A 144,179-nucleotide genomic window follows, 5' to 3' on the forward strand; every position below is an offset into this window, starting at 1 on the left:
AAATTTTAGGAAATTTGTGGTTTTGAAGGGAAAAAATGAAAACAAATATTTTCTACGACAAAATAAAACTGGAAAAAACTCTAAGATTTTTTTTTAATGCATCAAAATAAAACTGAAACTCTTTTTTTGCCTATATCTTTCAGCATTTATAAATAAAGTTTTGCACTTAAAAGTATTTAGTTTCATTTGTTATTTACGCTAATTGTATACATTTTCTATTTCTGGTATTTACGCATTAACTAGAATTGTGTTTGTATAAAACTAACTATGTATAAAAAAAATTTGTAATTAAAACAAAAAGAAGCTATAGCGGCTTGTTTGCACAAAAATATGAAAATAAAACCAACACAACACTAAATTTATTAAAAAAAAACTACTACGTACAATTAGTTTTTCAATAACACCTAATTCGGTACCGGCAAAGTGCATAGTTCAATTGCGTGCGCTTGAGGTTTGCGACCTCGCTTCATTTTTTGCGTCCATACTTTGACTAATGTCGGCCATTTATTTTCCTTTTCACACAGATTTAGGTCTAACGCCAACTCGTCCATATCACTTGTAGTAATGGCCGCCATACTGATACGTTGGCGGATGCTGCGTGCCATTGGGATAATACAAATTATGATGTGATGAGGAGCGCATTGGCGGATGTGGGCGGTAGGCATTGGTGGCGGCGGCTGTGGCAGAGGTGGAATTGGCATGCGCCGGCACGTAAGCCGCGCCATCATCGCGTGCAGTGGTGGCAAAGCGGCGTGCACAGCGCTCCTCAATATTTGATGGCGGCCAACGTTGGTAATGGCGTGTAGAGTCTTCGGACGAGCGTCGACGATGGTAACGTTTCACCGAGGTGTTCGCTGTGGGTTGTGCAGCGCTCAGCTGCTGATGATAGCTACTGTCATCGCCACTGCCGGCGCTTTGTGTGCCCGTCGCCGCCGCTACAGAGGGTCGATATTTGCGACGTGAACGTTCATCCAGCGAGGAGGTGGGCGTGTAGGGCCCGGCGGCAACACGCGCCACTGGCGCATCGACCATATCATCACCGAATGCGGGATGGCGTCGCTGCATGTGTACGATGTCAGCAGCGAAATTGTCGTAGGCGCGCATACCTACGGCGCTACGTTTACGTTGTTCTTGCTCTTCGTCGAGGCGTGCGCGCCACTCTTGCGCGGTCACTTGTTGGCCGTACAGGTCGGTGTGTGGCTGGAATTGTGATTGTGAGTAGAGGTTGTGGTAGGACGAGCGACGCCAACCTTCCTCGTAGCGACGGCGCGTGTGCTCGTCTTCGAGTGCCTGACGGCGTTGTGAGCGACTTGAACTGCTTTCAGATGAGTCCTCACCTGAAGTACCTATACCCAAATCTTTCTCATCACCGTAGGCTTTGTAAGGTGCACCGAGAAAACCTTTTCCCGTGCCGTAGGGGCCAGGCAGCCCTAATGGGGTGTGCTGTTGCAGGTAGTAGGAGCTCAACTTGTCCATGCTGGACAACTTCATAGGACTTTCAATATCCGTAATTTCATCGTTGTCATCATCCAAGTCTTTGCCGGACCATGTCTGCCATGAGCCCGGTCCGAAGAGCGACAAGAGCACGGGCAACAGGAAGAGGCCATGCATGGCGCCGAAAAATATCACCAGAAATACCATTTTGAAGAAAACTAGGAAGATGTAGCTCTGTGCCAGCAGCAATGCGATAATGCCGAGTATTGTTGAGCTAGAGCCCTGCACAATCGGCAATCCGAGTGAGTGCAGTGCCTCACGCACGCGCGCCTTCGGACTGCGCTTCTTCGACGACATATAAGTGTAGCAAATGTGCGCCGTAAAGTCCACCGAGAAGCCAATGCACATAATCAGATTGATCATGGAAATCGAATCGAGGTTTACATCCCACAAAGCCATATAACCGGCAACGCCCAACTCAATCGAAATAATTGAAAAGGCAACCCAAAGTGAGCAGAGTATATTGGGTATGAATATGAAAGAGATGATCATCATAATGATCGCGCCAACGATCATTGACTGTAATGAGGTCGGACGCACAAGTTCGAATTGATCGAAGAATACAAAGTAAGGATGAAATATTGATGCATTCAGCGGCGAGGCTTTACAAATTTGACGCAAATCACGCACCATTTCCTTTTCGTGATTTGTGTCGGTGATATTCACGGCTTGTATCAGAAAACGTGAGGCGATAATGCGCGTCTCATCTTCATTGAATTTGACATCGAGTGAGAAGGGATTGCCTGGGAAAAGCCAATGCTCTTTCACCGCATCTATAAACGATTGCTCATCGTCGATGGTAAGATTCAGATAGTCATTGTTGCGATCGACAAACGAGCGGAACGAACGTATCCACGATTCTGTGTAGAGCGAAGAAGTTACATACGAAGTATTCTCAAGTGTGCGTGTCAGCTCCTCAATTTGATCTTGCACAATGGGATCGGAGTAGTTCAGATCGCCAGTGATGATGACCTGTGTGTGCGAGAAGTGAAGAGAAGCAGAAAAGCGTTTAATGGAAGAGCTAAAATGGAAAACTAGTTAAGCGAGCAGAAGCATTAGACTTACCTGCATGCGATATGGAAACTCGCGATAATATTCATCCTCGCGATCGAAAAACTCCACCGAGTACGAATCAGCCTTTGACAATTTACGTCGCTCCAAACCCTCCTTTATCTGTGTGAGTCCAAAGCAAGCGCCAGCTAAATATCCCGCAAAGATCAGTATGATCAACATTTTGCACCATTTATTATTGATCACGGCGGATAGGTGGTCCTTGAAGAAGGCCATTAACATGTGATCTTTGTTATCGATTGGATTATCGGGATCGTCGCGATTGATGCCACCGGCCATTATAGCTTTATACAAAAAGTTGCGCTTTTCTGTGTGGAAAGAAATTGTTAAGTAAGACGAAAAAAGAAACAGAAATCAGTGGAAGTAGAAACGAAGTATTACAATAAAAGTTTGTTTGAAATAAACGTTGAATTAAAAAATTTCCTACAAGAAGGCCAGCATTTACTGCGCTTCGGTTGCGCAAAAAGACACGATCACTGGCATGTTGCCACAATTTACGCGTGGCAATTATTATTGCAATTCTCTTAAACGTAATTATTTATATTTCTATTTCTTTTGTTTTTGCCATTATTGCTAACATTGACCTAGAAAAAAATGTGTACTGCATTGAGTTCACTGAATCTACTACTATGCCACTGCGTTGTTGGCTCCGACATGTGCTGCTGCTTACCATCCGTCGATCATTGCTGCTCTAATAACATTATTAGTTACTTATTTTTGTTGTTCTCATTGTTGCACAGGTGCATTGCTTACATGCGCTCCCACTTTTTCTTCCTATACGCGAATCAGCTTGCCAACCATCAACCGCGCACGAAACTGTTGTCTGATCAAGATACGCTTATAATCAGACAACTTAGCCATTCAAGATCACTAGGCTTTAGTGTAAACAAGTTTATTATGTTGAGGTTAATTGAGTTTTTCAAATGGCTATGGAGTTCTGTGGCAGCGAAGTGTAGACAAAAAGAAATAGGTTGTCTGCGCGCGCCAGCATAAATTGGATGAAATACAAGTGATGAGGTAAGATCAATGGTAGCCTGATTGGAAAGTAGGAGTGACTTTACCTATAGCAGAAAACGTAAGCACGTACATACATATTCTGTACGGAAAGTGCGGTGAAATGGTCAGCAAAACAGAAGGTATTAGATTTTCATTAAAATTTATTGTATTGCTTTGAAAGTAGGCCACCGTCAGGAATATAATAGCACACCTGTCAACAAATAATCCAATAATCAAAACATTTCCTAAGCACATTTTCCGGATGCGACTTCAATTCACGCCACACATTGAATTTTATGTTCTCTAACGAGAAGCAGTCGTTTGAGTTTTGAAACGAGAAAAAAGTTAGCCGGATCTCCTCTAAGGATTTCAGGATAATCAGTCTTGCGTCTTTCTGGCTGCAAACTCTTGAGAGACTGATTGATCTGCACATAAGAAGCGAAATTCCTCGGGGCGTTTGTCGCATACTCAACAAGCTTACTGTAAAGGCAGATCAGTGGATTCTGCTCTGCATACAATCGTTAAAAATATTGAGGAATCTCTATATCAGAAAGAACTTGTAGTTGGCGCCTTCCTCGACATTGAGGGGGCTTTTGATAACGTCCTTCCGGGAGCAATCTCTATATCTCTGGGTAAACTGGGGGTTGGAGCCGACTTTACCAGATTTATCTACAGAATGCTTCGCTAGAGCACGGTAGTGCCAGAATGAGGCGGCGTCTCTCTACGTCGACAGGTGAGTAAGGGCACTCCATAAGGCGGTGTTCTCTCACCATTTCTCTGGGTTATCGTAAGCAATGACTTACTGGGGGAGCTGATGAGAGGAGGCTGCAGGGTGACTGCCTACGCGGACGACATGACACTAATTGTTAGAGGAAAGTTTGTAGATTCCTTGTACGATTTAATGTAGGGATATCTGAACGTAGTTGTTCGAAGGGCAGCGGACTGCAGCTTGTCGGTGAATCCTCTTAAGGCGGAGTTCGGTCTATTTACGAGGAAATATAAAATACCCCGAGCTTAACTCCTCTCATTAGGTGGCACTCCGTCGGTGCTTTCTGACAAGGTGAAGTACCTAGGCCTAATTCTAGACAGTAAGCCTAACATTGAGTTAAAAATGCGCTATTGGCAAAAGTAAAAGCCAATTCTGTTAGATGGAGTCATTGTGTGGTGGAACTTACTGGAAAGGATGACATCGGTAAAGAAGCTGGAGAGAGTTCAAAGGTCTGCACTCATTGAAATCAGTGGGGCGCTCCTACTATAGCGCTTAATGTAATGTTAAATGTCATACTTGTAGACTGCCGCTACACGTACCGCAATCAGGCTGAGAGGTTCGAGCTTCAGGCTCGACCTCACTTACGAACACTAAAGTATCCTCAAAAACTTTGGGTTTATCCCGCTGACAACGGATGTGTGTATACCCTCGCTTAGTCAAAGCGGAACTTTCTCCGCCCATATTCCATCAAGGGAGAAGCAGACTGGGTGCAACACTTGGATACAGAGCTTGATGAACCTGCTCACGGACGGCTCGAAGTTGTACGGAAAGATTGGCGGAGGAGTATTCTCCGAAGAGCTTCCCATCAGACTCAAATTCAGGTTACCGGTTCACTGCTGTGTGTTTCAAGCAGAGATAGCCGCGATCAAAGAAGCTGCAGATTGACTATTCATTTGCGTAAAGCCATTAAGAAAGTAAATATTTACTCTGCTAGCAAAGAGACAATTAGGGTCTTCCCAAAAGTGATCAGGGAATACCTGGTTGCACTTTCAATTGCATGCGAATTCTTTGACATAAGGCTAATTAGGGTATTTGGTCACAGCGACATTGCGGGAAACTGCTAAGCGGGCGAGCTGGCCAAACAACGGGCTTGTGTGGTAGTTTTCCCGGGAAAGGAGAGGAACGGGATCCCCTTGATAACCTATGCTCTACGCCTGGAACGATAGGCTTGTGTGGTAGTTTTCCCGGGAAAGGAGAGGAACGGGATCCCCTTGATAACCTATGCTCTACGCCTGGAACGATAGGCTTCGTGTCAACTCAGCGAGCGCTGGGCAAGTACACAAAATTGTAAGGTCGTGAAATCCTTTTGTCTACGTGTGGGTCGGCGTTTGAAGAATATTCAGAGGATGACAAAACCTCACAGGCCCTATTCGCGATGGATTTTTCCGTCAGCTGTATGGATGATGAGATGGATCATCTCAGGACCTTAGCCGCCCCGCTCTCGCGGGAATAAGTCACTTCTTTTCTATCAAAAATCTGACGAACTTCATCAGCAGCATTACCGCAAATTAGTCACCGTTCGTAAACCACAAATATGGACGTTGAATTGATTTTATCTTTTAGGTGATCTACTTCGAGGCAAGAATTCTTATCACCTAATAAAAAGAAATTCATTATATTTTACTTCTAGTTTTTAATTAAATTTATTTTATTTTACTTTACATTAATTCATAATTTAATTTGTTTTATTTTCCATGTTTTGATGTATTTGAACTTTAATTTAAATTTAAATTTAATTTAATTTAATTTTTTTATTATACTCCAATTTTTATTTAGTTTAATTTATTTCATACAGTTTTAATTTTTATATTATTTTATTTTATTTGGACTCATTTCATTTTTTTTCATTACTTGTCAGTTTTGATTTAATTGAATTTTATTATATTTTATTTATTTTTTAATTATTTTTTAATTTTTATTTATTCCATTTTACTTTTTATTATATTTTAAATTTAATTTAATTTATTTTATTTTAATTTGTTTAACTTTATTTTTTTATTTTATATCAATTTTAACGTTAATTGTATTTCATGTTTTTATTTCAATTATTTTAGTTAAATTCAATTTAATTTAATTTAATTTATTTTATTTTACTTTATGTAGTTTTACTTCATTGTATGTATACTATTTTATTTAATTTTGTTTCATTTTTTTCTTTTATTCTATATCAATTATATTTCATGTTTTTATTTAAATTATTTTAGTTAAATTTAATTTAATTTAATTCATTTGATTTTATTTAATTTCATTTCAATTTACTTTATTTTATTTACCAACAGTGGCAAAATCACTCAATCAAATGCCATTCAAGCGCTACTAGGGTAGCTGCCATGTGCTGTAATTACCAGCTGAGGAGCAGGCAATCAATGTAGACACAATGCAATTGCGCACCGCAAGCATAAAAAACACGCCGGAAGAAGGCAATACACAAATGCATAAAAAGGTCGAAAAAGCAAGTCTAAAGACAAAAACTAAACTCAAAGGCAAAGTCCATGAAACAGCAAACCGCCGTCTTCGATTGCAGGTGCCACAAAGAGAAAAATCAAATCAAAATATTCACGACGTGAATGCAGGTTAACAAAATATAATACGAAGACAAAAGCAAGTGAAGAAAAAATAAATAAAAATAAAAGTGAGTTTCGCAGACGAAATGCCAGCCGACCGAAGCGACAACTTAATGAACCATGAAAATGGCGAAAACATGTCTCGACAATTTAACTGTTGGCGGCGCTGGCGCGGTAATGAACGGAAACAATTATTTGTTGTGCTTGTAAGACATACAAATATACAAAAATTTTAAAACTTAATACCTATACAACAATAAATTTATAAATACAAATATAAGATAACCTGTGCCTATATGAAATTTTAGCGGATTGTGAAAGTTTGGGTCGCGTGTTGGTAGTCGAAAATAATAAAAAAATGCAGTAAATAAATATAAAAATTATAACATTGGAAATAACAACAACTAACTCCATCAAACAACTAACAAAGCCGCAACAAAACTATTTATTTAATTAAGTTTTTCTTGCAATATTTTAACTCCAACTCCAAATTAGCTCACCTTTAATGGCTACCGACATCGCCTGTACTTTACAACCGAAGAGCGCGTGCAAATTGTGCCGTTCCCTGTAGCCAGATATTGCCATACAGCCGGCGAAGAAAGTGATGTGCCAAATGAAAGTGAAAACGACCGCAAATACCGAATAGGTGCAAAAAATCTGTACCGAACGGAATGGGCTAATGATGCCAATCCAAAATGAGAACAGATCGGTGAGTGAGGTAATGGTGATGGAGACGGCCGCTTCGGACATCATGTGACCCATACGCTCTGCAACTGGCATTTTGGCTGGTGTGCGACGCCAGCCGGCCAACATGACGAAGGTGTCGTCGATACCAATACCTTGAAGTAGCGGAGGAAAGACAAAAAGATGTATGAATTATATTTGTATGTGCATGCAAACTCTTGTGTGTGTTGAATGAAAATTATGTTTTATTAGTTACCTATCATTAAGAAGGGCGCCGCCAAATTGATACCAATAAATTCAATGCCACAGTACATGGCCAGTCCAAAGGCCGCGCAAGTGGCCATGATTGCCGATATGTTGCCCATCAGACCGAGCCATGGTTTTGAGCGTACGGCATCGCCCATCATGCAGGTGATAATACTAAATATGAATTAAATATAACAAATTTATAAGTGTATTAATAAAATTAATTTTTAAATGGGCTAGGCACATTAATAAAAAAAATAATTGTTCCAAAAAAAAAAACAAAAGATATATGAAACTGTTTGTTGATTTGAAGAAATGAGGAATACTAATTTACAAAAATAACTATTGGAAACTAAAGGGGTATATTAAAGAACTGTTCCGAGGTGCGAAAAAAATTCAAAACTACCAGTAAAAAACCTTTAAAAATCGGATAAAGCATATAAACGATCAGCCTTGGGTCCCGAAAAGTTAAAAAATATTTCACTGATAATAAGTTTAATAAAAATTATTTTCGAGTTTAAAGCAAAAATTCTATTTAATAAACGCTTGCGTAATAGATAATTATAGTTTTGATTATTCCAAATTCGAAATTCATAATCTCGCTTTCGCTTGTTCGATCCTACTATGCTCTAAATTCAAATCAAATTCCTAAATAACTGTTTTCAGTGGAAAATTCCATGTAAAGTTAGCATTTTTCAAGATGTGTTTTTAAGATTCGAAACAATTCTTATGTATTATAGTACACGTGAAACTAAAATTTAGATTGTGAACAGTTGGTAACGGTTTTCTCAAGTGGGAACAGATGTTAACAAAACTGTTCCCAAACCAAATTTTAGCCAAAACTGTTAACAACTGTTCCCAGGTGAGAAAATCCATCGAAATAATTATTAAAATAGTTTATGGCACAAAAAACTAAAATGTTAACAAAACTGTTCCCACTTGACAAAATCCTTCGAAATAATTAAAAATAATTTATGGCACAAGCTAAACTAAAGTTTAGATTGGGAACAGTTTTGTTAACATCTGTTCCCACTTGAGAAAATCACGCAATCAACATGAATTCATACGCTTTTAGCTAACAGCATTAACAGTCGGGTTGGAAATAATTCAGGAGACTCATCCCAGTCACTTAAACTTGCTTGGCCATTTCATCGGTATTTCAAATTTCTAATTACTTAACAGCTTACGTAAAATGATGCCGCTTTTCCTCAAATTTGTTGTAAATTAATTTTTACATACCTAAAAAGCGCCATTAGAGCAAATGTTGAACTAAAATATGGGACCACAGTACGCGTATTCTTCTCCAGCTCATGATCCAAAGTACGTGAGGCGAAATATGATACTGAAATGTGTTTGAAGAGCCCTGAATTCTCTGCTTTTCCCACAACTTTCAAGAAAGTCTCTTCCCATTCGGCACCTCTACAGTAAAAATATTACATAGAAAATCGAAGAACAAATTTAGCTTATTTTATGTTAGAACCCACTTTGCATCTTGCCGCTTAGTGTCCGCAGTCACGAAATATACCAACTGTATCGCCGGTACGCTAACAATTATATTATCCTCCGTCAACTTTGTCCCGCCAAAGAAGACGGGAAAAGCATGCGCGTCCCAAGTGACTGGATTGAACATGATGGGAAAAGTGAGATTCAGTTCACCGGATTCGATCTGAAAGAATCAAGCGTAAAGGGGGTAAGATATTTTGATATAAATTTTTTTATCGCAAATGCTTTTACTTATGCAAATGCTCGGTTTTACTTTTTCAAGTTACTTACATCATCCATTATGAAATCTAAATTCAATATATCATTTTGAAAGCATTCATTCTCCCAGCGCGCACAGGCATCCTTGTACGTGAATAATTCACCCTCATACTCGACGGTTGCATTCTGTATCAGTTCATCCAGGTGTCGCAATTCTTGGAAGATTTCACGACGCAGCATATTATCATTGCCATCTTTGGGTATGACAATGACACGTCCGAAACGACCTGAAAGAGCAAGGAGAAGAAAAATAATTTATGAATACAATTTGAATAGCAGCACAGTAAGGCAATTAGAAGATTGCGCATAAATATTATTGATTTATAAAAATAAATTTCTGTGAACAAAAATTGAGTACAATTTGAACAGAGCTTTGTTAGTTAAAGAGAAATATTATCCATGCTTAGATTATTTTTAACAATATAATATTTGCTTTTGAATATTCGACACACAAACTGGTTGTAAACATCTTTAAATGTTCAATGCGTATGTAATTAAGCATTCCCAATGTAATGTAAACATATTTTGGCCTGGGAACAGTTTATATAAAAACTGTTCTCACTTCGAAAAGTCACACCACGCACATGTATTTGTATTTTGTACAATACAACTAGGTATATGAACTGAGAACAGTGTCTAAAAAACTGTTCCCACTCGTAAAAATTTTAATATATTAAAAAACCCAAAGTATTTGTATTGATACTGAGAGGCAACTGCGCATTATTAAAAATACATAATTTATATTCACTTTTTATTTATAAATAGAAGTTTTGCAATTAGCTGCAAACAACACGAAAGATAAAATTTACACTGCAACTATCTAACAGCATCTCTGTTGCTTTTAAAAACCTTCTTTCCAGTTCTCGCCGCCAATTGCTCTCTCTCTACCTTCAACTAAAAATCAACCCGATTTGGTTCACAACGCGAGCTGTTGTTATTTTTATTATCATTGTGAAAACAAACCAAAAATTAAACAATTGTGCGCTTCAAATAATAACTACAAATAAATTTAAATTGAAAACAATTCTATGCTGCGTTGAATGACCAAATTGAACTTTCCACAATAGCACGAACGCAAACTGCGACGTGACAATAATTTCAAATTGCATTAACTCACCCGCACTCTGGTCACTTATCTGCTGCGCTGAGAACACCGAAAGCAATTATATTTTGCTTTTTAATATAATGTAAGTATGGAAGCAGGGACTTGAGAACATTGCATGCGAGGGAAATGTTAGAATTGTTGTAATAAAATTTCGCTGTTGGTTGGTACATTTTGGCTTAAATCGTTTTAATGAGTTCGGTTGCGAAATCATTCTTTTGTTTTACGTTAACGATGACTAAGAAAACAGTTGTGGATTTACCTTTTTCTCAAAGTCAAAATCTCATTTAAATTTTTTTATAACATTTGTTGACGTCAATAACGGCTAGCTATCTATTTAAGCTGGCACATGGTATACGTGTCTAATGGACTATGTGCAAGTATGCGTTGATGTATGGTATTTATATTCGAATAATGTTTTGGTGTCAAAGCTCTCACATTAGGCAGCTATAGTCGATGGTTGGCCTCCAATAACCGTATTTAGGAGGTTTATTTGGAAAATGTGAATTAGATGTAGTTGCAGTACGGTTCACACCACACCAATGAGCTCACTGAGATATTTTGCGAACATTTCCCAAAGCATCTCGATTGCTAACAAATTCTCAGCAGTTTAAGTTTAGCGGGAGTTTCTTGAATTTTTTCTCCATTTGCAATGATAATAAATGTCTCACTAAGTAATTTTGCTCTAGTGATATGACTTTGTATCCATACATAGATTTGTAGCATCATCCAATTCATTCCAAGAGCTTTAGTCCTCGAAATTGCGTAGCTTAAAGACCAGGCTTTTTCATGTCATGAATAGGACGATGGAAGATTTAGTACTGACGAGTACAAGTTTCTTTGGGCCCTACATTCCTTCATACCGCATTGAAACGTGGTTTCGCTGACGAAGAACTCTAGCAGAAGCGTTGACCTTTGCTCTTGATGCTGATGTTATCTCGAACACGACGAGATAGACTTAGCAATATCTTCTTTTGAAATTCAAGAGAGTTGTAATGAGCGACAACTTTCTGGCTAACCAGCAAATCGCTAGAGCTGCTTTCTTTTCGGGGTAACACAATAAACCTTTGTGAGTCTAAATCCGTGTTTTCCTAGAGTAGCTACTTGTTGAAGATCTTTTTGAAAGCATGTCTCAAATTTTGTTTTTTAATTTCTCCTGATGAAAGCTACAATTTTTCTTAAGTAATCAATCGTAGTCTGAGGAAAATTATGAGTAACTATTCTCATTTGGAGAAAGCTTAACTCTTTAATAAAATTGTATGCATGCTAATGAATTATCTTTATTGAATATATCATCTCATAGAAAAAAAAAACTATTTCTATTTTGTAATTTAGTTATGTAGGTAGGTTTGGCAGCCGCATCGGCCATAGAAACAGCGATGCCAATTAGGCGACGAAATGGGTTCGTTTTGAGTCGCAGGGGCTGGGCTATATTCCCTTCCAGATTGAACCATCCTGATAGATTATTTATATTCATTAAGATGTAGGATCGTAAATATCGGTTACTGCTTCTGGCTAGAGCCGGGCATGTGCAGAAAAGGTATTGAATTGTTCCCAATTTCTCCTCATTCCTTCGACAGAAATCATGCATGTAAACGCCTAATCTCCTTGCGTAATTTCCTATGCGACTGTGAGAGGTCCTACTATTGTCTTAATTTGAAGTATACTCAATTTTATAATACTCTGGACAGACGTAAATTTAGCCTTGACCAGGTTTGCCAAGCATTTTCACAGATATTGGCACTAATACTTCTTAGTAATCCATGTAATTCTGATTTGTATGATAGTACAAAACTTTTCCAAAAAAGGTACTAGGTGAACTATTTCGAGCCATATTACGTACTGCGCAAATATTTTTGTACAATGAAATTTTTACCTTTTGAGAATAACTATTCCCATGTTTCAGAAAATATCATGAAATTGTAATTTAAGAAAAATGGTAGGTAGCTGCATTCATTTTTTGAAGACAGCACATTTTGGTAGTCATTTTGATTTTTTTAATTTATTTTCTCTCTGGAAAGCATAAACTGTTCCCATTTTTTGGAAATTGTGTAATTATAGTCTAAGTAAGAGAAATCAGCAATTTTTCAATCCTTGTGATTTTCAGCACTAAAAATGTTAATAAATTAAATACTTCGAGCTGGAAAGTACTTTTTCTTTTTCTGTAAGCAAATAATACCTTTTACGAAAACTATTCACAATTTTTCAGAAGTTATGATTTCGTTATTTAAGAAAAATTATGGGTAATTGCTCTTTGAAAGCTGAACATTTTAAGCAGATCTCATTTTACATATTTTTCCATATTGGAAGTCGCAACTAAAGGTAATTTCTTTTAATTGTTTCTATAGAAAGTCATTCCTTATGGGAAATAGAGTTCTGCTTTACACAACGAAAATACAACTTTTTTGTTATGCAAATGGCACCTATTTAAAGCACCTATTCTAATGCTTTATGAAAAAGCTGTTGCCACAAAGAACTGTTCCTAGATAAAATATTTTTACTTTTATTTATATTTTGTAAATAAAATATAAGTAGTCATTTTTGATTGACTGCTCCCCCTAAAAAACTGTTCGCAGAGAAAATTTATTTATTTTTTAAATTTCATATGAAGACTTTATTGACCATTCCCACTAAAACTGTTGTTAGATAAAATATTTTTATTTAATTTTACGTAAGATATTTAATGGTAATTGACTGTTCCCACCAAAACTGATTGATTGTTCCTTATGACATCTGTTCCTAGATCAACTTTCTTTTATTTTATTGAAAATATTTCATTTTGCTCAATTGTTTACTTTAAAAACTGTTCCTAAATAAAATATTTTTATTTAATTTTATTTAATATTTTTCATTGTTCCCTCTAACAATTGTTTCTACAAAATTGTTTTTTGGTTTTAGTCCTGGTTGACCGTTCACTTTAAAAAATGTTCCCAGATAAAATATTTTTATTTAATTTTGTTTAAAGCATTTATTACTGATTGTTCCTTTTAACAACTGTTCCTAGTTGAATAACTTTTTAATTTTAGGCCAGTTTGATTGTTCACTCTGAAACTGTTCCCAAGTAAAATATTTTTATTTAATTTTATTTAAAATATTTAATATTTTTGACTTATCCGTCTAACAACTGTTCCTACATAAATTTTTTTGTTTTAATTTCAATCCTGATTAAAAACTGTTCCCAGATAAAATATTTTAATTTAGTTTTATTTAAAATATTTAATACTGATTGTTCCTTTTAGCAACTGTTCCTAGTTGAATAACTTTTTAATTTTAGGCCTGTTTGATTGTTCACTCTAAAAATTGTTCCCATGTAAAATATTTTTATTTAATTTTATTTAAAATATTTAATATTTTTGATTGATCCCTCTAACAACTGTTCCTAAATAAATTTTTTTGTTTTAATTTCAATCCTGATTAAAAACTGTTCCCAGAAAAAATATTTTAATTTAGTTTTATTTAAAATATTTAATATTTTTGATTGTGCCATCTAACAGTAAACATTTTTTTGATTGTCCTGATTGACCACTCACTCTAAAAACTGTTCCCAGATATAATATTTTTTTTTCATTTCATGTAAAATAATTAATTTTGATTGCCATTATGACCAGCTACTAGGGAATAACATTGTACAGAGTTGGTCCACAGGCTTCCCACGCCTAAGTACAATAGTTCCTTCAATTCAATAGTATGAGTAATTCCGCATGTGACCACTTTATTACTGAAGAAAGCCAGCCTTACATCTCAATATATAATATTAATACATTGTTGTATGCGCTGAAAACGTGATTCCAGTAAATGGTCTACTCCCATTCATTTAGCACCAATGAAAGTGGAAAAGTGGCACGACAGCACCAATGCGCAGTCAGTATAAAAACCACAAACAAGTAACGTCAAAGAACACCACAGCAGACTGCATCGAAAACCACGAGAATAATCTAAGCAATTAAAAAATAAAATAAGTTTCACTACACATCAATTGAATGCAATGCAACTTTTGTGTATACCTATTAAATAATCTGAAACTGGGCGTGAAGATGGTAGAAAATATTTGAGCATCTGTACTGTACGATTGTACTTTAATATTTGGTTCAAGTGGTTGGCTGTAACAATGCATGGTCGGTTGAACAGCCTAAGGAGTGTTGAGATATGAATTGGCATTGCCTATGGGACGTTCAAAGCGTGAAAGAAAATAATGTATGCTATAAATCAAATGTGAAGAGAAATGAGCAAACATTTTCGTATTTTTTTTTTCATTTTCTAAAACTGAAGGAACGTGAATGAATGATTTGTGAATTCGCTGGCGAATTCTTTCTACTGCTGCCTAAGGCAATAGGTGACCATTTTATGCAAAGGAACACATTTTCAATTTTTTGTTGTTGTTATTTTTATAAACAAATCCTTCAATTGCGTTTTAGCAATTAAAGTGACGGGCTCGCAATTGGATGATATGCGAGAGTTGCAAATTTTTGATTGCTTTGTTGCCGCATATATTTACATGACTTATTCAAATCTATCGTTCGCCATATTTGTTGTTGTTATTGTTGACTTGACTCGCGTCATTTAACTTGTGATTATTGTAAATTTACTTGATTTACACTCAATTGCTGGTAATCTATTCACAGAACGTTGTACTATGAGCAAAAGTAAGTAGTGCAACAAATCAAGAAATCTCAGTTTCGCACAGTTGCAGACATTAGTCACCGGGCGCAAGCGAAAAAAATGACAAGACATATTTATTATAATTGCAACAAGTTGCACAAAAATTGCACAACTTTTTTTCTTTAATTTGCATGTGTTTACAAAGAAAACCTGTGCGCCATTTCAATTGTTGCTGTTGTTGGCCAATGCGCTTGTAGCTTGACTTGGTCAGGAAGTTGTTGCACGCAAACCGTTGGCTGGTATTCAATTTGTGGTCGGTCTTAAGTTGTTTGTAGTGTTTCTTACATAATTAATGTTAGACGATTGTTTGGAAGATAGTTGACAGAAGATAAAAATCTGTTGTTCGTTCTTAATATTTAATTTGCACATTAGGGAGCTTCGTCAAAAAAAAAGTTTCGAAATTATGAAATTTGTGGTATTTTAAGATTTTTGGAAAATATTTGGAAAAATATAAAGATTTATGTCAGACAATGACTTGAAGCGATTTGAAAATACCGAAAAAGATAAGTTTGTTTTTTAAATCAAATAGTTTTTCGATTCGAAAAAGTCTAAAAAAATTAGTTTTTTTTTAACAAATAAAATAAATGTTAAAAAAAAAACTTCAGAAGAGTTTAAGCTTAAAAGATCTGCAGACAAATTGATACATTTTTTTTCCACGAAATCAAAATAATGAGATTTTTTGTGAGGTTATCAATTTGAAAATAGCTGAAGCATTCAGGTTTCTTTACAAATAATTTTTTTTAAAGAAAAAATAAACTTCAAAAGAGTTTAAGCTTAAGAGATCTGAAAGACAAATTTTTGAAAATTTTATCCACGAAATCAAAATAATGAAATTTTTGTAAACGATTTTCGAAATATTTTGGCGAAAGTTTTAAAATATAATAAATAGATTTAGTTCCGAATTGACGCTTCACAAAAAAAAAGGGGCTTGGAAATAATAAAATTTATTGTATTTTGAGATTTCTGTAATAATATTTGGAAAATTATTAAGATTTATGTGAGGTTATAATGCCGATCGATTCGAAAATGTTCATAGAAATTGAATTGTTTTACAAATAAAATAAATTTGGAAAAATAATTTTTTTCACAAAAAAAAAAACTTCAGAGAGTTAAGCTTTAAAGATCTGCAGACAATTTTTTCAAAATTTTATCTACGAAATGAAAATAATGAGATTTTTGCAAATGATTTCAGCTCAGAAATTAGTTCAGCTCACGTAAATCTTAATAATTTTTCGAATTAGTTTGGCGGAAGTTTAAAATGTAGTAAACAGATTTAGTTCCGAATTAATGTTTCACGAAAAAAAAAGTTTCGAAATAATAATATTTATTGTATTTTGAGATATTTACAAAAATTTTTGGAAAAAAATTAAGATTTATGTGAGGGTATCGAGTTGGAAACATTTCCAAAAATCTCATTATTCTGGTTTCGGCTAAAAAAATTGAGGTTGTTTTTACAAATAAAATAAATTTTGAAAAATATTTTTTCTAAAAAAAAAAAATTTTTTTTAAATATTTTTTTCGCAAAAAAAAAGTTTTTTTGCAAATAATTTTTTTTTCAAATGTAGAAGAGTTTAGGCTTAAAAGACAAAAGAACTTTTTTTTAAACTTTGTTGACGAAATAAAAATAATGAGATGTTCGGAAGTATAATACTTCCAACAAACATTTTTTTTTAATTAAATAAAAAATAAATAAATTTGTCATTACGAGTCAAAAACAGTATTATTTTTTTGTGTCGCTATTGATGCACCCTAATGTGTATAGTTTTCTGGCTCACACCTGCTAGTTAGTCCAAAAATTTCAAGTGTTTTGATAGACAAATTGCTTTTGGCAAATAACGAATTTTCGTAATCAAAATGGGCAGACTCTTGAGTTGTTTTTAAGCAATTGAAAGATATGCAAAAATTAAAAGCAAATAATACAGCACAATTAATTAAAATTTTTGTGATTGAAATAAATAAATAAAATAAATAAATAAAAAATAAATAAAGAAATGCGAACAAATAACCTGGAAATTGCGTTTTAGTAGGCAATTTTTGTAGAACAAAGTTATGGTCTATGGCTCCCGCACGTCTCAAATTTTTTTGAAATTTTTCTCGAAATCACAAACTAGATTGTAAGTCAAGGAGCTAGGCAAGGTTGTCTGTGAAGTCCGATCATGTTTTCCTTATACTTACTCTTAAACAAATTTCTACCGGGTGCAATAAATGAGGCTGACTGTTGCATTAAGTTTGTAATGTACGCTGACAACTTGCTGCTTTTTGCCGAGTCTCCGACGGACCTACGGGCTATGGTCAATGCAATAAGAAATTATAGCTTTCAATGGGGCCTTAGAGTTGATTTATCTAAGTCTAAATGTTTGGATTTTAGGGAGTGCACAAGAATTCCTGCTTACTAGAGTTGGAAGTTTGGTGATGAAAATATAGAGACTGTCAATGAATATAAATATTTGGTGCATTCCTTAACTACAAACTGTCTACACCAAGCATTTGGCGTTAAAGCTTGCCGACTCTAAAACAACAATAAAAGCTACATAGCTAAAATATATAAATAACCCTAAGATTATCATTTCTAAAACTGAAAATCTTTGATGTGCGCCCAAGATCGATTATGTTTTATGATGCACAGGTTTGGGGTGTAGATAAATATGAGCCAGTAGAGAGACTTTATCGTTTCTTTATTTAAAAAAACTGATATTTTTGCTGCGAATACGCCGAATTACATGATCCACATTGAAACACATCTGCTTCCGCAATATTTGCATGCTCCTATAGCTCAATTGTGTTATGTTTTGCACTCTTTTTCACTGCTAAATTACAGACTTCCGCATGTCCTTGCTAACGAGACTGTGTGCCTTGGTTAAAAAACGGAAAATTTATCGCAAACTTTAAATTTGGAGCCTCTAAATGTCTTTAACTCCTGCTTCCTTGAAGGCAGTTTATAGAAAAACTAAATGACAAAGGATTCTCGGCACTTTTAAACTCAGTGAAAAAATCTACATCTACCGATTTAATAGACCAGTTTTACAAACATCAACAATTTCAATGACGACTTGTCTGTATACGAGTCTGCTATGAGTTTGATTTTTCGTGCAAGGAGAGTGCTTCTTAATCTAAATGCAAGGTCTTTTCAAAAAGTAACTTCTACAGCTTGTCCAGATGGTATCTTGGTTGTCCCAGAAAATATTCAGCACGTCATTGGTACCTGTCTCGTCTATAAAAATTTTCGTTGGGAACATTTTGGTGAAAAGACATTGGATCTCTTACATATAAACATGATTTTGAACGGTAGTGATTATTAAGCTCTGTATAAATTCTGATCTAGTTGCCTCAAATACATACAGGAAGCTGATTCTTAGAAATTTCAAAAAATCGATTTTTTTCTTTTTTCAATATTTCGAAAGTATAGTATTTTAAGAATATACTGTGAAATTTTCATGCGCAAATTCCCAATATTATAGCTTCTACAGCCCACTAACTAGGTAGAGAGCGGTCCGTGCGCTCCTGCACCTCAAGCTTTAAATTCATTTCGGTCCGGTGTTGTCAAAACAAAAAAAAAAACTATTCAACCGAATCGTCTGAAATTTTAATATGGTGTTCACAACATCAAGGGCAAGCGCTCGTACTAGAATCATATTTCAATTGTTTCGTTTTTTCTTTTTTTATTAAAAACCTTAAAAAAAAAACGATTTTTAGGGTGTGAAATTCAAAACCGCGCCATTTTGTCAGTTTTTTTGTTTCTTTTTTATTCTAGTAGCGGAAGATAGCTACGTTCATACCGATAAATATTTTTTTTGGATTTTGCGTCTCAGATAAATAGAAGAACCAAAATGGACAACACCGTCTAGGTCAAATTTTTCGGGAGGGTCAACTTCAGCGCCATTTTTAAAATTATTAAAATTAAAAAAGATTTTTTTTTAATTTTTATATGTAAAATAAGTTAAGTAAACAGCCTAAAATACCTGAAAATACCTTCTAGACCACCGGGACCCCTTAATGAATTCTCGTAATCTGCTTGTTATTTGCTGAGTACTGATTAATTTATATTTTCATTTGAGGATTAGCTTTTGAATAAGTATTTCAACATTACTTACAAAACAAAAAAACAACATTAACAAACAAAAAACAACAACAACAAAAATGAACTATGAGCCAAAATAATCTTTTTATTTGTTATACCCGCTACTGACAACTTATGTTACAGTTGTACTATTATGCCATTGTAATTATTTGAATTTAATATGAAATAAAGTACATGAAACAACAGCAACACATTTTTCTCGAATGTATTTTAGTGATATCTTAATTATTTCAAAATTTCAGAATTATCTGAACTCATTCGAAAGATATAAATTGAATAAAATCGTAACAAACAAAATATGTTAACAGGAGATAAAGGAGATGCCAATTATTTCCAAAATAAATAGAGAGCCACAATAAAGCCAACCCTCCTAACATACGAAATATGTATGTTAAAAGGAGATAAAGAAAGGAGTATATTCGAATAGAGTTGCCCTATATTTTCAAGTATTTCCAAAATAAATAAAATCTCACTTAAGCTGTACAATACTCAAACCTAGAAGCGTAAATAGCAACCCACGCAAATAGAAAAATTATCCGATTACATCGAAATTCGGTATGCGGAAGTTCTTAGCCTCACTGAGTACGCATTTGCAAAAAATAAAAACATGCAGCTATACTCACAAAATTGAAAAAATGCTTAGTTGAAAACTTAGTAAAAAAATTCAATTCATTGCAAAAAGTGCATATTCAGTTTTGTTTTTGAATAACTTTTTTACTAGGTTAGGTTATACTGGTTGACCGTAGCCACGCAGAGACCATTTTGGTCCATAGCGATACCAGATCAGAGTCCTATTCAGCGGAAATATGCATCATTCCAGATGCGTAAACTGTTCGCGAATTTTAGGAGTCGCTAGAGCTCCAGTTCAGGGAAAGATTCTAGCCTTTCAAAGCTGTAAGCCCCCAGGCAGCATAGTCTAGTGTTCGAGAGAGCCGGACAGTAGCATAGAATATGCCCCAAGGTTTCTCTTGTACCCGGCGCATTACATTTCCTGCAAGCGCCGAAATTAGGCACAGTTTCTTCTATCGAACGATATAACCGATTTAGTATATAAGGTTGTCAAAAAAGTCTTTTTATTGAATTTTCAATTGTTCATAAAATTGGTTATAATAATGCGATTTAAGTCAAATATGCGCCGTTTTGTTCGATGACGAGTTCCCAACGAGATGCCAATTTCATAATGCCCCTCTTATAGAAGCTCGTTTCCCTATTGTCAAAAAACTCGGAGAGCCAATTTTCACAGGACTCTCTTGTGGACAACTTCCGACTACCAAACTCGTTCGCCATGGACAGAAATAGGTGGTAATCACTTGGTGCGAGATCCGGACTATACGGTGGATGCAAAAGAACCTCCCATTCGAGCTCCCGGAGCTTCTGGCGCGTCACCAAAGATGTGTGTGGCCTGGCGTTGTCCTGATGGAAGACAATTCGGCCTCTGTTGATCAAAGATGGCCTCTTCTGCATGAGTGTTGCATTCAAGCGGTCCAGTTGTTGGCAGTACAGGTCCGAATTGAGCGTTTGGCCATAGAGGAGCAGCTCATAGTGGATGATTCCCGGCCAATCCCACCAAACACACAGAAGAACCTTCCTGACCGTCAATCCAGGCTTGGCCACCCTCTGGGCAGCTTCACCGCTTTTCGACCACGACCGTTTGCGCTTCACGCTGTCGTAAGTGACCCACTTTTCATCGCCAGTCACCATCCGCTTAAAAAACGGGTCGATTTTGTTGCGATTCAGAAGCGATTCGCATGCATCCATACAGGCAAAAATGTTTTTTTGCGTCAAGTCGTGTGGCACCCATACATCGAGCTTCTTTTTGAATCCAAGCTTCTTCAAATGGTTTATAACGGTTTGATGACTGATGCCCAGCTCTTGGCCGATGCTACGGCTGCTACTATGCCGGTCTCTTTCGATCAATTCAGCGATTTTATCGCAATTTTCGACGACAGGCCTTCCGGATCGTGGCGCATCTTCGATCACCTCTGCACCAGAACGAAAACGTTGAAACCATCGTTGTGCGGTGGAAATGGAAACTGTATCGGTTCCATAAACTGCACAAATTTTATTGGCAGCATGAGATGCATTTTTGCCTTTATCGTAGTAGTACTGTAAAATATGCCGTATTTACTTTTTATTTTGCTCCATGATTGCGACGCTATAACTCACGAACGACTAAAAGCAAACAACAATTAATCAAACAAGTGTTAGCACGTGAAAAGAGCTTTCCAAAAAGCTCTAGCGTGAACCGATGCGTCGAATACAACTAGAACTACGCGCTTGCAAAGACAAGCTTGCGGAAATACCGCAAGACTTTTTTGACAACCTTTACTTGTCATCATATGCTTGTTTACACATGATCCTGGCAACTTTGTAATTAGTTAGGCTAAGCCATCTGCCTTTTGCCTTTCTTAGCATGCGTTCCTCCAGTTCTTTTTGAAATGTATGCAGGGGTTTAAGTATCTGACTTATTTGATCCCCAGTTTCGCGCTTTCTTTAGCTTTCCATCCACTGCCTCAATAGGAAAGTTATATTGCTGTTTATTTTTCTTATCATTTGAACAATTTTTAATGTAAGGTTCACACATTCCAACCGTTAGTTCAACACGTTTAAAAATGTGTTGGATGACTAAAAGGCCAACATTTCAAATTGAAAATTGATGGTGAGGCCATACCCAATACATACATACGTCCATGTTGAGGCAACGGTTGGTGCGTGTATACGCTGCCTTAAAATATGCTGCATGCATTTTTTGAATGAAGGCCGCAACATTTATCAGAATACTCGAAATTTCCTTTTCAACCGATCTTGATTGAATTTGAATTTCGAAATTTTTACTTATCTTTAAATTATATCACTTGCATCACTGCCGTGCTCAGAAATACGCAAGCAAGTCAGAAAGTAAGTTTTTTTCCAATTCATAAGCATTTACAGGAAGTCATTTGAACAATTTCTTGCGCAAGCCACAAAAAACTGCATGTAATGGAGTCCGAGAAAAAAGCTATTAAAAAATCAAGTTAGTTGAAATTATATAAATTACATAAAAAATATACTTCGATTAAGCGATTATGATAACTTTGCCCTATTATCCAACACTGCTGGTGATTATTTTTTTATTTTATTTTTGCTTATTTATCAGACAGCTAAACAGAAATATGAATATGAGGCGAAATAGCTGGTACAATAGCCATTGTGATGGTGTTTGTAAAAGGGAGGAAACAATTATAAGTTAACTATGCACCACTTAGAGATGAGATTAATCAGTATTTACATGGCACTTAATTACATGTGACACAGAATTTCATACATTTATGCGAGTGTCAGTGGTAAGGAAAACACTTGGCGGTTTTCCAGTTTCCTCTGCATAATTTTCAAATGTTTTTTAATCACTTTTAATACCTTTGAATATCCAAGGTGGCGCAAAATTAATCACTCTATCAAAAGATTTCTAATTTTTGGAATTTTGGATTTATTTACTTGTGAACTAGACAGCTGCAGTATATAAACAGGCAGGGAATGGCGCGCGTAAAGGCCAATATAAAGATTTCCTTCACTCAAAGTCATTGCGTTTCTATTTGGTCAAAAAGATATTCAAAAACAACATTGTATGATTCATTTTGCGCCACCTTGTATGAACATTAAACCAACCCGATTTGTGTGGCTTACACATTTTCGATACCGTACCGTTCAAACTATGATGGCTCTTGTTATTACGTTGAATTCTTTCCTGGTAGAGGTCTGGAGAAAAATTCCTAGGTTCCAAAATTTGATTTTTGCGGAATTTGTTAGATTTATATGGAATTTTCAAAAAGCAGGCACGGCATCAATGATACAACAATTTAATATAACATTTTATATACAAAAGTGTAATAAATTTTGAGATCCTAGAATATGGCTAAATATCGTTTTCTGAGATGGGTAAAAGTGCACTAATCTAATTACAATTATTGGTTAATAAATTCAGGCAATCTCATATTTCCTTTCAAATTACTAAACCAAGTTGAATTTCAATATGCAGGCAAGAATTTCTTACCGGATTTCTAGTTAGTAGCTCTATTTCGCGATTTATCGACAACTTAGCATGATTACAAAAACACTTGTGTTAAATAAAAATTAAAAAAAAAAAATTTTATTGTATATCTCATTTCATTTTAATATAAATTAGTCAGCATTCTTTAGGCTAAGTTATTCAGCATTCTCTTAAAAAAAGGAAGAGTTCATTCGATGACTACAGAAAAGATTTTCAAGGCCTGTTTGCCTTTACACTATGATATGCAATGTTTCGGTGAATTCAATCAGCTTTTAAGCGAGAGGTGGAGCCTTAGAAACCTAACACGCATTCGAAGTAACGGGCATTCATATAGGTAGTGCGAATACATGGTGAAAAAATTCCGAAAATGTGGCCAATATAAGACCGTTAACCGGCTCTCAGCGAATTTGAAATAACCAGTTGATTGGCTGACGTCACATGGATCATTACAGCGGTTTGTTTACGAAAAGACTGAGATTATGTTGGTGATATACGAAAAAAAAAATCAACACAGTCCTCGTCCATGTTGATTAGTTGCCGTCTGAATAACGCCTGAGTGGACGAGTGTGTGAACACATGTGAAAGTATCGTGTGGAATTCGGTTGGCAATTTGACAATTTTCTTTTTCAACATAGTTATTGGCCAAACCTTGTAAGTCTTTAGCTCAAGTTCGTTTTTCACCATAGCTGAAATCTTAAAATCAATCATCCTTGGTACGAATGAACTGTTTCCCTTCCCGAATCTCTACAACTGGCAGCCTTATGGTCAATAGTCCACTAACGCTTCATTACTAAGCCCATAAAGAACTGTTTTTGATACACTCCCGAATAAAATGTTGTAATTATCGACATTTGCCGAAATAAGTTAATTAGCTAAATGTGCAAATATCTGTTATGCGATTCAACTAAAATACGCACAAAAACTTGAAAATTATTTGGAATGGCTTCAAAAATCTTTGGCAATGACAAGGTTGTTGTGGTATTGAATGAGCATGGATATAAATAAGTTTTGATGTTTATGACAATCATCTAAAATTAACTGCATCAAATTTAATCTTTTATATGCATATTATAAGCAGTGCCAAGTAACAAAACGCGCATGGTGAACGCGTTCTTTACCTCTCCCATATGGTCTAGTGGCTAGGATATCTGGCTTTCACCCAGAAGGCCCGGGTTCGATTCCCGGTATGGGAAACTTTTTATAAGTTTTTTTATTTGGCAATTGAATTTTTATTTTATTTAGTAGTTCATTAATTTTTTAATTTTATTTACGTTTTTATGTAGTAATTCATTAATTTTTTTATTTGTGATTATTTTTTTTTTATTATATTTAATTTTTTATTTTGTTTTTTGTTTATTAATTTTGTTTTTTAGTTTATATATTTTTTATTTATTTTTATTTTAGTTTTTAATTTATTTATAATTTTTATTTACTTTTTTTGGTTTTTTAATTAATTTATATTTTGTTTTATGCTATTTTAATTTATTACTTTATTTAGCTTAAGTTTATTTTAGCAAATTTTACTTCAATTTATTCGTTTAATTTTTAAAGATAGAATTTTTTATACATTTTTTTTTATTTTGTTATATTCATTTTTTTTGTTTTTTTTACTTTGGAGTTTATCTAATTGCATTTTTTGTTTTATTTAGCAATTAATTAATTTTATTTACTTTTTTAAAGTATTTAAAGTAAAGTAATTAATTTTTGAATTCTATTAATTCTTTTATTTTTTTTTTTCATTTATGTTTTTTTTACTTAATTACTTTACTTTATGTAATATTACCTTAGAACATTTTCTTGAATTTATTCTTTTAATTTTTATGGATTAATTAGTAAAGTGTTTATTACATTTCTTTTATATATTATTTTATTAATTTTTGTTTGTTTTTAATTTTGGAATTTGTCTAATTGTATTTTTGTTTTATTTGGTAACTAATTAATGTTTTTTTATGAAGTAATTAATTTTTTATTTTATCTTTTTTTGTTTTGTTTTTCATTTGGGTTTTATGTTTTTCTTACTTTATTTATTTTTTTAATTAAATACTTTACTTCATTTAATTGTATTTGATAACATTTTACTTCAATTTATTCTTTTAAGTAATATAGTTATTTTATTTTATTTAGATTAGTTAATTAATTTTTTTATTTACCTACACTTCTTATTCTTTAACTTTGCTATATTAATTTATTTTAATTTACATTCTTCTATTTTAATTTAGTTTTGCTGTTATTTTATGAACTGAATTTCTTTTTAGTCCATTTTATTTTGTTTTACTTTATTTTAGTTTATGTGTTTCATTTCATTATTATACATTTCAGTTAAATTAATTTAGTACTCAATTACATTTTTTTTTTCGATTAATTACTTTATTTCGTTTCATTTCATTTTATAACATTTTGGTTGGTTGGTTGGTTTAAGTGTGACCCCGCATCGGAGTGCCACATAGACCGCAAGTTGGGTCCGTTGTGTTGCCCTAGAGCTCATTACGTTATATGATTTCCCCACCTAACCGAGACTTTTATTGTAGATTTTGGTCAAAGATATTAATTCGTTTCGAGAATTTTATGAGAGATTCGATTTTCAGGTTCGAGAGTACTGAAAGATTGTCAATTGTTGGAGAGCCAAGAAGAGCGAGTTGTCTTCTGGCTAGACCGGGACAACTGCACAGCAAATGTCTGCTCGATACTTCCTCATCTTCGTCCTCGCAGTATCTGCACAGCTCGTTTTGGGGAACCCCGAGCCGACGTGCGTGAGTGCCCAAAAGGCAGTGACCGGTGATAAGAGATATTATATGCCTTAGTTCGTGTTTCGAAAGACTTATAAGGGCTTTTGTCTGTTTCAGATTGTAAGTTACTAACATTTGATTGCGCAGCTCCAGCTCTTGCGAGCTCATCAGCTTTGCAATTACCTTCGAATCCACTGTGACCCGGTATCCAGATAACTTGGACAGAATTCTGAACACTTATCTCGTTAAGAGATAAGAGACAGGATCGAGCCACATCTGAGTGGGTATAAGAGGAGCTGAGTGCTCGAACGGCCGCTTGACTGTCGGTGAAAAAGCGGATATCCTCTAGTGATGTTCTATTTTCTAAGAGAGTTTTCGCAGCATACCAGATAGCGCATACGTCCGCTTGGATTACACTACAGTAGTCGGGTAATCTAAATGATAAATTGATGTGAGGGGAATTGGAAAAGATTCCAAATCCTACTTTGCCGTCTTGTTTTGAACCATCTGTATATATAATCAGAGGACCATCGATTTCGGTTAGATTTGTCTTCCATTCTTCCCTGGTTGGGAGTGAACAGGAGAATAGCAAGGGTGGTGATGGAAGACTTACATGATAGTCTATGTCGGAAGAGATAACAGTGTTCCTGTTCAGTATGGCCGAATGGCCAAGATACTTATTCCATTTCGATATAGCATTCATGCGTGTCGCTGCTTTCGCTGCAATCGCTTTGCCAGCCAGATCGATAGGGAACAAGTGAAACAACGTATTTAGAGCCTTAGTAGATGTTGTACTTAAGCATCCTGTTATCAGGAGGTAGGCTGTTCTTTGAACTCGATCAATTGTGGCTACTCTACACCGTTTTTCGAGTGCTGTCCACCATACAACCACACCGTAGAAGAGTATCGGTTTGATGATCGAGGTATATATCCAATAAATGATCCGAGGTGAAAAACCCCAGGTTTTGCCTATAGCTTTCTTACAAGTATAAAGAGCTATGAAAGCTTTTTTACATCTGTTTTCGATGTTCAATTTCCAACTCAACTTCCTATCTAGAATAACTCCTAGATATTTAGCTGAATCAGATAGGAGTAATGATTCCCCTTTTAAAGTTATTGTTTGCAGTGGAGGAGATTGTTGTTTCCTATTGAAGAGAACAAGATCTGTCTTTGCTGGATTCGCATTTAGTCCGCATTCGGTGCACCATTTTGACAGAATATTGATTGAGCGTTGCATGAGCTCAGTGAGGGTATTCAGGTGTTTGCCTGACACGCAGAGAGCAATATCATCTGCATAGGCTACAACCTTGCAGCCTGCTTTTTCGAGATTTCGAAGCAAACTATTTACAGCGAGATTCCAGAGAAGGGGTGAAGGTACTCCGCCTTGAGGAGTGCCTTTGACGGCGTACATTCTCATGCGGCTTAACCCAAGCTCTGAAGTGATTATTCTATTTTGGAGCATTTGTTCGATCATCTTTCGGATGGAGTAATTAATACCCAATTTGGCAATTTCAGACAGAATAGCGTTGGGTTCAATATTATTAAAAGCACCTTCTATGTCCATAAATGCGACAAGAGAGTACTCCTTATTGTGAAGGGAAGTTTCCACTGTTTGCACCAGTGAATGAAGTGCCGTTTCAGTCGATTTCCCTTTAGTGTAGGCATGTTGTGCCTCAGAGGTCAACTTAGTATCTAGTTGGGTTTATTTATTGTAGATTAGTTAATTAATTTTTTATTTACACTTCTTATTCTTTAACTTTGCTATATTAATTTATTTTAATTTAGATTCTTCTATTTTAATTTAGTTTTGCTGTTATTTTATGAATTGAATTTCTTTTTAGTCCATTTCATTTTGTTTTACTTAATTTTAGTTTATGTGTTTCATTTCATTACATTTTAGTTAAATTAATTTAGTACTCAGTTACATTTTTTTTTTTCGATTAATAACTTTATTTCGTTTCATTTCATTTTATAACATTTTACTTTAATACTATTTTGAGATTTTTTTAAGAGAACACATTTTTGATTATTATTATATTATTTTATTTGTTTTTGTTGATTAAACTATTGTATTATGATTAATTTTTTCATTCCAATTAAGTTGTGTTGTAGTTTTGGGAACTGAAATTTATTGTATTTTTTTAATCTTATTTTATGATATTTTATTGTAGTCCATTTTATTTTATTGTATTTAATTTTGTTATATACCATTACATTTTATCTAATTTAAGTTTATTTTACTTTACCTTTGTAATTTATTTAGTTTTTAATTAAATTTTCTATAATATTTAATTAATTTATTTTATTGAGTTTTATAACATTTTTATTAAATTTTTGTCTTAATGTTTTACATGAATTTATTTTTAAATTTAATTCTATTATTTTATGATTTAGTTTCTTTAACTTCGGTTTTGTTTTTATTTTTTAATTGCATTTTTATGTTATTTCACTTTTTTATGTTTATAAGTTTATTTTTTATATGAAACTTTGTTTTAATTAATTATTTTATTACATTTCATTTTATTTTACTGCATTATATCTGATTCAAAAACAAAAATTTTTTAATTGATAAAATAAGATATTTAATTTTTGAAATTAATTTTTTTTATTAATTTGTGTTTGACTTTAGTTAAATTGAATTTTATTTTAGTTTTTCTATTTTTTCATTAATATTTATTTGTCTTATTCTACTTTATTTTTTATTATTTTAATTCAGTTGAACGATTGTCTTAAGGTTATTATATTATTGTATTTTTTTTACTATTTTATCAATTTTATTTATTTTAATTAATGTTTTTCATTTAAATTAAATTGTTTTTTTAATTAATTTATTTCTTAATTTTATTTAAAATTAATTGTTTAATTAAATTTTAATTTCATTCAGTTTTTATCTTTTACCTGAGTTTTATTTCATTTTATTTAATTTTGCTTTGCTTCACATGTTTTTTAATTCATGTTTTTTTAATTAGTTCCATTTTTCATTTCATATTATTTTTTAGTTTTGTATTAATTTAATTTTGTTTTAATTGTTGTATTTATTTTTATAAATTAATTTATTAAAATTTATTTTTTCTTTCAACTTATAGTTGGATTTTTTTTTGTTTTATATTATTTTCTAGACTATTGCTTCGAAATTCCGCCAAAGATTTGTAGATTATTTATTACTTTGCTGAATTATTTGATTCACTACGCTTACCCATTCATCATTTAGATTAAATCGGCCTTTATAAGCAGGCGTGAATTACCCCACTAGTGACTGCTGCCTTAATGTGACATATGGTTTGCCACGATAATCGTTTCGTTTACAACTTGTAATTGTTGAGTAATAAAACTGCCTGCATTAAGACTTGTTTATTAAACACACCGAGTGTATTGTACGTCATTGCATCATATTTTGCGCAGGTTATGGACAGAATAATAAAATGAACGAAAGTTATGCGAAAAAAGTGCACTAACACGGTACAAATTTATGGCAGGGAAGAATCTGAAAACAAACGTAAAATGCGGGGATGCAGATTGTTGACAACAATTATTTGTGATAAGTTAATATATATATATTTTTAAAATTTTTTTTGGGAAAATTGGTACTGCAGACTTTGATAAACTTAGTCATGGCAGTGATACTCTCAAACTAACAGTTAGGGGATATACCATCAGTAATATTTTGGATATTCAAAATAGCTTTTGAGCTTCGCTCTTTCAACAGCTATATTGAATGCACAATAAAGTGTAGATACGCATTTTTCTTACATTATTGAGTGGTGAGAAATTTTTAGCTAGGCAAATATTTTTCCGTAACTCAGCCATCTATGTCTTGTATGGTTCGTTAAAAACTGTGAACTCTAGGCTTGCTGAACACTTATCGCTTATCACTTCTATTGAATCAATGCCACTCATAACTAAATTCCTTAAATGAACCAATATTTATCATTAACTTTATCAGAGGACCTAAAGTAAAATTTACCTACATATAAGAATGGAAAATTTTATGAAATTATTGAGCTTAAGGCGTAGCTGTTCTAGCTCCTAACACAAATAGCTTATAAGATTTATGTTTTAAGCTAATTTTATATAAATAAAACTTATCACTCATCACTTGATTAATAGACTCACCAGGTCTTGTTATGCGCCCCACATTGAATCGATGCGTGTAGTTCACTTTGAAAAATGTTTCAACGACAGCGCGTTCAGCCTTGCCCTCTCCATTGATAGGTGAAAATAAATATTCGGGATCGATTTGATATTTTAATTGTTGGTAGCTGGAAAAGAAAATAGAAATCGAAATAAAAATAATTAAAATCTGGAAAGTAAAATATTTTAACTAAACTAACTTTTGTATCTAAATCTATGGAGTAGATTAGAAAAATAATATAAAATTTTTTGTGCTACCATTTTTCCAAGACTTTAGACCCAAATACATTTAGACATAAACAATTTTTCCAATAGTCAAACTGCGATCAAAGCCCTATCGCCGCCTTGTTGCAGCTCTCTTCAGGTCAACTCCTGTAAGGAGGAGTGGTAGTCGTCGGTCACCGGGTGATCGGAACTCATGCGAAGAAGCTTGGACCTTGGTACAACCCTCATTGCAGAAGCTGTGGAAGTCCTGCGGGGAAAAATACTGTTGAACACTTTACTTGCAAATGACCGGGTCTGGCGGCTAGGCGTTTGAGATGCCTTTCGGGGATAGCCTGAGGCAGTTCTCCAGTCTAGATCCTTTTTCTCCACTTCACTAGCAGCATCCAGTGCTGTAATTGTTTTTTCCTATAAGTTTTGAAATTTTTCGTAGGTAGTAGTATCGCAGTGTGGTATTAAAACGGCACTCTAGTGCCACTTGTAGTGTACTCGTGGTACGCTTGCCATCTAACTTACCTACCTACCTACGACGATTTGAGGAAGTGCCATAAAGCAGGAATTTGTCATACATATTTAACTCCTAAATGGATACATAAAACCAACGCAACCATTCACAGGAATATATCTTGTACTTATTATTCAAAAAAGAGATATAGCATGAAAAAGGTGAATTGAGATATTATATTATTATGAGTAACCATTCTCAAGATCTTGCTAAGATTCAACAGAGAATCTATAAGAAAAATGATAGGTGTATTAACTGGTCATTGTTTAATAGGCAGCCACGCTAGAAGGTTAGGACTACCTTACTTCGATTTCTGTAGAAGCTGTCTAAATACAGAAGAAGAGGAAACAGTCAGACACCTTTTATGTGAGTGTGAAAGCCTAGCTATGAGAAGGCTGCGCACTCTCGATACAGCATTTCTAACCGATGTAGCGGATATATCCCATCTAAAACTAACGAAGCTCTGCTCGTTTATTAAAGCAACCGGATGGTTTGAAAAGGAACACGTAGAGTAAGGATAAGCTCCAGTGGTATCACAATGGACCTGCCGAAGGTCTAAGTGTGTCTTACGACAACCACCCTACCTACCTACCTACCTAACCATTCTCATAGCACTTAAGAGGAATACATTTTTTTCCTTTGTTATAATTTTATTAGCTGTCTTTCATTAACTTTTCAAAGAAAGCTGGTACTATGCCGATTATTATTGTCTCGATGAAAGTCCACAGAAATATATACATAAATATATGTATATACAAGGTGGCGCAATATTAATCATCCAATTTCGTTTTTGAACAAACTTTTTACTAAATAAAAAAAAAACGATTTTAAGTACTACAAACCTTTATTTCAACCTTTACACGCTGCATTGCTTTTCTGTCTAGTCTATACGTGCCAAAAATTATTGACCCACGACGTCGTTTCCAAAACGGGAGATACATTTTTTTTAAATAAATAGGGAGATAAATTTTGCGCCACCTTGTATATTTGAGTATAATTAGTTGGGAGTAAAAAACACTTACCCAGTCATGCAGAGCATCGTTAGCAACACCGGAATTATAATGAAATAGCCAGGATGTTTCGCTATTAAAACACCCAAATGGTAGAAGGATTTATTTAGCATTTTATCCACCCAATATATGCAGGCACACCTCATCTGTTGAAAAACGAGAATAGAAAAGAAATAAGAAAATTAGAAAAAAAAATCGAGTTGAAAATTTCAAAACAGGTTGATTGAAAAGTAAGTTAGCAAAAATAAAATAATACGATATTTGAAGTGAAGTCAGTTCCTGGATTGCTTTATTTTATAATAATTATATTACAACACAATTTTTTAGCGATTTAGTATGATAATTTAAAACTGTTTTTCTTCATAATGTTTATTATGTTTTAAGTTTTAGAAAAAAAATTATTATAATTATGTATTTAATATATATTTAGGTCTCCTCATCAGCAGTAATTCTCGCACTTGCATGACAATAAATGACCGAGTAAGCAAGGCAAATCGAGCATTATTTGCAAACATAAAATTATTCAAGTCTCGATTGCTATCAAAAGCTCAAAAGATGGTAACGGCTACTTAAAACAACAGACATCGATCAAATACTGAAGTTCGAAAGAAACATACTGCGAAAAATATATGGTCCCTTTGCCGAGGTGACGGAACATATCTTATAAAATACAATCACGAACTCGGTACCTTGATTCAAAATGGAAACGCAATTCGCTTTTTCAAAAATCAACGAATCAGATGGCTGGGGTACATGTGCAGAATGCCCAGATAGAGAGCTGCCAGTATAGCGTACCATAGGCAAGTGGTTGGACGTAGAGGTCGAGGTAGACCAAACAAACGCTGGGTTGATGAGGTCACAGCCGACTTGCAGAAAATAGGGATCGCAAACTGGAAAGGCGTAGCAGAGAATCGATCGGAGTGGAGAACCGTAGTTGTGAAAGCAATGGTCTGCAAAAGAATGTAGTGCTATTGATGATGATGATTTAATAATTTAAATTTTTTTCCTCAAAATATAGAAGTCATATTAATGAAAAATCTAGCAAAACTAGAAAAAACCATGGCGAAAAAGCAGAATTAGTGAAATGCATAAAGCAAGCAATTTTTAATGGTATTCATGACGCACCAAAATCGGAAACTCGAGGAAGAAAATGTAAAATTCTGTGAAAACATAAATAATCGCACTGTTAAGCCTTTTTTGTCATCAAACGAGCTTAAAACTGAGCTAAGCTTGCAAGTTACAAGGCGGACAATTATATATATACTGGTAGAAACCAGATTAATAGTAAGAACATCCAGAGAAGTGCCGTTGTTGAGTTTACTGAACAAAGCAAGAAGGCTTCGATTTGTAAGAATACAACTTTTCTGTCGAAACTGAAAAAATGTGCCAAGAACGGATTAAAAAAAAATAAATATATTTTGGGTCTGACGGAAAACAATATATCGCACCCTAAATAATATACAAAAGGGTCACAACTCAAAATGAGCAGAAGCTCAAATATGAACGAGACGTTATCAATAAAACGGTCCGCGGATGACATATGGAAAAAATAAATTTTTTGTTTTTTGGTAGGACTGTTATAAGCTTACATGGCAAAATTCAGCGTGATATGTCACATAGTTTGTTTTCTGTGCTACTGTAAACAAGTCAAGCTCGAGTGTGGAAAATTTTGAGTTGTGCCCCTTTTGTATTTAGGTGCGATATGATCGATGACCGATGATACACAAAATACACGCTGGCAAATCAATAATGGTGTGGGAATGTTCTTCAGAGGAAAGAAGAGATCCAATATTTTGGACATAAGATAAAATGTGTGCTATTTGGACTATGTGAGAGTATTGCATAGAGTTATGATTTCTTTTGCAAGAAAAGAAATGCCCTTAAAATCGGAGTTTAAGCCGGATAACGATCGTAAGCGCTCTTCCAAATTAGCAAAGCAGTTGGTTAAAAAAGAAAAAGTGAATGTTTCAAAATAGCGCGCACTCTCTTGACTTTAACCCAATTGGGCATCTTTGGATAGAACTGAAAAAGGCTGACGGACTTTTTAAAGCCAGAAATAGCTAAGAAGTGTGAAATCAAATTTTAAAGTCTTGTGAAAAAGTACTCTATTTTTCCAGATAAATATGCAAATTTAGTCAATTATACGAATCAAAGGAAGTCACAAAACAAGTCGGAGGTGCTACGAAGTACTTAATTCTCAATTTCTTTTAACTTTAATTTCTTCGTGGCTAAACTTTTTGTTTGGATTATTTCTGACAGGGAACGTTCTTTAAACTCGATGAATGTGTTTTATGTTGTAGAATATTTGGAAAAGAAGCTTTTTCTTTTCTCAAGGGGTTACATACGTCCAGCAGCGCGAAAAATGTGCTAAAAGAAAAACTGTTTTTAGAAGGGATAACAATAGAAACAAATATAAAAAATTTGCATACATTGTTTATGAGTACTTAAACTTTATAAAAAAAAATTATTTTAATTTTTCTTTACAAAAATTAGTACATAAAAAATCACGTGACCCAAAGTACAATGAAAAAAAGGTGCTAAACGGTTTGCACCATTTCTCCTTGAAATGTTGATGGATTTGTAAAATGTAAAAAAATTATTGTAACATAAAGTTGTAGTTATAGTCTGTCGAGCCGTATTTTTGAATTTCGAAAAATTTTGCTATTTACGGCATTAAAAAAAAAAAGTATTCGTTTGACGTCATAAATGTCACACTTTAATTATGTTTATAAAATTTTTTAATAAAAATATCAAAAGCCCGGCTCGACAACTATACAGAAAACACTTTCGAATATTAAAAAAAAAACTGCATCAAAAAATATTAAAAAATGTATGCATACTGTGCCGGAAAAAGCAGTTTCGAGAAAAACGAGTTTAAACTTTCAAGTCCATTTCGCACGAGGTCGCGCGCACTTAAAGCAAGAGTTTAAACCACTAACCTTTAGTTCCATAAACCCTAGCATATCGATCCTACACATACTCGCATGTTGTCCTTATACATACTTCAGAATAACCAAAGAACCGACAGGCTGGAAGGCTCCGAAACTAACGGCCAGCTGCCTCAAACGAAGGATAGCTACCTGAGCGCATCAAATTCTCGTCGGGCAGTTACATTTTCTACCATTACTTTATGTCTATGGGGAACGTTTATAATCGACTTCCACAGAAATACGCCCAAAACTATAAAGAATAATAATCTGTAAAAAAATTATTTTTGAAAATTCTGGATGTACGTAACCCCATAATTTGCAAAAATTGTTTTAAATTGTAAAGAAGAAATTATCAGTAGTTTCCAATTTGTCAAAAATTATATTACAAAATCTTTGTGTAATGAAAATGTGTGTATTAATCCCTTAGCGAGTTTCTGATTCTAATAAAATTATATTTTTACACATATTTTCCAAAAAAAATTAACAAAATTAGACGTTATTCGCTATATTCATTGGTTTGATTGCTTTAATGAGTTTATATTAAAAATATTTAGTTATTTAATTTTTTTTTATTTTATTCCGCTCTCTCTACTTAAGCTACTTAAAATGTTTTTTTTTGTTTCAAAGTAAAAAAAAAAGGTTTAAGAAGAAATATTAAATCTATAGCAAAACTTTAAATGCGTTTTTCTCAAAACTATGTTTTTTGAACTGATCACTGTAACTTAAAAATAGATTGGTAAAATTTATTCCGCTTTTGAAAAACATAAAAAAATCGTGCTTACCGAAGGACTATTTCTTCAAAAATCTTGATTTTTTTAAACAATTAATTGTCCGTTTTTTTCTCGAAAATCTGAAAAATATTTACTAAAAAATACTAAATTAAAGTAAAATACTATTACTTACTTTAAAATTAATTTGTTTTTATTTTTTTTAATGTTAAAACATGATTTATTGTTTTTTTTTTCAACAAACTACTACTAATAGTAATTAAAAAAAAAATCATCCAAAATGTTTCCTTTGCCTTAATTGCATTGCCTAAAATTGATTGAAACCTGTCTTTCAATATTTCAATATCAATTCAAATTATCTGTTATTCGTTTGAAAATTCATTGAACTTGATTTGTGATGCCTTCTCTATTTTTACTTAAAATTTTTTTACCTTGCACGCTGCCAGTTCGATTGCACGCACCTCTGTAGATAATTTGCTTATTAAAGCGCAAATGGCTTATGATTCCGGATGTAATCGCATTGCATGCATTTGCGCAAACCTCTCCGACATAACGACATTGTTAGGTCGCTTTATGATTACACAAAAACAAAAACAGGCGGCTTAATTCATAGCCACAAAATGCTTGCAAGTTAAGATTGCGCTGTATGCCCTTAAGTGCGACGTGTGTGTCAAGCACTGGGAGTGATGCACGAAAGCATTCGACACTTTAGCTGCGTATGAGTAGCGCCTTCGTATGCCTTCGTGCATACAACATTATTTATGTTTTAATTTTATATCAACGCAAGGACATTTTTAATGTAATGATGAGAGTTGTTTAGAGGTTAATGAGCGTGCATTTAGAGCTTTGTTTGTGAAACACAAGTTCACCCACGTTGACTGCATCTTTTTTCTCGCAGCTACTTAAAATATTGTCGTCGAAAATTGCTACTAAGTGATGACTATTTTATTAGCGATGTGTGATGTGAGACATTTTTATATACCCTGCAGGGAAATGCACTGGTTTCGAACTGATAGATTTTATTATAGTGGGAATTATTGCTTGTATTTATGCCTTCACTGTGCTATGTGACTAAATTAGTGGTATGGCAAATAAAGAAAACCACAATTTTTTGACACCGAAATCTAGATTTTTTTAGAGAAGGCTTTTTCTATGACAAAAGTGCAGTCGAGGACTTCTCTCTGCTTACCAAGATTGTGGCACTCCTTATAAATTCTTCTCTCATTAGAATATGGAAAGTTGTATGCTGTGGGTATCGAAAACTGTATGGCTGAAGTCTGTGAAAGTATTCTCCGTCACTCTGCTGCATTCTTTTTTTATTTATTTTATTAATTTATTTTTCTTATAAAACCAATGCATAAATAAATGTTGTCATTGCATGTATTGCAGAAAGTTTAATGCTGCATAACTTATAAAATGTCCCGTTCTCAACAGAAGTATGTTGACACGGTTAAAGATTTAGGAGTAGTTTTCGATGCAAAACCCACGAAATCACAAACTTATACAAAAGATTTTTGCGTTTGCACATAAAAAATTATTAATTGCTTTTGTTAGGTCTCTTTTGGAGTATGCAGTATGTACATAAATAGGATAGATCGCATCCAAAATATTTGTATAAGACTTGCATTTCTTTCTTTAAATTTATCAATCTTAAATTTTTTTATTCACTGATGATAAATGAATAAGTAAATAAAAAATAAAAAAACCCAAAGATCTTGTATCTTGTGTGATACAGGTCCCCGGGATGTATCTGGCATACCTCTGAAGGAGTTGACAGATCTTTTGCGCTCGCAAAGATACTTTTCATTAGTGTCATCTAAAACACCACAGGCTATAATTTTCTGCTTGGGTTGTAAGGGAGTTTTTTTACATGCGTTCAACATTTTACGACCTCAATTCCTACTTTCACCTCTACGTGGTACACCTTGGTAACCTGAACAGCCATAGCTGAAGACGAGCTTTCCAAACCGCGTGGAGGCATAGCCAGGACTAATGAGAAGGGAAGGTTTGGGGAGAACGAGGGGGGATGCTACTTTGACATATACAATTTAAAGGCCTCGGGAAGTTCCCAGCGCCGGTCACTGAGCGCGCGGCTGCAAAAGGCGTTTGTTCTTTAGGTTAGAAGCGACCTTATGCTATTGAGCATCTGGTCAGCTTAGCCATGCAGCATACCAGAACTTCCTTAGGCTTGTAAAAACATGAATTTAAGCCCGCGGGGAATACAGTCGTCAAGTGGTACACACAGAAATGTGGCAAATCCACCTGCTACGGCAGCGTGTACGTCGGACTTGAAGGTGCAGAATTTGTGTTTCTATGTGAAATAGTTCTACAGCAGTTTATGCTGCCTATTTAAAAAAAATAAAATTTTGAGCTAATGGTTGATGGATTTACATTATTTATATGAACTTTTAGACCCGCATATCTACTATTCCTTCGATGAATAATACATTTCATTTTAATAGAAATTTAAAGCTCAAAGTATCATGAAAAACAATAAAATTTTCATACACCTATAAGAAGGAAGCGTCCATCAAATATATGGACTTTTTCGTTCCCCACACATTTTCAAATAAATTACTTTTAAAAATAAGATCTGCATGAACAAATAATTTTTTGTAAGGGAAAAGAGTAATGTGCGATTGATTTCAAAGCTCAAAAAATGAGCTGAAAACGATTCAGTTAATTATCGCTCTAAAACTATAAATTTTAGGCGCATAGTGCACATTACTCACTTACTTACTTATGGTTTTATTTATAATCAAATAAAGAATATTTCTTTCATGCACACCTATTTCTGACGCCCGAACGAGTTCCAATAATGTATGAAGCAATAAAAGATGAAGTTTTTCGAAAATAATTTCATGAATTGTTATGCCAATTCTTATGGAAGTCTAGCCTTAGACTCCAACTCCATTTCATCCAATATAGTCTTACAGTACAGAGAGGAACCAGAATTACTTAGTAATTGGCTTGAAATTACTCTGATATGGGCTCCCGGTCATAGGAACATTACATGGCGGATGAGCTAGCAAGAAAAGGTTCGACACTAGACATAGCAGAGGCGGTGGCAGTCTCCACCCACTGAACACAATAAAAGCATCCATTGCTTCACACTATCATGCTTTAGCCAAAAGAAGATGGAAGCAATTTACCACATGTATTACAACAAAAAACACATGGCTGTCGTACAACATCCCAAGGACGAATCACCTGTTAGGATGTTCTCGACCAAACATTTCACGCATCACTGCAACCCTTACAGGTCATTAGAAAGTAGCGGATCATGCAGCCAGACGCAACCTCCCCTTCAATCCCATCTGCAGAAGCTGTCAAGCCGAAGGGGTGAATGAAAGTCTTTTCCACTACATATGTGAATGTCCAGGGCTAGCTAGGGCATGACTTCGCTCCTTCAGTAAGCCTTTCTTACAGCAAATTAATGAGATCTCAGACATCGAGATAAAGAATTTGCTGCTATACTTGGACCTCACTAAATGGATCTGACTTAGAAAAAAAGACATCATCACACGAGGACAGTGGTAATAAAACGGTGCTGGTCACTAATTATGATTATTTCAGTGGAAATACTCAACCACTTCAACAACAACAAAATGCCAATTCTTCTTTAAGTCATTCGTATATACGTTTAAAATACCGATACAAATGTTTTCAACCTATCATTGGATAGTGTATTGAATGTAGATAAATTTGAACGACTTAAAAAGTTAGTTTTTTATAACTCTAAGATCCTCTGCTCTCTATGACAATTGATAGTCATAGTCATAGACTGTTAGTAATCTAGTCGCATTCAGATTAGTTTGCTTCTCTAGAGAAATCACTAGTTTTGCACGATACATTTTTTCACCAGCTCTGTTTATCTAATTGCTAAGCGGTATACGCTGTTATTTTTAGGCTTTGTTTGCGCTTTTTACCTGCACATGTCTACGTACTTGAACACCCTTTTAAATAATGGAAATACTCATTTTATCGGCCAGCCAAGCATGCTAAGTAATTTCGTTTTCATTCATCTTATAGAAATGCGTGCACTTATATACCTATGTACATATAGATATATATGTGTACATATGTATAAGTATGTATATGCAGTCATGCATATATACTTGTACGTTGTGAATTTACTAATTTTGCGTTATTTAAGATACGTTTGCGCGCATTTACAAGCGCAGTAATGGTTTTGAAATAAAAAAGATAAAAAATAAAAATTAAAAAAAAAAAAAAAAAAAATTATTAAAAAAAAATGAAATAAAAAACTAAGTTTAAAATTATTTGTTTTAGAAATGGCAATTCAATGCGTACATGCGTTCGGTTATCAATGTAAAAAAATGCCTCGTTTTCTCGTTGTATAATTTTATACAAATGACCTCTAAAAGCCATTTTATGCCCAATTGGATTAATTTGATCTTTGCTTATTAACATTATGTGCCTTTACCTATAGATGTATTTCCTGAAATTAAAAAAAAGAATTGTGTTTCAATTGTCTATTCTGATATTTAAGTGATTTTAGTATTTATTCTGCCCATATTATTTGCATGGTACAAGGTGACTCATATAAAATAAATATCGCCATACTTGAAAATGCTAAAACCGCTTCATTTGGCGGGTATTGTAATATGACAGATATCATTAAAATCTGAAAAAAGGAAAATTGTATGGCTTCGAATAAACATATGCCTTAAATAAATAATATTTTTAAATTGATTTTTAGAATTTCAATGAAAGAAATGACACTTTTTGCGCCATCTCTTAACACTTTCTTCTTCGATGGGGGCTGAAAAAGCTAAATCAAGATAAATTTTGTTATGAAAATTCCTCTAACTGGAGGCCTTATAAGGCTTTAAATTTAAAATTTTTTTAATGAAGTTTTTCTCTGAATTTTTTAATGCATAATCAATTTCAGATATTCAAAACTACTTTCCTCAGTAAATTTGTGAAAATTATTTGAAGTTTGTACCCAATTATAAAAAGTGTAAGCACCGATTATTCGAAACACCAATAATAACATCCAAACGGCCTTTAAGTCATTTGCGTAAAGTAGGCGTCTCGTCAGAGAAAAATAAGTATTGGTATCATTTATAAAAAGTATGAAAAGAAGCGGTCCTAGAACACTGCCTTGTGGTACTCTAGGAAAGAGATAAGCTACGAGAGTGAACGACGTCACTCTCTATCTTTTGTAACAACATAAAGTTTATTACACAAATAGAAGATAACCCAATGCAGAAATGACGAATTAAAGCCGGAAGAAGCAAGTTTAATACTTAAGTTTCTGTGAAGGATTCTGTTGAATACTTTTTTTAAAATCCGACAAAGAAAGGCTCAAAACTATAAAAAAAATTATTGCCATTTTAAAAAATAGGGATTATGGATGCAAGCTTTCAATCATACACAAAAATTCCCAATGAATGGAGATTTATTTCATAAAATCCCATTTTCCTATAAATTCCTTTCTAGAGTGACCCTGAAAGAGAAAACGTCAAAAGTTCATTTTAAAAACAATACGAGGGGTGCCTTTTATATTTCGGGATTTGGCAACCCTGGTGTTGCAATCTGGCAACTGACAGCTGTATCGCAAAGTTTGACATTTTTTGGCTTTTACGTACTCAGAACGTTTTGAAATACCAGCTCCATTTGTGTTGTGTACAGTAACTTAAAAGATTCATCTCGGTCCAAAAATGGAATTAAATCGTGAACATTTTCGTGCGATTATTTTTGACAACTTTCGGCGTGGATTAACTCAGCAACATTGCATGGATGAACTTAATTCATTTTTTGGTGATGAAGCTCCATCAAGGACCAGTGTTTATCGATGGTATGGTGAATTCAATCGTGGTCGTAGTTCACTCCAAGACGAATTTCGTGAAGGTCGTCCAAAATCAGTTGTTGTTCCGAAAACCATTGATGCTGTGCGCGAACTGATATTGCAAGATCGTCATGTGACCTATCGAGAGATTGAGACAATCTTAGGCATTAGTGGGACCAGCATACATTCAATATTGCATAAACATTTGACTGTCAAAAAAATTTGTTCGCGTTGGATCCCACACAATTTGTCAATCGCTCAAAAACAGGCTCTTGTTGATTGGTCGAAGGAAATGCTCAAAAAATACGATCGTGGGGCTTCGAAACACGACTATGACATCGTGACAGGTGATGAATCATGGATTTACGCGTATGAGCCCGAAAGTAAACAGCAGTCGACTGTATGGGTGTTTCAAGATGAGCCAAATCCAACAAAAGTTGTTCGCGCACGAAGCACTTCCAAGCAAATGGTCGCCTGCTTTTTCGGAAAAACTGGACATGTAGCAACCGTACCACTAGAACAACGTAGAACAGTAAATTCTGAGTGGTACACAACCATTTGTTTGCCAGTTGTCTTCCAAGAAATTAGGAAAACCAATCCCCAAAGACGGATCACTCTTCACCAGGACAACGCGAGCTCTCACACATCGGCTCAAACAACTGCATTTTTGAGCACCCAAAACATCGAATTAATGCGTCATCCGCCGTATAGTCCTGACTTGGCACCGAATGACTTCTTTTTATTCCCGTACGTAAAAAACAAACTGAGAGGTCAACGTTTTTCGACACCTGAAGAAGCGGTTGCGGCATTCAGAATGCATGTTTTGGAGGTACCTCATTCAGAGAGGCAAAAGTGCTTCGACAATTGGTTCAAACGCATGCAAAAGTGTATAGATCTTCATGGGGAATATTTTGAAAAACAATAAAGTGATTTTCGATGATTAAAATTTGTTTTTGTTCTCTAATCCCGGCATATAAAAGGCACCCCTCGTAATATGCGTACGAACGTGTATTTTTACTGCTACCTATACATGAAAAGTTTCAATATGTCACGCTGCCGCTAAGTGGTTTTTATTAAGATGTCAAACTCAATTTTTTGCTAATGAAAAAAATCAAAATGTTTTGAGATATCAATTTTATTACTTCCGATAGTGTACATGCAAATCAATCACCAATGTGAAGTTAATGGAAAATAATTGTAAAGCGATTCCACATGTGCAAATGTGAAGTCAGTGGAAAAAATATATGAAGAGATTTCAATTTTGCAAATTTTTTTCTTAAAATATTTTTTGCTAATTCAGTGTTTCTTTTTTTTAAATTAATTGATATTTGCAGGAAATGAATATTAAATTTCGTTTTTAGAGCGCCTTGCGTTCTCTTTAATCTGGAGAATAGGAAATTTAATGGAGTTTGCATGCTTGAATTCGATTCTTATAACATTGTTTCCTCGCACACTCTTCTGCTTCCTCCATTCCTAGTTTCTTTCACCCCGCGAAAAAATATGTTTTTTTTTTCCTTGTTCACTCCTCTCGGGATCATAGTGGCTCGACAAGACTAAGTATTGCGTTGGTTTCGTTAATATATTTGATTTCTGGCAGGGTAGGTGATTAGCCTGCCGTTACCAGTCCAAAGTAGTGGGAATGCCCACCTGTCGTTGCTTAGGAATAACGCCTTCTTACTGTTAGGAGCGCCATCTGTGTTTCATAATTTTCTGGCAGAAGGATCGCACAGATGGTTGAGGACTTTGCTAAATTTCATGTGTCTGCGCTATTACCGCCATCGCCCTTTTCCTCTTGCTGACGCCACTGATGCAATGCCACTGAGTTTGCTTGTTTTTGCAGTCACAATGCAAATAATGCGCTGACTATTGTGCGGGAGTAAGACTGGAAAGGGTAAGTTTTTGGGGTTGAGGAATGATTTAGTTTTTTTTGCGACACATTAATATTTTGAGCAATTTTGATTTTTTTCTTTCTCTTTTTTTCAGTGTTCATTGTATTTGTATAAAATCATAGCTCACTAATAAAAACAATTTAATGAAATTCACAAATTTTATGCAAAAATTAGTAAAATTTCATAAATTTTTTATACCAAATTAATGTTGCTTTTTTACTAGAATTTCCAGAAAGATTTTGGTCATGCAGTTTTATAATTCATAAAATTTTAGTCTAATAAAGTGCAGGTTTAAAGTTGCTGAAAAATCCCCTTGATTTGTTATACTCTTTTTTCCTGACGGTGTTGCGCATTTCGTCTATACAAAAAAAGCGTTGCGTATTTGTTGTGCAAAGAAATTGTAAATGCAAATACAAAAATTGGAAAAAATCAAGCAAATTTTTTAGCAGCTTTACGCTTGCACTTTGTTAGACTAAAATTTAATAGGCTAATAAACTGCATACCAAAAATCTTCCTCGAAATTATAATAAAAACTGTGGTATTTCGATGTAAAGTTTGTGGAGTTTTTTTAATTTTTGCATATAAATTAAAAATGTTATTTAGATGGCTTTTGCTAGGCAGTACAATTTACTTTTATACAAAAATAACGAGATTCAAAATCAAACAAAAGTTGTAAAAAATAGTGAAAATTGGGTAAAATTTTGATGTTCGCTCATTTTGTTGCGAGCTGTGTCTATTTATAAATCTCCATCTAACAAAGTTGTGGCAAAAACTCATTTAATTTATTGCAGTCAAGCTCGCTAATTATTATTATTTTTCAGTTTATTGCATAAACAGTAGCTTCAGGTCAAAAATTATAGTATCAAGTGTTTTAAATGACATCGTCAATAAACATAAAAAATATTCTTGCAGATGCCCACTTCAATATTATTCCCGCCTTCTACTAATAACACCTGATTATTAAATAAAATCTTAGCGCAGAAATTGCAGTAATTAACTGCGTTCTACTTCAAACTATTTAAAAATTCATTATGTATGTGCCAGTGTCAGCGAAGTCTTGCAATTACACAAAAGTATCAATAAAAATTCGAATGCTGCCGCAAACGTCTTTTTTACACACACCCGGTGTCATAATTCATGTAAAGTATTTTATATTTACCCTAAAATCTTCATCGGTGCACCAATAAAGCTCATAAAATGCATTAAGAACTGTAATTGAGTACATCAAAGTAATTGCATGGGAATTTCAATGTTTTGCTTAATAAGCGTTAATCAGTTTATTTCAAGGTGTGCCCGGTCACCAGAGCGTATGAGTGACAGTAAATGAAAATTCGCAGCGGAAATGAGCGACTGAAAGCTGTAAGATGCACGAAAATCACCAACATTTGACGCTTGAATAGACACATAGCAGTACAACAACAAAAACAACATTTTATTCAAAATATGTAAGCGTAATTATATTTTTAATCGCAATAGTAAATAGACAATGTCGTTCGCTCTTTTTTATTGGCTTTTGGCGGTCAGGCAAATTAGCGCAAGTGAATTAAAATGGACTAAGTGAGATGTTTGCTTCCTACTTTTTATGAGCTAAATAATTTAAGAATATAAAAAAATAGTTATATGTGCATTTAAATGCCTTCAAAGATTGTCACATTTGGTATTAAAAAATTTGCCATTTCTGCAATATTAGCTAAAATAATTGGCATTATTTTTGAAAACATTTTTCTTGAAATATAGTAAAGTGACTTCAGCGGTTCATAAACCTGAATGCTCAATAGCAGTACCATTTACCTTGAAGAGTATGAAATGGTGGAGTTCTTTCTGTGCTTCTAACTTGCCTTGGCTAGATAAATTAGCTTAGCTGGGAAGCTGTTTGAGAGAGAGATAAGGAGAACATTTTTTAAACAAAGAACATGCACTTGAGCTCTGTTACCCCCAGCACATTCATTCAAGATCACTCACTAAAACAGTGTAAAAAGTAGTGAAAAGGACGTGCGTATAAAGGCGCATCTATATATCGGCTGGTTTTTTAGCTGCGTAAAAAGTACCGATAACTGTGGCTTGGAAGCTGAGAATGGCAAACTGTTTTGACATTTTTGTTCAGTAAGGTTTGGCAAAAGTCATCATGACTCATTTAACACCAGAACAACGCTTCCGAATTATGCAAATTTAGTTTGAAAAAAAAAATCAAATATTTTCGCGAAGTGGTGAAGAGGACGCCGAAATGTCGTTCTCAATTTGTTGGTCTTTGTCCTTTGACTACATGGAAAATTTGACGACTACATGGAACTTGGCTAAGGTTAGGTTAGGTTATGGTGGTAGTCGATCTATACGATCAACTCACTTAGTCCTTACGGATCCATTGGACATCACTGTGCGACACGGGAACCTCATTTATTTATCTTCATTAAACCATTTTGTGGCTCTTATGAAGCGCAGGATTAGTCCAATCCCCACGCCGGATAGTTCCGGAAGAGAATTGAAAAAGTATCTACCTAGAAAACCTGCTCTGAGTTTAGCTAAGACTGGACAATTGCAAAGGAAGCGATCAACTGTTTCTTTCTCTTTCTCATCTCTACAGAATCTTTGCTTACGTACCTATAAAATACAGCTGGTACAAAAAAAAAAGTCAATGAATGAAAGAACTGAAGAAATGACCATCGCTTGCGTCGCATTTTTGCTGATTGGGCTCATTTACATTGTTCCCACTCGTTCTTCAAGGCCTCACAGTAGTGTCTTAGGAAACTATCAAAGTGGTTTAAAAATAATAAATACTTATGTTCTGAAATTTTCCATATTCTCTTTTGCTACATTTTTTTCTAGGTTACCAACTTTTCCATTCCACTCCATATTTCATGTTGGGTTTGGTAAGTTATTTTTATAAATCGAATATTTTCCGTTTCTTTCTTATTTTAACGAAATGCAAGGGTTTTTCCAAATCAAGACGAAAATCGTTCCAAATATCTTCAAAAAATGCAGAAGAAACACTTTTTTATATTTGTAACCTAATGACATTCTGTAAGTATGTATTGTGCATGTTGTGAACCCCTTAAACTCTTCTTGAAACCACCAAAATTAATGCACCTACAAGTAATTCTATGATATTTATAAGTGAACTGTAATAAAATTTTTAATTAATGGAGATGGTCTGATGGTAAGTCTTCATGTGTACTAAAGTGATAAACTCAGTTGAAGGCAAACAGTTGTATTGGAAGTTACGTACCCATAATATTAGATTTGCTTTCAGATATATTTTTTTCAAATTAACTTGACTGAAAAGAACATCTTAAGCGATCTCCCTTAACGTTTGCCTAATTAAAAGCCCCAAATAGTAACATACAAATATTAAGTTGGTAATACTTGGTCTGATAAGATCACAAAGTATTACATATATTTGATCTGATAAAGGTACTCCAATTATAGGAGTTATTATTATTATTAGGTATTTATTAGGAAAAATATATAGATATTAAACTTAATGGCAAATAAGAGCGTAGGCTACAATGACCATCGACTCCTTATAGACAAATTTTCAATATTTACTTGAAAAACAAGTAATTCGTTATCTAACATTTGAGTTTTAATAATAGCAGTTTTTGAAATTAGTATTTGCTCGTTTTGAACTATTCAAAAACAAAACAAATGTACAGAGGAGGCAACTGACACATTTCAAAATGCGAAATGCAAAATGGTTCTTAATACATTCGAGGCTGAATAGTTCGATGGAAATGTCTGGCTTACATGTATGTACAAGGTGTAAATCCATCCTATTATTTCGAGCAGTTCCCTATTTTGATTTGAGGCGAACTAGATATAATATATTTTTGTAATAACGAGCTTGCTGCACCGGCCGGCCTGCATTGCGATCAACATGCAACCAGATTATATTCATGAGACTTTGAGCATTTTCTATCATTTGCCACCGATAATTTATTTTTTAAAGAAGGGGCTTCTCAGAGAGCTTTGAGGCTGAGACAACTGGTACTTGGAAAAAAGTAGGTGTGTGGACGTGAATGTATTTCGAACTCCTTCAACAACCTAGATGAACAAGATATACCCGGTTATGATGAGAGAAGTGGTACAAAATTTGATCCTTACAATGGTCTTCATTAGATGTACTCCAAATGTTCATATAAGAGAAAGTATTTGTAAAAATTTAAATGTGATAAAGTTTCGCTAATAAAGATTCTTGCAAACAAGCGCGGAGGATTTGTCAATAAAAGACAAAAAATTTAATGCCTATACATAGATTTAAAATATGTTTCAAATGCATTTTCCGGAAGCAGTAAATTGTAATACTTGTATATCTCTCCAGCGAACTTCTAACCACGTCTACTCGCTACTAGAGAAGTGTGCTTTGATATATGTACAATCAGCTGAATATCTGGGAGCACATGTATTCCGAGAATGTTCCAAAATGAAGTGCGTAGTAGGTGTGAGTGTCGAGAGCCGGTAACGTTTTTTGGTGTCCTGAGGCAAACATATTTGTGTCCTTTGAAAATGTCAAATTAATTCGAAATTACGTATATTTTCCAAATTCTTAAAATTTTTATATAAATTTTGAATCTGGGATTCTTATCGTTCTTGCTGTAGTACGAACTATATTTTTATAACTAGTTACAAATAAGTACGACTGATAGCGCGTGCATTATTTTTTTAAGAAGAACACTGTATGCAGCAGGAATCTGCTTAAACCCCCATTTAGTTTAAGTTATAGAAAATACTTTGTATTATTCCTACAGGCATTCTTTCTTTGTTATACCTACAGGCATTCCTTCTAAAATAACAGTAGAAACATCCGATCTCTGTAACCGTACCAAAAATTAGCATGTACATACATATAATATTGTTATCATATTTGTTTTTCCATCTGTATTTTTCGTTAAGCTAACAGTGCCTGCTTTGCAGATTTGATACTATAAATAAGGCTGCGAAAATACATTGCACCCTCTTCTACTTGGTGCGTGAACAAATCCACACATTGTTTTTCACTCGGAAAAAATAATTAACAGGATTAAGAAAATACTTAATTCCTCAAAACATTGGTGACCCCGACGTGATCGAATAAATCATAATATACATATATAATTATTCGATTAACCGTATCGTTTTAGAATTTTCGTATCCCAAGTAGAAGTAATTTCGGTACGCATATTTGTACGCACATAGTTTAAAACATATGTACATTTTCGTCGCGGCCGTGAGTGTTTGTATACCCATTTACACAAGTACAGCTATCGAAGGCAAAACAGGTTGTTTTTCGCTTAAAATAAAGACATTTGGTGTTTTTTCTATTAACTGTTAACGATTAGTACGAACATAAAGACAATTAGTGCAGTGAAAAGTAAATAGAACTCAACAAAAGAAAATATATTTATAAAATGCCGAAAGAGTGTAAATCGTCTGATGAGAATCCTGGTGTGGCAGGTGAAATCGCTTTCTACAAAAAGGAAGGTAATGCGTTTCAACGCCAGCTAGATAATCTCAATAGCTTCCTTACGAACGAGCAGCTAAAAAACTTAGATGAGGCCGAACTTTCTGCGCGACTTTAACATGCTGAGCGTTTGCAGGCAAACTTCGAAAATGCACGATCAACACTTAGGCGATTGGACCGCAAGGAATTCGAGTCTGATGCTGACGAAAATTTCTCCAAAGTGTATATTGAGGTAGAGGCAAAAATTAATCGTTGGCTGAATACAAAACATAAGTCATCTGGCGCGCACTCTTCAACACTACGACAATTCTCTTGGGACGACATTACGCCGCAGCAGTTACAACGACGATCCAGGCTACCTGAGCTCAAAATTCCAGTTTTTAGTGGCTCCTATCTCGACTGGCCATCGTTTTTCAGCACGTTTACTTCAGCAATAGACAAAGACGTGGAGATGTCCAAATTAGAAAAAATGCAGTACTTGATCACCAGTCTCAGTGATGCAGCTTTAGACACTGTGCGCTCACTCGAGCCCAGTGAAGAAAATTATGACAAAGCTTTAGATTTATTAAAAGTACGTTTTGATAATAAATTACTTCATTTCCAGGCACACATAAAGGCAATTTTCGGGCTACAAGGCATGGAAATGGGCGCATCAGATGGGTTACGAAAATTAAGCGATCAAGTAAATGCACATCTTCGAGCGCTGCAAACTTTAGCAACTACTGAAGAGATATATAATAGTTTACTCATACACCTCATCACAAGCAAACTGGATAGACAAACGCACGAAAAATGGGAAGAGAATTTATCTGCACACAAATTACCTACATGGATTGACATGTCAACGTTTTTGGAAAGAAGATGCCGCATGATGGAGAATTTGGAAAACGCTATGGTCATACAGGCACCTAGCAAACAGGTGAAAAATATTGTATCTCAAGCAAAATCAAAAGCAAGCGTACTCGTTACTGTAGGTGGTGGCAAGCCCACTCCACTCTGTATTTTTTGTGATTCCAAAGAGCATTTCATTACTGGTTGCACTTCGTTTTTGAATCTCTCTCCAAATTTGCGTTATAAGGAAGCAAAAAAATTTCATTTGTGCTTAAATTGCCTACGCAAGGGTCACACTATCAAGCAATGCAAAGCTGGCAATTGCAGGTATTGCCAAGCAAAACATAACACTTTACTGCATTTAAATGGCAAGCAAGATAGTGTACCAAAATCTATTGTGGCATCTCCTGTAACAAATAGCCAGGTTACAACATCGCAATCAGCCCTATTAACATCATTAGTTGCAAGTCCCAAACCTTTAGCCTAGAAAAATGTGTCTACCAATTGTGTGCTGTTAGCAACGGCCATCATTTTAGTAAAAAATCGTGCAGGCACATTAATTCCTTGTCGCGCTATTTTAGACTCTGCGTCTCAATTAAATTTCATTACATGCCGGTTAGCAAATCAACTTCAACTTCGGTCTCATCACTCACCAGTTTCAGTATCTGGCATTGGAGAATCGAGTCTCAATGCAGACAGATGCGTCGACATATTTGCCCAAGCGCAAGATGGTCGTTTTTCGACATCGTTCACAGCTTTAATAACACAAAGAATAACAGAATATCAGCCGAATTTTGATATCAGCATTGAGGGCTGGAACATACCAAACAACATTAACTTAGCTGACCCATCATTCTTCAAAGCAAACCGTATTGATGTTTTGATCGGTGCGGAATTATTCTACGACTTAATTTGCGTTGGACAATTTAGAATTGCTGATCACCTACCAACACTGCAAAAAACTAAGTTGGGCTGGGTAGTTTCTGGAGGCGTATCAAATATCAGTAATAAATTAATAACTCTTTCGGCATTCAGAAATTTAACACCGCCACATGATAGTGCTGATACACTTTCAAACATTGTTAAACGCTTTTGGGAGGTCGAAAATGGTTTCGATTCTACTCCAGCATTATCAGAAGAGGACGCTTTTTGTGAGCAGCATTTCATACAAAATTTTCTTCGTTTGCCTTCAGGGGACTACTCAGTTAGACTGCCACCTAAATCCGATCTTGATGCTCTTGGTGAATCGCATTATCTTGCTTTACGTAGATTCAGGGCGCTAGAAAAAAACTCCAAAAGGATCAATCCACAAAACTTTTATATTCGGCATTTATGCAGGAGTATAAGGATCTTGGTCATATGTCGCTGGCATCATTTCAAGCAGACAAACCAGTTTACTACTTACCGCATCACTGCGTTAAAAAGCAAGACAGTACCACTACAAAACTGCGCGTGGTTTTTGATGGGTCCGCTAAAACTACTTCAGGGTATTCGCTAAACGATTTGTTGCTACTAGGGCCAATCATTCAGCCAAAACTTTTTAACATCTTGCTTCGCTTTAGACTTTTCAAAGTTGCACTACTTGGCGACATATGTAAAATGTATCGCTGCATTAAAATGAGTAGCCCTGATGACCAGTTGCAGTGCATTCTTTGGCGCGATGACCCATCTGAGCAAATCGAGACATACAAGTTAAACACGGTCACATATGGAACGAGGCCTGCTGCTTTCCTAGCTATTCGAGCTATGCATCAGCTTACATTTGATGAGGAGGAATCATTTCCAGTCGGCGCTAAAATCATTCGAAGAGATTTTTACGTGGATGATTTGATATCTGGTGGCGATTCAATCGAGGAGGTCATACAAATGAAGCAAGAGATCAGACAGCTACTTCTACGAGGAGGCTTTCCAATTCGAAAATGGTGTTCTAATGAAGTTGATGTTTTGAAAGATGAAGACGAAAGTAATTGCGAAAAATTCATAAAGTTTCATGATGGTACAGATGTGACAAAGGCACTTGGCCTTGTGTGGGAACGTATCTCAGACAACTTTCTATTCAGTTTCACACCAATCTTGAATTCGCAGAAAATTACAAAGCGATCTATTCTTTCAGTCATAGCGCGGTTCTACGATCCACTTGGCTTAATATGCCCAGTTATCACAAAGCTGAAGATCTTCATGCAAGCCTTATGGAAGGAAAAACTGGTTTGGGACGAAAGCCTGCCGCAATCGCTACAGTCCATTTGGTTGGACTTGTGTGGTCAACTTTCATTCGTTAGCAATCTTCATTTTCCACGATACGTGCTTGCACTGCAAGCCCGCGTCCAAATTCATGCCTTTTGTGATGCCAGTTTATCCGCTTATGGTGCTTGTGTTTACACACGCGTTGAAAAGCACGGCGTCAACAAAATACATCTTCTATGTTCCAAGTCCAGAGTTGCACCTTTGAAGTCGATCACGGTTCCGAAACTCGAGTTGTCTGCTGCGTTGTTGTTAGCGGAATTGGTTTCAAATATTTTGGAAAATAGCCAACTATCATATGAGTGCCATTGTTGGTCGGATTCAATGGTTGTATTGTCGTGGCTACGATCTGCTCCCAGTAATTTTAACATATTTGTATCAAATCGCGTAGCTAAAATACAATCGCTTACATCAGGTATGACCTGGCATCACGTTCCAACCGAACTGAATCCTGCGGATATTCTTTCGCGCGGCTGCACTCCAAAAGAGCTTCTAAATAACACTCTTTGGGCTAATGGACCTTCATTCCTCCAATTTGATTCAGCGCATTGGCCAAGCAATATGGATTTCTTATCCAATCTTCCAGAAAGACGGCGCCATGTTTTAATTGCTGCAACTCAAATGGATGAAACTTACGGTTGCAAGTTCCAAAATTCATTCAGCAAGTTACAGCGTGTGTTTGCGTACGTTTACAAATTTTGCCACATTAAATCAAAACGAACTTTACCATCAGCTGGATTTCTCACAGTCGACGACATTAAAGGTGGTACACTGCTGCTAATCAGGCATATCCAGCAAGTGCACTTCGCATCAGAATACAAAATACTGAAAGAAAACAAACAGTTGCCTTCCTGCAACCATTTACTGTCACTCAATCCATTTATCGACGACTTTGGTTCATTACGCGTTGGAGGGCGCCTCTATAATTCGAATTTAGAATTCGAGGCAAAACACCCACGTTTGCTACCTAAGCAGCATCCAGTCACTTCCGCACTCATTGAATTCTATCATCGTAAACTATTGCATGCAGGACCGCAGAGCTTATTAGCATCAATTCGTCAGCAGTTTTGGCCTATTGGTGGGCGCAAAACAGTTTCAAAAATCATTAATAAATGCTTGAGGTGCTTCCGCCTTAAGCCCAGGGTACTGCAGCAAATTATGGGTCAACTTCCTACAGACCTGGTCTCACCTTTTAATACAACAGGTGTTGACTATTGTGGACCACTCCAGTACAAATGTGAGGGGGGCAACCGGCCACCCGTGAAATGCTACGTATGTATCTTTGTTTGTTTTTCAACGAAAGCATGTCATCTTGAGCTTGTCCAAGATTTATCGACGTCATCGTTCATTGCTGCACTCAAACGATTTATCAGCATTAGAGGCAAGCCAAGCACTATTTGGTCTGATAACGCTACAAATTTTCTTGGGGCAAAAAATGAGCTAGAAGAGCTGCGAAAACTATTCGCCGATCAAAATCACAATAGAGCAGTAGCTGAAGCTTGCATTGAAAATCAAATAGATTGGAAATTTATTCCTCCCCGCTCGCCCCATTTTGGCGGCTTATGGGAAGCTGCGGTCAAGTCCGCAAAACTTCATTTTTATCGCACCGTTGGCGTCTCTATTTTAACCTTCGATGAGCTTCGCACTCTCATTTGTGAAATTTCTGCTATTTTAAATTCTCGTCCCCTTTGTCCAATTACAGAAAATCCAGACGATCTTGACGTGCTTACACCAGCGCACTTTCTCATTGGTGGGTCATTTACAGCCATAGAAGAACCAATTGTTACGCATCTAAATATGAACCGTCTAAGCCGGTGGCAGCGAATTTGTCAGATGCAGCAAATCTTTTGGCAAAGGTGGAGCACTGCGTATCTATCATTACTGCAAGAGAGGTGTAAGTGGCGAAATCCCATGGCAAACATACAACAAGGTGCTATGGTGCTTTTAAAGGATGACAATCAACCGCCTTTAAAATGGAGTCTGGGTCGGGTTGAACACACCTTCAGTGGCGCTGACGGATATGTTAGAGCAGCGATCATTAAAACAGCAAATGGGCCAGTAAAACGAGCTATAACTAAGATTGCAGCACTTCCGGTTGAAACAGATTTGGTTGAAAGCCTACACCTTCCAACGGGGGGAGTATGTATGCAGCAGGAATCTGCATAAACCCCCATTTAGTTTAAGTTATAGAAAATACTTTGTATTATTCCTACAGGCATTCTTTCTTTGTTATACCTACAGGCATTCCTTCTAAAATAACAGTAGAAACATCCGATCTCTGTAACCGTACCAAAAATTAGCATGTACATACATATAATATTGTTATCATATTTGTTTTTCCATCTGTATTTTTCGTTAAGCTAACAGTGCCTGCTTTGCAGATTTGATACTATAAGTAAGGCTGCGAAAATACATTGCACCCTCTTCTACTTGGTGCGTGAACAAATCCACACATTGTTTTTCACTCGGAAAAAATAATTAACAGGATTAAGAAAATACTTAATTCCTCAAAACAAACACTTTTAAGGCATAATTTTTTATAAATCTAATTTGTTCATTTATTTTTTTGCGGTGCCTCTACGAGCATGGTAGCAACTGCCTCTTTTGTCTCTATACTGCAGTTGACCATCATATCGAGCCGTTTGTGCGATAATCACACCTAGCGGTTGCCGTTCAGTTGGAAGTATTTACTATCTGGTAGAATTGAAAAACAATTCACACAAATCTTTTGATATATAGCTTTGTATGAAGTGCAGCGCGTTCTACCGATACTTTGTTTTATGATTGAAATGTGCAAAGAAAAAATATCTACTTGTGGCTCTGAGTTTTATTAAGAATTGGATATCTTATCACTGAATATGCTTGGCGACTTGCAGATGACATTAACTGCAGTTCTAAAAAAGCTTGTAGCCTTTTGACTGCGTCAAGTGATCGGTCACTTGACGATTATTGAAATGGATATATAAGATTTATCTAGACTAACTGCTGTAGTTTTCGCAGAGTACAGCAAGAAGTTCAGGAATTTCCTGTGCAGTTTCCTAGCATTGTATAGGAGTAGAATGAGATATTTGAACAAACCTTATTTGGTAATCTGTCAAAGCTGAATAACGTTTACTTAATGATTTTGCTTAGAATTCTAATTTCAACGGCTTCGATTTAATGCTTTTCATTCGGGCTGTTGACATACCCCTATTTACTCTTCTCTTTTTAATCTTATAAAACGAGTTGAGACAACAACTTATTTGTAGAACTAATTGGATTGGTGATCCTTCGGCGCCGCATGTAGCATTTACATGGAATGTGCTTGAGTGCCCATGCGAATCATTTTAGATTTTCAACTGTAATGAGCGTTAATTGCAAATGCATTTTTGAAGTAAAATTGCATACAAATATGGCACGCTATTTGAGATTTGTTTTTTTTTTTCGTTGATATGCATACAAATTATGACTTAAAAGTTCGGTTAGCTGCCTGTTTTTTCTACGCCTATTTCCAGTTTTTTTAAACTCATATTTTTTGCTTTTGTTACAATTCAAACACTAAATGGGCACTTGTTACGCTTATTTGTTTTACGCCATTTAAGTGGTTATTGCATGGCATTTTTTTTATTTGGCCAAACAAATAGAGTAAATAGCTGATAAAAGTAAACGCAAACATTTTAATTGAATTTCGTTGGAGTAGAAAAAGTTCAGCCGTAAGTAAATAGACAATAACCGATTTATTTATAACACACGCATACAGGCAAAGCTCAGCATGAATAAATATTGACACACATTTCCACAAAGCAGATAAGTTTATGCGCAAATAAGTGAAACCAAGTACTGGTGAGCCTAAGTATTTGGCATTTGAATGTGTGAGAGCGACTGCTCTACAATTGGTAAACAAACAAAGTAGACAGGTGATGAAAAAGTTTAAAAATTTAAATGCAAAAGCAATCAAACTGCCATAGCAAACACTACAATAACAGTGAATACGAATCATTTACCGCTAGTAGGGCGCTCGTTTCATTGGCCAGTTATCAGCTTATTTTGAAGTGTTTTTTTACGTCGGTTACTAGGCGGTAGTGTTTTTATTATTCTCCATAATCACTTTGACATTTTGACCTAAAAATTAAAAATGCATCATCATAGGCATAAATTATGCACAGATTTATGCGTGGACACATTTCCAACATACGGACGCATATATGTGTATGTGTTTACCTAAATTTTTAGCGCACGATGCTCTCGTAGTTAACCACTTTAAATGACGCATTTAGTTTTTGATTATTTGTTAAGCCTTTCCGTTGATTTTTCGCCTCTTGAAATTTTGAAATTTAATTTTTTTCTTTTAAAAAATTTTAAATGTTTATGTTTACAAAATTCACTACTGGTTTCTTTAGAGTTTAGTATTTTTGAAATTCATTTTCGTTAATGAACTCGCACGACATCGGCTCAACAGCTCACCAGCTGAGCAATTAGTTGGCAGCAGCTGACACTTGGCATCGCAACTTGCCACATGTTCGTATGGAAAACACTGTAATATGATTTCTTACTTTTGTTTCTTTCTGTTGTAATATTTGTACATGTTAAATGCCAAAAAATTAAGTGCAAGTATTAGGAAAGAAAAAAAAAAATACGATAAACACAAAATGATTGCAAAAGTCGGAGTGTAAACGTAACAACAGCGTATTGCAGGTTTGTGTCTTAAGTCTTTTGTTGGCGAGTTATGAAAATGGTGAATTTGAATATACGGCGAGCCAAGTGCATATATATTTTGAGGCAAGCATTTGGGATGGAAAATGGATTTATTTGTAGGCTGGGATATATTTAAAAATAAACTGAAAAAAATGGAAAGAAATTTTGTAATTTTGAGATTTATTTAATGTTGAAAATTTTGGTACGGGTTTGGCATAGTCACTCGGTTCTGTTTAAATTGTTAACCTTTTTTTAATAAAATATAATTAAAAACATTTTTTTCGGAAATTTTTTTTTTGTTTTAAAAGTCTGAGTTTTTTGTGTTAAAATTCTTTGAGAAAAAAATTAATGTTGAAAATTTTTGTATGGGTTGGCATAGTCATAATCCTCGGTTAGGTTTAAAATTCTTTGTTATTTTTTTAAATGAAATATATGAGGTTAAAAATCTTTTTTCTTTGTTTTAAAAAATTTTGAGAAAAAAAGCAATGCTGAAAATTGTTCATGGGATGGCATAGTAATTTTTAAAATTGTTACATACGTATGTTTTATTTTTAAGGACAAAATTAAAGTAAATTGTAAAGTAAAATAAAAAATAAATAAATAAAGTATTGTGGAAAATTTCTGTATGATTTGGATTAGTCAAAATCCTCAGTTCTTTTTAAAATAATACATAATGAAAAAAAAAAATTATTTCAATATATTTTTTTTTAATTTTTTTATGTTAAAATTTTTTGAAATAAAGGGATGAAAATTTTGGTGTGTGGTTGGAAAAATCCTCGTTTTTGTTAATTAATTAAAAAAATTAAAATCTTTGTTTTTTGTTAATATTTTTTGACAAAAAAGTAATGTTAAAAATTTTGGTATGGGTGTGATATAGTCAAAATCGTCAGATCATAAAATTGTTTACTATTTGTTTAAATAAAATGTTGTTTTTTGTTGAAATTTTTTAATAAAAAATTGTTTGAGAAACAATTTTGTTACTAATTTTTGTTGGCATAGTCACAATTCTCGGTTCATCCCAATTTTTTACTATTTTTTTAAATAAAATATAATTAAAAAAAAAAATTTTCTAGAAAAAATCTTTTTTTTATGAAAATTTTTTTCTGGGAAAAAATCTGTTTTTGAAAAAATAAATTTTTTTGTTGAAATTTTTTAATAAAAAATTTTTTGAGAAACAATTTATGTTACTAATTCTTGTTGGCATAGTTAAAATCCTCGGTTCTTTTCAAAATTTTATACTATTTCTTTAAATAAAATATAATTAAAAAAATTTTTTTCTGGAAGAAATCTTTTTTTATGAAACAATTTTTTGGAAAAAAATCTGGAGAAAAAATTTTTGTTAGGAAAAAAGTTTTATTATCTTTTTTATTCAAAACTCTTGGCAAATAATTTTTTTGCCATTTTTTGAAAAACACTGTCCTTCAGACTTGCTTATATTTTTTTATTAATAGCTGAGACTTTGCGTAGTATTCCCTGAAATTTCCATAATATAATCATATATCATAAGGGGGTACTCTTAGTTTAAGGGGGTACTCAAAGTTTTCTGCAAAACTAAATTTGTTTTTTAAACTATGTTTAAAGTTAAAAAGGTATGAAGATATTTTATTTTAAAAAACTGTATGGTAAAATTTTCAACATTTAATAAATCGCAAAAATATTACACAAATTTTCAATTTACTTTCTTTTATACTTACATCTAAAAATAAATCAATTTTCAGAAAAATTTGCCACAACTGAAAAATGATTCGAATTTGGTAAAAAGTGATGAATCCAGAAGCAGAAATTCGACGGAAGTTAAATTTTGTAAAATGGGCGGTGATATATAATTCTTTTCACTAAATATTCATGAGATTGACCAAAATCCAAAACAAAAAAAAACTATTATTTATATTTTATTTGCATATATAAAATTAAAAAGAAAAATTTATTTTATCTAGGAAGAGTTTTTCTGGGAGTAACTTTATTTTTTATATATTAAGACCAAACTTTTGTTCCTCCGTCTGTGTGTGGGTATTTAAAGTTCGGCCCCGACAGAATGCGGCACATCCTTATTAGCACTTCGTTATATTAACAAAATCTTGTCCAGTTTTTTTATCCACTCCAGAGGTGTCATACTGACAGTAAAATGCTGAGAATTTTTCGAAGATCAGGTGGCTTATTTTCATTTTCAAGCGAATTGAAGTTATAGGTTAAAACAATAAACATGCATACACCACAGTTTTTACATTAAAAAATTAAATTCGCTTTCCCGAAAATTTCTCATATATTATTGTATATATATTTTTCAATTAAAATTTTTAATTTTTTTTCATTTTTTTTCAATCTGATTGCGCATACTCCTTAAACTACGAAAACTTGTGAAGTACTAAGTAGGACTTAAACTCTACCAACTTGCTGAAGAAGATCAAAAGTACTCAATTTTTAAGTAAAATTATGCTCAGTTGAGGCGCATTTCAGTTAGCCCTTCGAATTGATCAGCCAATCGGGTCAGTCTCTGACCTTGCGCACTATTTTGCTATGCATGTGAAAAGTGTCTTACGACCAACTAAAATAATTAGCGGGAAAGGCATATTTGATGCAGAAGGCAATGAAGTATCAACAAATATATTAGAATTACAAATTAATTTAATAGTTCGCCCGTTCGGAAAGAATTACGTAAAATCATTTTATATTATCTTTGCAACGCCTATTAATACCAAAGTGCATACACACATACATTCCTACGTATACATCCTATATGAAAATAGGCCTTCACTTGCTGGAGGCTGACCTTGATCCTAAACACTAATCGTGCGTTAAGGTTTTTATTACTCCAAATAGAAAAATAAACAAATGAATGGGCAAAAACAAATAAACGAAAAAATGGGCTGCACTATTAACGCACTATCAGCGCTCATGAACCATTGAACCGTTGTGTAATTTTGACTAACGAAATATCAAGTAAACAAAGATATAAAAAAAAAAAAAATAGTAATGAAGTATAATTATAAGATGTTAAATTAGTGATAGCTAAATGATATTTAGTGAATGAAATCATGTGTATATTTTTTATATTTTGTCTTCTATAAACTCAACTCATGCTAATTATGCGAGAAGTAGGCAGCAAAAACTATTATCAGACAGCGTGAGATTTTGATGTGAACTAAACCGCTTACTGCAAATGGCATAGTCAACAACAACAACAGAATGCATTCTAAAAATTGGAGAAATAGCTCAGCCAAACTGTTAACAGAGTATGTGTCCATGGCACGCTTCCGGTACTGCTAGAAGTTACTTAGAGAAGTTAAGCATAAAACTTGAGATGCTGTTCTTCACAATTTGTATTAACTTGACATCTTCATCGCTTTTTATGCTTCCCTAAAAACTACCCCACTTAGAACTGTTTGCCTTTTGCGCTATCTCAGGTACCCATTTCTATTTCGCGCATCGTCAATGTCTCATTGAGTACTCCCTGAGAGCAAAGTGAATTTCAGTCATTAATTTTTTGCACACAAACTGGTGATGCATATCAACTAAAATTCTTCAACCAAGTGGGTCCACTTTCTGGATAACCATTTACTCTAGTCTAACCTAGTTCTAACCTAATTCTAGTCTGAAATCTCATATCTCTCTACCAAACCCTTTCAGTCTTATATGTGCAATTTTGATTCTAGTCTGTAAGTTTAGAATTTTGGTGAGAATAAGCGAGACTATTGCCACATGCCCTACTCTTTCAGGTCGTATAAAGGTAAATACTGGCAGCTCGAGCCGAAGACGTAAATGCTCTCGTTCAAACGGCGGTTGGTTCTACGTTACCGGATCGATCCATATTTATATCCGGCCAACAATTTATATCCAGCAGCATTTACTGTATTTCTATGGGGGAATGTTTATGCTGCTACAACAACCACGAATCACGGAAAATACTGTTGTATTATTTGGCTACAATTACTGTGACCTCAGAAAATATAAGACAGGTTAATATAAGACAATATAAGGTCTATGACATTTTCTAGGAGAGTTAAGTCAAAAAATTGAAATTTGATGATAGAATTATAAGGGAAGAAAGACTTACTACATCACCGTATTTCGTGTGCCTTCCGCGATTCTCTAAATTGAGATTTCTTTATTAAAATAATGACATCAATACAGTGAGAGTTATTAAGCTCCCGAAGAGCGGCTCCGAAGAGATCTCTAAATAATTGTAGTACTCATGAAAGGATCGAGATTAATCTACTTTGCTAAGGAGGTGCGCACACAGAAGGGTACAGGACAGGGAGATAAAACAATGATACTGATAAAACAGCAGCCATTATTTGATAAAAAAAAAATCGAATGCGTTCTTAGTACTCCTGATGGAATACACATTATATAAGTTAACACGCACCGGTCGCATTTGCTGCGACGCTTCCACGGTTATCCGTTACACGTGTCGCAATGCCAGCACATTCTAATTTCTTCGTATAGTGTAACGGGAGACATTTAATTTTATCACATAATGCAATGGAAGACATTGACAACTGCGTTCTTTAATGCAACTGCGGGAAATTAAAGCCAAGGACGGTCTCAGGCAACAGGTTGTAAACGGGTTGTCTAAGAACTGCGCCACTGCCGGCGAACGAATGTGGCAAGCAACCAACGGCCACAATGATTAGGCAGTCGAGTTTGGGATGAGTTGCTGGAAAACAGAATTGGGTTTAAGACTTCTGTTGTTAATCAAGTTTAAGAGTGGGTCCTTAATAACCTGTGCTTTCCTTTGGGCAGCTGGTGGATTCATTTTTTAAGTGTAGAGGATTGAAAATCGGAAAGTTATTACTTGTACCGACATCGCGGTTTAAATGCTTATTCCTATAGATGTCTGATAGACTTCGAATCCGCGGCCATTCAACATATTTCATCTCTTATCCGCATTGAGAATTAGAGGGGGAATTTGAGGCCAAACTAGCGGTGTCGCAATGGGCCGCTCTGCATCGTCATGATGAGTAGCAACCACCGCGGCCACCTATCCTAACATTATCTAACTTGTGAGCAAGGCTTGTTTGCCCTGGTACCACAAACATGACTGCATTCTAAAGTAATGAAAATATGATTAAAAATATTTTGCCTTCAATCGCCTAATAAGCTTTTTATATCCTTCAATTTCTTAGGCTCAGTATTTGCCTATTGCACAGTTGGTTGAGTATCAGCATGAATATTACTCCCCAAACTGGGCCGACATACCTACACACATACACAAGAATTTTTTTACTTACTCATAGCACTTTTCAAGTGACTCAACTTCATTCATAATAAGCGCGAATAGGTAAATTCTTTGCAAAAAACAAACAACAACAAAGCAAATAAAAAGAAGAAATCAGCAATCATGACTTGCTTGTGACCAAACAAATATTGAGCAAAAGCATTTACATAAATGAATATCGAATAAACATAGCGCGAATTCAATAAACAGTAAATAGCGGGTCTTTAGGCGTCACAATGCAAGCGTGTTAGCAGGTTATGAAAACAACAACAACAGGGTCATAGCATTAACACACACAACGGTATAACAAAACAGCGCAATATTGAAATGAAATCAAAATCACAGTAAACTGGGTGTATTTTTTACTTTTTAAACTTTGACCTCATTTCAGCGAAGAGCGGTTTTATTTTATTTAGTGCAACATTAATCGATTGCCGATTGGTTTCACATATTGCCGCTATTGTGTTGTTGCTGTTGTTGTTGATGTTAACATTTATACGCATGTAGTGTTTTTGCTCTTTGTTTATGGTCGTTACCATATTTAAATGAAGCGGTAGCAAGAAATGCATACAGGCGAGTGGTCAAGCAGGTAGCAAAGCGGCCCGGCAGCCAGGCGGCCGAGCGTTTGCTAGATCGATAGGCGGACATAAGGCTTGTTGGCGAAGTATGCAAGCAAATGCTTAAGCTGTTGAGCATTCAAACACATAGTTTACATGCGTAGATATCTATCAAGTGTATATATATTATTTTATATGTATGCGTGTGTGTGTGGCATAAGTAGAAAGTAGATATTTGTGCCAGTTAGAAAAAATGTTTGTAGAAAAGAAAAAAACAAGCAAGGCAATAAAATCGCATTGCTACATCGGCACATAACAAATTGAATGTTTACGCCTAAGGGAAATTATTTACACACATACATATGTAAAAGTTAAAAATTAAGAAAAGTTAAAAAATTAAAACTGGCCTTTTTATTTTTCATATTCATTTGTATCGTTAAGTTATTTTGTTTAATTAAAAAAAAAAATGTTGTGTCTCTAATCGCTTTTTTGTACGCAAATAGTTAATTTGTAACTAATTTGCTTTGCAATTTTTTACTTTGCTTTTGTTTTATTTTCGTTGGCCATATACACAGAATGCCGGTTTATTATTTGTACTTTTGTTTAGAGGCACACACACATACTTATAAGCACCTATGTACACAATATTAGCAGCGCGACACACTTTTTAACTAAAAAAACATTAAAAAAAATTTAACAAAATTGTTTAAATAAAAATAAAAAAATTTTACTATTTATTTATTTTAACAATAAAAAAATATGCATACAGCTGTGTGCAAATTAATAGCAGCGCGAGATATAGCAAATTTTTATATCTTTATTTAATCTTTATTTTATTTTAACAATAAAAACATATACATACACCTGTGTGCAAATTAATAGTAGCCAGGCATATTGCGAAAATTTGATAATTTTTTTTATTTAATCTTTTTTTAATTTAACATCTGTGTGCAAATTAATAGCAGCGTGACATATTGCCAAATTTTGGCTTTTATTTTTTTTAGTTCATCTTTTCTATTTTTACAATAAAAATATATACATACACCGGTTTGCAAATTAATAGCAGCGCAGGCATATTGATTGCTATTATTTTTGAATTTTTTTTTTTAAATATAGTTCAGATTGTAATAAAAAAAATTTAACTTAAAATGTAAAACTTTGTATAACATTAAAAAAAAATACAAAAATTATCTTTAAAATTTGCAAGCGTTTTAAACAGAATTTCTATAAGAATTTCGAGTACGAAGTTTTGTAGCCCATTGATTTCCAATTCCAGTTCAGAATTCTTAAATAGAAATAAAATAAGGTTTTTTTACTATGAGTTTGCATTTTTCTGACCCATTGAATTTGGATGTAATAAAGTGGAAGCAAAAGTAGCTAAAAAATCGTATAGAGTTGTTTTCTTTAATTTTTTTTTTTAACAATACAGCTGCGTTCAAATTAATAGCAGCTCGACATATCACAAATATTTTCAGATTTCCTTGTTTTTGTATTTTTTTGGTAAAAACAGATAATAAAAACAACTTAATTTAAGACTTAAAACTTTGTATCCAATTAAAAAAAAAAATAAAAAAAATTTCATAAAATTTCAAACTTAAAAAAAAAAAATTCCCATAAAAATTTGGAATGCACAGTTTTGTGGCTCATTTATTTCCATCGAAATTTCAAACTTTTTAAAAAGCATTTAAATGATTTGTTTTTTTAATTATGAGGTTGCAGTTTTATAACCCATTGAAATTTAACACCAGAAAGTGAATGTTTAAAGTAGCTAAAGAGTCGTATACATTTTTGAAAATTTTGTTGCTGGCGATCTTGTGGATTTTCTCCATGTAAAAAGACTCGCGTTATGGAAGCAAATGCATAACACCGTCAACAAAAAAAAAAAATTATCAAAAATTAACGCGAGTTTTGAGCTATTCTAAACTGGCAATTTATTATAACACAATTTGATGGGCTACAAAACTGCGTACCTATCATTTATAAAAAAAAAAATTAAAAATTCTGTTTAAAAAGTTTGTAAGTTTAAAGTTGCTAAGAAATCGCATAAATTTTTGAAGCATTTTTGTGGTAATCTTGTGGATTTTCACAAAAAAAACCGTATTATGGAAGAAAATTTTTAACACTGTCAACAAAAAAATTCTCAAAAATCAACGGGAATTTTGAGCTACTCTAAACTGGCACTTTATTATACCAAAATTGAATAGGCTATAAAACTGCGCACCCAGAATTTATAAAAAACCAAAAAAAAATTTAAGTTATGCTTAAAAAAATTTTTAAATGCGATGGAAATTTGTGGAATTTTTTAAAATTTTGTATAAGGTTGCAAATTTGCGTTATGGTTTTTGTTGTAATTTGAACTCTATTTCATATTATTTATATAAAAACAAACAAATTAAATATGTCGCACTGCTCTTATTGTGAACATAGACGTATATAATTACATATAATAATCATATTTAGGTTTTCGTGTATGTAAACCCATACATCCATATTTGGCTACACACGTGTAGATTTGTATATAGTCTGCCAAATATGTACGCTGAACTCATTTTAATAAAAATTTATTAACTATTTACATTCATAGTACATAAATGCACCTTAACTGATTGGCCTTTTTTGAGTTTCTATTTGATTTGCAGCTTTGTAACTGAATGGATTTTGTTCCTCGCCCCCTAAGTAGCCTCGAAATTGGCTTACTTTTGTTTTAGTATTGTATTTTTCATTTGAATTTTATTTCGTTTTTTTTCGAATTAAAATTGTAATTCGCAACGTTGTTGGTAGTTGACATTAATGCGGTCTATTAGCATGCATTGCAGCGCAAAATGAAGAAATCTTTTCAACAAAAAAAAAAAAAACAAAACACAGAAAGACTTGGAATCAATTAAGAAATAAAAAAACAATTAATACATATTTACAGTAACAATTTATTCGCTATATGAACCAGCTATCACGTTGTGTGGTGGCCTTGTCTGGTGGAGCTACTCGCAAAAGTTTACTGTGCATAAACAGCTCAAGAGATAGAAGAGAACTGTTCCTATTGGAATCAATGTGGCTCAACACTACCTTCTCTCTAGCGCGGAAATATTTACATTCAAAATAAATAATTAAATATTTAACATAACGCCACAGCTGTGATTACTAAGAGGGTAAACGATACTTGATATGTGTTGCGCTTTGATGACTAGAGTTCTCTTAAAATAAAACAAGATAAGATAAAACAATTTGTATCTGCGGCTGCTGCGAATAGATATTTCCTCGGCATCAGAAAAAGAGAATAATTGTAACCAGGTCTGATTAGGCTGGATAATTCTAACCAGGTCTGGTTAGGTTAGACGAGTATTTCATCAAAATGTATCTGATACTCTACAGCTGACCAGATTTGTCTACTTCATAGTGTTAGTAGCTGCTCTAGCCCTTGTCTCAACTCGGATTTGATTAACCCTGCTCTGCCTTAGACCCTTTCATCACACACTCAACTATTTCCTTGCTTCCACTGCATATGTTACAGACTGAAGCTGTGCTCTCGCAGAGACTGGCTATCTATCAGACAACGAGTATTGAAAAATTGAATCTCATCCAATATAACAAAATTGTCCAAATCGTCAATTGAATAGATCTCGGTTCCAAAAATACAACTGGAGCCAGATAACTTTAAGAACTGGTTTTGTAGTAGCTCACCAATGCCACTTTAGGTTAATGGATTTTTGCTAACGTCTTAAATTGACCCAGCAAAAAGCAGTGCAGCTACAAAAAGTAAAATAAATTATATACCCCTACCTATAAGTGTATGGTGTACCCACTTACTCGTAAGTGTCACTTGACCATGCTTTCTGCTTTTGTTTCTTTTAATAACCTCTCCGTGTCAAGCTCAATACATCGCCAATGGCTTTTGGTCGGCCACAATTTGCACTCTTTGTCTTTTTTCTTTGTTTTTGCTTTTTAGTTTTTTTCGCCTTCTGTTTGATTTGTTTTACGTATCTAATCTGCTTCGCTATATTTTTCGATCAACTGTTTTCAATTTTTGGCCACTTGGCGGCCGAATTGTGTAAAAACCTCGTGCATTGCTACAAAGTAACATTGTAACCAATTCAAAATTCGTTGAAACTTGAAATGGAGACTAGAATATTAATGTTTATTTAGAGGTAATATTTTTAAATCGGAAAATTTTAAAATAAACTGGTGATGTTGGTAATATTTTTACTCAGTAAATTCAGCTGAGATTAAGACATTTAATTACGGATAATTTTGTGAAATTTCAGAGTTTTACAATTACGAAACTTGTCCCTGAAAATTTTCGGCATATAGCATTAGTGTTATTCCTGCTGCAAAAGCTTAAATTGCATTCAAATCGGATCACTTTGAGCGTCCCGGAATTTCAGGATTTTAGAATGACTATTCGATAAATTTTCTAAATTTTAAAAAGGCAATCCCTGCATCTCGGGATTTTTCCCGATAAAGCATTAAGGTAAATCCAAGTTTCAAATCAATCACGAATCATTTTATGCGTTTTATGTTTTAGTATAACAAATCCCGAATTGCGGGATTTTTCGGTATATGCCATTGATGTTATTGCAGTTGCAAAAATCGCATTTGCGTTCAATTACGGATCATTTTGTGCCTCCCGAAATTTCGGGATTGTAGAATGAATATTCTATTAGTTTTCAAGAATTTCATTCGCAGTCGATCAACAGTCATTTCGTACACCTCAAAAATCGGGAATTTAAAATGACTGCCCTTCAATTTTTTCCAGCTGCAAAAATTTCATTAGCAATCGATCACAAATCACTTACAACGTCCCGAAATTTCGGGGTTTTTAAAAGACGATTCCGGACTTTGTGATTGTTTGAGATGTCCCAAGTTATGTCAGCTACAAAAATTCATTCCGATATCTCGTAGCCTTCCTTGTATATATGCCATATTGGGACTACCCGTTTAAAGTATGTTTTATCAGATTTTGGATGCCATAATTTGAATTAAAAATCGGTTGCCTACACATTTTGCAGATAACTCGAATCTTACTGCCGGTGAAAGGTATAATTTTTATTTAAATTTGTATAACTATCAGGTTTTTTTGTGTGTAATAGAAATTAGACATTTTGTAAATGATTTTTTTTTTTTTAATTAGATTATTTTGTAATAAAAATGAGACAAAGGTTCAATAACGAAAAATTTACTTTTTCTCAATTAAAAAAATTATATAGAAATGGCGGGATTCTGGAAATCCACTCTGAATAGTTCATGGCTTAGAAAAAAAGTGGGCCAGTCTCGATATTCGTAATATATGCCCAAGGAAAGGCGAGATTTGTTAAGAGAAGACGGGTATGCTTACTAATATATACATATCCATGCTTTTTGATTTTGCTCCGATTTTTACCTAAAATAAAATGAAATTCGAATAAAAAGGAGTAAAATAAAAGAAATATGTTGCGACGCTGCTAACTCAACTTGAGCTAAAAATTGTCTATTAAGCATAAATATGTATTATAGAAATATTTATATTTGCTTCATAAATGAATCACTAAGAAACCCTGTCCATTTTCAAAATTCCCTGATATGGTCACAGATGTGTAAATAATTATGAGCTTATTGAACTGCACACGTATGCATATATGTTTGTGCGTATGCACAACTTTTCACTCTCTCTCACAAAGAAAGAAACGAAAATTTGCGTTTCTGGGCCAATGCTCTAAAGCAAAAAAAATCAACTTAAATTATGGCGCATTAGGTATCAAAAATTGCCACTAAAATAGCCGTGAAACAGTAGACAATAAAATAATAATAAATATAAATATTATTCATCTACTCACATTAAAAAGAAAATGACGCAAACAGTTCATTGGACATGATAAAGAATGTAACAAAAATGTAAATTACGACGGTCATTTTAAGGTGAGAAGAAGGCAAAGAAAGTGGCAAGGTAGTAGAGAAAGGGTGTTCGAAATATGTATAAATATGAACATAATATAATAAAAATATATAATAAATAAACAGAAAATAATATAATAAATAAACAGAAAAGGCTGCCACCAAATGTGCCAAAAACCAACAAATACCTGAAAATTATAGCAATTCTAATATTTTGTGAGTGAAAATATCGTAAGCTCAAAACTGAATGGTGTGTTAAAGAAATCAGAAAAAAATTCGTCGCCAAACATTTTATTAAAATAACTGAAAGATGTTAATTATAACAGTTATATCGAACAATGTTTTTGTTTCTGTTATAAATACTCCTGCTACTGCTAATAAAATACAAGCTGCTGTGGTAGAAATAATCATACGCCTTATTGCTCCAATAATACTCACACTAACAACAACTGGCAAAATACTTTGCACTACCATAAACAACAATGTCATGGCTCGCAGCTTGGTACAAAGGCCATTGAAGTGCCAACCAAGCCAAGAAACTGTGGCAGTCGCACAGCAACCAAAACGAATCACAACCAACGAAAGACTTAAGCGACAAACCTCATTTTTGAGAAGAGAAGTGTAGCGCGAATGCATTGATGTTAAATTTTGTTAGCGTGCATAATAACAAAAGTGAGTGGCAGGCAATAAAAATTAACATTGAAAGGAATATATGCAGCTTTTGTTATTTTTAATTCCCTGAGACTTTAAACATACACACATAATTACTTATACATCTGTAATTGAATGCACGTGCCAATTTTTTGGTTCCTTCTTTATGAAATGCTGAAGAAAGCTGGGTGAAGTGAGAGAAACAAAATAGGTAATAAGTAATATATTTTAATGTTTTTAATGCTCATATTTCGACTTATTCCGTTTTTGTTCTTGGAGTAAAATACCCATAATTTTTTGTCTTGAAGTCTACCAGAGGTTAATATCGCCATATCTCCATGTTTATTTACAATGAATTCGCCAATGGTTAAATGAAAAATAAAGCTTTCTCAGAAGAATTGTATTTTTTGCATTTGTTAATTTTGGAAAATTATGCAACACCTTTTAAAATTTACTGTTAAAATGTCGCACAATTATCTAAATTTGTTTTTTAAACACAAAAGCAAGCCCTAACATTTTCTTAAAGTTAAAATATTCTAAATGGAAAATAAATTGTGTTACATAGAAAAAGAAAAAAGCAATTTTTGTTGTTATGTGAAATAAATAATTCTACTTCTTTTCTTTCAATTAGCTTGAGAGATATCAACAAATGTGTTTTGCCAAAAGCAAAGTCAAACTTAAAGAATTTGCTAACATTTATCTGAGAATTTTTTTAAATGATTAAAAAACAGTAAAAAACGTACATAATATTTAAGGTTATTAAAATTAGGAATGCGCTTAGAAATATTTAGAAAGATGCTAGCCTGCACAGTGGAAATAAATGCAAAACAATTAATACCCGGGCCATACCTCTTTTAACTTACTCGTTTGGAGTAATAAAATGGTCTCAAACAGATATCCTTCGGATTGAAACGCTGATACGCACCACATTTACTAAGCTCCAAAGCCATTACCCACAAAGCACTGTGGAAAGAATATCACTGGCAAAAACAAAACACGGTGCCCATCCCGATGATCTCGATGTGGAATGCATGGACGCACAATTATCCAATTTATGGGTGAAAAGGAAGAATTATTTTCTGAAACAGAAGGTTTCGCAATCACTATCCAGGACCGAGTTATTCGAACACGAAATTTCCAAAGGTCGATACATAGCGAGGGAATAGAAGATAGGTGCCGAAGGTGCGGCATTTATGGTGAAACAATCGATCATATAATTGCTGGATGTAGCGTACTTGCCCACCGTGAATATGTCATGAGACATAACAATATAGCAAAGATCATCCACGAACAACTTGCGATAAAGCACGGTTTCTTACAAGAAGAAGTCTTGTATTTTAAATATGAACCAAATGCAACTTGGAAAATGCAAATTTTGAACTCTACTGGGACAGATTTATTTCCACAGACCAAATCGCTGCTGCTAACAAACCTGACATTATCTTGTTCGATAAGACAAATAAAACAATCGAGGTAGTTGATTTAGCGATGCCCCTTAATCGAAACATCCAAAGCACATACTCAACTAAAATATCGAAGTATGCAGCTTTGGCCATAGAACTAAAACGGATGTACAAAGCGAGGGAAGTGAATATAATTCCAATAATTATATCGTCCACTGGATTAGTGCTTGAGCATCTAATCAAACATTTGAACAAGTATGACTGCCAACACCTTTTAGAAGACATGCAGAAGTCGACCATACTGGAAATATGTGCAAGAGTTTGTAGATTTTGAAATATTTAAGCAATAGTAATCGCATGGGCATAGAACTTGGACTACGCTCCACCACAGCACAGTCACTTGAAAATTTTAATTTAAAAAACATATACATAAATTAAGGGGTTATACGCAGTTATGACTTTCAAAAAAATCGATTTTTTTTATTGCATTTTTGTAATGTGCATATATTCAAAAGTATACGCACGAAATTTGAAGTAGATCTAAGCAATACTTTCGGAGTTATACCTAAATATGTAGAGATGCCTCGGCACGTTTTAAGGTAGGTATTGAAACTTTAAACGTGTTTTTTTCAAAACGGCATTTTTCAAGTCGGTGTACACGATATCTCGAAAACGGCTTGTTTGATCGGTCAACCGTTTTAACTCAATCTTTAAAGATACATTTTCTAGTAATTAATCGTTCCTTTTGTAAATCTGATACTTATTTTCCATTTTATAATCAATTTACGGCCAAATTTTAACGTAAAAATCGAAATCATTTCTTTTAAAAGCTGCCATTTTGTGAAAATTCACTATTTTGATTAGCCGAACGATTAATTACTAGATAATCTAATATATTAACAAAATTTGTTTGGTTTTTTGATTTCAGATAATCCAATCCTGAGTTACGATGTACACCGTAAATCGTCTTTTTTTAAAGGAGGTTCCAGAAATCGCCTGCAGCGCGCTCTATAATCAACATTTTCATAAATAAAAAATTTTGTTACGTTCTTGAAGGATGCTTTTATAACCGCCAAAAATTTTCTTTTATTTGCTTCATAACTGCGTATAACCCCTTAAAAAAAAGAAAAAAAAGAAAAAAAAACGCACAAAATTAAAAAAATCAGAATTAAAAATATTTCATAAAAAAATATACACAAAATTTTAGTGAAAAACAAATTGTGAACACGTTTCAAAACTAAAACAGAAAAAAATTGGAAAAAAATATTGTATATTAATTTTATAAAAAAAGTTCCAAAAAAATAGAAAAAAAATTAAAAAATTTATTAAGAAAAATATATTTCAAAAATAAAATTGTGATAAAATATAAAAATCAGAATTTTAAATATTTTATAAAAAATTAACATATGCATATATTTCAAAAATTGAACATTCGATAAAACAAAGAAATCAGAATTATAAATGTTTTATAAAAAAATTGGAAAAATGTATAAAAGTATAAAAAAATGTATTAAAGAAAACGCATACGAATTTTCTAAAAATAATATGAAAGGTATTTGAAAAATTTTAGTGAAAAACTTATTTGCTTTCAAACTATATGAGAGTAGTAAAAATTACGTAAACCTGAGTAAGCTGAGTAGCGCAAAACTAAAGACTGCTCAGAGATGACCTCAAATGTTATAATCAACTCCATTCGCGACAGCATTGGATGGGTCTGTCTAGTGACTTTATCTGGAAGGCGACGAAACGGACGTCCGAATATATTTAGTGTGTATGACCGACCTTACCTAGTAACATTTTGTAAGTTTCATGGCAGAAAAACACTCGGAGTTTTGCTCTTGCCCGCCGAGTTGCTACCGCTATTAGAAAAATGTTTTTCTTAATTTTAATATATCATTCGCGGAGATTCGTACCTACTTCGAATGATAGACACGCACTAAATGGATCTGACTTAAACACAAAAAAAAAAAAACAAAAAAACACGAGAACAGTGGTAGTACAACGGTGCTGGTTGCTAATTAGGATTATTTTAGTAGAAATACTCAACCACTTCAACAACAACAACTTATTTGGTTACGGCGGCCTCCGTTGAATGTTAGGTCGTTATTTTAGTGTACAAAAGATCTTCTCAACTTTAGAGCTCCTGCGTACTTGTGTCTTACATTTCCTTACCTTATTTACTTATCCACAGTTTTTTAATATCATAAAAAACATTATTTTTCAAAAAATATTTTTATAATTTATAATTTTTTTAAACAAAGTTTTTATTTAGAAAAAAAATTTTGTTTTGAAAAAAAAAAGCAAAACAATGTTTTTATAGTTTATAATATTTTTAAACAACGTTTTGATTTTGAAAAATATATTTTTTTATAATTTATAATATTTTCAAACAATGTTTTCGTAGAAAAAAAAATTTATAACTTATAATTTTTACAATCTTTTTATTTAGGAAAAGAAAATTGTTTTTATAATTTATAATATTTTCAAACAACGCTTTTATTTTGAAAAAAACAATGTTTTTATAATTTATAATTCTTTCAAACAACATTTTTATTTGAAAAAAAAAGTAAATACATTTTTTGTTAGCCAACTCTCCAAAAATTTCATTCACTGCCAGCCAACCAATTGCGCTGGCGCTTTCGCTTTTTCATCTCACCTCTAAATAAATATTAGCAAATCGTAGAAAACCAGAAAGCCAACCGGCCGCCGGATTAAGTTATTCAGAGAATTTTTATCGCATTTATTTATGCATGTCCGCATGCAAATATTTGACCCACTTTGATTTGTAGCTGTTTTGGCAACAACTCTTTATGCAAATTAGGCAAGACAAACGAGAGATAAAATCTAAGCAAAAAAAAAAAAGCAAATAAAAAAAAAAAACACAGCTAATGAGTCGCTTGCGAACACTCAATCTAACATTGACTGCATTTAATGGCGTTGATTAAAATTTTATTTCAATTAAATTGGCACGCTCACGGCTGAAGAAGATTTGCAACTTTTTTTGATTGCATCCGTTTTTAAGTGTTTGTTTTTCTTTTGCTCTGCACGAAATTATTTTCAGCCGACTGTGGTCATTCAAACACGCATTTGCAATTTTGTGCTCTTCAATCTGAAGTTGTTTTTAATGCAATTTGCAATTTGTATCTATGGTTTTTTTTCTTTGATGCGGCACATGTGAGCTTTTTCGAATGGCTGCCAACACACAACACATTTACATATGCGTGCACTTGCTCATAACGCACTGCCAATCGCTCTAGCATCGCGAGTTCAGTGTCTTAGTGAGGTTTATAGTAGTTGACATAAACGTCAAGGTGAGCGATTGCAAACTCTGCTTTAATTGCTTTTGATGAATTTCAAATTAAAATTATATATTTCAAGTTTGGCAGTTTTTACTAGATATTATTTATATTTTTTATTACTCTTATGGTTACTGGCCTCTACGAGGCGGTTCTCTGCTAATTATTGCTGTAGGAGGGTCTTTATCAACTTGCATCACTTTGACAGTAAATGTGTATGGGCGAGTGCCACATATCCAGACTTGTATACACTTTTAAGTCTGTTAGTATGAGTTTACAGCATTTTACGTGAAGGCTACTGCAATGAAATAGGAAGTGTCCTTGGTACTAAAGACTTGTAGTGACAGATATTTCTGAATCATTTCATGAATTTCAATTAATCTTGATTCCTAGATTGAGTGAATTGAGAGGAGGAGGGAAAAAGAATGTAACTATATGGCACGTATATGGACATAGTCTAGTGTCTAGACTCTCTAGTCTTTTCTGACAACCTCTCGAAAGTTCATGCCTCTTTCATGCGTGAATGTGGCACCTTTCTGTTCTTTGCTCTAAACTAGTTACAAAAACAAAAACAAAAAAAAAAAGAAGTAATGAAAATATAAAAGCAATAAAAATGTATTTTGACTTCTTTAGGATGGAATTGTCTACTAAAAATGAGTACTGATACAATTTGTGTGCATGACCAAACAATGTTTGATAAATATAATGGATTGATGGGCATTTATATATAGCTAAGATTTTGGATATACTGCTTCCCCAATATGGGTGCGCCTGGTTATTAATCTACAAATTAGAATTGGAAACAATAAAAGAAGTCATCATTGCTGGTTATCATCAGAGTAGTTGTGAGTTACTGCTGTTGGGTCACTGACAATACATATGGCGTCGTTGTTTTTTAAGTAGCCTCCGTGGCGCAATTGGCTAGCGCGTTCGGCTGTTAACCGAAAGGTTGGTGGTTCGAGCCCACCCGGGGGCGCACACAAAATTTTTGTAATTTAAATGATTTGAATACGGAAAGTGCTAAAAAATATTTTTGAATGAAGAAAACAACAAAAAATAGAAAAAAAAAATTAAAAATAAATAAAAAAATAAAACCCAAATAACTCAATTCTGAAATTCAAACACTGGTGTCAAATAAATTATTTTCAATAAAAAAGAATAGTAATTACCGAAATTTTTGCTAATTACACAGGCCGACAAAATTTAACCAACATTCAGACCCAGAAACCAGACTATATATTTCCGAAGGTTTATGATGCGCTGAATCCAAATCTGGCCTCAGAATTGCTCTATTAGTTTGAGTTTTCGAGATATCCTAACCTAAAAGTGCAAAAAACCCCATTTTTGCCCATATTTGAGGTTATGTAGCCTTGCAGATGTTTTCTTTCACCAAAATTAAAGGATGGCATCTTTAAATACAATCCTTCTTTTTTCAAATGGCGTTTTGTTTGCTCAAATATCATTTTTTTCGCAGAGATATCGCATTTTGAAATTTTCATGTTTCGAAATTTTCCTACACCTGAAAATCGATTAAGATAACATAGACATGATATAGTCGATTACTAATTTTCTTGAATTGAGTCTTATTTTTCTTAAAATTTTGTCTCACACCATAAGTGGCTGACTCACCACATCCCTACACTATCTAACCTTTGGGTACCGAGTCACACACAGCCCTAACCCCTAGAAACCACCCCTATCATACCGCGAGCAGGCTAACCCACATAACCGCAAGCAGGCTTTCCCACAAACTCCAAATTTACATACTATTAATCCATATATTTCAGGCCCTCAAACCCAAGAAAATTAGTAAGCGACTATATCATGTCTATGTTATCTTAATCGATTTTCAGGTGTAGGAAAATTTCGAAACATGAAAATTTCAAAATGCGATATCTCTGCGAAAAAAATGATATTTGAGCAAACAAAACGCCATTTGAAAAAAGAAGGATTGTATTTAAAGATGGCATCCTTTAATTTTGGTGAAAGAAAACATCTGCAAGGCTACATAACCTCAAATATGGGCAAAAATGGGGTTTTTTGCACTTTTAGGTTAGGATATCTCGAAAACTCAAACTAATAAATTAATTTTAGTTATCAATCCGAATTTTGCATGGACAGAGAAGCAGATATTAGTTTAAATTATTTCGGATACTTTTCCTTGTAGACTAGTGTTATACGTAAATTAATGAAACTGCATGAATGAGCAGTTGTTGTTAAAACAACAACAAAACCAAACAACTGCCAATAGTTTATCTGTGCTTGCCATAGACAATAGACATTTTATCGGGTGTTTTTTTAGTTACATGACAACAAGCGATATTTATTTATTTATTAAGCCAATGAATACAACAGATTCATATAGACTAAGTGGACATATTTTAAAGTAAATAGGCATTCAAAATATAATGTAAAAATAAACTATTTATTTATAATAAATATTTAAAAATTTCTATAAGATATCTTTTGAAAATGAAAAAACTATCGTAACAAATTTAGAGATTTTATTAAACTCAATTAAGGCACTAGTAATAGGAGTATTTTGAGAACAAAGAGATTTTGAGAGACCAACATAGAAGAACTCCGAGCTACGCAGAGTTCGGGGCGGAATATGAAAGAAAATCAGGTCGGAATTTTAAAGAAAGTCTTCTCAAGAAGCATCGAACAGTCAACAGCAACACGGGTTAAGTCAATAATGAAAGACAAAGATAGGATTATTCTCCTGTTCTGATAAATATGATTTGACTGCTGAGAATGGCAAAATGTGCTGACACTTCTGTTGTCTGTTTTTCAAGGTTGGGGAAGTCATCATGAATCGCTTAACGCCAGAGCAACGCTTCATAAATCTGTTCGCAAAATTCATCTAGCAAAGTATTGAAGAAGACGCTGAAATGCCGATTTTTCACCGTTCTCAATTTGTTAGTTTTTGCCCTCGATTACGTGATGCTGGTTTGCATAGGTTAGGTGATGCTGGTAGTCGGTCTATACGAAAAACTCACTTAGACCTTACAGCTCCGTTGTGTTACCACTGTGCGACAGGGCAAGCTCATTTATTTATTTTCATAAAACCATTTTTTGGCTCTTATAAAGCGCAGGATTGGTCCAATCTCCACGCCGGACAGTTCCGTAAAAGAATTCAAAAAGTATCTACCTAGAAAACCAGCTCGGATTTTAGCTAAGGCTGGACAAATGTAGAAAAAGTGATCAACTGTTTCTTCCTCTTCCTAATCTCCACAGAATGTTAGCTTACTCGCACGTGCCTATAAAATACAGCTCGTGCAAGAATTGAAGCAAAATTACTTTCGTTTTCATCGAATTGCTGCTAAGTGGGCTCATTTAGATTTATTATTTGGATTTACTGGAAAAAGGAATCAAAAGTTGAACTGCTCGAATGGCTCATGTAACTCATAGCCGCGGCGGATTTATGCCAAATTTTATTTTGAAAAAATAAGTGTCATAAAATGACCTACCAGATTATAATAATAAAATTCATTTAAACCAAATTTCTATTTTGTATTATTATTGCAAGTTCTCAAGCTCTTAAAGAACACCCTTTAGTAGCTAAGGGAGAAGAAAAAATTGTGAATCTCCCAATTCACACGCATTTGCTATGTTTGTGAAAAAATTAATACTTTTAACTGCCAAAGCAAATATTATACTAATTATCTAGGCGCAAATTGTTAGCTCGTTCAAATGGGTGTGAAATTTGTGCAAACTCAAAACGTGAAAAAAGCTTAATTGGACTTCTAAAGCGCGCGAATGAAAGAATGTGTGCAAATAGTTTCATAAAGCAAAGAGAAGAAAACAATAAAAAAAAATTTATTAAATAAATAATAAAAAAATATGAAATACTGTAAATTTGATACCAAACATTTTTTTAATTGTAAATTTTCGTAAAAACTTTTGTTTCTAAATAGTTTCATAAAACAAAGAGAACATAAAAAAAGAACAACAAAAAAATTAATATATAATAATAAAAAAATTGTATTAAAAAATATGAAATAGTGTAAATTTAATCAACAAAAAAATGTGTTTTTTAATTGTAAACGTTTCATAAAACAAAGAGAACATAAAAAAAATTACAAAAATATATATATATATATTATATAAAAATTTTACTAAAACAAAATTTAAAAAAATATGAAATACTGTAAATTTAATTTCAAAAAAATTTACAATTAAAAAAAATGATTTTTTGTAAATGCAAAAAGCACATAAAAAACACAAAAAATTAAAAAACAACATGAACAAAAAATTAAAAAAAAATAAAAAATTTTAATATTTAAATAAATTTATAGTATTAATTACCAAACAAAAAACATTTTACAATTTAAAAAAAAACAGTTTTGTCGGTAATTAAATTTTTTTTAATATTTATTTTTTTTAATTTTTTTTATGTTCTACTTGTTTTTTGAAACTATTATAATTAAAAAAAAATGTTTTAAAATATTTAATACTGTAAATTTAATTACCAAACAAAAAACATTTTACAAATAAAAAAAAACAGTTTTGTTGGTAATGAAATGTTTTTTAATATTTATTTTTTTAAATTTTTTTTATGTTCTCTTTGTTTTATGAAAGTATTATAATTAAAACAAAAATTTTTTTGGTGATTAAATTTAAACTATTTCATTTTTTTAATAAAATTTTTTTTATTATTTTTCTTTTTAATGTTTTTTTATGTTCTCTTTGCTTACTATTTCAAAAAAAATTTACAAAAATTTAGAATTAAAGAAAAAATTTTTTGGTAATTAAATTTACAATATTTTATATTTTTTTAATATTTTTTTAGCAAATTGTGTTTTTTAATTTTGAAACTATTGAAAAAAAATTCAAAAATGTACGGCTAAAAAAATTTTGTTTTGCTTGGTAATTAAATTCTTACATATTTCATATTCTTCTTTTTTAATTTTTTGTTTGTTTTATGAAACTATTTGCACATATTCTTTCATTCGCACGCTTTAGAAGTCCAATTAAGCTTTTTTCACATTTTTAGTTTCTTGTAAATAAATTTACAGTATAATATTTCATAAATTATCATACATATGCATTTTCCAAAAACAAAAATTTCAAATAATACATAAAATAAAGTTTCCCCAGTTTTTGATACACAATTTCTTTAAAGCGCTTAATGTCTAAAAAAAAGTTTAATGTTAACTTAGCTCTTTAAAATAAAAAAAAACAAAAAAAAAAACTTACTTTCTTCATATAACATCTACGGCTACTAACCAAACATAATTGCGCTGCATGAGTTGAAAAAAATGTGTTTTTATTTAACAAATCACCCGTCAAATTCACACCTCATCAGCGATCTTCCTCAATTTTTCACAAATTAGACTCATCACTTTTTTATGTAATTGTGCGCCGTTCAACAAACAAATTTTGCAATTGCCATACATAAATATTTACATGTGTATATATACAGAAAATATATTAATTTCTGCATCTTCAAATGAATTGCAGTTCGTTTTTTAGCGCAGTTCAGTCATTCTCCCAATACCATTTAGCTGCTGCGCCGCCGCTTAATCATTCGTGCAAATATTTGCGCTCATTTGTGACGTTGCGCTTACTACTTTTCCAGCAAAAAGGCGCTTTTTTCGATTTCTTCACAAAAAAAAAGAGGAAAAAAACGAAAAATGCTTGCCATTCGTGTGTTTACTTTTGCAGAAGTGAAAGTTTAATGCGCAAGCGCACAACGCGCCCAGTCAGCTCCTCATGCTGTAACTCTACATACACGAATATAATATTGTAGGTATATACTATATATGTGTATGTGTGTGTAAGTAGCGGAGGGCATAGATATGGGCAGGCGGCTGCGAATAGCAGATCGTCTAAAAAGGTATTACTAATAAAACAAAAACAAAAAAAAATATCCGAACACCGAGCGTACAAACGTACGACAAAGTAAGTAAAGCAAAATCCGCTGCTTGTTTTTTGTTTTTGTTCAACTGATTTGGCTGCTGGTATTTTTATGCAAAACAAAATAATTTCATATTAATTTACTTTTTCATTTTAGGTTGCTCACTTCATTGACTTTGCAATTTTTTACTTACTGAAACGATTTTTGGCTTGTGAATCAACTTCATCGTTAGGTAATTATGGATTAACTGAATTTTTTTGACGATATATACATACATCAAATATTTATTATTAAAAATTTGATTGGTAAGGAATTTATTTTTTCTTTCGAAAAATTGTTACCTACTTTATTAAAATAATAAAAAAAAATATATTTGACTTCCGGTCTTGGAAATAGAAAATATTTAGACCATTCGATCTTTCACTGTGAATCAAATTTTGTTGGCCGGCACCTGTATCATCTGTGGGTTGGTTGTTAAGACTGTAGCAAATTCGAATGGCTACTGCACGTTGAAAAACTATCTGAGTGTTTTCTTTAAAACGTCCCAATGCAGTGGTTAAATGAATATTATTCGACGCCGTTTAATTTACTTACATATTTTGCTTTAAATTTCAAGTACAAGCACTGCTGAAAAAGTAAAAGATACCCTAGAATACACCTACCAAATGGACTGACCCATTAAAAAATGGTGGAAGAATTATGCTTAAGAAGTGATAAAAGGACTTAAAAAAAGAATGCTCTTAGATATGACCTCATAACAGGAGAAGTACTGAAACAACTTCCAGCAGAAGGGTCCACTTTTCTTACATATACATAAAATTATATTACATTATCTAGTTTCGTGCCCGCTCAATAGAAATTAGCTCAATTAAAAATGGAAAAGTGCTGAAGAAGTCGAATCATTTCAACCCATCTGCGCATCAGCTTATTGCCTGTTGCCCCTAAGGTAATGGAATATCTCTTTTTCAAAAGAATGATGTCTATAAGTGAAGACCGAAATATAATTCCAAATCACCAATTCGGTTTCCGGAAAAATCGCAGTACCATCGAACAAGTTCATAGACTTATAAACAGCACAACAAAACATTTGTATAAAAAAAAATGTTGCAATGCGGTTTTTCTCGACATATCTGGAGCCTTTGGTAGCCTTTGGCATGATGGCTTACTCTGTAAAATAAAATACACTCTACCAATAAATTATTACATATTTATTAGGACCTACCTCGAAAATCGATATTTCTTTGTCAAACAAGGCAAAGAACACTCTGAACTATGTGAAAGTTCAGCTGGTGTACCCCAAGAGAGTATTGTAGACCCCATCCTATATTAGTATACGCATACGTTCTACCAGCTTTTGAAGGAACACTAGTCGGAACGTTCGCGGATAACACTGTCGTACTCATAATTGACTCCCACCCACATGTGCCCTCAGAAAAACTACAGGAGGAACCTGATAAAATGACTTTTTGGTTGAAAGAGTGGCGCATTAAGTCAACGAAGCAAAATCTTCTCAAACCTTGTTTTTCTCTTCAATAAATTAAATAGGTTTAAGTAATATAAATAAATAATAAAAATATTGCTTAATGCTTAAAAACAGATCGTAATAAAGAAATGGATTTAAAAAATAAAATAAAATAAATTACAAGCACTCTTCTCTACTCGTTTTCATAATTTTTATTCGTTCTTTTCCTTCATAAGGAATGCATTTTTTTTAACTACAATTTAAATTAAAACCGAAATGTGTGCTTTGGTATTTTTTCTTGCAACATATTGAGATATATTTGGAAAAAAAATTTTAAAAACCCCTCATTGCATTATTCCTCAACGCTATCGCCGATTACTTCACACTCACTTTGGCTGAGGTGTAAAATTAATGAAGTGCCCATTGAAGTGTCTGCTCACTGAGTTTACTGCTGATAAAATATAAATAGTACGCACATACAGACATACGTATAAATTACTTAGTTACCTATCAGTACATCGCAACTAAAGTGCATAAATACGTAGCATACACCGGCACAAAATTGTTGCGCTACATTGTTGTTATTGTAAATTATCAAAGCACTTTTAAATATGTAACGCACGATACTGAAATGCTTGCTTGAAATCACATTTAATGCGCAATGATATTTGGTAATCCCACTTCTTCAACTGCAACTAAAGACAGAAGTGCTTCGAGTTCAAAAGTTGGTAAAGATTTTTTGATTTTAGTCAAGTGGTTTTGACGGCTACATCATCCATGTTCGTATCTCGATTTTGTGGTTGAAAATATTATTTTTGTTAATAATACACTTTATGGTATTTATTTTGCTTTATATTTGTGCTACGCATACATCTGCATTGCTACATACATACATACATACGTAAGTACTCATAATAGGCCTCAGTAATAGGCATAAAAGTATTGCGCAGAATTGATTGATGCCCTTGACTGATCGACTGCCGCTAACTTCAACGCGTCTGTTACATATAAAATTCCACATTTGTAACTATTTATACATAAGTGAGTATAAAAATGTATGAATAAATCTTTACAGCTGCATAAAATGTGTCGTACTTATCTCTTGCATACCTTAATTGCCTTTTTGAGGTTTTTTACATTTCTCTGGTTTTATTGTGTGCCAAACTGCACCTGCTATAACACAATTTATGCAACTCATTCACTTTTCATTGGAAATGAGATGGATTGGTACAGCGATAATATTAATTTGGCAAGCAAACTGGTTCGCATATACACTCAGACAGACATATGGAGGTAAATATTTAAGCATAACACATGAAGAAATGTACATGAATATGCGCACAGATGTTTGTAAATGATAATATGGTATTTCGATGACCTATTTAAGGGCGTATAATAAATTCCTAGTAAATTTAAAAATTGCGAGGCAATTTTTTTTTCTTGACGCTCTTTCTTTTAAACATTTAATAGTCTTAGTACTAAGTTTGAAAGTTGATGGCATACTCTCTTATGTACATTTAACAATTGCTTAAAGAAAAAAATTGAAAAAGGTTAAGTAGAGGAAGATTTGGTATACAAATTTAATAAAATATTTTTTTGAAATAAAATATTGTTTTGATGATAAATAAAAAAGAAACAAAACTTGAAAATTTAAATTTTCCTCTTTTGATGCTTCCCAACGCTGTTGCATTTTTTGGAAAAATTTGACAAAATTAGTAGCTTTTTTGTGAGAAATTAAGAAAAGAAATGGAAGTAATAAATTTTCACGTTTTGTTTTTTTTTTTTTGGAAAAAAAAAAAACTTTTTTTTGTAAAATGGTGCATTTAACAATTTCGTTAAAAAAATTTTGGAAAATTTAAGATTAAGACTAAGAAAGGTTAAAAATATAAGATACATTTTTGTTAAAATTAAGTAGTTTTTTTTTGTGATAAATGAAAAAAAAATTGAAAATTAAAATTTTCCTCTTTTGTTTCTTCCAAACGTTTTTGTGTTTTTGGAAAATAGTCAACAGCAGCAACGAAAACAAAAATTTGAAAAAATAAAGTACTTTTTGGTACAAAACGAAGACTCAAAGTGGAAATTACAATTGGAAATTACATTTCTTTTCTTTTTGTTTTCAAATTATATTTTTAGGAAAAGCCTAGCATTCTTTAATTGAAAAATTTACAACTTTTTTGTGAACTAAAAAAATTGTTTTCAAATTCTTTTGTTTTTGTTTTTTGGAAAAGCCAATAAACTTAAGCGAAAAATTTGGAAAATGTAGAATTGTTTTGTAAATTACAAAGAGAAAAAATTGGAAGTTAGAGCTTATTTTTTTTTTCAAATTATTATTTTTTTTTTGGAAAATCCAGCTATACTAACTTGAGCCAAAAATTGGAAAGATTCAAACATTTTTGGTAATAAATTTAAAAAAAATAGAAGTTTAGATTACCTCCTACATTTTTTCAAATTTCCTTTTAGAAAAAGACAAAAATGCAAACGTAACCGAAAAATTTATTAAGTTAGAAAAAAAGAAATTAATGTTTTGAGACTTGTTCTTAATTTTTCCAAATATTTTTAATTTTTAAAAAAATCTTAAAAATGTTCGAGATAAATTAAAAAAATATTGGGAGTCTAATTTTTTTTTTTAATTTTTTCAAACTTACATTGTCAAAAATACAAACGTAAGGGGAAAAATTTGTTATTTTTTCAAATTTCCTTTATTTAGAAACGACCAAATATGCAAACATAACCGAAAAATTAGGAAAAAATTTGATAAATTAAAAAGGGCTTAAGGGTTTAAATTTTTTATCAATTTCTTCAACAATTTGTTTTTTTTTTTGAAAAGCCAACAATACCAACGTAGCCGAAAAATTTGGCGAAGCTTAGAAGTTTTGGCGTAAGTTAAAAAGAAATTAGGAGTTTAAATTACTTGCTTAATTTTTTTCAAATTGCCATTAATCAAAAAATGCCAAAAACAACGTCAGCGAAATATTTTTGTAAAAAAATTTGATCAATTAAAAAAAAATCCCAGTTTGAATTTTTTATTTTTTCTTAATTTTTTTGAATTTCCCATTTTAGAAAGAGCGAACAACAACCACATAAGCGAAAAATTAAAAAAAAAATTCATGTATTCAAAAAAACACGTTTCAATTTTTTATTGTTTTCAACATTTTTCTGAACATCTTTGTTTTTCGTTTTTGTTTTTGTGAAATTCAGTATATCAACGGAGGCAAGAAATTTGGAAAAAATAAATTTTTTTTTATATAAATTAAAAAAATTAAAAATTTGAATTTAGTAAAATCAAAAAAATCAAACATGGTATTTATATTTATTGTTCTTTTAAATTATTGGAAATTTATTTTTTGAGAAAAAGCCAACAACACCAATGCAAGCGAAAAATGATGAAAAATAAAAAAAATTGTTTCTAATAAATTTAAGAGTTTCAATGTTATTTTTGTACTCTATCTAATCTTCTTTGAGGGAAAAATCCCACTTTTCTAACTTTTTATAGAACAAAAATTAAAAGACTTAATTTTCCTTTTGCTAAGGTTGAGTTAGAAAACGTTCGTGTTTTTTATTTCAACAGGAAAAAATCAAATTTTCAAAAAAAAATTATCTAAGCAACCTTTCCTCACAAAATTTCTGAAATTCCCATTAATTCCAACACTAAGCACTTATCACTAAATCAATGAACTCTGAGTTTATTGGCACCAAACAGCCCACAAAACAATAAAAAACTGAAATAAATTTTTTACTTACTACAATAAAAGAAGCTCACATCAGGAAATTTCATTAAACGCACAAGAAAGCGCAATAAAACTTAAATTATATAGGCACTTAATATAAAAGAGGTTAACTTAAGAAAATAGGTGTCAGAGTAAAAAGGCAATAAAAGTCTAATACAGATATGAATATAACAAAAATAGTAATAAAAGTGCTGTAATTAACAATAAATAATAAGATTAAGTAAACGAGGAAGTAGCGGCCAGCTCGGACCAGTGAAGCGAAGTGTTAAATAAAAAGTAAATGTGCGTAAAGACTGTAATCCAAGTTTCTAAGCCACGAAAAAACGAAAATTCACTTAGCAACGACCTCCAATGCTGGGAAGTTGCAAAAGGAGAAGTAAAAAAGATTAAGAAAATATCAATTAGAAAACGAAGGGAAAGCTGAATTTGTATATAGCAAATGCGTAAAAAGTACGTAAAATGTCAAAAGAAACTGCACTTTTTTCATTTTATTAAGAATTGGAGTCCATCATGAATTAAAAGGCGCTGCTTAGTAAAAAGAAAATCAACATTGACCACGAAGCGATCCATGAAATATTAACTATAAAAAATGTTAGCAAAAAAGTGCGATTGATATGGCAATAAATGAGTTAAAAGAAAATTAAAAATTATCGAATGCAAAAAAGTATGAATGAGTGATCAAACAACAGAAGCCATTAGCTGATGGGTCATTGAGCAGGTGCGAATGTTGAGAAAATTAGTAACTAAGCTGAAAAATGTAAGTCGCATCTTCGTAGAATTGCAAAAAAGGAGTTTTTTTTTGTTTTAGTTTTTCATAAAGAGTGATGCCAATGGCAAGTTAGCGATGACAAGTGTCGTTAAAAGTGAAAAGTATACGCAAAGTATGTACGCAAAAAACGGGACTTAGCGCTGAAGAAAGAGAGGAGTGGGGGGAAAACTGAGAGAAGACCAGAGTGAAGAGTTAAAGAGTTTTTCAATATTAGCGGCTGACGTTAAATGTTAAATGAAAAGCCCTCTAAAGAAATTATGCATGAAAAATTACATCGTTAAAATGTTTGCCGCGGCTTAACTTGGGGACGTGGCCCGCCAAGATCGACCCGTCTTGATAGGAAAATGCATCATATTTACATAACTTGAATGGAAAACAAATTAAATGAAACAAAATTAAATTTAAAAGAAATTTTATAAAGTGAAAAGAAATTTAATGGGAAAGAACGGAGTGAAATTGTTTGCAATGAAACGGAATGAAGTGGAAAGAAAATGGTAGAAATGAAAATATTGATTGGTTTCAATTTGATTGGCGAGTTTTAGCAAGGAAGCTGGGCGGGAATTGCAGCTTCTCAGTTTTAGATGTTAGAGAACATACATTTTATGCATTCTTAATCAAATGAAATGAAATGTAAGGGAATGGAACTAGTGAAGTGAAATAAAATATAATCAAATGAAATGGAATCTGATGAAATTAAATAAAAAGTAAGAAAAAATGAAATGGATTGATAGGCGATTGCAAGAAATAGAATTGAATGGAATAAAAGGAAATAAAATAAATAATAATAAAAATTATATAAGATAGGGTGGAGTGAAATAAAGCTTTATGAAAGAAAATTATTTGAAATAAAATGGAAATACCTAGGTTAAAAAACCGGAGTGAAATATGATGAAGGAAAGTGGAATGATATGAAATCTGATAAAATGAAGTTAAAGGAAATGCTAATAAATGGAATAGAATGGAATGGAATGAACTATGAAGCATGAAAATGGAATGCATGGAATGAAATCTGATTAAATGAAATGAAATTAAAGAAATGAAATATAATGGAAAAAAATGGAATGGGAAAGAATGGAGTGTAATTTTATGCAATGGAATGGAATAAAGTGGAATGAAATTGGTTGAAATCAAAATATTGATTGGTTTCAAATTGATTGGCGAGTTTTAGGAAGGAAGCTGGGCGGGAATTGTAGCTTCTCAGTTTTAGATGGTCTCTAAAGGAAAATACATTTTATGCATTCTAAATCAAATGAAAGGGAATGGAACTGGTGAAGGGAAATAAAATATAATCAAATGAAATGGAATCTGATGAAATTAAATAAAAAGTAAGAAAAAATGGAATGGATTGATAGGCGATTGCATGAAATAGAATTGAATGGAATAAAGGAAATAAAACAAAATATAATAAAAATTATATGAGGTGGAATGGAGTGAATTAAAACATGATGAAAGAAAATTATTTAAAATGAAATGAAAATAAGTTAAAAAACCGTAGTGAAATATGATGAAAGTGGAATGATATGAAATCTGATAAAATGAAGTTAAAGGAAATGCTAATAAATGGAATATAATGGAATGGAATGAACTGTGAAGCATGAAAATGGAATGCATGGAATGAAATCTGATTAAATGAAATGAAATTAAAGAAATGAAATATAATGGAAAAGAATGGAATGGGAGGAAATTAAGTCAAATATAATGAAAATGATATAAAATGGAACGGAGTGAAGTGAAATATGATGAAAGATAATTATTAAAAAAAAAAAAAATTAAAAGGAATTAAAAATATTGAATGAAGTAAAATGAAATACGATGAAATAAAATGGAATAGAATGGAATGAAATGAAACTAAACGAAATTAAATTGAATGGAATGGAATAAAAAGATATTAAATGAAATATATTGGAAAGGAAAGAATTATTTATGGTGCTGAGATCTACAGTCGTATTCGGCTTGAAAACGGCAGGTATCGCATCCGTTAGAACAACGAAATTGAAAACCTTATTGGTGTTGAAAATGTAATACGTTTTATTAAAGCGCAGCGGATTAGATGGATTTGCCACATCATAAGAATGTGCAACGAAAGAATCCAAAAAAGGGTTTTTAATTTGCATCCAATTGGAGGAAGAAAGAGAGACCAAACAAGAAAGAGATGGCTTTCGTAATTGGAAAAATGAGGCAAGAGAGAGACTGAATTAGAGGAGGATTGTTGAAGAAGCTAGGGTCCACCAGAGACTGTGAAGCTAAGAGAGAGAGAGAGAGAGTGAAAGAATGGAAAGGAAGGCCATGGAATGGAATGAGATAAAATTCATTTAAATATGGGGAAAGAAAATTGTATAAAATGAAATGAAAAAAAAAAAACTAAAATATATAGAATGAAATAAAATGAAATATGATGAAAGAAAATTTAATGAAAAGGAATGAAATTGATTAATTTAAAAAGAAAAAAAAATTAAAATGAAGGATATTAAATTAATTAAATATTATGTAAGAAAATGGAATGGATTGAAACTAAATATGATGAAGTGAAATAAAATGCAATAGAATGAAAAGGAATGGCAAGGGAATGGAAATGGAATTAAATGGGATGAAATAAAAAAATTAAATTAAATATGATGAAAGAAAATTATATTAAAAAAAATGGCAAAAACCAGACGAAATGGCATGAAGCGAAAAAGGACGAAAAGAACACACAAAGTCACAAATATGAAGGCACCTACTCCTTGCCTCTAAAGTTTTACCATAACAATTAAGTGGACCTAAGGTGATTCTAATTAATTCCAGCTGTGCTTTTTTTGGAGACAAAGGCCTAGTTTTGTAAGAAGAACGGGTGGGATTCTAGTTTCTTGCCTTTATACATTCTTGGAAAACAGAACAAAGAGGAATGAAAATGGAGCATAATAAAATGGAATTAAAGTAATTGATTCGTTTATACTGAGGAAATTAATTTAGTGTTCTCTTTGAGAAAATTGAAGGTAAGCTACATTTGCAAGCTTCCTCAGAATGGAAGTCAGCTCTTATTGAAAAACGTCCTTCATAATTGAAGTGCACTCAGATTGTACTTGTCAATCTTGAAATTACGGTTTAATTTTTGTGTTTTTTTATTTCTTTAAGATGGATTGCTTGGGAATGGAAGTTAAATAAATATAAACTAAAAATTTAAAAACAAACAGTATTTTTGTGTGGTTAATGAATATTGAGTAAAAGGTGAAATTTCAAAAAACAAAATTAATGAAATGTATTAAAAGCGTTTCAATTAATATTCGTATAACGAAAATCCCAAAAGTACGTCTTCTCAAAATGTTAATTTGAAAATTCTTCAAAAATAATGTTTTTTTTTTGTAAAGTTGTTCCATACGTGTAAAAATTATTTTACTTCAGAAATATATTTTATGTGCTTGCTTTGATATTTGGCCGGATTTCTATACGCCTAAAAAATCGGTGCTTTCGGAAAAATGTCTTTGAAACTTAAAATTTTCTGCATGTCTAAAAATCGGTGTTTCCAGAACAATGATTTTAAGACTTAAAGGAACCCTTCCAAATAGGGAGACTTTAAAATTTCTTGGGTTCTTTTTTGGGGCAATGAAAGGTGCAAACATTTTTTTATATTAATAACCAGCTAAACAACCAATTTTGGGGCTTTTGTAATAAATTTTACAATGATGTTATTCCCTTAAAAGTTGATACTCGATCAAAGACATTAATAATGGGCTTAAGGTAACATAAGGAAATTGTTAAAAATTTTATTCATTTTTTTGGTTTTTAATAAAAATCGAAGAAATATATAAATGAGTTACTAAAATCGCAAGTTGGCCTCAAGTGTTGCAAACTTTATACTAATAAATATTAGCATGCAAAACGAAACGAAATTTTATCAAAAAGTATTATTCACAGAAAACGGATCAACATGACTTAAAAAAAAAGATATAAACTTCATTCAACTATGAAAACTTCCAGCTACAGTTGAGCAACCCAAATATGACGCATTACACGCCTTGGTTGATTTCAAAACGGCCACGTCTCACCGCAGATTGCAAACAAAGCATAGTATGAGTGCTATTATGTGTATAAATCTACGTATGTATGTAGGTATGTTAGTATTTCTGTATGTCACATTAAATTTGTCGTGAGCGCGCATGCGCACCTATCCAAGTCGTGCTGCATTTAGAGTTGAGTTGAGTTGAGTGACATTGGCACAAAACTTACTTTCTAACCATCTACATTTTTACATTTCTTTCATAGCTTTGCGCAGAATGCTTGGCCTTGCTTGAGGCTTTTGTTGATGTGCCCACATATCTTTTTACAGTTGCTTGGCATAATTTTCTACATTTTATTCAAATTGTATTTTGAATGATATGAAATAATTGAATTGTTAGAGATTTTTTCAAAGCCTAACAGGTTTTCAGAAATATCTTTTATGTGCTTGCAGCAAATGCTTTGATGTTTGGCCGGGTTCATTAAATAATTATAATATTTTTCGAAGTTCTCGATATTATGAGAAATGTCGTTGGAACTTAAACTTTGTTTCTTTTTTAGTTATTATTATTGTAAATACATAAAATATTTTTTATTGTGAAAGTAAATCATATAAAGGAGTTGAAATATTTTGGCAAAGCATTTTACTTCACAATTACAGGAATATGGCTTGCTCATCATTTTTTTCATATCCTCCCTATTTTAGTACATTATTCAATTGCATTTAGTGAGAGTCAGAAAAAAACAATCTTTAACAGATCTAAGGCATCCTATATACGCAATAAAGTCATAAACCTGGAAGCTTATGATAGAATAAGCACCGATTTACTTTTACTCAATTTCAGGTCGTTCTGAAGAATAACGATTTGAGCTGTCAATTGACTAGCAGATTGACCAGTGGTGAGTGATGCATGGATGCACGATGTAATTAATCATCCACTTTTGTTTTTGAATAACTCTTTTACTAAATAAAAAAAATAAAAAGAGATGAAAATTTTTATTTCACGCGCTACATTGCTTGTCTCTTTCTATACTGCACCTAGTCTAGTTCACATTAATTGATGTACGACGCATTTTCAAAAATTGTAAATCTTCCGATAGGCTGATTAATTTTGCGCCACCTTGTACTTATATATGAGTAGCACAGCTTGATGGACTCGTTCTGCCTAAGCTAAAAGGAGTCACAACAGAGCTAAACAAAAAAAAAGCAAAGCCTGTATAAGTACACTCTCTCTCGTGGGACCTCAGGAGGACCTTATCGAGACTACAACGCACTGTGGCTTACTGTTGCACCGGAGCTTTTTCAACTACTTCAAGCTCGGCATTAGATGCTCAGGTTGGTCTACCACCAATTGATGCTTTCATCCAAGGAGAGGCCTTTAAGGTCATCTGCAAACTGAAACACAATGGGAATTGATATGGGCATTGGGTAACAGAGAGACAACGATCCTCTTTATACCCCTTAGGTCCATGCTATTAGGAGTCGTACTTGAAGAGAGATACAGTGCGGTGGTGCCAAAGGCTCAAATGTGGGCAAACTCTGAAAAAGAGCCCGGCAAACACTGTTTTCGCATTTTAACGGATAGCTGCACGAGCGAGACGGGTCCGACTCTAGTGTCTAGGTGGAATCCAGTGGGACAAAACTGCACTTTGCTCTTGGAACGCACGCATCTGTGCTTCAAGCGGAAGTGTATGCTATTCAAGAAGCGATGACTTTTGTTGTGGAAAACGGATGGAGAGGCAGTTTTGTATGTGTCTGTAGCGACTGCAAAGCTGCGCTCATGGCCTTAGACAGCCCTCCAAGCCCTTGAAAGGTAGTTGAGTCTTATAAATACAGGTTGAACTATGTCGGTAGTCATTATATCCTGATGCTAACATGAGTTCCGGGATACGTGGATATCGCGGGTAACGAGACCTCTAATTCTTAAACTAGGAGGGGCTCTGAGGCTAACTTCTTTGGCCCGTTCTGCCACTCCCTTCTGTAGCCATCAAAGCCACGGTTAGCAAACGGGATACTTTAACCCACAAGCTTGGCAGGCTGAGAGAGGATACAGATGGACACAACTGATGTTACCTGCCATGCCCGACCGACTGTCGCAGATCCTCCTGTCAGACAGGTAGTCAGCTGGTTGTACTGATGACGGACCACTTTCTATGGGCGGTAGGCGTATAAGACAGTGCACTCTGCACAGCATGTGGAGAGGAGGATGAGACGGCGGATCACTTTCTGTGCATCTGCCCGGTCTTCACTCGAATCAGGCTTGAGTTCTTTGGCACTGATGTGTTAAGAAGCGATCTCTTTAGCACCTTGGCACCACTAGATCTACTTAGATTTCTTTGGAGGTCGAGTAGACCTAAAGAAAATTAAAAAGGGAACCCGAGTGCAGTACAATGGATTTAATGTTGTCTGGGTGCTTTACTTGTTAGTCTGTACCGAAAAAAAGAAGGCATATTATCAAAAAGCCACAGGAATTTTAAGTGAATTCAAACTTTAACTTTATTGTAATAAAATTGAGGAAGAAATAATTGAGTGCCATTAGTTTTTAAGTATAATTTCACATATAAGGCTCGACCAGATCCGAATGCAGCTACGCCTGCAAAATCCAACTTCTAAACTAGCAGCTGTTTTAGTTTTTGAGTGTAGGAAAAGCGGGCGCTGTTCGAAAAATCTGTGTGTCATAGGTTCTTATATTCAAAGTGAGAATCGATACCAGTAGGTCTTGGTTATGGTCTATGGTCGGAATGTCATGCAAAAGCACGCACTAATGTGGCGGGCATCACAAACTTAATCATCCATCCTACGCGTCATCTTTGTATTATTTCAATCGATATCAACAATTTAGCTAATTACACTTTAATTTGAAGCTTCTCACTTTCACTAACCGACACTTTATTAATTGGTTATTGTTACTTTTTATCTACGATACAATTTGGTTTAGATCTGCTTTATCGTCAAGCTTAACGAACATCAATCAATAATTACAGTCAATCCGCATTAAATCTGAAGCTAACTTTCATTTGAAGTGCATCGAACGCAACAAAGTCTCGGTGCTGATAATTGAAATTCAACGCTGCCAAATGCAACCAAATGTAATGAAAATTAATTTTCACAAAACACAAATACAAATACAATTTATGCAAATTGATATTTGGAAATGAGATGCATAACTGAAAGTGAGTAAGAAAAAAACGCAGATGCTACGGCACAAATTTTATGTGTCTTTGTGTGATGATTAACCTGAAGAAAACTCGCTTCAAATTTTTATTAGTCACTGACAGTTTGATAACCAATGAGAAATATTTTCAATACTTTTCACCGACTCAAAGCTTAGCAGCCGGCAGGTGTGTAGCTAAATTAAAGAAGCGCTTAAAAAGATCAATCAGTTATTTGGCTTTGTCGAAAAAATGTGGTTTAGAACCAGTTTGGAAGCATATAAAAATTCCAAGCGCAAGCCGAAAAGCGGAAAGAAAATTGGAGAAAATTGTAAAATGAAAGTGACTGCGTGGCTATGTAGCACCTTTACAATGGGAATTCAAGTGCACGGGCGGATGCAGCAACCGCAAAACATAGTAAAAATTTATATATAAATAAGTAAGTAACAACAAACACTTGTCTGTGCTGCTGCATTAGCAGAAAATTTATGTGCGGATTGCAAGTTATTCGGTTATTTGGATTTCGTTAAGTTGCAGTTGAAATTAATACACTTTTACTCTCGGCCTGTTTATTTAAGTGAATGCCAGTGTAGCCGCAAAATAGCGGTTAATGAAGTAGTTGAGTTTGTGGTGATGAAGGTGATGCATGAAGACGTACCTATATGCGTATGTATATGTAGAAGTAGAAGCAGAAGCGGCAATGGCTTTGAAATGAAACGTAGACAGCGAGTGGTTGGGCTTAAGGCGGCGGATTAAGACGTGAAGAGATGCTGTTGAGAGCTGGTCGCATGCAACCTACAAAACTGAGAAAATATATAATAAATAATTGCCAAAATATATAGCAAAAGATGCAAAATTTATGGGTTTAAGTAGAAATATTAGAAAATAAATTTATAGCAACGCTCAGTGCCCAATTTTACAGAAGCAGCGCAAAAATGCGCCTGCATCGCCTTAAGAAAACCAAAATTTGAAAGGTGTAATACCGCTATCTGCTTGAATTAGGTTTTAAAAAAAGTAAGGAAGAAAGTTTTTCTTTTGCAGAGTTGCTCAACACCAAATGTTACAAGATTGAAGCTTCAAATGCAGGTAAACTGACTGAAAGAAATCATCACTTTAATGGGACAGATATCTGTAAAATTTCGAAAAAAAGTTTTTTTTTTTTAATAAAATGTTAATATATCCTTCAGGAATATGTCAACAAATTTTAAGAACGTAAATTTAAGTATTTTTTATATTATGGATCGTCAACCGTGATGACTCTATGCTTTGCGTTCGAGCGCTGGGTGAGGAATTTTCATGTATTCAAACTTTAGACGCGTTTTTTCTCAATTGGCGTACACGATAACTCGAAAAGCTATTGACCGATCTCCCTGAAATTTTGCACACATCTTTTCTATGATATTACTTTCTATGTGAATTTACAAGTTTTCGAAGAAATAATTATACAAGTATAATTTGTAGTATAATTCATAATTGTATAAATTGTTATAAATAAATAAAATAAATAAATTTTTTCGAAGCAAAAATAAATAGTAGGAAAACTCGCCCCGAAATTCATTTTTTTTCACCATTTTTTTTCACCATTTTATTCCGCGAATTTTTTTCTATTTTTTTAATTCATATAGAAATTATTTCATTAATAACAAAAAATGTTCGGTGTTTTGTATTCAGGTCACTGACGCCGATGCCACAATGCCCGCCGATTGAGAAGTCCCACTGCGACCTTTCTTGAAGGATTGAGTGTACATCCGCCATTTGAAATGATTAAAATAAAAAAAAAATTATTAAAATTATTAGAAATATTATTTTAATGTATATATAAACTGTATGCCAATTTTGAAAAAAATATATTGACTTCTTCATTTTAAATAATTTTAATGAAAATCAGGGAAAACATGGCCGTTTACAGGTATCTGTCCCCTTAAATATTTAGTTTCTGTGCGTGGCTGACAGAGATTTTGAAAGGTACCAAACAAAGCATCGGTTTGTAATAGAACTTCGTCAACTTCTTGCTTGCAATCACCAGAAGGATATAAAAAACAAATAAATTAATGGCGCATACACTTCTATTAGATATTTTGCCGAGCTCCTCCTCCTATTTGTGACGCGCGTATTGATGTTGTTCCGCATGTGGAGGGACCTACAGTTTTAAGCCGACTCCGAATAGCAGATACTGATTTTTTTATGAGGAACTCTTCATGGCAGAAATACTCGGAGATTTGTCACTGCCTGCCGAGAGCCGACCGCTATTAGAAAACACTTTTTCCATCAATTTGCAGTTTCATGCACGGAGATTCGAGACTACGCACCCCCGAAAGGTAGTCATATACCAACGCATTCGGCTACGTCGGCGCAGGTTATAGGTATAGTAAAATTAATTTAAAATATGATTTGACAGCTAGACGACTAAGGTCACTGGGCGCTCCTTTCTTCAACAGCCTGGTGCAGTGCACCAACCTAAATCCAATCAATCTCCACCGTTATATCAACAGCTCTGGCTGGCTGTAGATATCTGCCTGTTGGAGGTCTCAAAATGGTATCAAGACGGCGCTTTAGTACTACTTGAGGAGTACCAGACCGGCATTTCAACCATTTCACCTACCCAAGGGGCGTGACGCCTTCCATACAAACCAATTTTTTAATATTACATATTTACACAACCATTAGTGCCTGAATACTGAAATTCGGTACAAGGACATTTTATTACCCTAACAGTTCAGAAAAGTGCGCGGCATTGGTAAAGGAGGCGAGACAACCTCCATATAAAGCAAATCTTTATTATTGCACAGTTTCGAAACCACTTACGGTAGAGTAATGGGACTTGGCAGATTCATTAATTTTTACATTTCCTATTTTCCTTGCAATTCGCTGCTCTGGTCTACGTATAATTTTCTGAGCATGGCTATAAACAATAATAAGTATATTAATTATTAGAGTAATTGGCGGCGACACAATAATGAGCTGTACGAGCTACACGACGGCATAGACATAGCGCAGCGAATAAAGATCCAGTGGCTACGTTGTCAGGGCCATGTCGTCCGAATGGCCACAAACACTCCGGCTCTGAAATCATTCGATGGTGGTAGAAAACAAAGGCGTCCTCTGCGTTGGAGGGATCAGATTAGATTAGATTAGATATATGAATGAGGTTTTGCACTTTGACCTCATGGTCTTTTGTGCCCTCTACTCATGACAGTACCTCATTCAAGACCAGTTCCCTTATTAAGCTCAGGATAAAGCTGGGTTGGATTGAGCGTATGTACCTTTCCTCTGACTGCAATTGGCCAAGATGTCTCAACCTTCTACGCGCTAGAGCGCTGCATTCTAGGAGAAGGTGCATTGGAGTCTGAGTCTGAGATTGGTCACAGAAACGGCAAGAGTCCGAAGACCAAATTCCGATCGTGTGCAGATGACTTCGCAGTCTGCAGTAGCCTGTGAGGATGCTCGTGAGCATTCTCAGATTATCAGGGGAGGCTTATGAGTTTTTTAAGCCTCTTTTGGTTGTACCCTTCCAGCAAGAATTTCGCCTGGCGTAGCCCCATGGTTTGGTGCCAGCAAACCTCCCTTAACTCTAGCTAAGTGATTCTTACGATCACTGAGGCCAGCTACCGAGAAAGTAATGGATTTCTTTTTCCCCGAATTATTATACCATAATACATTAAATAATTATAGCAAATCGACTCACTGGCAATTTTCGACAATTTATATTTTTCTTATTTAATTTTAATAATTGTTTATTGAAAATATTGTTCAATAACCTGTAAAATAAATCCAAGTTACAACCTTTGACCAAATTAAAAAATAAAAAAATATAAAAAAAAAAAAAAAAATAATTAACAAATTTCCATAAGTATTTGAAATTTTTTTAATTCGAATTTGTAGAAAATTTTGAGTACGTAGTTTTTTAGCACATTGAATTTTAATATAATAAAGTGCCAGCTTGAAGCGGCTGAAAAATAAAGTTGTTTTTTGGGAATTTGTTTGCTGACGGAACCCTGTTAGACGAGGAAGTCTTTTATTGGGAGCGCAAAGTATTTTATAGAATGCAAAGAAACAACGAATGTTCAACATTTTTGTATGTAGAAGAAAACATCCAAAGACTTCCTTGTCTAACAGGCCCCTTACATTAAGCAAAATTGCCCTATCGTGCATTACGAGTTGTTATAAATGCATTATAATTAAACCAAATAAGCGTGGATATACTTCGACAACTTTCCTCGAAAAAAATAAAAGTCAATGTTTCTATTTAAACATTTCATAATCTTACACAATTTCTGTTAGCAATTACAACTTGTTAGAGTTCATTACTTTGAAAAACACTGGCATCAAAAACGGTCAGTGTTTATTGCACTCAAGCAAATTTAATTGCATTTAGTTGTTTTTTTTTTGTGCTTGTAATTTTCCAAATGTTACCGGCGAAGAAAAGCCATATCGCTTTAATTGAATAGCTCTCGCGCATAACAATACAGCCTTAATAACTGAGAGGAAAATTATGTAAAAAAATATTTTAGAAAAAAAAGAAAAAACAATTTAACTCAACTACTGCCAGACAAACTTTCGTTTTACATAACATAAAAGTTTAGTAATCTTATGATGATGACGTTGAAATTAGAGCAATTAAGTGCTTAATTGAATAATAGATATTACCTGTAGACCAGCATGGCAGTAATGCCCCGACCAGGCACACTCGCACTATGATGCCTCAAATTATTATGGAAAACTACGATGCATATGCAGATATTTTGTACGAATGCGCGTAACTCAGCTATATCATTAGCTGTCTATGAAATGTGATACATATATCCATACATACATACATACATACACACATACATGTTTAATGTACATGCATGCACATGCTTGTTTGCTATATTTCGCTTGCGGAGAAAAGCGATTAATTTCTGCTACTGCGCCTCATTAGTCGCTTAGAAAGGCGCTTCAAAATGCGCATACTAAAACACTTTACATTGTAATGACTTGCCAACAAGCAATTTCACCGACTATAATTACAATATAATTTTGACTGAAAAGCTTAATTAATATAGATAAATTGGTAGAAGAAAGAGCACCAAGAGCTATGCAAATTATCTAAGAATGCAGTTGAAATTTTTTTGCGCAATTTCGCTATTGACAAAAGGCCAGTCATTGTAACAAATTTTAGCATTGAATGCATTTTTGGGTATGCTGAAAGAAGTGCAGCCAGTGCGGTACCAGCTGGTGGTAGTAGAGGAAGAGGAAGGCCTCCTCTGCGTTGGAAAGATCAGGTGGAGAAGGACTTGGCGTCACTTGGTGTGTCCAATTGGCGTCGGTTAGCACGAGAAAGAAACGACTGGCGCGCTTTGTTGAACTCGGCCAAATTCGCGTAATCGGTTATCGCGCCAATTAAGAAGAAGAAAGAAGTGTAGATTATTAAACCTAGAAATGTAGAATATTTATTAAATTTAAAAACTGGCTAAGAACGCCAGGCTAAGTCTCTACTGGAAGGGTATAATCAAGAGAGAAACTTAAACATCTCATAAAAATCGCCAAGAACAAGCTGAGAATTTTTACTAGTATTCTCATTGGCCAGTGCAAACTACGCAGCTCGAGATATAGTTTAACGACTCCTCTTGATTTTGCATCTCATCTCTAGAAACACCACCACACTTACTGCTCAAGTGCGTTGCATTAGTGAGAAGAAGCAGTAAACATCTTGCCCAGGTAAAAACAGGCGAAGCACGCATGCGCTCAAGCCAGCGCAAGTCGCTCCTAAGCCTAGGAGGAAACTGGATTCTAAGGTGGAGTGCAAATCTCAATATTATTATATTGTTGCATTCTATAAAGTTTGACGATAAGTTAAAAATACTTGGATGCTAGGTCGCAGACTGAGAGTAAATTTTGTGATCAAATTCATTCATTGTGATCATTCATTACACTGTACAACAAATTATATGTACCATCAGCGTCAAAATAAAGTGGACGCCGCATATTGATAAGTTTCGACTATGTGTTTGAAGTGAAACTTCTTAGGCGTCGATGAACGAGCGAGCATGGAGAGTAAAATTCCAAGGCCATGCAACGTTTTGGGCATTTTCGTTCCGCGAGAGAGAAAACCGATATAACGTAGAGGAAAAGGAAAGGGAGAGAGCTATACCTTATAAATATATCTTAGATACACTTTAGGCAATTTTTCCTGAGTTTTTCTTTGTGGTTGCTAATTTCTAGTGATAAATAACACTGCCTACTTTTTGGCGCTTGTTTGTTGGTGCAAACTCGCAGGAAATATATTTTTGTTGCCTACTTTTTGGCGTTATATTTTCTTGGTGCCTACTGTTTGGGGCGTTTTTTTGGTCCCAATTTTTTTGACTTTTTTTGTGTCTACTTTTTGGCGCTTATTTCCGTTTCCTGGCTAGTGCTTGTGCGTCCTATAAAGTGCTAGCCATTCCGGCGTCGGATTTATTTGTATTGCCTTGCGGTAATTTGTGCCGTTGCTGCGGTCCTGTAATCGCTGTTGTTGTTGCCACGATTTGTGTCCGGCGTTTATATAAACCGGTCGACCCTTCTCCGTTTTTTGTAAATTTTGTCTATTTGTATTCTCTGCAAATGTTGTGAATTTATTTAGATATATTTTCTTTCTCTCTCTCTCTCTCTCTCTCATTCACTCCCTCTGGTCTCTCTCTCTCTCTCATTCTCTCCCTTCCTCTTTCTTTGTCTGCCTTGAAAGTTTCATTTCTGTTATGTGTACTACGCTAAAGACCATTGAATTTTGGTATAACAAAATGCAAGTTTCAACGGATTCAAAACTTACATTGATTTTTGACAATTTTTTTGGCTGACGGTGTTGGGTGTTTTCTTTCATGTAAAAAAATCCGAATCGTGTTCAAACAAAATTCTTAAAAATCAGTTTGATCTTTGATATATTTGAAACTTACACTTTTGCACTGGTTTTGTCGCATATAAAAAAACTACTGTTGGACCCAAAATTGATCTAAGAATGTGGCCACGCCACACAGTGCGGCCGATTCCCGAAAAGCTGGCCAAAACTCAAAAAATTAAGTAATTGATTCAAAATTTCTTACTCGGGGGTTGTCGGGGTCGCTGATTACGAATTTGATCTTAAAATTTTGAAAATCCACCCCCTTCCACCCCTATTGGCCACCCCCTCACGTGAAATAGCGTATATTCAAGAACATAATCAAGATGCATGTAAATTTATATGTTTTCGGGGTCGCTGATTCACAAGTGGTAGCAGCTGAATCTTGTTTTATTCAGTAACCATTACTTTTTTGAGTAACCTTTAATAGGTTTCAAAGCAGCATATGACGGCGTTGTATTACTATACAGTTTGAAAACTCAAATTTTATAAAAAAAATTGCAAAAAATGTATCTACGTATTGCTGCAGCTAAAAATTTTGTGTCGAGGTATTGATATGTACTAAAGACTTCTCGTATTTTACTAACCTTCCGAAGATGATTCCATTTGGTTTTGTTCAATTTACTCCATTACAAAATCTTTCAAATGTGTACAACTTTCAATATTGATCGACAGTAATACGATGCTCAAACGAAGGCCACGTTGCGACTGAAAATACAGAGGATACTTAGGGTACAGGACGTTGCTATGAACGGTTTTCACTACTCAAGGCATTACTGTGCCAACCCAAAGACAAAAAAACTCTATCTAGAAACTTTTTTTTCGGCTTTTGGCCAGCTTTTTGGGAATCGGCCGCACTGTGCGCCAGCTCCATTTTTTTAGCAGGACTTCCGTTTGTATTTGAGTTTGGTTGGTGCTACTCCACTGGTTGCTGTTTGGTCCCCAGGCAGCGGGCTTATAAAAACTTGTAGGCGTTAGATATCTGTAGCTGCAAATTTTCAAGTTTTGTAGTCATACAGTAAAACTGAACTGATGTTCGAATTGGAAATTTTTATCTTGGTTATTCGTTGGTTTTATAGGCGGCCACTAGTTGGTTTTAAAAGAGCCGAAATATTGCAACCCAAAAAAAATTTGTTTTATTGTAGATGAGCACGCAGAAAGGGCTTTCAGCTCTTTCTTTAAGCTATATAAAAGAAACATAATGGAGATGTCTACGAGGGTCTTATTGAACGTCCTTGTCAAAAACAAACAAGAAAAAATTGGAAAAAATGTAAAATATCTAAAATATATTTTTTATTATTTTTTTTTCTTCTTTCTTTCTTCTTTTCTTTTAGCTCTTTCTCTTTTTCAAGCCGTCTAAAAAGTAAGATTTCAAAAGGATCTTAAATCTTTTTGAGCGATGACCTCCTCATGTGACGTGAGCCGTTGTTTTTTTTTTAAGTTTGGAAATAAAAAGTTACTTGCGACCAAAAACCGGCGAATATGGTAGATGTTGTAATGATTCATATTTTAATTTCATAATTTTCAACACTAAATTGGAAACACAGCTGTGTTTAATCACTTCTCGACACTCACTTTTTTCCTTTCTTCGAAATAAGTAAAAGTTTCCTGTTGCAATCGGCAAAGCCAAAAATAAAGTCATGCGATCGATATAACGGAAACTTTGGCAGCTATTGATGCAACGAGCGCTAACTCTTGATTTTCTGAGGAGTTATTGAATAACTCTCATATCAAGAGCACCTCATTAGATGATATTTGCCATTACTTATACTTAGGGAGGCATAGCAAATTGGAAATTCAAAGTTTTGTAGCCCTCATTCCCGAAATTTTAATATTTTTAGTTATGACATTCTTCCAGCAAACGCGCGCTATCCACATCAGGTACATGCACGTATCTCTTCATTGAAAGTTAGACTCAATTTGTTAATGAAATATTAATTCCAAATAGTTTGCCATACATAACAAACCATCAATGACAACAAAAAGCATCAACTAAAACCATTACGCGTGTGTAGCATTGCACTAAAACTTCAACGATCACGCAAGCAATCAAAAGACTTAAGCGCCGAACTTGTGCGCGCTGGTGGCCCTTCTTGCACGTTGCGCTCATTTACGAACTCTTTAAAGATGCTGTTCGTGATTACTGTTTTTGTCTTTAACGATCATATTTTCATAACAACATCAAATTTGTATAAACATAAATACTTTCATACATACACACATACATACATATGCATATACATAAGTATATAGGACTAGTGCCATTCATTTGACATTACTGTAAAAACAAAACCGGATCGTCTCACTCCGTATGTCTGCATTTGTAGTATTTGGAGCTGGTATTTTTTCTGCCACAATCTTTGGTAACCTCGTTGGTGATGGCCTGCAAGCAATCGCGCGCACCACAAACCATTTAAATTTAGTTTTAATTTTTATTTCAATTCCTTTTTGCATTCAAATATTTGTTTGTGTGCTGCTTCTTGTTTATGCATTTAATTTCTTTGCTTTATTTTATTTTTTTAATTTTTTTATTTTTCCTTAATTTCAATTTTATGTAATCCGTCTGCTAGTTGAAAGCGGTTCATGGCAGTCTGCTGGAGCAACATAAACAGCTACGCAATTTTGGTGCTGCGTTTACGAGTCGCATAAAGTGAATACACGCAAGTGAATCAGAGTGAGCAGGCGCCTGATGGAGTGAAGCAGAGTGGTAGGGAGAATAACACGTGAAGGCGGTAGACAGTAGCAGAGCTACACAGTTAATTATGTGTAGTTATATGCACCACAGTTTACACGTCCAGCTGCCAATGCTGGATGTATGTTATGTGGTACAGATGAGTTTATGCCAGTCACATTTCCAAAAGTATATTCAAGTATGAAGAGTTTTTTTCACGCGAAAAAGGAGATTGATGGACATTTTTCCACATTGAGCTTCTTTTTTGCTCCCGCTGGGGATTTCCACAATCGTTTTTGGGAGTACGAAATTAAATTTTTTATGTAAGTAAAAATATTGATGATATGGGCTAGCGTTTTTTGAAATAAAATTTTTGGTTTTCCTTGCTTTGCTTTTTGCTTTACGCTTTCCTCTTTTTTTATGTAATTTCCTTGGAATTGGGGATTTTTGAGGTGTCAACCAACATTTTGCTTCAATATGTAACTGAAGATTGCGCAATTCAAACTTTGGCACGATTGCTTTTTATCTTTTTATAGATTCCCACTACAACTTAGACGTAATACAAAAGATAAAAAACACAAATAAATAACATAAAAATAAAAAGCATCGTAACTTTAACCTTTAAAGTGTTATGAGTCAAAGCCAAAAGTACTGCAGTGACAAAAATTTATATCAACTACAATTAAACCATTTATATGTAAATGATATGTGTTTTCCAGCCAGTTCATATACAATTTTCGGATTTTTAGTTCCAATTTTCCTTTACATTTTTTTAAGGGTTTTACATTGAAAGCCATTTTGAGCTGTAAGACTTCAGAGTTGCGAAAAAAAAGTTTTAAATAAACTCTCAATGCGAAAAGAGTTTAGTTGGTTGATTGAAGTGGTAACTCATCCAGAATCTAACCACGCGCTTCCGCAGCATTTTGTTGCCACATCCTCGTTACCAATTTGTTTAACAGTTATTTACAGCAAGACCATATCCACTATGTGCGGTTTGGGAACCTTATTAGGCTGATGACGTCTAAGCCAGACAGTTGCTCTAGGTTCTCGAACAGCGGTTTGCACAGGGTTGACATTCTGTCCTTCCATAGGGCAGAGCAATCACAGAGGAAATGGAAGATTGTTTCCTTTTTCTCCGCTTGTTTACAACTGTGACAGTGTGTGTTGTGAGGGATGCCCATTTTGGCTGCTTGTTCTCCCACAGACCAAAAGCCAGTTATGACTGCCGTTAGTCCCCAGGCGTCTCGTCTCGTATCATGTTTAACAATATTAATGATTGTTTGAGGTTGTAGGTGGGCCATAACGTTATGCTGATTTTGCATTTCGTCCGGTCTCTCCATCTACAATCTGCCATTCGGAGGCATTTAAGGAAAATTGCACTCTTGACTGCACCTAATGGTGCGAATACCGATTCTGCAAGAGCGTTATTCATGGCAGATCCCCCTCTTGCCAGTTCATCTGCTTTTTCGTTACCTTCAATGTTGCGGTGTACCGGGACCCAGATTAAGGTAACTTTATGGTTTTCGCTCGAGGTGGTACCTACTTTATTCCACCACTTTAGAGGTTGTTGTAGCCGAATCCAGTGCCTAGATTGCAGCCTGGCTACCCGAAAGAATAGCGATATTGACTTAAAAGAGGAATCTGCGATGAGTAGCCTACAAGCTTCCTCAATTGCCAGTACTTGCACCTGGAAGACACTGCTGGTATTAGGGAGGCGTACAGATTTTTCAATCCCAAGTCAAGAATATAGAAAAGAGTTTACTTTCAAAAGTAATGTTGTTGTTTTTGTAACAGCACAAGCATTCTCTATAGAGGTATGAATAATACTGTTGGATTGACAATCCGTAGCTGTATATAAATCAGTGCTGTTCGCGTAACGACAGCCAGTGTCGTAGGAACGACTTTTTGCAAAAGAAATCGCATAGGCTGGTTGACAATTAAGAAAGTAATAGCTGCAATTTTAATTGAAATTGCAATATTAAATAAGTTTCTTTCTTCAATATAATCTCTCACCCAACCTCAGTGCACTTAATCCAGTAATCACTCACTAATTTCTCACTACCCGAGTAATGATTTCCCTCTGCTATCAATAATTTCACTCTTAGCCAAACTTAACAAGCAATACCTCACCCAGACATTCACTCAATAATTGCCTTACGATATGTAACTGAAGAAATCTTCCAAGCCCAAGATTTGCATAACTGCATCATGCAAGGCTGGATTGTAAACAAAAAGTGTACTGACAGATCGAAAACAATTTTCTTGTGAAATGAAAGAAGCAATATTACGAGTAAAATGATGTACAAATTTTGATTTTCTTTTAGTTATAGTATAAGGGTAAGCATTTTGGATATCTTCTGGTTCAAGTATAAGGGTAGGCAACTTCGATTTTTTATGTGCAATTCAATTTAATTCATATCAAGTCATTTTTTGTCTAGCAGAAAAAAATACATTTTTTACAAAAATTTTTTTCCATAAAAGACATTCATAAAAATATTAAAATAATGTACAACACAGCTTAATTATTCCTAGCAGGTATACGTAGATAAATTGCAAAATTCAATCATTACATTTTAACTTTCCATGAAAAGTAGGAGTCATTTTAAAAGAAAACTTCCAAGTTCTCAGTTGAACCTAATGAAAAAATCCAAAATATCGAAATTTCAAAAAAAAAAAAAATTTTTTTAATATTTGATTTTTATCAAAAATCTTTTAAAATTTTTGTTTTTAAATTTTTTTGTTTCTTTCTCAAACATTTTTTTTAAATTTCATACATTTTTTATATTGTATATTAATTTAAACATTTTTTTTTTAAGTTTTAAAATTAAAAAAATTTTTTTTTTTAATTTGTGTTTGTTTAACAATTTGCAAAATATGAACAGATTCTCCAAACTTGCCCCAGAATAGTTAAATTCGTTGGTATATTTTTGTAATTTATTTAGATATTTAGGTTCGTTTAAATGTAAAACAAGTTTATGAAACTGTCAATATCCAGCAATGAATAGAAAATTCAAGGAGAAGAAGAAGAAGATACATTTCAGCAAAGCCCATCAGTCACCTTCTATCTTAACGAAACTTGTACAGCACTATCCTTGTCACCTTAACCTTAAATGCTAATACTAACTTCGTAACCGTGAAATTTCGCCAGCAACACTGATTTCCAAATGAACAGGAAAGTCAAATTTATGAGCACCACCCCGGAAGCAATTGGCAAATTTTGGTAAGGAAAGTATTTTCAAACGAATTAACACACATCGAAAAAATACAAAGAAGATTTACTTACACTCTTTGCGAAGACGTTTAGCTTAAAAATGCCTTATCTTCGAAGTATTTGAACTCAGACACTTCACTCGCAAACGAACCGTCAGTTCTCGCTCAATTTTAAATGATATATGCATTTTAAATAGGTGTGAAAAAATATTGCTGGCATGCTGGGCGGGGTTTTCAAGGTGTGAACTGAGTACTACTGTGCTGTGAAATACATATGAAATTCCATGCATATTTCACGGCAATGAAAATTGTATGGGTTTTGACAGCCATTTCACGTGAATCGCGCACTTAACACTATGCTTCACTTAGTATGAGAATTCACCAGAAGCACTAAATAAATAAATTTTGCATTTGGCCGGACTTAGACACTTTTATTTTTATTTATTAAAATTTGTGTTATTAAGCCTTTAATTTCGTTGCCATTCGTTTTCCAGGTGTAAGTCACCTTCAAAATCAAACTTCATTGAAAAACTGTTTTTGTTTTTGGTTTTTGGTAAAATAGTTTACAAATTCATATTAGCTTCTGATTTATAACAGTAAATTGTTATGAGCGAGTGTACATATACATATCGCACCCTAAATACAAAAGGGTCACAACTCAAAATGAGCAGAAGCTCAAATATGAACGAGACGTTATCAATAAAACGGTCCGCGGATGACATATGGCAAAAATAAATTTTTTGTTTTTTGGTAGGACTGCTATAAGCTCACATGGCAAATTTCAGCGTTATATGTCACATAGTTTGTTTTCTGTGCTACTGTAAACAAGTCAAGCTCGAGTGTGGAAAATTTTGAGTTGTGCCCATTTTGTATTTAGGGTGCGATATGTGTGTACATTCCGTTATGCGCCTGATTGCTGTATGATGCGCATTAGTGTTGTTATTTTATAAATTTAAGGGATAATTGAAACTCGTGCACTGAGCGCGAAATATTTGCCAATGAAAAACTTGTAATGAAGTAAAAACAAAAAAAAAAAAAATCTTTTACATAATAATTGCATGTTGTCAATTTTAGCGATAATCTGACAAGTAATACATAACTGCATTCCTACATATGAATAAGTACATATACACATACACGCAGGGAAAATCCCGCTTGCTTATATACACATACAAGTACATATATCTGTGCGCCTAGTATTCCCATCTACTTACACATATGATTAATATGATTTACATATATAAATGCATACACACATACATACATGTAGGTGTATTTACTAATATACTTTACGTGTTTATTTACGTGCATACACCGATTTCGTTGGCAACAAAACCGGGGTCAGTTAATTTCAATTTGTGCGCCTGTGACATTTCAGTGATTTTTAATATTTTATTTTTGTGATAATATAACTAAGCTGCTAGTGGTTGCCATTTATTCATTTGGAATTACCCATATAACATATTGTATATATGTACATGGATACGTTAACAAAATTTCAAACCAAAAACTATAAAAAAATGCGCGAATAAGAGATTACAAAAAAAAAAAAAAATTATCGAAGCAAAATTCAAAAAACGTTTAAATGTAAATAATTTAAAGGTCAAGCGACAATAGCAAACGGTTTTTTCCATGCACAGAAAAATGTGCGAAAACGTGATGTAAACGTATTCGTTTCAAATGTGACTCAAATAATATTATATAAATTGAACTGATGGTTTTTGAAAAAAATAAAAAACAAAAAATTAAAATAAAATAAAATAAAAATTTTGTATATGGTAAATTGATAGTTTTTGAGAAAAAAAAATTAATAAATACCTACACATATTAAAAAGATCCACAAGTAGCCAAAATACGTAATATTTATTATTTAACAAATCCGCATTGGTTGATTTTTAATGATGCCACAAAACTCATAAACTTTGCTTACTATAGTAATTTAATGTGAAAACTCCGACCAAATACCCAATAAAGTATTTCTGCACCAATTATATAAAAGCTTACACCCTTTATAGGGTATATGGGAGAGTTCCTCCGCCTATTTCTGGTATGCGTTTCAATATTTTCCACAAATGCAGAGGCCTGCGGCTTTTTTATGCCGCCAATGACGGCCGATGGGTTTTCATGAGGAGCTTTTTCATGGCGGAAATTCACTCCGACTCTTGCCATTGTTTGCTATTAGAAAAAACATTTTCTATCATGTGGTTTTTCTAGCCAAATGCACTTCCGATTGGTAGTCACGCACCCACGCATTCGGCTGCGGTGGCAGCGACAAATTACCAGGTGTCAACTATTTGTTTGTTGTTATTATTATTATTTTTATTTATTATTATTATTTATAACTTTCATGCTTTATAAAAGAGTGCTGCATTCTACAATAAAAACTGTATAACTCTAAATTCTAAAATTCACAAAAATGTATCAAAGTTCACAAAAAATTTTATCAAAAAAAATAATACCATTAATATTAATTTTTCTAAAAACTCTGAGTATGCAGTTTTATATATTAATTTTAGTACAACACAATGCAAGTTTTAACTGATTCAAAATTTTCGATGGTTTTTAACATTTTTTTTGTCGTTGAGGTATTGAGAAAAAAATGTAGCAAATTTCAAAAAAAAAAAAAAAATGCATTTAAATTTCCAACCTTTTGCTCAGAATTGTTAGCAAAATAATGATAGTATTTTTCTTTTGATATTGTTGTATTTTTCTAAAACTTCTGAGTACTCAGTTTTATAGATTAAAATTAGTATAACAAACTGCAAGTTTTAAGTGACTCAACTTTCACGTCCATTTTCACAATTTTTTTTCGCTGAGGTGTTGAACAGTTTCTTCAAAATAAAAGACTATCAAAAATGTGCATTATATGCAAAAAAATTTTCACATATCAACAAATATCAACAAAAAAAAATGTGTCACATATCAACGTTCATAAATTTCGTTTTGACAGTGATAGTTCTTTTCCGCTGGAAATCTTAACAGAAAGCCAGCACCAATGTCCACGCCGATTGCGCCTTAGTGCAGCTCGAACTGAACAACGATGTTGCTCGAAAAATCATATTTTCTATCGAAGCGCATTTTAATATCGCTAAATATACAAAACCGCCGCATCTAGAGATCGGAAAACGAACACGTGATCGTTGATCCTTACTCAGAGAGTGACAGCTGAGGCAGCCAAATGAATGAAATCGCGTTCGCTAAATAATGGCAATGCTTTTTCGAATAATATCATAATATCCGAATAACTGTATTTTTACCCATATTTTTCCTCTTTATGCCAATTAGTATCTTTTTTTTTGAAATAGTAATATATATTTTTTATGCTCTACAAAATGCCGAAAAACTCGACAATTTGTCATTGTAATTTCATATAAAGCATGCGAATAAATGCGAAAATGTGCACACAGTCGGTCGGACATCTAGAAGTATTTGCTTCATTTAAACAACGGACGTAGGACTTGGTGCTGCCGATAAAGTACAGGGTGATCAGATTAAAGGTACTTTTCCCAATAGCGGTTTTTTGACAGTTCACGTTGACAAACTAAGTGCACCATTTTTAAATTTTTCGTACAATTGTACGAAAATCAATGCTCTGTGAAAAGTGTTTCTTCAGGCCCATTTTTGGCTTAATGGCTACGTTAATAAGCAAAATTTCCGTATTTGAGCTGAAGAGCAACCCGCAGCCATTCAATAACAGTCGTTACATCCATTGAAAACAACCATTTGGTGCGGCCTACGGGGCCGAGGCTGACGCCTATGTAACAATGAATAGCGAGCCCTTTCGCAAAATGACAAACGACTTTTTGATACAGAAAATTGAAGGCATTGATCTCTATTGATCCGATTGATCTCCACGATATTTGGTTCCAAACAGACGGCGCTACTTGCCATACAGTCCGTGAAACAATGGATTTACTGCGTCGTCGTTTCGACGAGTAAATTATCTCTGGTCTTGGATGAGTGGATTGGCCACCAAGATTATCTGAAATCACACCTTTGGACTATTATTTGGGGGGTATGTAAAGTCTAAATGCTTTGTGATAAGACAACTTCAATTGAGGCATTGGAAGCCAACATACCTAAAGTTATTCATGAGATACCAACCGAAGTCCTCCAGCGAGTCGTTCGAAATTGTTGTTTACAGATGGCCGAATTACGGCGCAGGTGCGGCCAGCATTTGAAAGGGATTATTTTTAAAAAATAAATGTCATGAATGGTTCTACACAAAAATAATACAGATTGCCCAATCAATTCGAATTTGCGTTGTTTTATTTCAGTTTAAAATCCGATACCTCTAAGGAGATTCAGAATCAGATCACTTATAGTTGCATCAATATCTAGAAAACTGCGTATGCAGTTTTATAGCCCTTCCATTGTATATAGTACTAGCAAACCCGGCCCCCTTCGCTGGGCACACTAAAATAGAATAGATATGGTTTAGAACAGAAAATATATGGTTTTCATATTATTTATTTCTTTATTCTTTATTCAAGCGCTTTGGCATAAACAATATTTTTTGTTTTTCTATTTGTTTTTGAGTAAATATAAAATATAAATTGAAAATCAGGAAAAAAGAAGATTGTTTTTAAATTTCAAATCAACGCATATGAATAAACAATCGTCTTTTTTCCTGATCATCCATGAATTTTTCGTTTCAACTTATATGTTTTATTAAGCATTGGAGCTTTTTTAACCATTATCCATTTATATTTTTCAAAAAAAAAAAACGAAAAAAATTGTTTTTTCCACGAACACAAAATTTCATTCGGATTTCACATTAAATTCTCAAATTTCGTAAGAAATTATTCACTGTTCCAAAATCCACTCCAAAAAAATTCACAAACAATTTTTACATGTTGCACTTACGTTTTTTCCTTATGGCATCCAAATCAGAAAGAAATATTGACACATTGTAACTCACACTGTCAATTTGACAGTTCAGTTCCGCCCCAAGCGTTAAAAAAGTAAGCGACATTATGGCTGGCTCAAAAGAACGCTGTAGCCGTTGCCACTGCTCCGAATTTCAACCAAACTTTACGAAACCCATTTTCAATACTTACTTAACAATGTGCATAAGTTTGGTTTAATTCAGTGCAAAGACATGGCGGGTCCACGTTTTGGCATATATTTCGAGACCCTAGTCGTCAATAGGTATGAAAATTACCCCGTATTAAAGCACTTATCAATAGCTTTCATTTGATACCCATATTGTACATACACAACCAAAGGTTACCCGGGTCCACGTTTTGACCTATATCTCGAGACCCCAGTCACGTAGCGGCATGAAAAATACTCTGTACTAAAGCATTCACCAACAGCTTCAATTTGATATCCATATTGTACAAACACATTCTAGGGTCCACGTTTTGGTCTCTATCTCGAGACCCTAGTCACGGAGCGGATGGAAATACTCTGAACTAAAGCATTCACCAACAGCTTCCATTTGATACCCATATTGTACATACACATCCGAAGGTTACCCGGGTCCACGTTTTGACCTATATCTCGAGACCCTATCTTCCAATAGGTATCCAAACTATACGGAAACCATCTTCAATACCTCCTTAACAATGTGTGTAAGTTTGGTTTAATTCGGTGCAGACACGGCCGGTTAGCGAACACACACAAAAAGTTGACTTTATTTTATATATAAGATTTTTTTCAGTTTGTGTCCGAAAAATCCAAATATCTTACGGAACCCTATTTTTTTCCAAAATAAAATGTAATCCATGTTACTTTTGGATAATGTAGTTTTCGAATGGTGAAAGAATTTTTAAAATCGGTCCAGTAGTTTTTGAGCCTATTCGTTACAAACAAACAAACAAACAAACAAAGTTTTCCTCTTTATAATATTAGTATAGATAAAAAAAGTGTAAGTGTGAAGATGCTAAAAATCCCATTAATTTTTTACAATTTTTTTGCGCATATAATGTGGAGCAGTTTCTTTCTTTACTCAGATTTGTAAGATTTTTGTTATAGAATGAGCTAAAAGTTTACAAAAAATGAATGGGAAAAGTGCAGCATGAAAAATATACTGCAAATATTGTAAAGAGAGTTTTTTAATCTCCTTGTTTCAGTCCTCTTGTGAGCAAAGCGTCTTTGGTAAAGTGGTGAAGTGACTTAATTATGTGCGCACAAGTGCAGGTGTCCCGACTTCTGCGAATGCCTTATACCAAGAGCTGTGCCAAATCCAAGTGCATCGTCACTCATAGAGCAGCGCTCGATTGGAAATAATCCAATTGGATGAATCGGTGGCAAAATATGTTGACAAGGCCAGAAATCTTTTAATTTATTTAATTTTTTTTATTTGTCTAAGAATGTATCCACTTACACAATATCTTAAGCTAATGTACAATAGTTTTGTATTTACTAAGAAAAACAAAACGATTTAAGATGGTTGTCTAAGATGTCATACGGTCATGTAAAATCATCACCAGAAGAATTGAAAAACAAATTTAAATCTGCACATGCGCTGGAAATCGGAACATTCTGCCCGTAATTGATTCTCGAGAAGCCAATTTTCAAGGTTTCCACTGCCTAAGTTTCTTATTAATTATTATTATTAATTATTAATTTGAATTTTACTCAAAATGGAACGAGAATGAATAGTCAATCTTGGCATCATCTTTATGAAAACACTAACTTCGAAAAACCGCATTATTAGTGCAGTAGAAAAATAGGTATGGAATGCTTCGTGTACTCAGATCAGCACAATACTTACACCTTGGAACATAAGACTACTTTTAACCAAAAGCGTAGGCAATTCATCCTTTGACTCTTTTGCAAATTTTGTTACATTAGTAAAAGGAAAGGTAAATGCATTGCAGGCAGCATTGCTATATACATTTTTTGATAAAAATATATTCAATATTACTTTTAACAACCTGTTAAGGGTCAAAACTATTTGGCATTACAGAAAATTATGTACAGTAAAGAGGCCTACTAATAGCGGTCGCCCCTCGGCAGGCAATGGCAAACCTCCGAGTGTATTTCTGCCATGAAAAAACTCCTCATAAAAATATCTGCCGTTCGGAGCCGGCTTGAAACTGTAGGTCCCTCCATTTGTGGAACAACATCAAGACGCATACCACAAATAAGAGGAGGAGCTCGGCCAAACACCTAACAGAAGTGTACGCGCCAATTATTTATTTTTTTTTTAAAGAGGCCTAATAACTTTATAGTAGGCTTTAAAACTTTTAAACTTGAAGGTATGCACTAAATGTCAGTTCTTCGTTAATTCTATTCGTATTTGGAGATTTTTTCTTCTTGCACAGTAAATTATAAAAAATTAACACATTTAAAAAAAAAATGTTTTCTTTGTATTTTTAAGAAATACATAAATAAATTCTGTGCAATTTTAATCATACACACACAGATATTTTTGTGTAATTGTATATTAACAGATATTCCTAAAAATAGAAACTTATCGTCAAATATTTTTAAAATATGATTGATGTAAAACAAGAAAAATGAGACGCTTCCTACTCCATCCAAAGTTGCTTGCATTGCTATAAATACAAAAGCAAGTCCCTCCAATCGTGACAAATGGAATAAGAAAAATTATGCTCTTCAAAAATGCATCAGAGGACGCTGAGTTTTAGGAGTAAACCCAATGTCTGCTTCCACACATTCAACGAAATCTTAAGCGCAATTAGTCATACCAGCGCATGAGCAAACTAAACTACGACTACAGGTAAGACTTTTCTCACTGCTCTGCCAGGTAATAAGCGTCAAAAAGGTACATATGAAAAGAGACATGAAAGAATGCGCAAGAATCCATTCAAATGTTAAGTCATACATTTTCATGGATGCTGCATCTCTCAGCTGACTCCGAGCCAACGAACAGAGGAGAATTTCCCAACGTCATCAAGCAATCGACAGGTAACTAAACCCGTAAAGTAAACAGTACCACTCAAAAAAATCTTCGACGAACGAGCAAGAATAACAACAATAACGCCTAACGCATCAGTAAAGCAATAACAAACAGTTGCGCTACAAACTCCAATAAGGGCAGAAGATGTGTTTCCCATTCAAAATCACCTTAAGCTGTGACGAATGTACCCGCAAAAGTATGTAAATTTGTTGGTGTAGGAAATTCATGGCACACTAGTCCAGGGCAAGGGCCCGTGTGTGTACGTAGGCGTACAGCAAGCAGGTGGGTAGCAGAAACACACAACACAAGCGATGCTCATCACACAGCAGGGCTTGTATGTAGCCTTGCATGCAAAGCGAAGCGATTTACACATTTTCCAAATGTATTTCGTAGAGTTAGTTGCGCAGAGCGCACTTTACAATGGTGATGAGTTTTCCTTGGCTCGAATTTCTTCTAGGAATTTCAAATGCGTACAAGTTTTCTTCTTCTTTGGGTACATAATTGGTTTTTTTTGTTTTGTTTTTTCTTTCATGACAGGCTTGATTTTATTCGTTTTTACATTAGATTATATCTAAATTTATTGGCGTTTTTGATTTTGTATTTTTAAATGTATAAGACTAATGGAAGTTGAAAACAAAAAAAAATCAATAATTTTATGCTGCATTAACCCTTATGTGACACCACTCGTGATGATCAGGAATTTATGTGGCACTTTTCCACCATATTTGGTTTCCATATTTTATTGTTGTTGTTGATTAAATGTAAATTTTTCAAAAAATCTAAATTCCCCATTTTGCTTAGAAAAATAGTGTAGACCTCCTGATTTTTATCAGGCTCTCGTAATATCTTATTTTGATATCTTTTCAGCATATATTGATATGAAGTCACGTGGTGAGCTGGAAAAATGTCTAAAGACTTGAGTTCTGGCACAGCCAGTCGCAGTACGATGCAAATCATGCCGCAAATTTTAAGTGCCTTTTTTCGGAACTACACGTTTCAAGTCTGCCGGACTCATAACTAGTACAAATATTGACAGATTTAATTGAAATTTTTATTGATTTATTTATAAAAAATGTTCGAAATCTTTTTTTTTATTTAAAAAAAAATTTCGGAAATAAAGGGTGTTTTTTTTAGAGGTTAGGTTTTCAAGATGAAATAAAGCGTATATAATTTAATGTTATGGCGAAGAATTTAGCTTTATTATAAAGATAAGGGTTTGCCATTATGTTTTAAAAATGATTTCGGGCATTATGTTTTAAAAATGATTTCGAATAAATTCCAGCCGAGAGGCCCAATTTTCGACCACTTTTTGCATCAATTGGGGCCGTATGTCAGCAATAACGCGCCGAATATTCTCTGCCAAGACGTCAATCGTCTCGGGCTTATCTGCGTAGACAAGCGACTTCACATAGCCCCACAAGAAATAGTCCAGCGGTGTTATATCGCACGATCTTGGAGGCCACGCCACAGGTCCACGGCGCGGGATAATGCACTCACCAAAAGTTTCCTTCAATAAATCGATTGTTGCGTTGGCTGTATGGCATGTAGCGCCGTCTTGTTGGAACCAAACGTCGTCCACATCAACATCGCCCAATTCAGGCACGAAAAAGTCATTAATCATGGCTCTATAGCGCTCTCCATTGACTGTAACATTATGGCCGGCTTCATTTTTAAAGAAATATGGACCAATGATTCCCTCTGCCCATAGAGCACACCAAACAGTGACTTTTTGAGGATGTAACGGCGTCTCAGCAATGGCTTGTGGATTATGTTCACTCCAAATGCGACAATTTTGCTTATTGACATACCCATTCAACCAAAAGTGAGCTTCATCGCTGAACAAAATTTTCTTCGATGCGTCGCGCGAATCGAACCATTATTTTCGTAATAAATTTGCACGATTTGCAAACGTTGTTCAGGTGTAAGTCTATTCATTATGAAATGGCAAAACAAACTGAGCATAAATCAAGTGACAGCTGTCAAAAAGACCATCTACGAAAAAAGTAGTGCCAACTTGAAAACCTAACCTCTAAAAAAACACCCTTCATTTTTGTTTTTTTAATTATAAAAAATTTTCGGAAATATTTTTTTTTTTAATTTTCAGAAATTTTTTGTTTTAATTTGCTTTTGTTTTAATTGCAGCATTTTTGGAAAAAGAGGTTCATTAAAAAATCTGTAAATATTGACAGATTTAATTGAAATTTTTATTGATTTATTTATAAAAAATTTTCGGAAATATGTCTTTATTTATAAAAAATTTCCGGAAATTTTTTTATTTATACATTTTTTTTAATTTGGTTTTTTTTTTAACGCAGCATTTTTGGAATAAGTGATTTATCAAAAAACTTTCTTTAGTTATTCCCATTTATGCATAACGAAACAAAATTTGCTTTACCTTGAATTTAAGATTTCAGCTACAATTGGTCTAACCGAGAACCTTTCAAAAAAGGCTTCATTGCAGAAAAACTGCCTTTTTTTCTTCGAAAACAGAAAAACATACAGTTTATGATTTATGCAATAGCGAATCTTTCTCAGAACTTCAATTTATTTATTTGTACCGCTAAAAAAAATATCTTAATCTTGCTAATTTTTTCCGCCGCTGCAGTGGCCTAACACCTCGTTTTTATTTTTGTTGGGGTTGAATCACTGGGACCTGCAGTTTGCAGATTTCTCTTCAAGCGTTTAGAGAATATTAGAGCAGAAGTCCTTCGCATTCATCCTGAGATCTGATTGAAGCATGCAAAATCTGATTAAGTACGCAAGTCACACTGAATTTTGAGAAGCCAGCTGGTGAATTTTCTCCATTTAAAGCCTACTCCACATTTTTTTTTATAGGGAAGGAAACACACAACCCCTTCAACAGGAAAAATGGTCAAAAATCAACGCGACTATTCAACCACTTGAAGCTTGCACTTTATTAATCCAAAATTCAATGATCTATAAAAATGCATACTTGAAATTTTTCTAAAAAATTCTAAGTAAAATGTTTGAAAGTTTAATGAATATTCACCACATTTTTACAGATTTTATACAAAGTTCGAAACTTTGCTTTAAGTGGGTATTGTTCTGGTGTGAACTTTATTAAAAAAAAATAATTGAAATTACAAAATAAATCAATAAAAAGTCAAAACCTATCAATATGGGGTGCGCACTTTATTTTGCCGCTGACGGCATATGTTTGAAGGAGCGTAAGTCTCTTTGTAGAAAATAAATAAAATAAAAGCATTTCAGCTCAGCTTAGCTAAAATAGGATACTCGTTTCTTAGCTCAGTTTTTTGTAATATTTTCGATTTCTATTTTGCCGCAATCAATTACTGTATTTTTATTGCTTAGTTTATGTCACCAAATTTTTTTTTAGTAAGCGATAGTGATGATGTTCGAATTAGCAAGCTTTTGCCTAAGCTTATTTGTGTTTCAAATTTTTTTTGAATAAAAGAAAATATTTCCTCTACAAGAAGTTCCTATTTTACTCAAAATAAAACCTATTTTATTTAAAATAACACAATTTTCAGTTAAACATTTAAGCTTCTTCAATTTTATAGTGTCTTTAGCCGAGGCAACACGTGGGCTTTGCAGACAAAGACAAATTTTTTTGAGAATAAGCAATCTTGTTTTCTAATACACCAGAATAGTAAATTTCATTAAGCTCAAGGCAGAATTCATTGCAGTATAATAGAAACTTATTACATATTTTTATGATTTACAACGCCCATATTTTCATAAATTTTGGCACAAGTGATTGCGAAGAATTTATTGACAACTAATCGTTGTTAAATTTTATTTTTTCATATTTTGTATTTTACTTTTTGTTCATTTTTAATTTTTAGTCAGTTGATTTTTTCTTTTTTTTCTTTTGTATTTTGTATTTTACTTTTTGTTATTTTTTAATTTGAAATTAGTTGTTTTTTAAATATTATACTTTTGAGGCATTTTATTTTCTTGTAACAACTGCCTTTTTTAATAAATTTTGTTTTACCAAAGAACTTTTTTGTAAGTGTGTAGTACCAACTATTTTAATTCTATTTTTCAATTCGTTTAATTTCTATTTTTATTTTATTTTATTTTCATTTTTTTATTATTAATTCGGTGTTTGGGAGTGTCTGCTTTTTCAAAAATTTTTCTTTTATTTTCTAGTATAAATTGTTTTTAAAACTTTATTTTTTTATTTGGTTTTGGTTTTTTCAACAATTAATTTTGAACATAATTTATGTCTTACACAAAATATTGTTTTTAGTACTAATTTCTATCTGAGTTTTTCAAAAATATTTGAATTTTATAGTATAGGGAGGGCCATGTAAAATTTGCTTTTTGACTCGGCTATAAAAAAAAAACTAATCAATATTTTTTCAAACTTTTTTTATTTTGAAGATTGAACATTGTCATTTATGAATGAAAAATAATATCGTTCAAATGACTGCCACGACTGGCTTTACGGTAGACCATTCGATCAACCCAATATTTAAGCACATTTTCGATTGTTTGGGTTCCAATTTCATGAATGGCAACTTCGATGTCGTGTTTTAAAGCATCAATGATCTTTGGATGGTTCGCATAGCATTTGTGCTTAACGGCTCCCCACAAAAAATAGTCCAACGGGCTTAAATCATAGCTCCGAGGAGGCCAATTGATGTCGGAATTTCGGCTGATTATTCGGTTTTCAAAAGCGGTAGCCAAAAGTTCGAGTGTAAATTTGGCAGTGTGACAAGTTGCACCGTCCTGTTGAAACCAAATGTCGTCCATGTCATCCTCTTCAAATTTTGGAAGCAACTCGTTGAGCATGTCACGGTAACGCTCGCCTAACCGCGGCTCCTCGCTCATTTTCGAAAAAAAATGGCCCGATGACGCCGCCAGATCAAAAACCGCACCAAACAGTGACTCGTTGTGGATGCATTTGCTTCTCTACAATAAGGTGTGGATTTTCTGAGCCCCAAATCCGACAATTTTGCTTATTGACGTAGCTACCGATGTGAAAATGAGCTTCATCAGAAAAGAAGAAGAAGACTCACCTCTTTGGAAATAGGTTTTCAATATTTCCCAACTTTGTTCAAGCGTATAGCGTCCCATTTCGTAAATATCAAACCTTTAAGTAAATTATGAACACATTTGACATGTCATTTGTGTTACCATTCTCAAAAAAATAGGTGGTTAAAAAAGCAAACGCTATATGGCCCACCGTGTATAATGTTTTTTAGTTGCAAATTACAAATACTTTTAAATTAAATTTGTTTAGTACCAAATGTTTCTCTAAGATATTGTTTTTTTATGGTATACCTTTTTTTAATTGAATTTTTTTATAAAAAAAACTTTTTTTATTTTAAATTTTAAATTACATTTTTTAGTACCAAATACTTTGTGAGTGTTTCAAAAATATTTTTGGTTTATGTTATAATTTTTTTTTACTGAATTGTTATTGTTTTTTAATTGAAATTTTTTAACTATTTGTTTTTAGTACAAATTGTTTTTTTTGAATAAACGTTTTTATTTTTATTACAAATTGTTATTAAATCAAACTTTTTTTATGAAAATCTATTTTCCTTCATTTTAATTAATTTATTTTAAATATTTATTAGTACCAATTATTTCTTAACTTCCAAAAAATGTTTTGAATTTTTAGTACCAATCGTTTTTTTTTTTATAAGAACTATTTTTATTTTTATTACTTTTTTTACTATAAATTTTTTGCCAGATACTGTTTGTATTTTTAGTATTAATTTTTTTTCAATAATTTTTTTAAAATTTTTTTATTTTTAGCAGCAATTCCTTTTAAATGATTTTTTTTAATTATATTCTTGTACCAATTATTTCTTTAGTTTAAGAAGTTTTTTAAAAATTTTTAGAATCAATTGTTTTTAAAATAATATTTTTTTAATATTTTTACTGTACTGTTATTTTAATACCAATAGTAACAATTATGTTTTAAGCTATATTTTTTTGATAAAGAATTTAAAAAATTTTTTTTTTATTTAAAAAAAAATGTTTTTAGTACCGGTTATTTTTAAGTTACATTTTTTTACAGCCGTTTTTATTTTTAGTATAAATAGATTTAAAATATGATTTTTTAAAGTACATAGTTGGTTTCTTTTTAGCGCAGTTATTTTTTTTCCAAGAAACTATTTTTATAGTAGGAACTGTTTCAGTACTATATTTTTGTTTTTTAGTACCAATTGTTGTTTAATTGATTTCTTTAATAAAAATTATTTTTATTTTTATCATCAGTTGTTTTTAAATTATGTTTTGCTACAAAAAACTATTTGCAATTTTAGTAGGTATAAATTGTTTTTATATTAATTTTTTTTTGAAATTTGAATTTTTACTTACAATTAATTTAAAATTTTTTTTTGAAAAATTGATTCAGTACCAATTCTTTCTTAACTGTAATGTTTTAAGACAGATTTTTTATTTGTCTAGAAACATATTTTTTTTTACCAGTGTTTCAAGAGTGTTTGTTTTTTTATTTTTTAGCATCCACTGCTTTTTAAATCGCATTTTTGTTTACAAACATTATTTTATTTTTAGTTTTTTGCTATTGTTTTTGTTTTTTTGTAATTGTTTTTATGTTTAAATTATATCTCTTTAAGTAGTTTTTATTTTTTAGTACCACTTATTTTAGAGTAGATTCCACCACTAGTTATTTTTAAATTATATTTTTTATTCTTAGAAACAATTTTTTGTATTATATTTTTTATATAAAATAATTTTAGTTTTAGAAATCATAAGTGCTAAATTATAGTTATTTAAAATGCTGTTATATTTTGGTCCCGCTTCTTTTAAAATTATGTTTTTTTAGAATGTTTTTAATATTTCAGTATAATTTTTTTTGCTTTCAAAAAGAATTTTTATTTTTATAAAAACTTATTTTTCATATAATATTTTTTATATTTTTCATAAAAACTACTTTTGTCTTTAGTTCCAACTATTTTGAACGCGTATTTTTGAAAGCATTATTTATTTTCTAAGACCTCTTTATTTTTAGTACAAAAAAGTACGTTTTTAAATTTCCCTCAAAAAAATTGAGTTGCAATTGCGCTTAATGAAACATTTTTCATATTTTTCTTTTACACTTACCTTTAAAAATTTAGATGTATTTAACTATTTTTTTTTCCAAAAAAACAAAATATGTTTTCAGTTTTTTACTGCTTTAAAATCCGCTATTAAATAAACGAGTACAGAACTTCGTAAACTCACAATGACTTATTCAGTATTTTATCCGTTATTGCAAAATTTTTGTTTTGATGCAGAAAAATCGAATTTGGTTTCGAAAAAATCCCACGTCTGCCACTGACACTAACGAACAGTGCAGCTATTGGTTTGCGTCAGGTTAACAGTTTTAAGAACATTGTTTCACGCAGAGTTATGCTAAAATCACTTAATTAAATATCGTTTTTGTTTTTTTTTTATTTTTTCGTTTTACTTTCGAATTGGTAAAAAATGTTACGCAAAATATTCGCAATAGCTCCAAAAATTTCTTTGCTACGCTTGCGCCACTTCTATTGAATCGCTGTTTGGTTTGATTTGGCTGGTTAACTTGCACGCCAGATCGTTCGGTTATAGCCGCCCGTTTAACCCGTTCGTCGCACCCGTTCACTTCAGCTGACAATTGTTTTGCCTCGAAAATTTCGTTCGCCGTTCACCGACTTAACCGACTGATCGTCGAAGCGTACAAAATTGCACTGAATTTGGAGTTGGCGATGCGGCCGAGAAAATACAAATCAACGAACCAGCGAACCATCAATTGGTGCACACATATGGCGAAGCATAGAGCGCTGAAGCCGGGCCAACAACCAAGCGGCACAACCAAGAAGACCAACTCGACGCGACCAGCTAAGCGACAAAAAGAGAAGCAGCAAACAAACACAGCAGCATTCTCTGCCATAAAATACACAGACGATCGCATTGCAATGCAGCAACCGAAGAATCAAGCGCTGGCTCAAAATCGAGGTATCCAGCAGCAGCTGGGTAACTAATAGCGATCGTGAAAGCAGCACGCCGCTGCTGGCGCTAACCGCGTACATACATACGCCGTCGGCATCACAGTCGCCGTTAGCGTCGCGGTTAGCGAAATTGGCAAATTTGCCATTGAGTAAAATTTATTTAATTTTGCAAAAATTGCTGGGTTTCGCCGACGCTGAGTTGAGCGTTTTCTAGGCGTTTCTTTGCTGCCATTGGATGGGTCGGCTTAATTGAATTTGAGTGGCGGTGGAATCGTTTTTTGTTTCTTTTTATGCTCGTTGCGTTGTTTTGCATTCCCCAGCCAAGTGATGACGTTTTGTCAGACAATTTGAATTTACAGAAGCGCGACAGGTTTTATGCAAATTTACAACAAATAGCGACTAAATTTAGAGTGACATATTTTGCGCAAAGATTTATTTTGCTTTTTTCAAATAAAAAAAAAACAAAAAAAAAACATAATATAGAATTGAGAATCAGAGAATGAGCGCTAAAAACCATTCTATACGTAGTTCAAATTTATGTCTATGAAAAATTTAGCACAGCAAAGACTTAAAATCACAAAAATCTGCAGATAAAAATATTTCTTGGTAAGTAGTTGAGTGATTTGCGGGTAATATTTCAACAGTCAGAGTCTTATTTTTTATGGTTTGAAGGGCTTGAATGATAAAAAGTTTCATAAATACATAAAAAATGTAAAGGATTCTCAGGATCGGTCTAACATTTGAAAAATCTGCATTGAGTATCAAAGTAATACGAAAAGTTTTTTTTAATAGCAGATAATCGCAATGAATGAAATATTTTCTCGCAAAAAACCAATTACCATTCGGAGGCGACATAAAACTCTATAATACAGGACTTTTTTTCTATTATTATTGTAATATCGCTCAAGGGCTTAAAAGTGACCAGAAACACATTGAGTTTCGGGAAAAAGAAAAAAGGGAGTATAATTTTCAAAACTTGACTATTTGACTGCTACTTTTTTCCCCTCAAAATATCACACAAAGAGTACCAAAACTTTATTAATTTAAAAAATTTGATTTTTGATATCGGAAATGGAGTGAAATTTGGCAACGCTGCTTTTTAATAACCACATTTTCAGAGGTTCTTAAATAAGTGAAATTACACAGGCTGTGACGGCAAATACCTCATAAGCAAATAGAGATTTTTTGTATTTATGAAGTGGATTCTTTTGGAATGAATTTAAATTGGATATGTGTTTTGAGATACTGTCAGAAGCTTTAAAAAAATATTTCATAAAAATATTTCATAATCCAGAAATCGAGTTTTCTGCACTTCTAAGCTGGATTATATCAAAATTGCGTCTTGTTGGGTCTAGATGCAGATTCCGCACGCCAAGGATGTGCCGAAAATTGTAGTCTGCTTCTTGCTTCCGATAAAAAATAATTTTTTACGTTTCTTTTATCAATTTACAAAATTCGTTTCATTGTTTAAGATGCGATCAGGCAGAGGTGGTGGTAAAGAAAGGAAAGAAAATTTCAAAATGCAAATTTTTCTTATTAAAAAAAATTCCACTGAGTGCCACAGGCAAGTCGGGGGAAGCTACGCTATTATTGGTTAACTGCAAATATATTTTTCTAATAGCAAAGCTGAGTATGAATTTTCGACACCAAATCTCAGACACTATTCAGATTAAAAACTAATGTTTTATATGGAAGAAAATTCCAAGAATCGAAACAAAAAAAAAAAAATACAAAAAAGAACTCAAAAATCAACAACTTAAAACTTTCACTTCATTCTACTAAAATTTAATGAGTTATAAGATTGCATACCCAACATTTTTCTTAAGAGTCTGATTAAAAAGTTGTAAATTTCGACAATCATTTTTTTTTTTAATTTTTGTGAATTTCGTACAAAGTTTGGAACTTTGATTTATGAGGGAGGTTTTAGTTATGCAATAAACTATATTTTTATGCAAAATCTATGAAAAAATATCCCATATAAAATATTGCAAATATTTTAATAAGAAAAATTGACTTAATTATGTGCACAAGTGCACCTAAATTTGTAAATTTTTTGAAAAATTTAACAATATTTCTCAAACCCAAAATTTCTGCATAATATATTAAATGAAAATATAATATCAAAAAAGGAAAACTGCGTAACAATACAAGGTGGCGCAAAATTAATCATCCAATTTTTTTTCAAATAACTTTTTTAACAACAAAAAAAAAAAATATGATAATAATATTTGACTGATTGAAATCTTTATTTTGTTCTTTACGCGCTCCATTGCTTGACTGTTTGTATATTGCAGCAGTCTAGTCACAACTGCCAAATATGATTCACTTACGACGTTGTTGGTAAAAATTGTAAATCATCCAATAAGGTGCACAAAATTGAACTTTTTTAACAAACAAAAAACAAAAAAAAAAATAATTCTGATCGATTGAAATCTTTATCTCGTTAAAAAAATAATAAAAAAATTTTTCAAAATATTACATATTTACTAACGAAAATTTACATATTGCCATAGTGGTGGTGAAGCTTCAAATAGTGTTTGTAACCGTATAAATAGAGATTCTTTATCTGATAACAGCTTAGCTTCATTTATTCTTATGTCTATTAATTGTACAATATTATTTTTATACTCATTTTTTTTTTTTTCTTTTTTACTTTGCACCGAAATTTCTAAAAACTCCGACGTGACAGCCATTTTTTAGTCCGAATTCGGAGTCAACAACCCACAAGCAATCAAACGCATTTAAACACTTGTTAGTGACATCCAAAAATATTTAATTAAATATTTATGAAATTTTGTTAATTAATTTGTAAAAATAAGTAATTTCAATTTAAAATAATTTTTTTTTAAATGGTAAAGATATTAAAGTGGTATCGCAATGCGCTATGAGCCTGAGTGTGTCCCATAGCGGACAACCGCTTCAATCTAACCTACGTCAAAGTGGGTTAAAATCTTTAAAAACTGCGATGTAGACGTGGAAAATATGCAGCTATTTGAGTGAACATTAATTTATCCACATTTTCAAACCTTCTGTACGAAGACATGAAAATTATTTTTAAAAGATGAATATTCATCTTCTGTTTAGGACTCAATATATAGTTTTTTAACAAATGCTGCTGCTGTGCACCTTACAGAACAACAAATACTTTCCCCATGGCCAATGGCTCCCACTAAAGAGGGGCCAGCTTACCCCATTTTCACCATGCGGTCGCGCAATGCATACACACCTATGCGCAAACATACAGATACGCCAGCAGCGCTGCTCAGCAGCTGATCTCACTAGGCTCGCTCACAAGTAGCCCCATTTACCTGTCGCTCGCTTTCTCATTATGCTCTTAGCACTAACACACAAGCACGCTCACCTTATCACATCAACTCTCTAGCGCTCTTTTATGGCATCTCAGTGGCTTGTGATTGCTACGAAAATATCTTGCGACATTGCTTGACTAGTTCACGTGCAGCAGCAACAACAATAACAAATGCAGTGAAAATTCGGAAAAACTACTTCCACTTTTGTATTTTTGTTTTTCTTTTTTGTTCATTTTGTTGCTTTTGCTGAAATTTGTATTGGATGCAGGTTTTCTTTTTCTTGGTATTTTTACCGGCTTTTGAGTTTATTTAATTTTTGTTTTTCTTGTTGTTGTTTGCTTTATTTTTTTATGTAGGAAATCTTGCATTTTCGCAGTTTCATGGTCATATTGGCGACGATGGCACTTGTTAGCGCTCTAGTATGTATGGCGTTGACGATTGTCACTTCCCTATTAAAATATGTGGGCTTGTATGTGTTTTTTCTGTGGCATTTACTTGAGTATTTTTATTTCCTTGGTATTTGTTTAACGTACATATCAATTAAATACGTAAGTGGATGCATAATTAAACGAAAGGTTTTAATGAAATCAAAAGTGCTGATCGACGATCGAGAGCACTGACATCGGTGTTGGACGTCTGAAATTGTATTTTATTATGCATTAAACTAAATATAGTAAAGACACAAATGCCAAATTCTATTGTTAAATTTTGCGAATCGATTGATCGAAAGATCATTTCAGAACTTTTTACATAAGAAGCGAATTTGCGAAAGTTCAATACTGACGTTTTTCTTTTAACAACATTTTTGGTATAGAAAAAATTATAAGGTCCTATTTTCATACATTTGTTGATGAATTTCCGAATATACAATGAAAGAGTTACTACATAGAGTTAAATAAATAAACGCATAATTCGTGTTGAGCGATTTAACATGAAATGTGTAAGCGGTGTGTTGGGAGCAGGAATGCGAATGGGAATGCTCCGGAATGGGTAAGCACAAACAATTTCCCCTTTAATTACACTAAAAACAAAAGACAGTGAGAATAGAGACCTTCTACTCTCTAGAGATCTTAAGTTAATAAACGGGAATTATTCGAAGTGGAATAGGATTTGATAATTTTAACAACCGGAGAGCATATTTAAGGAACACCTTCTGTACACGTTCCTTTTCTCTCCCTCCAAATAAATGTTGCATATTCTAATCTGGAGTGAACTAACGAAGTAAAAATTTGAGATTGTCCGAGAACTTCGAGCTATTACGTCGTTTAAAACGAGAGAGTGAGTAAGGAGTAGATACACCAAAGCTAATGCGACTATTGAAATGAAAAATTGGATTCAAAGCTCACATTTAGATCTTCTAATTCATGAACAGAGTCAAGTAAAGTATTAGCATAGGATAAACGGCTGCCCCTGCGAGGGGCTTGGATAAATATTCAAAATTGTGTACGTTGTGATACCAAACAGGGAGAAAGGAGCGGAAAGGAGAAGGGAAGTAACCAGACAGGTGGAATCAGACAGGTAAAAGGGGCTTAAGATTAGAGGATGACGACCCATGGTGGCAATTTACGTTCATATTAACCGCTTCAAGCTACTGATGAATTTCCCCAGGTTTGTGATATTTACATCCGCAATAAATGAGAGCCCAGTTATCTAAGCCTTTGCCCGACGAGAGCAGGGCAGCTGCTAGACAGCTTTTGCAGAAAGGACTTGATGCAATGTCAAGTCTCACCGCATGGAAACCTAATGGACAATGTCCGGTAAGGATACCTACCAAATTCGAGAGCTGCGGCTTTGCTAGTCTTACAAGTTCCCTCGAGCGCCCCCGAGCTACCCGTGGTCAGTAGGATCTCATGACTGTGCACTTTTGCGCACTATCGCAGCACTCGCTGCGTTGATGCGAGGTCCATCTCTCAAGGGAACTCCAATCCTCTCGAGTTTTCGATTAAACCGTCTTCAGGGTGCCCTGTTTAGCCAGCTTATCAGCCCAGCAGTTTCCCTCTAAGCCGCTGTGGCGGGAACTCAAATGAACTTAATATCGAAGTATTCGAATGCAATCGAGAGAGAATCCAGGCATTCCTCGACTAATTTCGAACCCACAAATAACGTTCCCATGCCCTTAATTGCCGCTTGGCTGGCCGAGTAGATATTTACATCCTTTACTGTAATTACAGAAGTAAGCAACCAATGCCCTGCTGACTTAATTGCGGCTACTTCCGCTTGGAAAACACTATAGTGGTTCGGAAGCCTAAATTTGAGCTTGCTGGTGAGACCCTCGCAAAATACTCCACCACCAACTCTTCCTATTAGTATTAGCATAACTAAAATATGATTGAAAAACATTTGAAGTTTTGGCAAAAGTAACAAAAAAATAATTTCTTGGCATTTCGAGAGATGCCAGAGTTACTCCACTGTACCAGTGAGCGAGTGCATTAATTTCCGACTGCAATTTGCTCCAGAGGGTCATAACTGGTGATGAATCGTGGGTTTATGGTTATGACGTGGAAACCAGAGCTCAATTATCTCAATAGGACCTGGCGCACGAACCAAGACCGAAAAAAGCGCGCCAAATTCGGTCGAATGAAAAAGTTTTGCTTACCATTTTCTTCGATTGCAGGGGCGTTGTGCATCATGAGTTCTTGCCACAGGGTAAAACGGTCAATAAGGAATATTACCTGCAAGTTATGCGCAATTTGCGAGAAGTACTCCTCCAGAAACGCCCGGATTTGTGGAAGAACAAAAATTGGCTCTTGCATCACGATAACGCTCCTGCTCACACATCGTTGCTTGTGGGAGACTTTTTGGCCAAAAACAACACACTAATGATGCCACAACCACCGTATTCCCCAGATCTGGCCCCCTGTGACTTTTTCTTGTTCGCGAAACTGAAGAGACCCATGAAAGGAAGATGCTACGCTACGATTGACGGGATAGAGACAGCATCGAAGGAGGAGCTGAACAAGATAAAAATAATGATTTTTTGAAGTGCTTCGAAGATTGGAAAACACGTTGGCACAAGTGCATAATATCTCATGGAGATTACTTTGAAGGGGACAAAATAGATATTAATGAATAAATAAATAACTTTTGAAAAAACACAAAATTCGAGATACTTTTTGAACACACCTCGTATTAAATAAATTATTATTTCATGGTCAAAATGAAAAACGCTCAGAATTTTTTACTTCGGGCGGTTAAATTTCAAAGGCAGATGTTGAATGTGAATCACACCTGAACGTCAACGACACCGTTGGGCTTCTTTCATTGGGGTTATTTGAAAGAAAAGGTGTACGTCGATAAGCCAGCAACAATTTAAGAGCTAAAGGATGAGATATTTCGACACATTAACGGCATAGAACCTCAAATATGCCTTAGCGTCATCGAAAATTTGGACCATCGGATGGAGGTGTGCCGCCGAGACTGTGGTGGCTATTTGGCCGATATTTGGTTCTATGCATAATTGAGCCATACCAATATTATCATAATAAAGAGAAATGATAATGATTTCCTAAAAAAATTGTATTTTATTCAAAATCAATACCGGCCCTTGAAACTTAACCACCCTTCATAATATTTTAACTTTAATAATTCGGTCATATGACTATTCCCACTGTGTAAGGCATTCACCAACTCACTTTTATCCTTTTTTTCAAAAGTTGTGCAAAAGAGTCAGTTCGTAAGGCCTCGCTCACCAAATGCGCACCCTAATAAAACTTGGTTTCGTACTGCTTAACATTGAATATTGAAATTTACATACTTTGTAAATCACTTTTGGCGTAAGCCTTCGCATGAAACGGGTAAGTTTCATGAGCGCGATTACTGATAATGGAGTGGAAATGTCAAAACATGATATTACGTGAACAGCTAATTTGAGAGGTATCCCTAACGAAAGTTGGAAAGCAAAGTTACTTTACAGCGCATTTTGCCCGAAGCGTTACAAAATGGCTAGTTAGCCACGGTGTTAGATACAAATTAACTATTTATGGTTTCAAATGAAATGTTATGGAGTTTCATTAATTTCATTTTCTTTGAAGTAAAAAAACCGACAATTTTTGTTAATTTTTTCTTTAAGAAAAATGTATATTAATTGGAATAAAGTGTGAAATTTTTAATTACTCGCACTGTGGGCCGCTAAAAATGATAGCGAATGCACTCGTTCAGAAGCGAGATTTGAATAACGCACTAAGATAAAATAAGGTGCGAGGCAAACTTTTACTTTCATGTGAAGTCAATTTTGTTTAAGCTGCTCAGTGGTTTTTATGGCACTTTTTAATCTCACAGTGTTTACTTTTCCCCCATCCTACACTATAGTATGGCCTTACTCGTGTGAAAATCATTTGGAAGCGCGAAGATAGAAAAAAACTTTTGCTAATAGCGATCGCTTTTTTGGCAGGCAATGACAAATCTCAGAGTGTATTTCTGTCAAGAAAAAGCAATTCTCGCACCTAAATTATTTCAGAAAACAATTCCTCGATTTTATCACCGCCATTTACTTTAAACACTTCGGTCATAAGCCCCTTTCTTTTCAGCAGAAAGCTTTGATTCCTTGGTTTATACATTTTTGTCTCAAACCACCGCCATCGCAACCGAACGAGTTGGTACGTGACTACCATTGAGAAATAAAAACTGTAGAAACAATTTTTTTCTAATAGCGGCCGCCCCTCGGCAGGCAATGGCAAACCTCCGATTGTATTTCAGCCATGAAAAAGATCCTCATAAAAATATCTGCCGTTCAGAGTCGGCTTGAAACTGTATGTCCCTCAATTTTGAGGAACAACATCAAGACGCACACCACAAATAGGAGAAGGAGCTTGGTCAAACACCCAAAAAAGGGTGGAAGCGCCAATTATATATATATATGTGTAAAGGGTGATACATTTAGAGGTATCGGATTTTAAATTACATTTTATTTTATTTCCTTGTTCACTCCGCTGGGAAGCATAGGGCCTCGACAAGACTCTTTCCTTGTACACGGTTCTGGGCTGTTGTTTTTGCGCCGTCCTAAGTAATGTCGCCATCTGCCAGCTCGCGCAACATCGACCTTCGTCAAGCGAACTTAGGCCGACTGCGACCTCTGTTACATTGCGTTTTCCAATTCAGCGCCATTCTCGTGATGTTAGCTGGTGGTTTTCTAAGCGTGTGACTTATCCATCGCCACTTTCTGCATTTGATTTGCCATAGGAAATAAAACAACGAAAATTCAAATTGATTTTAAAGATCATCCGCACCAATTTCGAATGACTCGTTGGAGGACTTGGGTCGGTATTTCATGAATAACTTTGTAATGATGAGTCCAAAGCCTCAATCGAAGCTGGTTTATACACAAAGGATTTAAAATTTACATATCCTCACAAATAAAAGTCCAAAGGAACTTGGTGGCCAATCCACTGGTCCGATACGAAAGGTAAATTACTCACCGAAACGATGACGCAGTAAATCCACTGTTTCACGAGCTGTATGACAAGTAGCTCCGTCTCGTTGGGACCAAATTTCGTGGATATCAATCGGATCAATAGAGATCAACGCCTTCAATTTTCGGCATCAAAAAGTCGTTTATCATGGCGCGAAAGCGTTCGCCATTTATTGTTACATTGGCACCAGCCTCGCCTTAGAAGAAATATGGGCCGATGATTCCTCCAATCAATAGGCCGTACCAAACGGTTGTTTTCACTGGCTGTTCTTGAATGGCTTCGAGTTGCTCTTAACCGAATAGCTTCCTAATATAATTGTTTATTTTCTTTTGCAGGTTATAATTCAGTTCTTGCCATGCCCACCAAAAGAGCTTATTAAAACTATAGACTTTTCCTAGACTTGTCTACGATCAATTATTATTTTAATTCAATAGCAGCTTTTCCTGCCTCCATGATCGGGACACTGAGGACGCTAGGATGGTAAGGACGTAAATATAGATTGGGGACCACGGCCTGGAACTCGCCAAACATACGGCCGAAGCCATCCTTAAGGCACGAGATCATATGCACCTCGAGGTCAGCAAGCAAATAGGCGACACATCCTTAGTGACCCTAAAGGTAATGAAATACTTAGGTATTCAACTTGATTGCAGGCTTACTCTCTGGGCCCAGATACGGCATGCGGCTACCAAAGCAGCAAAGGTCATGGGAATGCTAAGTAAATTAATGGCACACATCGGTGGGTCAAAAAAGAGCAAAAGAAGGCTAATTATGGTGGCCACAAACTCAATTCTCCTGTACGGCAGCGAAGTATGGAGAAATGTGCTAAACTGCAAACTCAAGCGCAATTCACTGAAGGCTATGCAACAAACAGCGGAGCTCAGAGTAGCCTTGCGCACTGTCTCAGATGCGTGGGACCTCAAGAAGAAACAAGCGTCGTGGAACGGAGATGTCAAACTGTGCTGCGTTGGCAAAGCCGATGTGACACTGAACCGAGTGGCAGATGAACGACGAAACTTATTCCATCAATTGGCAAATGGATCCAAAGGAACTTCGGGGAAGTGAACTACTTCTTAACTCAGCTCCTCTCGGGTCACGGATACTTCCAGAGATACCTATACCGCTTGGGCAAGGTATGCGATTCCAAGTGCATATACTGCGAAGCGCCGAGCGATGACGCTGAACATACGTTTTTTAGTTGGGACAGATGGCTCGCGGAAGAAATGTTCTGAGGGAGCACATTGGCGACAGCGCACCGAGCAATATAATCAGCACAATCCTCGAACGCGAAGACAGCTGGAACGCGGTAAAGCGATACATTGAGGACGTACTACGGCCAAGAAAGATAGACCTCTATAGGCACAGTGCAACAAAGCAAAGCCGCACAGATAGAGACCCAAGAAGACGAGCCTATAGCATGAAAGGTGGCTACAGGCGTGGTGGATTCAGACGTGGGTGAATAGAATTGGTTCTTTATGGATGCCATTATGGGCCCTCCCGAAGTAATACAGAAAGTAGTCCCGAGAAGGGTGTCTCCCCAACAGGAGAGGAAGGATTGGTTTAGTGACCACACTACTCGACGCAGTAGTCGACGGTCACTGTAAGTGCGAGGGCGAACTCTACCTCATCCACCAAAAAAGAAAAAAACAAAAAACTGCCTCCATAATTAGGAGTTCAATCGGCCGTTTTGAGGAAGGGGATTCAATAGCTGATCGTTCTGAAAGACGTGCTCGGAAGCTGCGCCATTTGTCTCAACTTGCCCTTCGTACGGCCAATTGGTCATTTTCCAAACAAAATGCGAGGAATTTCGAATGCGGATCTAAGAAACACCCATACGAAATTCAAATTGTGCCAGCACTGCTACCGCTAGACCACCAACAACGATATTGGTGGACAATATTTAGCACAACTTAAATTTGTAGTAGCGAAAACGAAAAATTTGGCGATAAAAATTAAAGTTAAAAATTGAAAAGATATTAAAGATTAAAGAGGTTTTTAAGGGGCAGATACCTGTAAGCGGCCATATTTTCCCTGATTTTCATTAAATTATTTAAAATGAAGAAGTCAATATATTTTTTTCAAAATTGGCTACAGTTTATTTATACATTAAAATAGTATAACATTTTTTTTTTTATTTTAATCATTTAAAATGGCGGATGTACACTCAATTCTTCCAGGAAGGTCGCTGCGGGGCGTCATCGCGTCAGTGACTTGAATACAAAAAAAACAAAAATTTTTTTTGTTTATTAATGTTTTAATTTCTATATGAATTGAACAGATGGAAAAAAAATCGCGGAATAAAATGCTTAAAAAAAATGAGTTTTGGGGCGAATTTTCCTACTAAAGTGTTTTTCAGTAAGAGCGCTTCAACTTTTTTTTTGAATAAAATACAAACGGTTTGACTTTTTTAACTATTTTTTTTTTTATTATCGAGTTTGAACATATACTTTTAAGTATGAAATTCGATTTCTTTTGCATGACCACCGCGTGCACGTTTTACGAAGTCCAATCGTTGAACCCAATTTTCGACCACTCTTTTGCATAAATCGCCCGAAATTCCAGCAATTTCGCGTTCAATATTGGCTCTGAGCTCACAAATCGTCGCCGGCTTGTTACTGTAGACCAATGATTTCACATAACCCCAAAGAAAATAGTCTAGAGGCGTCAAATCACACGAGCGCGGCGGCCATTCGACCGGTCCATTTCTGGAAATAATGCGCTCATCGAACTTACTCTTCAACAAATCAATTGTAGCATGTGCTGTGTGGCTTGTGGCCCCGTCCTGTTGAAACCACATGTCGTCTAAGTCCATACCATTCAATTGCGGCCAAAAATAATCGTTTATCATGTCGCGGTATCGATTTCCATTCACAGTAACGTGGCGATCGTTCTCGTCAACGAAAAAATATGGGCCAATTACGCCGCCGGCATGTAAACCGCACCAAACAGTGATTCTTTCGGGATGCAACGGTGCCTCATGAATCACGTGTAGATTGCTTTCTACCCAGTAACGCATATTTCGCTTGTTGACAAAGTCATTGAGCCAAAAGTGAGCTTCATCACTGAAGATGAACACACTGAAGAAGAGCAACAGAACGATTATTTTCATAAAAAATTTGCACGATTTGCAATCGTTGCTCAAGTGTGTAGCGTTACATGATGAAATGTATACTAATGAAGTTTACAAATGGCAAGAGAAAAATAAAAAATATTGCGTCGTTCGCCCTCCCTATCGGAAAAAAGTTGAAGCGCACCTATTGAAAAACGCTCTATTTTTGCTTCGAAAAAATTATTTTTTCGAAAATTTTAGAAAAATTGTAAATTCACATAGAAAGTAAAAGTAATATCATAAAACAGATGTGTGCAAAATTTCAGGGAGATCGGTCAATAACTTTTCGAGTTATCGTCTACGCCAATTTGGAAAAAAATAGTTTTGAGAAAAACGCGTCTAAAGTCGGCAACGTAACTAGTATATAGTACCTCTCCCAGCGCTCGAACGCAAAGAATAGTCGTCACGGTTGACGATCTATAATATAAGAAATACTTAAATTAACGTTCTAAAAATTTTTTGACATATTTGTAAAGGATTATATTAACATTTTATTAAAAAAAGTTTTTTTTTCGAAATTTTACAGGTATCTGTCCCCTTAACGCACACACAATCACAAAAGCTATTATTTATAGCGCACAGAGCTGTGGCGGTTGTTTATGCCACACATAAGTGCATGTAAACACCGACTATAAGTATAAATATCAAATATTATTAACTAAAATGTGTTTAAATTTTTTTTCATTGCTGATCTTCCACTTGCCCGGTTCAATATATTATTACAATAATAGTCACAGCCTCAACCTATCGTAACTATGTAATCCAATTTACACGCTTGCAGACCGCAATTCAATTACTTGATTATTTTTTATTATCGAAACCAATTTCACTTTTATGCATTTGTCGAGCGGGTGATCCCACGTTATGCCATTTGATTTTATTGTGCGTACTGTTTTCCCCATTTGTGCTTAGAAACTTCGCACTTTCCGCACAAAAACATATCAATTTGCGCGACATTTACATTTACACACAGATACATGTGATCGCTGTATTTGCCACAGCCTACAATAACTCATACAAAATATTACATTTATGCGCGCGCTTAGATGCCGGGCAGTGATGGCTATATGAAATCTAATATATGCAGATTAACTAACTGCGAGCGTAAGTACACACATACATATATATGTACGTTTCTGATGCTGACGCTGAGTCGTCAAGCGATCGTGCGCCAGACCGGTGGATCAGTGTGATCGAGCAACCCCACTTCACTTCTATACTCATTCACTTATTTATGTACATATTGAAGCATACTTGTATGTATGTGTGTGTGAGTGAGCATACACTTGCGCACTGCCTTGTTGTTCAATTAGTGCAGAAAACTCTTCTGGTTTCGGCACAATTGAATAATCACTGTCATCAACAGCATCAGTAAGCACAACAGCAATAACAAAAACTACAATAGGCAATAAAAGCGAAAGCAACAACACAACACAAATGATAAGTTTAAGAATCACAGTATTTTTTAGAAATCTGTATGCGGGTATATCTCACACGTATGTATGTACTATATGTTGGAATGTACGGCACATTCTTGTATATAGATATAGATATACACACATATGTACATATATTAGTTATAATAGAAAATTCTGTGTTTAACTTTTAACTTTTATTTCTGATTTTTCTGGATACTCACACAATGATAAAACTTTTGTTGGAGCAATTTAAATCGTCGCCGGGGTGTATGCCTTCATTCAGGGCAGCGCCTTTTTTTGTAAATATGTTTTCACGCACTATACTTATACACGAAACTACATACATCTATTTATGTAGGTGTGAATTCAATTTGAATGCTGCAAATGCAACTTTGGCGGGCTTTAGAATGCCTTCATGCACAAACAATATCGTATGGCCACACAAACGCAACAACAACGGTTAAACCAAACAACTAATTAGCGAAAAAAAAAACAACTAATAAAATTACGACTAGTAACGAGCCAATGAACTGTCGCGCGCGATTAACACTCCAACAAAACAACTCTACGTAACGGAAATTTCAATAAAGCACAACGTGCACTCAGCGCGCGGATGATCCCAACAGGTACGAACAGCGGTGCTTATACGAGTACTTTGTATGTGTGCACTTGTTAAGTAGTCATTTGCACTTTCGGTACGCACGAAAACTTGAGTATGCAAGACAAAAAAAAAACCAGCGAACTTAAAAGAGCAACAAAGGTACAACAAACTATCAAAATTGTATTAGATGGGCCGCGCACCAATCATTCCACTGCAACGAACGTATCGCGAAGAACTGAACGAACGATCCAACGTCAAACCGCAAAAGCAAATGGAACCGTTATGAATTGAGCCTGCAATGGAGGTAAGTATGTACTAAATATAGTAACTGCCTAACTGAACTGAAACTGAAATTGAAATGAAATGTTGTATGCGCTTTGGGTCAGTCGGCCGCTTATGAATGAGTGATGAGCGCACGAAACGACGCTCAAATAGCTCAAAAATGTTGTATGTAGCATGAAAATTTAAGCGGACCCACAAATAGTAATACTCAATTAGCAACTAGCAACAAGAAAAAAAAATGAGGTAGTTATATGCAATTTACAGTAGAATTAAAAAGTCAAACATTTTCGGCAGTCACTACTATTGAGAGCGGCACCATTTGAATGTTAGCCCAATGTAGTAAGCGCAGGAGAGAGTGGTCAAGTGCGCACTCTTCAAAGTAAACTTTGCCAAAAAAATGTACTCAAAAAGTTACCAAAAAACCTCAGCGCTGCAACAACTCGTACCTTTGCTCGTATAATACAATCAATCAAATCGTATTGTGCGCGCTCTCGTTTACGCACTACGCACGGTGATAGTCATACGGCGGCGTCCATTTCAAGTGAAGTCTTAAGAAGTGGCCAAAATTTCCAGCGTTCGCCGACGACATAGTACGAATGCGTTGATCAACATTTGGATCATGTGGCATGCGAGAGAGATGTTATTTTAGGTAGCGAGCGAGAAAGAAGAAGAAATCGTGAGCGAGAATATGTGTAGCGCGCTGTGAACTCGAAAGGGGGTTTCGAGAGCTTTTACCTTGATTCTCGAGCAATCAGTGATAATGTTCGCAATTACAACTGGCTTAATACGAAAAAAAAATACGAGGGTTGCCATTTATACATATTTCTTGCTTTACAATAGAAAGTTGAACATTGGTGGAGGGAAACCGTTTTATTGTTTCTCAAAACATTTCACGCGCTGATCAATACACTTTGCAATCGTTTGAGCCAATTTTTGAAGTACTTTGTCCAGACGCGTTTCCACCGCAAATTTTGGAATTGTGTAAGATCTACCACACACACACCTTTTTTACGATAAGGTGATAATGGAAATCTTATTGATGGTCGTCACACTAATGTTCTAAGATGCCTCAATCTCACGGTATGTTTATGTGACATGACAGTCTTATTGAATCATTTTGAATCTGGCAGAGCAACAACGAACAACCTTCACGAAATTCGCCAGTGAGCAAACACCGACCACGGCAAAATCTATTCTATCAGTTTTTTACGGTGCTAAAAGATGGAGATTGTTCGCAGATTTCGCAATGATTTTAGCTCATCAAGACATTTGTGTTGTGTTAATCCAGGTCCAAAATTATGAAAAATAATCGCACGAAATGTTTACGGTTTAATTCCATTTTTTGTCGCGATCAATTTTTAAAGCCACCGTAAACAACACTAATACGGCACACACTTCTAAACGTTCTGCGTGAATTTATGGTAAAATATGTTAAATTTTTGCAATGGGAAAGACAGGTGTCGCCTAACAACGCAAGACCAGAAATGTGAATAGCAACCCTCGTAAGTACGTTACAATGTTACAAATTTAGTATGCGTTCATATCATTAAGGCCCTCGCCTCATTTGAAATGTTGTTTCTTGGGTATTTCTTTAAAAGCGTGTAAAAATCAGTCCGAAAAAACAATTGTAGTATTTTTTCGGACCTTTAAAGTAAAAAAGGGTCAAAAAATGGTTTTTCATCTTTAAACGTCCGCCATTTTGTCAATTTTTTTTTTAAGATCGCGGTTCACACGATAATGACTTTCATACTGAACAAAAACCTTTCAGTCTTTTGGATTTCAGACACCTGTAAGTCCCGGAATCCGTGTTAGCAGCGACATACCTGTTTTTGGAAGGCCATTTTTGAAGGCTGAAAATCGCCAAAATCACCAAAATTTTTTTTTATTTTTTAAGAATGGATCAAGAAACAAAACACTCAAAACAAAAATAAATAATGTTTTTTATTTCCGTTTTACAGGCTTTTAAAGAAACACCCAAAAACCACCATTTCAAATGAGGTTATGAGAGTATTCTTGTTTGAAATGTCATAGGACTCTGGAGTCTGAAGTAAGTATCATATCAGCATACTTGCCTGTGCTTGCGTAGATTTTCCAACACAAATTTCTTCACTACATCGAGTCCCACTTTTTTATGTAACAAAAGGTGGAGCAAAAAGTTCTAACCATTTTTCGTCGTTAACGAGGCATTTCTCTCCATGTATACAAGGCATCGGAACCTTCTACCATACAACGATTTAAAGGTGATTTTACTCTTCAAAAAAAAAAAAAACAAACAGAAGGGAGCATACAAACAAGAAAATTCGATACATTTTTCAAGTTTACTATGATCAAGGCAGGCAGCCAAACAAGTGTTTGCTGTTTATGGACCAAATGCAGTAAAGAATGCAATAGCGAATAAAAATATTCATGCTTCAAAGGTTATGTGGTGGGGTCAGAAGGGTGTCATCTATGTCATCTATTATGAACTCCTTAAACCATCTGAAACCATCACTGGCGATCGTTACCGACTGCAGCTAGTGCGTTTGCATTGAGCTCTCAAAGAAAAGCGAACGGAATGGCACGTTAGACATGACAAACTAATTTTGCTGCATGACAACGCCAGGCCACACGTTGCTAAATCGATCCAGAAATATTTAGAGGAACTGAATTGGGAAATCTTGCCCCACCCGCCGTATTCCCGAGCCATTGCGCTTTCGGATTACCATCTGTTCCTATCAGTGCCGAGGTTCATTTCTTAGGAGTGCATCGCAAACTGGCTCAACGAATGGACCAAGTCAAAATAACTCGAATTTTTCGTAAGAGGAATCCGTATGCTACCTGAAAGATGAAGTAAAGTTGTAGGTTCCAAGGGAACAAACTTCACATAATATTTTTGTATTATTTAATTGCTTAAATAATTCTTAACTTTCGCTAAGAAAGGACGGAAACTTATTCCCATTTGTTGAACAACATCAAGACGCACACCACAAATAGGAGGAGGAACTCCGCCAAATACCCAAAAAGGGTGTACGCGCCAATTATATATATGTATATATATACAATAACAACGAGCGAACGTTTTTCGTCTCATTTTTCAAAAATTTTCCGAAACTCTGGAAAGTGGTAGAGATTATTGCATTTCCAAAACCGGGTAAAGATCCAACTACCGTATCATCTTATAGACCAATAAGCTTACTACCGATAATATCTACAATTGCTTATACCGGATCATCAATTTGGAATTAGAAAAAAACATTTGACTATCCAACAAATCCATAGAATTACAAATACAATCCAATCAGACCTTGAAAACAATCGTTACTGTCCGGCGGTATTTTTGGACGTAGCTAAAGCGACAAAGTGTGGCACAAAGGCTTACTTCACAGAATAAAATACCTTTTGCTAATATCTCATCATAAAAACTACCTAACCGACCGAAGTTTATAAATTAAATATGACAATCGGTGGGGGGTCATTTTTCCCAAAATCACTTTCCCAAAAAAATTTTTTCCCAAATTTTTTTTTCCCAAAAAATAATTTTCCCAATATTTTTTTTCCCAAAAATATTTTTTCCCGCTTTATTGTTTTTTCCCGAATGCATGTTTTCCCAAAATAACTTTTTCCCAATAGATAGCTTTCCCGAACAAATACTACTGAAATTAATTTTTATTATTCTACTATTTCACATTTTTCGACGATTCCGACAATATGAGTGTATATAATAATCAAAAATCTTATACTTAAGTAATCGAAAAAGATTCGAAAAAGTTTTTCAATATACATTTTTCAATTCGGATAAAAAGACAAGGTAACGAATGTATCCAACTTCACTCATATAAACAAGTTTTTTCACGTCATTCTTTTCGTGTCAAAATTTCATGAGCCAAAATTTGCTGCCTAAAGTCAAAATTTCTAATTATGGCGGAATTAATTGAATGCAAAAAATCATTTCTTTTCAAATAATATAATAAAAAATGTACTCGCCCATTCATTGCAAATGTATATTATATGCGATATTTTACAGACGAACGATATTTTGGGAAAAATATTTTATGGGAAAATTTATTGGGAAATTTTTAGTTTGGGAAAAATGGCATTGGGAAAATTATTTTTTGGGAAAAAAAAATTTGGGAAAAAATTTTTTTGGGAAAGTGATTTTGGGAAAATTGTACCCCAATCATGACAATCAATGTTCAGATATTCATCAAATAACAGCTGGAGTTCCGCAAGGAAGCGTTCTTGGACCACTGGTATAAGTTTTATTTACCGCAGACATACCACCTCCTGACGAAACTAATTCATCAATTGCTACGTTCGCAGACGATACAATACTACTGGCATCGGATAAAAGCTTAACTATCGCTACTGAAAAACTGCAGCGATACACAAACGCAGTTAAGGAATGTTTCGATAGCTCGTACTACCAAAACAAAATTTACTGCAGTTCACTTGGATTCGAAATTAAATTGGAATCACCATATAAAGCAAAAGGTCAAACAAATAAAAGAAAAACTTCAACAGCCTTATTCGTTAGTCTGCACAAAATCCAGACGTACTATATAGAACAAGCTGTTAGTGTAGAAAACTATGATTAAACCAACCTGGCTATATGAAGTACAGGTGTAGGGAATGGTTAGAAAGTCTCATATAGTAAAAATTCAACGACAAAAATCGAAGATTCTTCGAATTTTGACCTTTTCTGACAGGTACACGAAAAATGATGACATCCACAGGACTTTTAATATAGCAACAGTAGACGAAGAAATCAAAAAAATAGCAACAAGGCACTTTGAAAAAAAAATACACGAATACAATAATGCAGAGATCAACAAATTTCTGGAAAGGGGAAAAACAAAAAAAGGCATCTAAAGAGAACTCGACCAAGCGACTTAATGAATGTTAGAAAGCAATAAATATGTAAAAATAATTAAATTGCTGTTATATTACTGTACAATTGTAAATATGTAAAGTGAAACTGGTATTGAATATTATTTAATTGTATATTATCTCGTTTATTTTAATTTTTATCGCTTTTGGCACTGGCCAATAAGCGATGTAAGAAAATCCTGGCCAAATTGTTAAACAACGTACTTAATGTCAATGGGCAGATGTATAAAATAAAGGGGAAAGAAAAAAAAACATTTGCGCCCAGGTTAGTTTTGTAGGTGGCTTCATTTTAGTGAACTAAATGCTCCCTGAACGCTTTAAAACTCGACTTAGCGGGACCCAAGAAGCATTTAGATTACATGCAGCCTTGATATCTGATAAGCTTTTAGTACTGTTTCACGCCACGCGAATAAATTTTTGCACTTCACGGGTGGTTAAATTTGTTTTCATCGCCGCTGATTATTTGTGCGTTCGTAATTTTTCTTTTTCTTTAATTTCGCACGGCATAATCTCTTCTTCCTAGTAGACGGGGTCTAAAATTGACCGCTAAATTTGTGTGCATGTGAAAGCGTGTGCCAATACGCCAAAAAAAATTGTTATTAATTAATTTCAATATTTTCTAAAGACAGAAATAAAAATAAATTCTCTCTATTTTCCGGGAATTCCATTTTATAAACAAAAATATCAATTAAATCAATGCCGATTAACGAAACGATGACTCTGTTATCAGCGCCTTAGAATTCAGTTATTGCTCCCCATTAATCAATGAACAACAATCTAAAAATCTTTTCAAACAAAAAACAACTCTTTGTGCACGGAATCCTATCTTTTCTGCTGAAAACTGTTTAACCCGCAATCGCGTTAAAGTTTAGGTTAAACACTTGCGCCGCACTTAAGCCCTTTATTCAATGCAACTTGACAGCATCACTACAAACATTTCCGTACAGGCATTCCCACAAGTAAACGCATTTCCTCTTAATACCGTTATCCCACGCATAAACGTCACGTGTCGCAGTGAAGTTGCTCACACTCGAATTTAGTGCCGTGAGCTGTTAAACTGTTAAGCACTCACCAAGAACGCATTTCCCGTCTGAAGCAACGAACAAAGAAGCAACTCGCTGAACAGCTGCTTGAAAAGACAAAGCAAAACTTTTAATAAAGAACACCATTGATATTCGTGCTAGCCATTCGTATTGTTTTTGCACATTATTCACATAATGAGATCTTAAACAGAATTGTCAGAATTATATTTGCCAACTGCGAAAAGCAACAACAAAAGCGTCAGCTTATTATCGATAGGCGATCCCTTTTGCCTTTTGCGGTTGGTTGGCTGTTAATCATCGTCAGTTGCGTCGGGTGCGATTGTGGCGGGTGCATTGGGTTTTGACTTTCTTGGGCAAGGGGGCACGTTTTATTGGTGTTATTGTTGTGCGCTTCTGATCACGCATAAAGTATTCGTTAATCATCAAGCATGCTAATGAGTATTTTTTCAATGCGCAAAAAAATTATATTAAATAATAAAAAACGTTGGGTGTAAGAAAACGGTTGTATTCTTGGAATTTACGTTGATTTCCGAGTAGACAAGTGGAGCGTAAGAAAACAAATAATAATAATATTTGTATTGCCTTACGAGTGCCAATGTGGCATCTTGCGGTATTGCTTCATACTAGGGGCGTAAATGGGGTCCCGAGAGTGCTTTAAATCCCGGTATTGAATAAAAAGAATACCGGAATAATGCATTTAACTTTTCCAGGCTAAGATGTCGAATGACAGATGCCATTAAACTAAATCATATTTCATGTTTTGGAGTGCAAAAAATCATAGCAGTAACATGGTATACTAGGTTGTTCAATAAGTTTTGCGATTCGATAAAAAAAAAACACAATTTTATGGTTTGAAAAGCACTTTATTATTCAGTATATTCGCCTTGAACATCAACACACTTGTTCTAACGAAATTCCAATTTATGAACTTTATGCCTGAAGAGAGAATCTGAAAGGTCTGCAAGGTACTCGTACGCTTCCAAAGCCTAAATGACCACCACGACCACGCTTACAGGACAATATCCTTTTCATGAAACTTTCCATAAGTGAATTGCAAAGTGGCTGCCCTATGCCCTCGATAGCCTCAGGAATTCCGAATTCCATCTTTGAGGTTTGAATCGACCCTGGGCTGTTGGCGTAGACCATCTCTTTCACGTGGCCTCAAAGAAAAACGTCACAAGGTGTTAAATCACAAGATCTCGGTGGCCAATTGTGATCACCTCTTCGAGAGATAACACGGTCCGGAAACTTTTCCCGTAAAAGATCAATGATTTCGTTGCTTGTGTGGCACGTACCGCCGTCTTGTTGAAATCAAATGTTGTCCAGATCAATACCATCCAATTCCGGCCATAAAAAATCGTTAATCATCTCTCGATAGCGCAATCCATTGACCTGTAACACCTGTTATTGGAGAACCCTTTATTACGACCCCATAATTTGATGAAAAACGCTTTCCACGCATGCATTTAGGTATGGAAAGAGATGGAAGTCACTGGGGGCCAAACCTCGTGAATATGGTGCATGCTCCCACAATTCGAAGCTTAATTCCTAGATTTTAGCCATTGTCAAAATGCTTCTGTGACACGGTGGATTTCCCTGTTGGAAAAGATTTTTTTCTTTCGCAAACTGAGTCTTTTATCACGATTTTTTTCCTTCAGCTGGTCGAAGAGATTACAATAATATTTAAAATTTATTGGTTTACCAGTTTGCAACTAATCCACAAACAAAATTCCCTTCACATCACAAAAAACTGATGCTAACTCCTTCTTGGCCGATTTCTGGACACGAACTCATTTCAAAGTCGAAGAACTCTTTAGCCTCTTCTTTTGATTTAGAATCATGGTGAAAGACCCAAGTCTCATCTATAGTGAAGAATCGGTACACAAAATCCACTTTATCCTCTCGAAAACGCTCTAAATGTTGCTGAGGAAGTCGCATTCGAATGTGTTTTTATTCCATTGTTAGCGAATACGGCACCCTTTGTGCACACAGCTTTCTGAAACCCAACACTTCAGTCAAAATATTGCTTACACAGCCCAATGAGATGCCTAGGGTTCTACTGAATCTCTTTCGATCACTGAACGATTTTCCAATACAATATCCTGTATTTTCTTCAACGGTTTCTGGCGTTTATATTTTACGTCCTTCCATTTGTTATGCTTGGGTAATATATTTGGAAGGTTTTAACTTAAAATTACTTAAAGTTACTGTTGCATCATTTCGGCTGTAACCCTCTTTATATCTCTAAATCTTTATTCGGCTGAGGAATCTTTTCTGTAGCTGAGCAGTTTTAGATTTCGACACAAACTTCTCCCTTTTTTGGTCTCCCACAAAAAAAAAATTATTCGTTCGTTGTAAGAACTGGGTAGCCCTATGTTCCAACTTGAAACTCTAGGAATTTATGATGACTGCGGACCCTCGGACTGCTCCACGTGGTGGCTGGGAATAGGAACATAATGGTTCGGTTTATTATTAAAACAAAATAATGAATATACAAAATAAATAATTCGACCGCCGTAGCCGAATGGGTTGCTGCGTGACTGCCATTCGGAATTCCCAGAGAGAACGTTGCTTCGAAAAACCAAAATTAAGAAAAATATTTTTCTAATAGCGGTCGCCCCTCGGCAGGCAATGGCAAACCTCCGTATTTGTGTATTCTGCCATGAAAAAGATCCTCATAAAAATATCTGCTGTTCGGAGTCGGCTTGAAACTGTAGGTCCTTCCATTTGTGGAACAACATTAAGACGCACCCCACAAATAGGAGGAGGAGCTCGGCCAAACACCCAAAAAGGGTGTACGCGCCAATTATAAATTGTGAGAAAATTTCATCCGAACGATGTTCTTAAAAATAACTTTAAATAAAAACGATTTAAAAGTATTTTAATCTATGAACTGCATAATGCCTCCTATAAAGAGTTAGAGGTAGTCAGTATTTTCAAAAAATTGATTTTTTTTTGCGTTTTCCTAACACGTTGGCTGCCACGTCGCACGTTTTCATGCGACACCTAAATGTTACCCTGAGGCCACGTCACACACTTTTGTACATTTTAATATGGAATTTTACATAGAATTTGGATTCTC

General features: G+C 34.0%; 2 protein-coding genes and 2 non-coding genes across 5 annotated transcripts; 3 read left to right on the plus strand and 1 right to left on the minus strand.

Annotated features, from left to right (window-relative positions):
• Positions 1-365: 365 nt before the first annotated feature.
• Positions 366-120,853, minus strand: LOC128866053 (patched domain-containing protein 3). 2 transcript variants are annotated; one of them, XM_054106531.1, is made up of 11 exons: positions 120,197-120,853; positions 93,183-93,327; positions 32,058-32,191; positions 30,291-30,436; positions 9,598-9,812; positions 9,309-9,490; positions 9,064-9,243; positions 7,835-7,998; positions 7,395-7,733; positions 2,560-2,873; positions 366-2,466 (listed from the first exon to the last, which is right to left on the minus strand). In XM_054106531.1, exons 3-11 carry the CDS (start codon positions 32,189-32,191, stop codon positions 553-555), a joined length of 3,588 nt encoding a protein of 1,195 aa, XP_053962506.1. In that variant the 5' UTR covers positions 93,183-93,327; positions 120,197-120,853; the 3' UTR covers positions 366-552. The 2 variants fall into 2 exon arrangements, with proteins under 2 accessions (XP_053962506.1, XP_053962507.1); XM_054106532.1 differs by lacking the exon at positions 93,183-93,327.
• On the plus strand, positions 24,573-24,644 carry Trnae-uuc (transfer RNA glutamic acid (anticodon UUC)). Its single transcript has one exon. It is a non-coding gene; the product is annotated as a tRNA-Glu (tRNA).
• On the plus strand, positions 49,311-54,079 carry LOC128867164 (uncharacterized). The gene is made up of 4 exons (XM_054108259.1): positions 49,311-49,839; positions 50,329-50,876; positions 50,942-51,159; positions 51,235-54,079. The coding sequence occupies exons 1-4, from the start codon at positions 49,311-49,313 to the stop codon at positions 54,077-54,079; spliced, it is 4,140 nt and encodes a 1,379-aa protein (XP_053964234.1).
• On the plus strand, positions 74,480-74,553 carry Trnan-guu (transfer RNA asparagine (anticodon GUU)). The gene has a single exon. It is a non-coding gene; the product is annotated as a tRNA-Asn (tRNA).
• Positions 120,854-144,179: the final 23,326 nt, after the last annotated feature.

This window comes from Anastrepha ludens, chromosome 6 (assembly GCF_028408465.1).
Source record: "Anastrepha ludens isolate Willacy chromosome 6, idAnaLude1.1, whole genome shotgun sequence".
NCBI classification, from domain to species: domain Eukaryota; kingdom Metazoa; phylum Arthropoda; class Insecta; order Diptera; family Tephritidae; genus Anastrepha; species Anastrepha ludens.

Bases quoted from the DNA above. Each gene is read 5' to 3' on its own strand.
- LOC128866053 (XM_054106532.1), bottom strand. From the start codon at position 32,191: ATGAGGTGTGCCTGCATATATTGGGTGGATAAAATGCTAAATAAATCC. The intron at 9,491-9,597 runs GTAAGTAACTTG...TGATTCTTTCAG, and splicing joins TAGATTTCATAATGGATGAT to ATCGAATCCGGTGAACTGAA. The intron at 7,999-9,063 runs GTATGTAAAAAT...ATTCATATTTAG, and splicing joins GCTCTAATGGCGCTTTTTAG to TATTATCACCTGCATGATGG.
- LOC128867164 (XM_054108259.1), top strand. From the start codon at position 49,311: ATGCAGTACTTGATCACCAGTCTCAGTGATGCAGCTTTAGACACTGTG. The intron at 50,877-50,941 runs GTTAGACTGCCA...TGCTTTACGTAG, and splicing joins TGCCTTCAGGGGACTACTCA to ATTCAGGGCGCTAGAAAAAA. The intron at 51,160-51,234 runs GTATTCGCTAAA...GCTTCGCTTTAG, and splicing joins TCCGCTAAAACTACTTCAGG to ACTTTTCAAAGTTGCACTAC.